Source organism: Onychostruthus taczanowskii, unplaced genomic scaffold (genome assembly GCF_017590055.1).
Source record: "Onychostruthus taczanowskii isolate IOZ18803 unplaced genomic scaffold, ASM1759005v1 scaffold39, whole genome shotgun sequence".
NCBI lineage: Eukaryota > Metazoa > Chordata > Aves > Passeriformes > Passeridae > Onychostruthus > Onychostruthus taczanowskii.
In genome coordinates, this window is record NW_024501348.1 from 5,400,873 (window position 1) to 5,513,444 (window position 112,572).

Here is a 112,572-nt window from a genome sequence, read left to right on the forward strand (position 1 = left end):
AGACATAGCCAAATTATTGTATCCTTTCTCTTTTGTGACTAAGACATTGGTGTTTTGCTGTATTTGTGAGCAAAAATAGTTGATTAAAAAAAAAATGAAAGAAAAAAAACAAAACCAAAACTACTTTTTCTTTAATACACGGAATCTGTCTCTGTCTGCCACTGAAGTGGGAAGAAGAAATAGAGAGTATTTCCCTGAGTGAAGGAAATACAGTAGTCTTCTCAGTATGTTGCCAGAGTAGAACCTACAGAAACTCTTACATTCAACAGCACATTCAAGAAACTATAGTTTTTTGCTTATCCATTTTTAGATATTTTTTTTTCTTTTATGGTCAGATTTGGCTTAAATCTGATACCATTGACTTCAAAAACAACGGAAACAATCCACTGGTGAGTTCTGCAAACCTTGCTCTTCATTGTCACCAAGAAGAGCAAATGCAGCCCTAGGAGAGCAGTGGGTCATGTACACATTACACAGAAGTTTTATGAAGGATATCTGGAGTCCTAGTTTTTTATTTAGAAAGCCCTTGGATGCAGTGGTGAGTCAGAGGCATTACAGCAGCAGGGCCTGGTATCATGCACACATTAGAGATGCCAACTAATTCTCTGGGTAAACTGGGAATAACTAAGAATTCTTAGTTGCAAAAGAGAGATGAACGACTCAGGAGCAGGTCATATTTCACAGAATGGAAATATGCACTTCTGGAAATAGGCTGCTGGTTTTTTATTGCAGGCAGCTAAACAAAACAGTGGAAAAAGAAATAGAAGCAGCCACTCTATGACTCCCGAATTTTTTCCTCAGCTGACTATGCCCTGCATGAATGGCACCAGCAGTGTTTTGGAGGGATGTCCAGGGACAAGAAGAAGGGGCCTATCAGAGGTTACAGCAGCTGGTGGTCACCAGGTCTCCTAGGATCCTGGTTGCTTCCTTCCCACTGGAACAGTGGACACCTGCAGACAATCAGCCCTCTTTCAGTGTTTTTTCTCCCCTTGACTTTTTAGTGGTACATACACTGGGCTTTTGAACTAGGTGAGGAGCTTTAGTGGGGCATCAGGGATGGTTGGAGACCTCTGTTTGTTGTAAGTCCACTCCCCCTGTGGGAGTAGCAGACACAGGAACACCCCGTTGGCCCCCCACTCACTGTATGAAAGACAATACCTCCTGCCCTACCCACTGTCCACTGATTCAGATGTCTGAAAACAGATATGGCAATGCAGGATTTCCACACAGGAAGGAAGGCTAGTGGACAGGCTGTCAGACTTAACCCCTTCAGATACATATTGTCCACTCTTTGGAGAGAGGTCTCCTACAGTAGGATACTTCAGCTTTCTCTTCAACCACAGGACAGATACAGAATCCTGAAAAAGTTCTTTGAAGAAGCCAAGTACAGATTTTTCCCGCTTCCATCACACATATTAGACCATTATATAGTGCCTCCCACCTTTGGTTTCTTTTTAAACAAGTATGATTCAGATTAATAAAGTTTGGAATAGGTGTTTGGAACAATATGGATTGCAGAGTCAACCCCATTGCCTCATTTCTTTGATACATTGTCATGTGTTTTACACCTATAATGATCCTCAGATGATTTACTGAACCATGCACTTGATGTCAGTAAAATTACCAAGTGAAAACCATGAGAATTTAGAAAGAAAATAATCAAAATCGTCTTCAGAAAAGTATTATTTTAGGGCTGTGTCAAGTTATGTTTGTGAATTGTCATTGATATCAATAGGGCTTTTGATGGGATCAGGAGACAACACTACAAATTGTGCAAGCTGATCCAATACATCAGAAAACCCAATACAATCTGGTCTTCAGTTGTACCAGCTATGACTGAGGACATTATGGGATGTCCCCTGTCTCAGCCACTTCTTAAGTGTCCCCTGCAGGTTCTGGGGACTCGTGCTGTTTATTACTGTCAGTGTTTCTACACAGGAGATGCATCAGAAACTGAGATTCCCTTACAAGCCATTGATCCATGTGTTCTTTTATATTGAATTGTTATTACTAAACCCTTCCTGCTTCACTTATGAAGCCTCTAAAAGAGAAATCAGAAGCACTTTGTCACCTCCCCCAGGAGGCATATTCCCATCCCATCCAGCAAGCTGGATCTGCCAATCTCGACTACAATGGGAGTTTTTTACAAATGTTGTCCAACTTATCTTTTGACAGCTACAGCCCTGCTTTGTGTACTGCAAATGTTTAAGTAAATACATTAACCCTAGATCTGTAACTTCACAAAGCCTCATCATAGTGTGTATGCTTCTGAAACTTTACCCTGTAGTACTTAACATCTGTGATTCAGGGTGTCAAAGTGTTAATCGGCTGGCATGATCAAGATTAAACAAGTAGATTATTTTGATATTCTCCAGTAATATATTAAAAGTGAAATCTGATCCGCTGGCCCTTGAGGTTCAAATCTCAGCACAAGCAATTATACAAGGAGTTCCCTGTAAAAGTGATCTGGAGAACTGAAAAAAGTGAGTCCTTCCCAGATGTGGTCTTAGCAGTGGACCATAATACATGAAATCAATGAGTTAAACTAAGGGAACTAGTGAAGGCAAACATGTTGGTTTTAAGTTTCAGATGAGGTTTTTGCTTATGCCCACCTCAGGAAATTAATATTGCATTCATAAATTGTTTTTCTTATCCAGGAGATGAACCTTAACATTTTCATTCAGCCTCAGAGTATTAGATTTCTTTAACACTTTACCACATTAAAAGATGTTTTCCATCTGAATCTGATGATGCAATATCTGAAGAAAAAGTTGGCTGAGTGGCATTCCATAACAAGCAATAAAAGTTTATGATGCACAGAGTACGATAATTGGCACAAAATGAATTGAATGCTTCCTCTTGGATAATATTTGATAAGATATAGTATGTAAGATATATAACATTTCAATCAACCCACGATTGCTACTTTAAACTGTATTTATTTTATTGTCTCCATAATGGGTTTTACAGTGCCAAAAATTGGTCTGACTTCACTGGAAAGATGAAAAATCAGTGTGTTGTTTTCCCTGGTGAATTTATTTCCCACTGAAATCTTTTTCTCTTATTTTCTTCTCATTTTTTCAACCCACCTTCTTGCCATAAGCTGTTGACATATGATTTGTTGAAAGTCGAAGCTAGTGGACACCAGTGTTTTATTTTTTCCCTCCATTCTGGCATTATATTTGCATAGGGGCTTTTACAAGGTTAATTAAACTATAATGGGGAAATCATTCATGGACAATGTGCTTTCCCAGTTTCCAGATTTTATAAACCTCACACCTGTTTTTCTTAGGTTTTTGTGCTACGTCAGCCTATAAATCCTCCTGTATTTCCCAGTGTAGTTTCTTATGAAATAAAACTTTTTTCCCTCCATTTGCTCAACTGTTTTCAATACTTGCAGTCAAGCCTGAAGTTGTCAATCAAGGAACAGCTTATCAGTCTGAGCTTTTCCTTTTCAAGCTTATACTCAGTGACTTTTGAGACCTGTCAACACCGAGTTGATTTTAGCCTTAACAATAAAGTCACACTCTATCTCCCACCTAGTAGCTTTAGATTAAATTCTGATGTCATATACGTCATATTTACATAGTTAAAACTCATAACAAAGCAACCCACAGGCAATAGGATGTAATAACCATGCAACAGAGCCATTTCCTGTCCCCTTTTTTCTCTCACACTATGTTTCGTGTAGTTTATTGGATGTGAATGTTTTGAAAATGAAAATCGTCTGGGAGAAAACTGCTAGCCAGGCGTGAGGTTTAGAAGAATTCAACTAAAAGAATATATAGAGTTGTAAATGCATGGCCACCTCTGCTATTGTAAAATAGAAACTCTTTCAATATTCCTTTCATTTCCACAAGAAGAATAGATGGGAGGCCACAATTATGTGCTCCAGCAGTCGATTTTTAATATCTTTAATTCTGCTCATATTAAAGGAAAACAATTAACTTGGAGTCAGAAAGCCTTAAACACCAAAAGTTTTACAGTTTTCATTTTAAAGCACAAAGGACCTACTTCAAATACAATGCAACAGGAACTTTAACCATGGGCTATGTTTAAAAGACAAATCCACCATGGTACTTTAAACAATCAATTAAGGCAAGTTTAACAATTTTTTTTTAGCCTTGCAAAATAGCCCTATTAAAAGTAAGAAAATAAAAGCCACTATGTTCTTCTCTCTCTCTCTCTCTCTCTCTGTCACACACACACACACACACACACACACAGTATTCTTTATCCATAGTATTCTTTAAGTCATACAGAGAGATTGTCTTATCTAAACTTAAAGAAAAGAGTAAGCCTTAAACTTATGTGAACTTTATGTAGAGCAATGCAGTACTTTCTGCAAACTGTTTTTCCAAACAGACCAATTAAATGCTGCCATTAATTTGATTATTGATAGCACTCTGTTTAAAAGCAAAATATCCCTTCACTAAACTATTTATTCAGAGAGATTTGTTCCTCACTATATGGATTTATTTTACAATTTATTTAGAATTTGAATCTAATGCCCAAATAGGAGACTACAAAGAGTGAAGGACAAGAGCATCAGTGTCTACCAGAAGGCCAAAGAGTCTTCCCTTCTGATGAGAAGACCCTGTGACTCTCCCCTTATACCCTTGTTGGGCCCTTCTCCATCATGTTCCAACATGGAAATGAATGGTCTCTTAATGCTGAAGAGGGCCAGTCCAGGGGATCCAATTGCTAAAAGCTTACATGTAGGCTGGACTTAAATGCACATGTCTGTTCGCATCGTGCAGGGCTTGCATCACAGGTTGTGTGCAGTGGGCTTGCCCAGATGTATGGCCAGCATCCAGATCCTACAAACCTTGCTGCTTCTGTTTTCCTTGCTGCTGCGACTGCTGCTATTGTTCCAGCAGCTTTCTTTGCTACAAGGGCCTGGCTAGCAGAGGTTAAATTAGACTGGTTTTGGGGCCAGGCAGCTCTCCATGGACTTGGGAGAACAGTTTTATTTGCGCTGAGTTCCCCAGTTCTTGCTCGGTAAATAATGGTCCGTTTCAAAATGAATCATGTGTCAAAGCCCTGGTTTTCTAGTTTGTTCTGTGTGCTTCATTCCTCAGCAACTGGCAGCCTGAATTCCTCAGGAGGCACAGCTTGTTACACAGCAGGCCCCACAGAAAGAGGTCTAAAGTATGTATCCCATATCTTAGACATCAAATGTGAGCTATTGGTGCTGGGAACTGCAGAAAATGGAAATGCTGGGGGTATAAATTTGTGAGACGGACTTTGGCATGATTGGAGGACTTCTGCTGAAGTATTGAGTCTGGTCTTGGATGCAGCCCTTCAAAATGATGTGAAGGGAGGGACTCAGAGAAAGACAATAAGAATAAGCTGAGATTTAAAACCAAGGGGAGAGAAGAAATTTCATAATGCTTAGCAAAAAAAAAAAAAAAAAAAAAGAAACACCAAAAAAAAAAAAAAAAAAAAAGAAACACCAAAAAAAAAAAAAAAAAAAAACCACACAAAAACAAACAAACAAACAAAAAAACCATACAAAACCCAAAAAAGAAAACTGAGATGAGAAATGGCAATAGGCTTTGAAGGATAGCTGCCAAAAGACAAAAATCTATTCTTGCTTTTTTCACCTCTGTTTAGATGTGACAAGCAGTAACAAGCAACATACTTAAATTGGAGCAGAGAAGAATGAGGTATTAGGAAAATCCATAAGGATCTTTAAACACTGGAAGGTGCTTCTGAAGGAGGTTGTGCAATTTCGAATACTGGCAGCATTTGTAAGAAGAAATGCATCTGTCAAACACAGTTTCAGTACAGAAGATCCTGCATTGACTCAAGAAGATAGATAATGTCCTCCCACAGCTTCTCACACCTTCACTATCTCTAAGTCTATGCTTGGTCTTTGTCTCTCTTCCTGACTAACTCCATATCAACACCTGATCCTCCTCCTAAGCCATCCTGCTCAACCCCGCCGACCCTCCTAAGGTGAAGTTAATTGTCAGCAGGCAGTAGCACTCATTGGAAAAGCTACCTCTTATTCCCCCAGCTCCTTCTGGTGTTTCCTGACAGGAGTTTACAACTGCAGGGAAGGGATTGACCAGCAGAGAAGAGAACAGACCAGCAGTAGCAGAGAAGGAAACTCACCCAAGGTCAATCTACTGGTCAGCAGCTCTGCAGTCATCTTGAGCCTCCTGTGTCCATAGACTTATGAATCCAGTGGATCATGCTGTCTGTCAGTCAACTGGCCTTCAGTACCAGGGCTTGGCTATCTCTACAGAAGGAAAAAATATATGGGTATAGTTAACATGTGTAACTCTAATGCATAGCATATGTAGCCATGTATGTAGCCAGAAGGTGTTCATTGTGCTTGCTGGAGTGATGATTGCCTCAGCTTGCACCACATTTTTTTGTGCCACTGCTGCATTTCCTCCATCAATTGCCTGTTTGGCCACAGAGCATGAGTGCTTCTTTCTTCTCACATATGAAACAACTGGTCTCATGCCAGCATCAAACCCACTGTGGACCTCCTTGTACCACAGGAGACTTCAGGATGTCACGCAGCCAGTCTGACATTCAGACTTGCTAAGCTCTTGCTGAGCTTTTGCACAGCGCGCTGAAATCAGCAAGAACAACAGATGTTCAGCAACTTTGGAAATCAAGCCAAGAGCATTTTCTGGGGTTGGTCTGATGGCAGAAGGATCCTGTTCTGTGTATGTGATTTAAAGCCTAAGCTGAAGACTCCTTGATTCTCAAATGGACATGCACTGTATATTGAAATCGCAATCCAAGTTTCCTGACTGCTTTATTTCATACACAAGGTGGTTGATATGAAGACTTCAGAGAAAATGTTAAGCCTACATAATGAAAGACTTGACTGAGTTGACATAGACTGCTTAGGCCTGCAGCAGGCAAATTTTTATGGGACATGAGGTTTTTCTTTCATGGAAATTATGTGTTCCCACAGAAATACATGATCTGCTGCTCATGAGAGAGGCATGAGGCCACTGAGCAGCCTCTGTCTCCAGACTTGTCATGGGCTGACGTTAATGAAGGCAGGGTGCAGGACCTGGTGCCTCTCACAGACACTCCCTCCACAATACTGTAGTTCCCATCTTCAGACTCTGCAGCAATCCTGCTGTATGACCGCCACAGCATGCTGGGTGGCAACCTTGGCTCTGGGATGGGTGTTGTTGACTACCTGGTGTAAGCTACCCACAGGATCCCAAATCCTTAAGGACTCAGTGGGAGAGCTTTTCAGCTGACCTGAAGTAGCACATGCATATATGTGAGAAACAGCTACTTGCCTTCTTGTTTTTTGAGCTTTTGAGGTGACAAAATAGCTGAGCAAGAGCTCATGTTAATACCCTGAGTATTTCAGTGTGTAACAGCAATCAGCCCTCTCAGCTCTGCACAAAGAGTGATGCTGAGGAATGAAGTCCCTGCTACCCTCTCAGCTAACAGTGACCTGGGTGTGCAAGGGCTTGTCTGCAGCAGGGGTGGGACACTGGCCATATCTCTGCAGCCCTGACACCCAGCTCTCAAAAGCCTTCCATACTGCCTTCTCTTCTTACTAACAAAGCTTTGTTGCAAAATTTCAGAGAAAGTATATGTTTATTCTCCACTTTCCTTGCCTTCTTGTTTATTTAATCAGAGCATTTCCCATCTACCAAGATTTTCATTTGTCTATGACAGAGGTACTTTCTTTCAACATATCAATCATTTGTACTGTTGCTGAGAAAACAGTGGTCTGGACCACTACTGTTCTTTAAATATTAAAAGTAGGGGTTGATTATAAGAATAATAGCACTTAATGCTTTATATCTCAGGGAGTCATGAATTGGGAGCTCCATGCTGGCAATAAATATTGGGAAAAGGAAGCAATAGGTGACTTGCTTAAGAAAGATCTCTACATTTTCTTCCATGAGTGTTGCATCATGCATTAGACTTTCTGATTCCTTGGAGAATGAGGTATAGTTTGCACAGCAGGCAAAGGAGACATTGCACATGAGAAGTTTATGATGATTACAAGGGCAGAAGCCAGAGTGCAGTGTGAGTTTCCTTCAGATGATCTTCTGCCAGGCAGTCTAGTAAGGAAGAAATACAGGGTTAATGAATGCAGTTAAGAGAGAGGAGTAACTGAAACAGTTGGAGGAACAAAGCAGATTCGCATTCAGCATGCCCAGTTTGTCTCTATCAGATGTGCAAGTGATAAAATGATCAGGATAACAGAATAGCCTCAGATATGGCAAACTGTTACACAAGTCAACTCTGTGTGTCACATTACTGAGTGTTTATGAAAATTAATGTGAAACAATGGTAAAATTCTGTGGTTAAAAAATGACCTGTCAATTGCTCCTACCATTGTTTTCACTTCATCCCATGAAACAAAGAACATTTGGAATCCAGGCCTCTGCTTCATTTTTATTTTGTCCCAAGCTTGTAATATGTTTTTGCAAATTTGTCAAGATGAAAGAAGATGGTAGTTGGTTCCACAACCAACATCTTCCAGCACACTCTACAAGAACACTGGAATGAACTGTCACTTCTCAGAAAGTTGTGGCCTAAGGACATTATGTTATGGGCCTAAGGACCTTCTCCTGTCCTCAGTTATGTAAGACAAGTCCTGAGTTGTTTTTGACTAGGAACTAGGCCCACAGCCATGCTATAAAACAGCAGAGTAAATAGTTGCAAGCCAGAATTGAGACTAAAGTTCCATTTCTCTCCTGAAGCCAGTCAGACCTAAAGACCTCACTTGGTATCATCAGCATTTATCACAGATCTAGAATTCACACACAAGGATATCTGAGATTAGGATGTTTTTTCTCTACACTTTGGGTAGAAGATATCAGTGGTTGCAATGAGGTAATGACTGGCCAATGCTGTGACCTGTAAGGACGCTTGCTCTTGATCTCAATTCAGCACTCCTGCAGCTATGTTTTCTTACCCTTTTCTAACTTACAGTCTTGGACTGGCTCCCACACATCCACACTTAATTCTCTTAGGCTACATGTAGAAAATGCTGTACCCTTTCTGCAAGAGCTCTTTTTTCTAAATTACATTCTAGTCTTCAACATGTTTTACTCCCTTTTTTGTTCACTTTCTTTCTCCCCTCCATAATTTACCTTTCCCTACAGAATACACACGTCTCAACAGACATATTCAGGCTTCACTTCCACCTTGGGCTTTCTGCACTTGTTATGCTCTGCCACCCCTTGTCTTTGTCTGGGGGGCTCCTCTCTCCTTCACCATGCCTGTTCAGGGCCACGAAAGGTAACCTCTGACTCGTGTCAGTTCCTCCATACCAGGTTTTTCACTGTCTCACATCTCTCCTACTTTCCAGAGCAAAGGATAAAAAATAAAGTTACAAATCATATTCTTGACTTGGGGTTTTTTTCCCCTCTTTGGTCGTGGCATATTCCAATCTCTTTTAATCTTATCCATACCTCCTCCATATGCCATTTCAGAACTCAAACAAAATAGACAGTGTATAATCACAGAATAGTTGGTTAGAAGGAACCTTAAAATCATCTTGTCCCAACCACAACATAATTGGCAGGGACACCTTCCACTAGACCATGTTGCTCAAACGCACCTTTTCCTTGCTTCCTGCTTTTGACAGCTTCCTTGCTCTCAGAATTTAAATTGCCAGGACTCCCACTTAATGTCTGAATATGATTTTTCTTGGTTCCCCTCTTGGCTTCAGAAGTTTTCTTCTGCCTTGGCCTATGCAATTTATCTTACAACTTAAGATACAACTGAGATTAATGAAGATCTGGGCAACTGTCATCAAGTGAGAAAACTGATAATTTGAGGAAAATAATGCCACAGACTTTTAGGAGCATTTTAGGAAAAAAGAAATTTATTTCCTTTGTACATAGCTATTCCTTCCAAAGACAGCTGCAAAAGACAGCTGCAGAGACAGTGGGGTTTTTTGTTTGTTTCCCTGGCTCAAATGGTAGATTTACACAGCAACCTGAAAAAAGTTCATCTTGGCTCTACATACATTCTGTTGTCACCTGCTGTTATCTCCAGAGATAAACCAGTAACACAAGCACAGCTCTGAACACAGGTGGAGTCTGAACATAAATCAGACTATGCCCAACAGTCCCAAAATCAGTTCTCCCCCATCTTGGGGTCCCACTGGCATACCCAGGACAGGCAATGCATGGGTTTAAACAAAACCAGGAGGGTTGGAGCCAGCCTGGATATTTCAAGTACCTGTTCATATTGCCTTGTCCAAGCTCATTGTCCTTCATAATTGCCATCATATGTTTCCATGTGCAATGTGACTGAAAGATAGCTTTATATCCGTTCTGCTATTTGCTTATGCTGCATCAGTGTATACAGCAGGAGTCCCTCACAGCTGCACAAAAGTGGGAACCAAAGTGTTCAAAAACAAGCACAATCAGTAGCTTGGACTAATTTTCATGAGTAATTTTATTTCAGTTGTGTGTTTTGTGAGGGAAAGTAGTTTAAATCAGCTCTCTACTTCTACTTATATTAACTGCAGTATTTTCTCTGCTGCAATTGTGTCTCTTTGTTTAACTGTTGTTTAGTTAAAGCAAAAGTGTATCATAACACATTTTAAAGTAATATTTCTTTATTTTTTCCCCTCAAATTTAGCAATAATACTACCTTAACAAATGCATTATTTAATTCTTTAAAAGCTAACAATACAATTCAAGCTATGGACATAATTTTTCTCAGATTGTTTCTCACTTTAATGATAACACTACTTTTTTTCCTCAAGCTGTTGTTAATTTTAATACTCTCTAATTTCAAAATTGCCATGAGGAGACTTTCACATTTCTTACACTGAAGAGAAGTTGATTTTACTTTACCAGAGACTTCTCTATTTGGAAGTTAAAATGAAGCATTTCTGAATGGATAGCAGGACGAAGTTATAAAATGAAAGACACTGTTGCAAACTTCACAGCCCTGCTATAAATCAGGATTTTTCAATCTCTAAGTCACATGATCACCATGGTTCCCTACTTCCTCAACAAATTAAGAATATCCATCAAACAACAAACCTTTCCACTGATAGAGAATATTGTATCCAGGCTCAGTAAATATATATCCAGATACAGAAATGCAGTCATATCAAGAAGATCCTGAACATAAATAGAAATTAAAAGTATCCTACATTTTTTTCATCATCTTACCCAACACCACCCAGACAAAAAAAAAAAAAAAAAACAACAAAAAAAACCAAAAAACAAAAAACCAAAAAAACTTCCTGAAATCTTCACAGGTAAACTTTACATGACTTGGAAAAGAGTAATTCATTCAGCAGGCAGACAGGGGACTTTGGTAGCCACTGAAATATCTACAATGCCTACTACCTTGAGCATGGCCAATTATTGCTACAGTGCTCCATTAGACAGAGATTTTAATGATTAAACAATTCTGGAGGACTAGACAAACATGTCTGTGAAGATGTCCATCTGCCTCCCTTGGTCAGCTCCTAGATTTTGGTAGAACTGGATTTTCTTTCTGCATCAAACCATCGAAGGAGGCTAAACACAGTCAGGGAATCCATTAGAAACCTCAAACCATGGTCCAACCTGCTAAACATTTATTGAATTTGGAAAAATGTGAGACAAATTTAGACTGAACTTGGGCTGATTTATTGTGTTTGGCAAAACATTGTTGTTTTGTATGATTATGACTCTCAAACCAGACAAAGTTAAGTGGTTTAATTTGAATGAAACTACAGCTTAAATCAAAGCTGGAGAGACATTACTGGAACAAAAGATTTTGGATTTTTCTTTTTTTGTTGTTCCTTCTTTTTTTTTTTTTTTTCTTCACAGGAACAAAAGTTGTTTTGGTTTGGTTCTTTTTTCATCTTGAGCCAAACTCTATAAAATATTTTATCTGTGCCTTTCGTCTGCCTGCACATATGAAAATGGAAAATCATGATGATTTTTAATACAAGGTTTTCCCTGATCATTATTTACCTATTTTCATCAGAATGTAAGAAGTCTTACAATTTTGTCAAGGTTGATTTCTTCACAGCAAACAGATTCTTCCAGAATGGAGAAGTGTTTTTGCCTAAAATAAGCAGTCTTTCAACCAAAAAGACAGAGGGAAACTCTTAGGCTTTTATCGAAGAGGTTAAACCAAATTACCATTCCAAACGTTCAATTCCAGGGAATAGGCACGTGAAAGCAACAATAAAATAGCAAAGTAAGATTTTAAAAAGAGTTTAATTCTGCTATTCTGGAATTCACATGCATTGCAAAATTTATAGCACTTCCTTTTTTCATCATCATCATTGTTATTATTTGCAATCATCAAGTGGAATGTTGTTTTCCAGACAGATGTTTAGTAGAATGCAAACTGCAAGCAGTTTTATTTTCATTTCCTTAATATTTTTGCATAGATTTAATTTTCTCCTAGCAATATAATTAATTTGAAATTTAAATATATTCACATCTTGAAGCTAATGCAGATACATAGCCAACTACTCAAAAAACCAGACATGAAACAGCAAAATATTTAGAACTTGGGCAGGTAGCACTACATTTTTTCCTCATATGTTTGCACAAATAATTTCCTTTTAGGTTTGAATCATAAAATTCACCAAAACAAATATAATTTTGCTTTGAATTGCAGATGTTTTCCTTGACAGAAGACTCCATTTAATTTAATTTAATTTAATTTATAATGCAGTTGATGGTGGAGTAAATATAGTTGTACTTCAATTTGTCTTAAGAGAAAACTAAAATATATTTAATATTTGCATCACTGGAAGCTAAAGAAGAATATTTTGGTATCACCATGGCCAAGTAAAGCAGAATATGATGTAGTTATGAGTTCATTTTCATGACTGGATGTAGAATCAGGGCCTTTTGGGTGTCATTCAAAAAATCCAGTGATTATGTTTGGGTTTAAAATCAATAGGGTTTTTATATAGCTAATAACACTATGTAGAAATGCAATGCATTATGCTTAGGAAAGAGATGGTGAGAAAAATGTACCTCAGAGCTTCATCCTGGCCTTGTTTCTCCCTCTAATCCCATTACCAGAGCATGGCCCTGGTGGAGTTGGATGCTTGTGTACAAGCTGGCTGTGCTGCCCAAACCTTCCTGCCTTCCTGCAAGGCTGATGAGGATGCTGGCAAGGCACGGGACGCTGGCAGGGGACCCCAAAGCTGCTCAGCGCCAACACACCCATGGCACGGCCTGGCAGCGCGGCTGCATGAAGGCCAGTGTGAAGAGAAACCCTGCAAGGTTCCAGTGCAAAAGATGCAACAACTGCACGTGCTCTGCAGGCAGCTGCAGCCAGCACCAGCCCCGGCAGGCTCTGCCTCTCGCCTCCTCGGTGCCCTGAGCCACGTCCTGCTGCTCAGGGGAGCGATGCTCCACAGGCTCGCCCTTCCCAAGGTCCCTGCAAATTAAATGTTTGCAGAACAACAGCAGAAAGGTGAAGCAAGGCGATTTTATACTCCACCATGAGTATATCTAAAATAATACCCACTCCCACTGTGGCAGGAGAGGAAGGCGAGCTGTAATTAAGTTGCTGAAGTATAGCACTTTCATTCATTAAAAACAATTCTTTGATTTAGCGCTTAACACAAAACACCCACAGACCACAGGAAATCTCTGGGCTAATTCTCCTGCCCTTTCACCTCTCACACATTCGAGCTTTCTGCTTTCTTCCTCCTGTCCATCTGCTTTAATCATTAGCAACAGCCTTGTGCAACACCTCTAACAAGTAAAGTCAGCTGTCATCAGAGCATATTTAAACTCTGACGGTTAGTTTCCACTAAATCAGCTCTATGCCCACAGGTCTTATTAAGCACACAGAAGGGCAGTAGTTGCAGGTCCCAAAAAGCTCCAGGGCCAACCAGCCTTTCCCAGGCAAAATTGTGGTCCGTGCATTCCGCAGACCAGGTTTATCCTTTCCTGAGTTTTCCAAAAGCTTTGAAGTGGAAACACGATGGCTGCAGAAAACAGTGGCTGCATGACTGTGTTCAGTCAAAATCTGCTGCCTGTGGATGGTGAATTTGCACTGCAGGCATTTGACTGCCAAAATATACAATTGTTGGGAAGGAAAAACAAGAGCAGCCCCTGACAGTGGTCTAACAGGGTAAGTACAGAGAGGACTACAGCACGAGACCTGGAGAGGGTTTGATTTTGCTTGGGAAATGAGCACCCCTTTCATAACATGCTTGTTCTTCACAGCATGATGACTGTAGGAATAGAAGGAAGGCAATGACAGGGGAAGCTCTTGGTGTTCAATAAGAAGAGACTCATGGGCAAAGGGGTTTGGAAAATAGCACATAATGTGAAGGTGCAGTCCTACATTGTGGGAACACTTACACACTTGGATTAGCTCTGCTGGAGAAAAACAGATGAAATTCAGAGATATCACGGAAACTACTGGGATAACCCCCCAAAAAATCAGGCAATCAGGCAAAGCATCAGGTAATCAGGCAAGCTGAAGGGATACTGGGCACTTTAGCTTCCATTGTCTTAAAATAACCGCTGGGGTTTTTTGCCTGTAGTCCTAATTATACACATATTATCTGCTTTGCACATATCCTAGAGGGTTAAATCAACATTGGGTAGGCCTAGAGAAAATATGTCAATGGAAAAAAGTCAAGCAAAAATCTAAGGCATTGGTCCTGGATATTAATTTTAAGTGCATATGTAAGTACACATCTTTGGACCAGGTCCTCAAATGTTGAGAATGTATGTACTAAAATTAGAGAAATTGCAAAGACAGACAACCCAGACAACCACACAGAATCCTCAGAATAGTTTGGATTGTAAGAGACCTTTAAACGTGACCTCCCAAAATGCCCCTGCAGTAGTAGGGACATCTTCAACTAGACCATGTTGATCCAAGCCCTGTCCAATCTGATCTTGAATGTTTCTAGGGACAGGGCATTCAGTGTTTTACCATCTTCATGGTAAAAATTTCTTCCTTATATATAGTCTAAATCTATCCCCTTTTGTTTGAATCCTTACTTCTTGTCCTGTCATTAAAGACACTACCAAAATTTTCACAGCTCTTTTATAAGCACTCTTTAAGTATTGGAATGCCACAACAATGTCTCCCCAGAACCTTCTCTTCTCCAGGTCAAACAACCCCAGCTCTCCCAGCCTTCCCTCATTTGAAGGGTGCTCTGGCCCTCTGTTCATCGTCCTGGCCCTCCTCTGGACCTACCCCCACAGATCTATGACTTTACTGGGTTAAGGAGCCCAGAGCTAGATGCAGCACTCCACAATCTCTTCCCCTGGCCTGCTGACCTCCATCCTTGTCATGCAGCCCAGCATACAGTTGGCTTTCTGGGCTGCAAGCACCAGTTTATGTCCTTTTTTTTCCATCCACCAGCACCCCCAAGTACTTCTTGGCAGGGCTGGTCTCAATCCCTTCATCCTCCAGCCAATGTTGATACCAGAAGTGGCTCTGACACAGATGCATCACCTTAAGTTTGGCCTTGTGAGCTTCAAGAGGTTCACATGAGCCCACTTCTCAAACTTGTGCAGGTCCCTCTGAATGGCATCCCATGCCTCAGGCATGTTAGCTGCATCACTGACACAACACCTGCCATTCAAGAGAATGCATAGGTTGTGTGTCTTCAGTTTAGAAAAAACAACAGCAGAAAAGGGGTATTACAGAGCAACAGACAGCATTGTAACTGGCATGGTAAAGAGAAATAAATTATTATTTACTTCTTGGATGTAGCCACACTGTCTTTGAACCTACTCTTTGCCCTGTGCCATCTGTGAAATTTTCACATAGTTAAAATGTCTGTAGAGAGGTAATTTTTAACACTGCATGTGGTTAAGCTATAGAGCCCAAAAAGAAACAAAGAGAATCATGGGAAGTAGGTCTATCTCAAGGTATTTATCACAGTGGATGACAGTGTAGGGTATCACTAAGGCACTGATAACTAAAGGCTGGAAAGATGGGTGAAGCTCTACATGCCTTGAGTTAGTACTCCGTCTCTTCATGCCTGCTGCCAACCACTGTTAGAAACAAGATACTGTGTCTGAGTGGTCTTCAGCTTTTTGCAGTGCCAAGACCATGTTCATGTTCTCCTGAGAATTTAACAACTCATAGGACGTCTTGCCAGGTATTGAATTCAAACATTAAAGTTATAGGCTGAAACAGTACAAAGCAAACAAATTAATAAGCAGTGAAAACTTATGTTCCCATCACAGGATTGCCAAATTATCACCTGATATCTTGAATAGTGCTTTTAATCTCCAGCATACTTTACTTATTAGCTGGTGAAAGGATGGCAAGTCTACGGAGGAAATTACCCTGAGCTTCAGAAAATAAGGTATGCTTCCCTTAGGGCAGCAACAGATTCAGGTTACCCTGACCATGCACTCTATAAATGGGTATATTGAATGAAATAAATTTGAATGTTTCAATAAAGTTGAATCACTAGCATTAATATAAGCATAACTAAAGTTGTATCAGCACCTCTGTTCGGAAATTGCATCTTAGTCAGTTTCAAAGGTGTATTTTGGACAGAAGTTTTATTAAGAAAAAAAAAAATATCTGTGCTGAGGATGGTCCTAGAGGTGCTCCAGAGGGTGTAGCTACATTCAGAGCTCCTGACTTCAGGCACCAGGCTCCTTCCCTCCACCTCCCTCTGGAAAAGCGTGGAGCTCTCAGTGGATAGAGAGTGAGGGAATGCCTTGGACCAGCCTCCCAATGAAGGCATTGTTCCATAGATCTGCTGAAATTAATCCAACTGGTTTCTGCCTTCTTACACCTCTCTAAATGGCCACATTTTAAAATACACACATACACAGTGCACGTGAGAACGTTTCACATTTGGTTTTTGCAATGTAATTGTTTTCCTTGCTCTGTTATGGTTTCTTGCACCAGATGTAGGAATGTTGAGACATATGGAAAACAAAATCAGCTACAGTAAGAATGAGCCATAATTGTAGGTTCCTCAGAGATAGGTGAGCAAGATTAAAGACAACATCAACGAATGGGCAGAAGGATTCTGTGGAGCACTAGTGTTTCTTCTTTCATTATTAGCTCCCACAGCCCATAACACTGTAATGCTGTGCCATGCTTGCTCAGTTCTTCAAAATAAGCAATTCCAGAAGAAATCCTATGATGACAGTCTGTAACTATATAATCTGTTGTGAAAGTTGCAAGACGATAGCAATTAAAAGAAATTTAAGGCTCTTCACAGCCCACTTTGGGTCTCTTCACCAAATGCTTAGGGAGGTTAAACTGACCTCTTAACAGCAGTCCAGCCTTAGAGATGGTACACAGAACAAACACCAGCAGAGTTTTAAACTCTTTACTAAGGGGAAAATTTGACATAGGGTGGAAAAACTAGTGATGATCTGCTTAGTCCTGGTTTACACCTAAGCACAATGCCCTACACTGCACCCCCCCGCCACGCTTACTGAGTATCAGCTCCTCACTTCTGTCTGCCTGGGAGCCTCAGTGGAAACATGGACACCGTGAACTGCCTTTAATCCCAGCCTGCCAGCCTGTGGCTGTGGACCAGCACAGGCACAGAAAGGGCTGCAGGGAGCCTCTTGAGGGGCAGAAAACACCCACTGCTCTGCCATCTGCCCTGCGCGGCTGCTGCCGCCCCTGAGGTGGTCACACGTGGGGCAATGCCTCTTGCTGAGACAGCTGGCCAGAGCTGAGCTTTTCTGCAGCATGCCCCTGCTCCTCCTCCCCATGCTCTGTGCGGCAGCCAAACCAAGCAGTGCTGCTTAGAAGCTTGGAGGTGACAGGATGTGTACAAGTGGCTGTGGCGGTGCTGAGAGCAAGGTGGGTCCCTGCCCGTGGGCTTAGCCAGCCTCTCAGCTGGGTTTTGCAGCCCCAGCCTCTGGCCTCCTCTCAATACCTCAGCCACCTTGCTCAAAACTGGCTTAAGTATGTCTGCACTGCCTCATGCTGCCAGCTGCACTCACCATCCCAAACACCGCAGGCACTCTTGGCTCCAGAGATAACCCATTGCCTGCGGCCATGCACAGAAAACTTTGGTTTTCCAAAGCGTTGCCTCAACCCTTCAGGCAGGCATTAGGATCACTTACAGAAGCATACAGAATACTTTGTTTCAGCGCTCAATGGTCTGTTTGTGTGTTTACCAACTGGAGGGGGTTGCAGCACGCAATTTTGCCGAAGCAAAAAGGTGTTCCAAGAAGAGCAGCAGCAGCTGTAAGCATGCTCTGGGAATTAAATAATGGCATCTTATAAAACTTCACAAATTGAGCCAATAAGTGTGCAATAAGTCAGTTTTGAAATTACAGTCTTATATCAAGTTTCTCTAATAAAAGTCAAATTTGTGCTTAGAAAAGCTTAAAGCCCATATGTAGGAAAACTTTACAACACTAATGGGAACCATGATAGAGCAGCATGTTAGTAAATACATGTGTAAGCAGCACAGTACAAAGAGAAAAGTAGCAATATGTTAATTATCTCCCTCCTGTATTATTTTTAGTTGTCACTGTGGATGCAACTGCAGTGAAACACATGCACATTCTGACAGCTGCTCTGTTCCACAAGGATTAAAACAGCAGGAAGACTGGCAATGTGAAAGAGAGAAAACAGAGACTTTTCTTCTATAATAATTTGTTACATGTCCATTTAGACATAGAAATAACCTTTTTGTGTTCTCAGTGATTGATCCAGAGGCAACTTTTTTAAAGGAGATATATGGGTTGGAAAAGAAAGCTGTCTCATGCTGGAGAACTAATCCACAGGGATAGGTTCCTTACTAACAACCATGGGTTCTCACTCAGCTTGGATGTGTTGCAAACAGTCATGCTAGCATTGACAGAGGGGTAGTCTTTCACATCCCAGAGGCCTCTGGCAGGCTCACCCAGCAAGCTTGGAGCCAGCCTGGAACCGAGGTCTCCACCAGACGAAAGGTGAGCAAAGCTGCTGTTGCTTTGCAGGTGTGAGACTTGGACACTGTGCAGAAGACCCGTCCTGCTGCTGGAGAGGTTCCAGCCTTTCCATATGGAGCACCACTGAGTAATGACAGCTCATCCACTGGCTAACTGCATTTCCCAAATGGGCAAACTTTCCATGGACTGAAATAAAAGTGAGCAAACTAGTTTTGGTTGCATTTTTCCTTAGCCAACAGTGTGATTCCAACAGTACAAGGCAGAACCACTCTGTGCTGTCTGAATTAGGTAACCACAACTCTATTGGTTGAGGTATAATAATAAAAGTTCATCTGAAAGGATCCTGGCAAGTCCTTTGAATGCTTCTCATCTGAGCTTTTAGAGAAAAAAAAAATCTAACAGAGCACCGAGATAAAGAACACTGTAGGCCTTTTTCCACTGATAGACCATACCCTTAAATAGGGAAGGTAAAAAAGAAAAAGAACTGAGCAGTTAACAAGGTGGCTTCAGATGCTGAGTTAATCCAGCAAATTATGGGATAAATAGAGCCCATTACCCATGCAGTCACCCCTACATCCACCAAACCTCATCAATTTATCACAGGATAGAATCACTTCTCACCTAGAAAACATTAAACAAAATGAGGCAAATAAACAGAAATGCTTCCCCAAAGCTCTGCTCTCTAAATTGGAGATGCTGCATAAAAAGGGTTACAGAGTTCCTAACTCCAAAAGGACATTCAAGTCTTAATGAGTCCAGAGTTAATAACTGAGGTTCCACACTAGGATGAGTCTTTAAGATATAGCTTCATAATTTCTTAGTTTATATAACTCCAACTCAGCCTATTGGATTTTGTGATTTTGGTTCATAGGCCTTTGACCCATGCATCACACTGCATAAGTACCAATGCTAATATTTTTATATAGATAACGTCTAGAATCTGGGCATTAAAATGCCAAATTCTTTTGAGGAACTACACTTGGACTTAATGTAGGGGACCTGGTCAAGAGTTTAGATATACATTTTTGTTTCATCATTTTGAGTTAACAGACAAGACGATTTCAAAGATTTCTTTTGCCTTTGAGGTAAAAAAACAAACAAAAAAAAAAGTCGATTTTGTGACTTTTTCTTATCACCAGATCTTCTTAGGACCTACTGTTCTGCTTTTAGAAACTGACAAATTATATCCTCTTCCTGTGATATGGTGACTAAAACTGTATAAACTAATGTTTCCAACAGTAACACGTAAACAACAGATCAGGTCCTTCCACTCTGCAAATATAACAGAACTCAAACATTTCCCGGGCCACAGTGAGGATGTAAGTAAAGTAACTGCTCAAATATGCCAAAGGTCTGGACTTGGAGGCCAGAAAAAATCACTTCACCTGCTACATTCTACATAAGTTTGGTCATCACAAGAGCATGCAAGTATGGAAGTCTCTTAGTGCAGTGTCTGTCATATATGGCCCATTGTCTGGACAAGAGTTGTGGATGTGACAGTGCTTTATTTGGTTGTGGGGCTCTTCCATTGCTTTGCTTTTGGGTCCAACAGAGAGCTTGGATGTGCTGGAAAGACACATACCCTCATCTTCAGTCAGGTGCAGATGATCCTCTGTTCTTGCAGTGGGTTATTCCATGGGCAGGGAAGGTCCCTGCCTCAGCAAGTCTCCAAGGTGAAGACCAACAGCTACCCATGATCTTTCCTCCCAAACCTTTTGTCAAGTCCTCTGGAAAACCTGAGCTCAGGTCCTGAATGTTTTTTGAAGGCAATAATCAGGACATTGAACCTGATTCATAATTCAGGGGAAAAAACTGTTTTCCTGCACATCCTTAAGATGGAAGAGCTCCCTACAGCTCCTTGGACCAGGTTTTGGGCAGCCTAATTTCACATAAATCCCTGTGCTTAGGGTTTCCTGTGGTGGGCTGTAGGCCTTTGGGCATCCAAGGCAATACAAAAACACTTAAAACTTGGTTTTGGAGGCAAATGGGGCTTACTGACCCTAGGCCTGTAGGTTTCCACTCCTTAAGGTGTGGGGTTTTTTCCCGATGCTTTATTCTACAGCATGACCAAGTGTGGCAGGAAGTGTCCTGGGTAACAGCAAATTACAGAACAACTTGCTGCAACTAACTTGAGCTAAAAGCACTTGACTTTCAGTGGGACTTTTCAGCTCTAGCACTCTGCGTCCAACTGTTGCTCTTTCATTTTGGCTGCAATACAATGGCAGAAAGCTGCAGCCTCCGCTGGGTGCAACAAGAGGAGCATCTGGGGATAGTTTTGTCAGATGTAGTGAGAAGGGCTAAGATAAATAAGAAACACAAAACTCAGTACCTGAAATAACAACTCTTGACTAGAACATTGCAGATTTTTATCTATGACATTGAAGATTTTTCACTCATTCTCTTGATTTTTTGTGTGTGCATATACAATATGAAATGGAAGAAGGTTCTGGAGCAAATAGTACAGTTTGGTTTCGTACAATTCACACAGATCTGTGAAGCTGTAGTAGAATTTGATTTGCATTCTGTTTGTAAAATAAATACACAGTGTTTTCAAAAACATTTTTTATTTTCCATAAAAATATTACACTGTCTATTCCTACCTTTAGAAGCTGTTTTGCCTTTGAGATGCTGAGGCTCCACAAATACGTAACAAAGAGGTTTTTTTCCTAGAATGTCACAACATGCCCTGCTCCTAAAATGGAAAATATCACTATCTCCATATTTCATTATATTCTGGGGAATATGAAGCGAGCTCTTTTATGGACTAGGACAGAGGGGCATTGGAACAGCATGTGCAGGAAGTCACAGTGCAACCACTGGGGATATGGCAAAAAACCTCACATTTCTACTTACAGTGCTATCTGGGAAGGAATTTCCCAATAATATAAGAAGATATATGGATAGTCTGACCTATTTTTTTGTAGAGACTCACTGCAGCTGAGTATTTCCTGTACTGACCTGGATCCAATATCATAGAACCTAATAAATCAGTTAATATTTCAGGTAACTAAAATATTAAAAGATGCCTTAAAGATTTAAAATTTTTCCACACATCATACTCCAGCTTAACAAACAAAGGTAATGTGAAACATGTAAAAAGTCCCCTCCTTTATTAATTTTTCATTCTTTTTTTTCTTTTTCCTTGAAAGCTATCCAACTAAGCAAGGAAGCCATGGCCTTAGAAAGCACTTTTCTCTTTACCAGAGTGTTCAGAGACAATGTGTGTGGCACATTTAAGTGATACATAATCCCCAGTTCTTTCTCTAAGTCTCTAAGGAATAAAGACATAATCTCTTGTTGTGGTAAGAACTATTCCCCAGAATACAGATTTCATCTATACAATGTATCTAATGTTGCTCCAGTTATTAAACTTCCTGCTAAGTTTCTTATCTGTTCCCAAATACAGGATTTTTTTCTATGATTTGACTCAAGAACTCAAATTTTCATTTGTGTCACACAGGATCCATGCTGACCCCTCAGATTTCCTATGTATGGCAACTCTGTGAAAGCACCCAGGAATAAATGCACTTGGAATAGAACCAATTAGTTTCCCTTAGCCTTTGCTGACCATGATGCAACTGCGCAGGCATCACACAGATTAGCCCAGAGAATCTATCTATATTAAAAAAAAAAAAAAAAAAAAAAAGCCTTCCTATTGTTTTTCTAAAACAAAAGGATCTCAGTTTCATAGAGCCAAGACTTTTGTAATAATCCAGTCACTACATTTCTTGGAAGTTCAAGAAACAGTTAATTCAACATGATCTCTTAGAAAAAGCCTAGTAGCAGAAAAAGAAAAGTGCTTGCTGAAGGCCTTTTGCTTTACTCTGGGTTTTAGTTAATTTTATACACGACAACTAGGTCATAATTCATTCCAGCCCATTTGCAAGCCAAGGATTCTAGGATTTGTATAATTCTTTTGTAAAATAGCCAATTTCATGCAGAGCATGCAAACATTCAGAATTGCAACTGTCAGGAGACAAAATTTGCCAACAGCTGAATGGAATTAAATTCAAAAACATTTCAGTCACTCTCTTTTATATATTAAGGCAGCACAAAGCAAAATTTTACAGAAAAACACAATGGTTGTGACACCAAAATAATATTTTGTCATTGATCCACAGATACTAATTCAACCCCAAATCCTTAAAACTCAAGGGATTTTTCTTGAAACTCTGACGGAAGCTTCTATCAGATTTTCAAGGCTCTCCTGACCCTCCCAGCAGAGAAACAGGCAAATCAAAAGTCCTTGATATAGCCATAGCTAACAGCATAGTTACACATTTTAGCTTTTTGGTTTTTTGTTTTTTTCTCTTTATAAATATCCTATGAACAAGCTGTCATTTGACTGCTTATTTCTTTAATGTAAAGTAATATAATTTTCAGGTTGCAGACTAGACTAGACAGGGAATATTCACTGCAAGTATCAAGCAAAATCCATCCAAGATCTGAGCTAAGATTTCAGATCATCACTGACAAAGCAGTAGACAAAGACCTAACTGTGTTTACATGAAATTTTACTACATAACATCATTATATTTTTGAACATACTCAATGATGGAAGTAGTTAACCTTTCAGTTGGATCAAGGAACTTGTCACATGAGGAACATCAAAATGTTCTTTGGCATTGTTTTTACTTTAGAACAACAAATAAAAGGAGTTTTTATCACATTCATTTGTGCTGTTGCATTTTTTAATAAATTCAGACTTGACAGCATAAGGTTTATAAATACATGAGGTTTATGAACATACAGTTTATGAACACATTTTGCTTTAAACAAATCACTTATGTATTAGGAAATCTTAAAAAATGCCAATCGTTCACAGTGATATTGTATAAAAATATTTTTATGTTTCCTAATTAAAATAGGATGTTTCATTTCAAAATATCCTTCTATTTGTTTTTTTATAAAAAAAGGTTAAGAATTACCACAGATCAATAGTCATTTCTGATGTTTTAGGATTTTAACTGTGCCATCCACCAAAACTATCTGAATGGTTTAGGTTTGAGGTAACTTCATCCCCACCCTGTCACTCCATCCCTGCCACTGAAGTCCAAACAAATCATCTGTTCTGGAAGAGCTTGACTGAAAGACAAGACAGTGACAATATTCAGTCTGAAATTAGATGGATTTCAGCCCACCTCAATGCCACAGGGTAGGTGATGCCCATGGCATCACCTTCCCATTAGAATGCAGCCCCCTCTGCACATGGCCTGGGCCAGGACCCCCTTCAGCCACTCAGTATTACAGAGTTGTCACAGGTGAGTCACAGCCTGAAGATTCCCTGGGGCAGAATTGTCACTTCAGACCAACCTTGCTCTGAATCTGGCCAAGTCAAGCAGCTGCAACCCTACATTCCTCATCTGGCAGGCAGGTCGATCCTACAATTTGTTGAGCACATATAGCAGTCCATTAAATAAACCTTGAAATCCTCAAGTTCAATGGGAATACTGCAATGATTGAGAGATTTTGGTTTCAAGGATCCCATCCTTCCCAGTACTGGTCCATTCCCAGCACATGGGAATTTTGCCATTGAATTCCACTGGTGTTGGGGGGTACTCCAGGATCAGGTCAATTCTGTAACATGGAGGAAAACATGCTTTTAACCACATAATCTGTGGTTTAACCCAGCACTGATATTCTGCTGCAGAAAACCATTCTGCATGCAAAATCTGCATTTTCACTTAGTAATGTTGCAGTTACAGTCCTTGCAAGTGTCTGCTTGGATCCACAATGAAAGTGAGGTGAAACTGAAACAAGTTGAATTAAAGGTGTTTCATGTCTGCATTGGTTTAAATGCCTTTTTCTCCTAACTCCTCACAAGATACATCCTCCTGGCTAATCCTGTGAATCCAGGGAACAAAAAGCCACTTCACACAGTCTGTTTCAACTGTACAATGAAATATCCAGAGGAATTAGTTTGGACAAATGCTTTGATTTGGAGTAGTTTGAAGGCACGGTAAGTTAATAGTGTCACTGATGAAGATAATCCAAGGAATTTCAGATGAACAGGAGATTAAATGTCTCTGGTTTAATGGATAGCTGATATTCTGATATTACACCTTGGTTTTCTTTCTAAAAGTCTGCACTTACTGTCAACAACAATGGATACAGTAGACTTGAGCTTCCTCATATCCACCAGACAATCCTGCTCATTCCCAACTGTCACATATTCCTTGACTTGCAGCTACTTTTCAATGTCTGCTGCTGCACACGAGTGCTGATTTACCTCAATTTCAGTGCATGTGGAGGCTGCTGTTCTGTGAGCACTGAGAGCTGGCCAGTGGCTTTACTGTAGAGCAAAAGAAAAGGTCACTACTGAAATAGCTTTCCAACTACAGGCCCTGTCTGCAGGGGCAGATGCATCTCCTCACACACACTCGGCATCCCTCTGTGATCAGGGGGCTCCAGGAAGAGCAGCTGGGTCTACCCATATGTAGAAACAGAAAAAAAGTACGGATACACCCCTATAGATAGAAGAGATGGGTCAAGAGAAGGCGAAATAAAAATGGATTGGGAGAAGCCATGCTCATTACAAGGGTTGGAAGCCAGTTTGGGTGATTTTTTTGTTCTGGTTTAAAAATGCCTATTCGAAAAGAACACATATAAGCCATTTAGGAAAAGTCCATTTTAAGGAAGTGATCAAAATAAAAGAATATAAAGGCAAAGTCAGTGGCTCCGGGCAAAAGAGCACATATTTATCAATGTTGCTTTATTTGCAGAAAAAAAAAAACAATGCAATATTGGTCAAGTAATTTCTCCCCACTGAAGACCACAATAATGTTAACTGAACAACTTACTTGACAAAAAACTCTGGCTATTATTTAGTCAGCTGTAGTTACAGCCTAATTTATGTCCGTTTCCATTCTCATTGTTATGAGAGTTTCCCTCAGGAGCTAACAGTGTGAGATAGTACAAAAATGCTTTTATTTATTTTGTATTATTGCCTACACCCAAATGCTTGCTAATTGTACTAGTTTTTTTTCAACATGACAAGAGGAACATGCTGAGTGAGAATTTTAACAGCAAAAATTATTTAAGAAACAAAAAATCTTGTTTTCCCCAACTCCCTACTTCTTGGACACCAGCAAATAACTGAGTAGAAAAACATCAGCCAGAAAGAAGCATTTGTGACCTCAACAGTGCACTAACTGGCTTTAATGAGATGACAAAGTACCCAGAATCCAGCTGTCCACAGCAAATCTTCCAGATCATCACGCTGAGGGTACCTCCAAGTTATAAAACTGACTGAGTCTCCATACAGCAGGCCCTGAGAAACCCATTTCAAAGCATCCCTGCAACCTCCTCTTTTCACATACACACAAGGAGCACACGTCATTTTTAAGAGGCCCAGAAAAGCAACCACAGTGTGAAACAAAAAATACAACAAAGTCAAGAGGTATTTGGCGCCACTGGAGCATTTCCTCCCTTTATTTTTTTGCTTTTTCCCTCTACTTTTATCCTCCTCCTGGCAGCAGCCCTTCCTTGTTCTCGACCCTTAGCTATGCTACCTCTCCTCCGTACATCCCTGTACGTTCCCACACATCCTGTGGCAGCCAGCAAATAGTCAGCAGCTGGCCATGGCCTGCCTACCCAAAAGGGAGCAGCCAAAATATTCCCTCCAGGGCTTCCCTTCAGCATCACCATCAGGAAACTTGCTGCTGACAAAGGCTCCGTGCTGGCCCCAGGAATCAAACAGTGGCCAAAGAGCAGGGGCTCTCCCTGCAGACCAAACAAACACAACTTATTGTAATCGCTTGCTGCCTCCTGTGCTTATACAGTACAGACCTTCTTGGGTTACAAGACACTTTGAAGATCTCACCTTCTCCCATTACTTGTCTTTTATATAAAATGTCCACAGATGTGAGTCTGCTAGTGTGTCAGAGGGCTGTGGTTAATAACTTATAAAGAAATACTTCCTATCGGGCAGCAGCTCCGCGCAGGGCCGCACGGCAGCACTGCCTCGCTGCAGGAGCACCCTCTGCTGACTCCCAGGAGGGCCGCAGCCCTGAGGCCAGGGGCGGCCACCTTGGGCACCTGCTGGGGACAGTCCCCGGCTGCAGGGACACCGCCTCTCAGCTTCTCCAGGCTCACGGGGACTGTTAAAACCCGTGCAGCAAACAGCAAAGCTTAACGTCCCGGCAAAGATCAAATGAAAAGGACTCAAGTGGGAATGCACTGAGGTGTTACCCAAGGAAACGCCATGCAATGCAACTCCAACTGGTGAGCGTCACCTGCAGACAGCCCGGCACGTTTTCTGTGTGCACGCTCCAGCAATCACACTGGAAAGGCTCCCCTTGAGCCAAAGGCACAGGGAAACGGTCTAGACAGACACAACCTAAAACAGGGCATTGTGTGTGATACTGTGCTCCCAGTTCAGCCCAGGTGTGAGGGAGCACAGGAGAGGATGTGGGCCATGTCAGATAACTCTCTGTAGGTCAGACTGATGCTCTGGGCCAGCAGTCACAGACTGAGAAGAGTCTCCCTAGGAGCGTGCACTGGGTGCGTCTGCAACACCCTTTGGGACTGTGACGGCTCTGGAGCTGCACATGGCAGCAATGATGGTGAGAACGGTCAAACAGCATCTTCCTGCAGGGAGGAGTGGGCTAGGGCCTCATAAATAAACAACGTGGTGCAGCAATGGCTGCTCAATAAAGAACCATTGTGTAGCTCAAGAGAGCTGGTGGCAAGTGCTTGTCATTCCTGCTCTGCCTCATCTATCTCTACGAACAGTAAGTCTATTTACTATTTCACTTAAAAAAAATTTAAATATTCTAAATGCTTGCTAATTGGTGAGCTAATGGCAATATACCTCACCAGGAATCCTTACAAGGTTTTAAACTGATCATTAATTTCAGATTCCCAAAATGCATTTAAGTGGTATAAATATTACAGAAAAGATTTCTGGGGTGCTGTGCAATTTCAGTTTTCTTTCAATTTTGTTTACATCCTGGGACATTTTTTTATCACAGAAGTGATTACAAACACAAAACATTAATGGCTCTCTAGGCATTTTCTTACTGATTTGAGGAAGAGTTTGTCTGTTGAAATCTTTCCTGCTTTTTCAGACTAGTGTAATAAAAGATATTTCACTGCCTTACAAACCTTGATCAAAATGTTGAAAATATTATTACCAGCAGTCCTTTAGTATTCAGATTGGAAGGGCAGAGGCAAGTTCTTATTTAGTTAGAAACAAAACTGACCTCCTCCTGCCTGAAACCTTTGGCTACTTATCTCCAGTCTGTGGTACAGGAGCCCCTTTTTGCACAGCAAAAAAAACATGAACAGTCACTGGACACCCTTCATGGCAGGATGGAGGCCAAGGCTTCAGGATGGAGGTACTGTCCAGCTTCAGGACCCTGGCTAGGCTGTCCCTCCCTCCACACTGCTGCTTGTGAGCCCCAGATTGCCCTTTCCTGCTGTCCTTAGGCTGGGGAGGCAGCTGGTTGATGCACAGTGGGAGGTGTCGCTGGGCAGCCTGGGCAAGTGATGTGACACGTGAAAGCTGCTGTGCTGATGCTCCCACACTGTCACAGAGTCCTTCCCATGCACAGCACCTGAGCTAAGGGCTGCTGCACAACCAGAATACCTGCAGGGACTGCTGTTACCAAATTTCATTACACTTGGGTTTCTCAGATTATCATATGATGGGGGAATGGCTTCAAAGTGAAAGGGAGTAGGTTAAGATTAGGTATAAGGAGGAAATTCTTCACAGTGAGGATGGTGAGGCACTGGGACAGGTTGCCTGGAGAAGCTGTGGATGCCCCAGCCCTGGAAGGCCACACTCAGAGGAGCTTTGAGTAACCTGGTCTAGTGGAAGGTATCCCTGCCCATGGTAGGTGGGGTGGAACTAGATAAACCTTAAGGTCTCTTCCAACCCCAAACATTCTATGATTGTATGGTAGAATTTGTGTAGGCGTTCTGTTATTAATAGGGCAAGGATACAGGAAGATTTGTTGCAAATGCTGAATTCTTTCCCACTCACTCATCCAGGGAGAGCCAATACCTTCACAGAGGAGAGACTTGAACCTCTGCAAGGACAGCCAGTAAGCCAAGACCAACCACTATAAGAAATACTGTGCTTGTTGCACTGCATGGAGAGGCAATTTATCGATCCTTGCTTCAGTGTATCAAGATATTTTATATTTTTAAAGGAGGTGAAAAGCATACAGACAACTTATTTCTGCCAAAAAGTACCTGTTAAGAGACCTTGAGGTATACTTAATTGGAAAAATATTCTGGTTGGTCCGGCTTTCAGCTTTTAATTACAATTCTGTTAGTGCATCAGAACCACACATAACATCTCTCATCCACATCTATTGTGCACAGCCAATCATCAGGTAGGGAAAAAGGGCAGTTTTAAATTGCCTCACATTGTTTCACTAGAGCTTGTTACAAAGCAGCATCTAGCAAAGTCCCTGACTCACTCAGGGAGCATCTACAGAAAATGAAGCTCTCTGACAGAACAATCCCCTTGCAACAGCAGTAAGAGGATTTGTTCTGAAGGTCTTTTATTTAGGAAGAGCAGCAAAATGTTAAGAAGTGCCAAGATTTTTCTTTTGCATATAAATCCCCTCACTTTTTCTGTTTCAGGGGTCATGCACCATTGAGGTATGTGGTAAGGAAATAGCATCTTGAACTTGCCTTATACTGAAAAATGAAACAGATCTTCAATATTCCATGGAGAAGAGGGTGTGCATCGTTTCTTGAGAATAAGCCCTTTGTGTCTCTATTATTTTTACAATGCACTTTAATGACCTGAAAGCATGTGTGTGCCTTCTTAAATCATCACATACAAAACTACATTTTGACTGTAAAATGTATTAAGACTCTTATAGAGGAAGTTATGCCATGTGGAGGGATTTTTTTTTCCCCTTTTCAAAGATAGCATGAGTTTTGTCCATATTATGAGGACAAGCTCCAAAAATAAAAAAAAAAAAAACTAAAGTGGGAAGGGGAAGATGGTTGGTTTGGTTTCTTTTTTTTTTTTAAAGAATGAGTCCTAGCTCTAGACAACAGTGTTAGAAAAGTCACCCTTACCAGATGGCTAATACAGATAAGGGAAAACAGCCAACTTGATTTCAAATGTGAGAGTGATTTTTAAAATGAATGATAGAAACTACTTCAGATTCATTATTTTAAGCAGGGAAACTCATGTGTTTAGCTTATGGGTCTGGTTTGAATAAAAGTTTGTCTTTCTTGAATAGAAATCATATGTGATTCAGGCAGTGGCCTGGACCATTTGCTAATACTAATTGTTGAGGGTTGAAAGTAGGGTAGAAGATTGTTAAAGTCTTCCCTGGCAGTAACTTGATCTGTGGAAATGTACTTTACAGGATCTGTGATGAGGTTTACAGCTGGCAAAAGCTTGTGATAGGATGGCCACATGACTTCACATCTCCCTTTTAATAATGGAATATAAGCTCACATGACACAAGTTTGGTAGGTAAAGGATGGCAGGGATTGTATAAACTGAATCAGGAATATATATTTTTATAAATATTTCACATCTTGAAAGATACTTGATGATGTGGCTATTTAGAAATAATATTATCACAATATGTTGAAGTAAAGCTGGCAACTTAGAAAACCACCAACTGAGGCCAGATGGGCCGCTGAAGTTTTCACATGAAACACTGCGGAGAAAAAAAATAGTGTGAGATTTTAATCACATCAGTTTGCCCTTGCTCAGTCTCAACAGAAACTGGTCAGTTGGTAAACACTTCACTTGCTGATAAGGAAGAGCTCTAACCTTAGTTAAAAAGACAAAATGTGATTATTCCACCTCATTTACATGTTAGCACCGGTACCCTGGTAGATTCCAGAGTGAAACCTTATCTTCTGTTTCTGAAATGCCAGTGTAGCTGTATATTCAACCTTCAGCCATAGCCCTTAGTGCAGCGCTGCTATTCATATCCACATCCAAGCTTGCTGGAGCTTACTGCTGTGTGAAACACCTAGGGCATGATTCAGCTGCCCAAAAATAGGTTTCCTTGCCCTTCAAATGCCCTTCTGTGTCTGAGACATCCCCAGTGGGCTGGCAGACAGGGTGCACAACCCCCTGCTCTTCATGTCCCTGCCTCCCCTTCCAGAGCAGCACCCAGCTGCCTTGGGGAAGTACACACAAACAGAGGAGCACCACCCGACAGACACCAAAGGCTGAAGCACTGAATCAAATCCTCTACATCTGTGGTGTATACCTGTGAAATCCCTTCAGAATCAGGCATTACAGGGACCCATAACAGAATTGTGGCTACAGGCCAAAAAGGAATTGTGGGTTTGATGCCCAGGTGGAATGCCATGGCTCCTCACCCATGGGGAGCAAGAAAAGTTTGGCCCTAGTCAAAGGGATGAGTGGCTTTTGGTTAGTGTTCATAGCAACAACACATCATTCATGAGCTTGTCCAGAAGAATTTCAGCCTGCAGTTCCAGTCAGAGAATCACACACTTATTTTCATTGCACATTCAATCCGTATCCCTGTGTTTCCTGAAGCTTTGTCATGCTCGGGTAGACAGAAACTATTCTTTTCACTAATATTTGTATTGTTTCACATCTGGTTCATAATAATTCTCATGCTATTGTCAGTGGAATTGCTCTGCCATTTCCTTTCATGATGTGCTTGATGGCTGCTCTGGAAAACAGTTTATTTACAGGTTCAAGAGGATGCCGTTGGGTGCATTTTCCATTTGGCAAACTACAAAAGTAACATTTACAGTTATAAACACCTGCATAGACTAACACATATGTTGTATAACTTTCTTCACAGAGAGGTATAGAGCATAAATGTCATGTAAACAGCTTTCCACAAATCAAAATGAACACAGAAAAAACTCAAGACTCTTAGGGAAATAAAAAACACAGAACTGAAAGTTTTTCAAAATTTTCACTTCTATTTCTTCCCAATCCTAGTCATGGTTACTTCAGATTTTCTCCACTGTCTCTTTTGAAAGTAGTGCGTATTGTGTACTCATTTTGTATTCTACTGAAAAATCACAAACTTTCAAAAACACTGATTTTTTTTTTTTTTTAATTAGTGATTTTACTTCTTTATCCATTTGCAGAACAGCAGCTGGCTGTGAAAATAATCTGTGTTGTGTCCTGTTCTGTGTGGTCCTACAAGAAGTTACAGTGTGCTCTTCTTTGGAGGAAGCTGAGCTCCTTGATTGAGCCATGTCTAAGTTCTTACACATTTTGCTAGTTCTGACCTGAACATCCCCTTGCATTTTTAGGCAGAACAGTGCCCTTTCCCTAAACAGAACTAATCAGTTTTCAGACCTATTGTTCAGCTGGAGATCAGATATTAATGGAGTTGATTACATAATGGTCACTTGTGAATAAAGACTGCAACACCCCTGACTCTGGGGTTTCCAGAAGATGGTAACAAACTCACAGTTGCCCACAGCAAAAATGCTTGTGAAAAAATTCAGCCCTTACACTTGTAAACTTGACATTAGTGACTGAAATCAATCACTTGTCTGCATATCTCTCAAAAGGGATGGAGATGGCTGTGGGATAGACCTTTCCTGCTCTGATTCAAAGACCAACATCTCAATTATTTTCCTGGCCCTCACATTCCCAAAGGAACAGAACTTTTTGTTCCTGCTTGTTGTATGGCCTTCAGTCCTCTTCCATTGACATCCCCAAGGGAAGCTGAGACAAAAGGTCCAAAAAAGCTCATGTCTGCCTGTGGAGGGTGGGGTTCGACTCTGCAGAAATCTCCTGCCTTTGCTCCTGAACACTTCTAGGAGGTGCAAAGCTACTCCAGTGGTGTGGAGAAACAGATCAAAGGACTAGCAATTTATAGCTCTTCATTATGGACAAGGCTGCAGCATCGACCTCTGGGCAGGGTCTTGGAAAGAACTGATTTAACTTAACTGGTCTCCAGAACTGCCAAGATTATAGAAAAGACCATTGAGACCACTGAAAAAGAACAAGATAGAACAAGCCACCTGAGGCCCACACTTCCTAAGCCAGACCTCTGAGAGTTTCTGCATGTGTCAACCTTTCACAGGCAGTTGGGTACAAATGCTGAGCAAGGAATGTAGGCCTTTGCCAGGAATATGCTTTAGAGAACAGCATGGACAAAAGCTAAGAAAAGCTTTCACAAACAGCACAGAAAACAGGAATTAGTGAAATTCCTTTCCCAGCTGTAATTCGCATGTGTTTTAAGCACTATTAACACAGACAAAAACAAATTTTCAGATAGTTTTTGTAATAGCAAAAGAGGTTGCTCTTGTAACAGGTTATGACTCAATGTTTCATTTTGTTTTATGCACTATAACTTACATCCAGCCATCTTTTAGCTGGCTCTGTCAGCAAGTCTTGACTCCCTTTTAAGCCTCAACCCCCTGGCACTCAGAACTAAAGCAGTGACCAAGTCCTTAAACTTATCCACTAAATGTGTTGGCTTTGAGAGCTTTCTCCAGAATTATGTCAACCCTCCACTTATCACCTATCTTCCTACCTCCTGCAAGTTCAGCACACTTTGTATACAGCCTGGGATCTTTCAGAGATCATCATGTAACATGTTAAAGCCATTCTAATCTGCTGCTTCACACATAACCCCTCAATCACAGCTCGTGATTCCAACCATCAGGCTTCATAACCTTTGTAGCACATTAGCCAAAAAAAAAAAAAACAAAAAAGAGAGAAAATCCATTTTCATTCTATCTTATCCACAACATGTGCAAATATTACCTCATCCATTCTTGAGCTGGCTCCAGAGATTAACTCAAAGTTGACATGATAGATGTCTAATTTAAAAAATAGTCTGTTTCCTGGCAGTTGATTTTGTTGTCAGTTTTGTTTTAAACTTCAACTTTGGGTCTGACATTGCTACCAGAATTTCATATTTTTAAATACCATTTCACTTGCAAAGGCTGAAGCCAAGGATGATGTCATGTGTGCTAGTAGCTTAACACATATCTGCAGTGGGAGCTTAAAGATTAAAAAGGAAATTTTCCTTCCAAAAACAAGAGCAGGAAAAATATTTTTGTAGGAAAGCAACGTGACACTATTTAACCTTCTGATTATGCAAAGCATTACATGAGTGTTTTAATTGTGGGAACATCAATTAAGGAGTTTACTAGGCAGGAAGTGGCTGCTGATGCCTGTGGAAAGCAGTCTGCATGAGGTTTGACGCAGCATCTCTTGAAGTGAATGGAAAGAGTTTTACTGAGCTCAGTGGAGGTACTCTGCATTTGTACTAATGCAATTCCAAGCACAATTTGACCCATGGGGATGAAGGGCACTGGCTAAATGAAAAAATAGCATGAATCCTTTGTTTATGTTACAGAAAAGCTCTTATTGTATGCAATATTACTAAGAAATAAAATATCCTTTGCAGAAACAGTTTGTTCTTCCTAATCCAGTATTATTGTTATGCATGTGTTAAATCATAGGATACACATGGTTGTAAAAGCTGATTTATTAACTAACTAAAAATCAGAGGCATCCACCCAAGTGCCACCCAGCATCTGCTGGGACTAATGTCCCTCAAAAACGTCCCATATGTCAAGAAGGGTATAGGTTCAGAAAAACACTAATCCCAGCTTGTCAAAAGGAGCCAAAGAAAAACAGGTTTAGCTTTATAGACTACAGTATTTTGTTTGTTTTCATTAAACACTCTTACTGATTTTAAACATCTGTATTTGTTAACTCGTCTAGTTCTTTCAAACTTAAGAGTACAAACATTGCCATATGTGCTCACTGCTGGCATCTCTGTTCCCAGTCCTAACGCTTGTCTCTAGAGACAGGCTTATCTCTGACAACTCAGTAAACATGGCTCATGATGAAATCTGAACTGTGCAAGGTGGTTTGCTGACTACAGAAGGCAGGAGGGACACGTGGAAATCTCTCTCTTGAAAGCTACGACATCCCCTGCGGCAACAAGGGCTCAGCTGAGGCAGAGCTGACAGACGGGGACTGCGGGTGGCCGGCTCTGCTGTCGCTGGTCGTTAACTTTCTCATCGCTTGCATTGCTGCTCGGAGCCCGCACAAGCAGGTGGAAAGGTAAACTCCAGTGACTCGCACATCCTGATGCTCTATGATCATATAAGCTGGTTTAAAATGAAAGCAGAAGCTCCCCACAGCAAGTCTGCTGACTTTTAACTCGCAGCCGGTCAAGCAGAAGTGGTTTGGCTTCAATATATTAGTACTGCCACAGAAAAGAAATAGACTGCACTTCTGAGCTCTTTAATCTAACAGAGGGGGTCTCACAAGTTGGAAGGCTCAAGTCAAACACACTTCAGTGCTGAATTAGATGAGTTTTTATCAAAAGAAGCAATCATTATAACTGACCAGAACCAGTTACTAGGGAAAGCAACGTCTTCATGGCTGCCTTCCTAGCAGGCAAGTCATGGTCACACAGGTTACCTGTCCCAGTACCACAGTACTTCCAATGGACATAAGATCAGACCTATCTATTCTGGGAACCTACCAAGCTGTAGATGCACAACTCACACTGCCCAGAAGGGTATGGAAATGACAGTCATGATTCTTTTTTCACTATGGGATCAACAGAGAAAGCAAATCCCTTAAATTCTGCTCATTTTTGAGCAATTTGAACAGCCTGCTCAGAAAAAAAAAATACTTATTTAAGGCATTTCCCATAGACTGCCCTCATTTTGAATATTCAGGCCACTTTTTGCAACCATTAATCTAATTTCAAGCTGATCTCTTACCAAATATTTTGACTTCAGCATTTTTTTCTCCTGTGATCAGCTTGTCATATCTAATTTCAATTTCTAATGTATGCTCCCCTGGTATGCATGTAATCTTGAAACCTGGCCTGGAATTATCCAACCTAATTCTTGGTGGAAAATTTCCAGCAGCATGGAAATGGGAACCACTTTAGAAATGATTCTTAGCTTTGTTTCTTAGGTAGTTTGCACCTTCACACAGAGTCCATAGATACTGACATTAAACATTTGTCTATATATAGAATCAGGGGAACGTGTGTGCCTTTTGTCCTCAACGCCTGTCCCCTTTGCATTCCAGATTTATGTTTTATACTATGCCTTTGCTAAACTGTGTCCACGTTGTAGAGACACAAGCCCATGTTCACCTCTTCTGCTTCATTCTCTGTGATCCAGGGAACCCCTCACTCCCTGAGGCACGGGATGAAATGCCCTATACATGAGAGCATGTGTGTGCACATGTGTATGTTCATGGACACACATTTGAAGACATGCAGCATCTCTGCCTGCCTCTCTCTAGCAGATGACACTGGAAATACTGATCCTATATAAATGCTGGGGAAGCAGCAGCAGAGAAAAGGGGTGGTAGGCATGTGTATACATACATTTCTTCACAGGAAAAGAGGAATGGTTAGTGGAATGTATATAAGGTTTTTAAATGGAAAACCAGAGAGGAAAAAAAAAAAAAAGCAATGGGAAAGTTTAATTGTCAAAGGCAGAGGACACAGACAAAGTAGGTTTGTGAATATGGAACTGGGGACTGCTTCTGCTGTTCATGTGCAGGTGTTTATATATGTTGGAGTAAGGGAGAAGCATGCTGCAAATACAGAAAAACTTCTCCTGATCAGCTCTGGACACATCCCATGTGAACCTAACAGCAGCTGGATGAGGCAACTAACAGAAGATGAGGTCAGGCAAGAGATATGATACAGTCTTGGTTAGGTGAACACTTCCCAGAGACAGGAATCCAGTGTTAGGTGAGGTGCTTTACAGTCCTTCAGAAGTCAAGTAAACAATCCATCAGAGACACTGAACATCGCTGCTCCTAGAGACTTTCTGAAGCCTCGTTCAACATTTCACTAATAAAAGTGTATGAAATTTGTCTCTTCTACCCTTGTACTTCACTACAGGAGGCAACAGCAACATGAGCTGATCAGAGAATGAATAGTTTCATGTATGTGGAGTCAGTATCCTTTTCTTGTTCCTCTTTTTCCTGCAGCATCCTTTTCACTCCATTCTTCATTAGCCCCCATGACAATTAACTTTTGGCACATCAGTAAGAATGTGTATGTTAATCTGATTAGACTCAAAGTTCCCTAAAGAGGAAAAACAGCACCTGATGAGATTATTGAAAGTTTCTAGGCAATGAAATATACCAAGAAATCTTTCTTTACTCTCTGGGTGTGGACTGTGGCTTGTATAACTTTCTGAAATGAAGGACAGGTGTCTGGGAATGCTACTGCAAAGAACATATGCAGGAGATTCTAATTCATATCACTTTTCTGAATTTGCACCTCTTTCCAAGCCCAGCTATTGGGTGGGTTTTATCGTTCATTACATTTTGAACTCGACACTGTGAAGATCAAATAAGCAGCCAGTCATCAATTAACTTCCCAGAGCATATACTTCAATATTCACAAAACATATGCATTGCAGGCATAAAGGGGGGTGGTGAGGGCTGGTGGTGTGGGGGCTGTTGGGGGGCGTGCGCACATGTAGAAGGGAATGGGCTGCTCCGTTAACACACAAGTTTCCAAATGTGGATTATACACACTTCTACTTCTTTTCCCCACATCTTTCACTCCAAATGCAGGCAGACACACATACACACACATGCTCACCTTTGATATAAAATTGGGCCTGGCCCTTGCTGTGAATGTAATTTTCTTCTGCTCAGTGGCTCTCTTAAATGCTCTTCTGTAAATGGTCTGAGGGGGCCACCAGGTAAGGGAATTTTGGCCCACCATGTTTTAAACTTCATTGCACATTAGAGCCAGAAGCAGCAATAGCTTCTCATTGTAAATTGTGCCTGTTATTGTAATTTATCAGGATCAAACAGTTGCTGGCAGCCCTTTCCATAATATCCAGTTTCAGTGTCTATATCAGCATCGAGCAAAATCAAACATGGCTTGCGAACAGAGGTTTAGTGATAAATAAATCACTCAGGGAGCTTTAAAGAAACAACTCTTCAGACACACCAATGTTATGGTACTTGTCTTTATTTCTCTTCCAGCTTTCCTTTCTTTTCTTTTCTTTTCTTTTTTTTTTTTTTTAATTTGATTCACAGTGTTCAGATGACATGTGTTTTGCCTTATTCAGCCATTTGGAGTACAGGTGCATGACTGTGTTTTTGATGGAGTGTTGCTATTCTGGAGTGCTCCATCCAAAACACAATCCCACACATGTAATCCAAACTGCAGAAGATGAGTCAACCATCTTCTCTTTTCCATGATAATTAGACTTTTTTTTTTCATTCAGAGTTACATAGTTATTAGTTGCAGATGCTATGCTTGAACAATATTGTTGAATCTTAAAAGGCTTTCACACCATGCTATTTTATCCCTCAGAGTAGAGGAAATGAACAGAAAGTCCAAGCTTATCCAACTTTAAATTAAATCACTTCAAATATTATTACACTGTGAGACAATTGTGACACCTAAATACCTTTAGTACACAGGTAAAAATCACAGCCTAATATTCAATTAAATATATATATAGCAGCTTGCCAGGGAACGTTGGTAGTAATTAAGGGATTCGTGGAACAGCAGCTTCCAGCCTCTCTAATCCAGGCAGGCCACACATCTAAGTGTCTTTTCTTTGAAAACATTTCCCAGTTTCTTATCACATTAAGAAAATGACCATTCCCAGAAGCCTGAAATAACAAAGAAACCTCAGTAGGTTTTAAATCCTTAAGCTAGATATTATTTTCCAGACAAATAATTGCAAAAGGCTGTTTTCACAGCTCTTAATATACACTGTCTGAACCTGGGGATTGCTGGTGTTTATTTCTGATACCTTAGGAGCTAATAGGTGATTAGTGGGGTAGATATGGAGAGAAAGAGAAGACACAGGAGAACAGGTGTCATGGTCCTTTGAGGCTAAGCATTAAGGACTATTTTAGTCCCATGACAAGCTGATCTCTTAGCATTTTTGGTACTAGGTGGGTGGTAGACAGACACCAAAGGTTCCACTGCTGGAAATCTCTAAGTAATGACAGGTCATATCCCTAAAGCACTGTTTATAGAGGAAAAAAAATAAATAAATCCGTCTGTCCAGATTTGAATTCCAGAGCAGTGAGGTTTTCTATCCCATAGTCCCTATCTGGCTGGCTCTTGTTTCACGTACACAGAACATCAGTTTAGATTATCTTCTTTCCAGGTAAGGACAAATTAAACCAAAAAGCAGGAGATACATGCTGACTCCAGAAAGTTTGCTTCACCTGGTGCAGAATGAAACCTCCTTATACCAGCACAAGGCAACAAAGGCACTGTGCTAGAAATGTGCTCAAGGTGAGGGACCTGCACCTACCTGAAATGTCCCCGAGCAGAGCTGGGGATGTAGCTGCAGATAAGGAGACCTCAGATTTCCCTTGCTTTCTCCTCCCCCATCTCTGTACCAACAGCATCTGTACAAACAGCAGGGACTGGGCCCTCTGTCTCCACGAGTGAGAAGATGACAAGAGAGACAGCTACACTAAGTTGACAAAACATGTAAACTGCTTCTCACAGATAACAGACTTGTAATAGTCACCCTGTCCTCACCATCAATACTGGTTTACACATCCCAGGGTTTTTGTTATTACATGTGAACCCAGTTTTGAGGAGGTTATTCCTTCACTGGCCAAACACAAAAAGGGGTATCTTTGTCCACTTACCTATCTTTTTTTCCATTCATCATGGGAAAAAGTCTTCCTATACATTCACCTGGACAGTCTACAGATCAGCTGGTGGAGCTTAACTTGTATAGGCACAATTCCTGGCAATAATCTGATTTTTCCCCCTCAAATTTTAAGATCTGCTGCTCAATTCCCTGTGCAGGAATATAAGACTGAACCTCACAGAGAAATGTCAAAGAAAATTAAAAACTGTGGAGCAGATAATTTTCTGATGAAATTACAATGAGAAAAAACTTGAGGAGAAAGGTAATAGGGATAAATTTCACACTCCAGCTCTCCTGCCCAAATGTACATTGTAACTACCTTTAGCCTGATGAAAAATACCACTTACAAGCCCCTTAGTTCACACATGAACACCCTCAGTCTGGCACGAGGGCCTGAGCCCCTGGAACAGTGCAAACTGGTGTGGATTAGCATTGGTTATCACACCTGTATGCATCTCCTGTTCCACACCACGTCTGTGCCATGCGAGACAAGAGTTTCCACAGGAATGCCACAGTTACATGCAGGGAAAGAGCAGTTTGGAGGGACTTTTCTTATATGTCTCTAATATGAGGAAAAAGCACATTCCTCAGCTGCAGGACTAGTTTGGGACACACTTAGCAGTGGGCTTCAAACAGGTAACACTTCCAGTCTTTGACACAGACAAATCTCAACATTGTGGATGCACAGCAACTTTGAAAACATTTTGACTGATTTTCCTGAGGAAGTGCACAAATCTCTCTTTTGATCTCTTCCAACTCAAAATAAGCATCCTACACCGAATGAAGGGAAGCACAATCCTTGGCTGAGTGGGTGTTTCAGGTTTCCACCCCTCTAATAACAGATCATTTTTAAATGAGCCTCCCAAAAATCTGAACACCTCCCATTTGCACTAATCACAACAATTTGATTCTTTTTCTGCACAATACGATAAAATGTGGTGTTATGACTAGCTGTATTTTAGTGGAAAAATCCCCTGTGTCTATCCCTAAGCTACCTAACTTTCTGAGGGAAACACTGAAAATTGCAAATCTGTCCCTTAAGATCTCACACAGTTTCTGTACCAACAAATCTAATTGCACTTGCCACACTTACTTCTTCTGATACTTATCTGAAGAGAAATGATGTTCCCCTAAATTAGTTTTTTAATATAAACACACATGCATGTGCTGTTTATTGTACTTTAAAAATAAAATTAAAAAAAGAAAAAAAAAGTGGAGCCTAGAGAAAGTTTTTCAAACTGCATTTGGAGAGTGACCTAAGATGTGGGAAAGTTGTCTATTGCTTATGTTATTTTTTTCACCCACTTTTGAGTGCTTTGAGGCTACATTTCCCCTGAGTTATGACAGATATTGCCACCCACCTTAGTTCTTCCTGCCTCTGCCCTAACAGAACCTCTTTGTTGTTTTATCTAATCAGATTCAGAGGCCCTGCTAGAGTTGGCTCTTTCAGACTGTTCAAAGCGGTTATATTTCTTATTTCCCAGGCTTCAGAAGAACTAAAAATAACCAAGTGAAAATCTGAAATGCAAAGCTAACATTCCCGCCAGTGCTAAGCAGATATGTTGTCAGGATCAACGAAAGATGTTACAGATCTGAAAAATTTTAATAAATCAGAATATTTAATTTTTCTCTTCAGAATTTTCTGAGTTTGATCTTTCCTAAGCCACCAAGAAATTTTTATAAAAATATTTACATTAACTTTATCTGAACAGAACATATGCAGTGTGTTTTCACACAAAGAGAAAAACTTACTACAAAATTTTCTAGATGCAAAGGAGAATATTTAAGGCAGATGAGGGTTTGCAGTTTAAATGACCTTAGGTGGAAGTGACCCAAATTGTTTCTCCAGTCCCACAGAGTAGGAATTGTAAGCATGTTGCCTGATGCCAGGAGCTGAGAATTTTCACTGGCAAAGAAGGACCTACAGTGGGCACAGGGCAGCATCGTTAGAGTAAATCAAAAGTGCTACAGTTAGTCAAACCAGCCATGTTTGTATCTACCTTTGCATAATAATTTTCCCAGGATTTCTCAAAAGCAACAGAAGGGATCTTGCTCCACTAGCTGGATTACACAGTGGAGCAAGGTTTTCCAGTAAGTTTATAGAGAATCAGGAAAAGAAATAAAAAGCAGTGTTAAATGTTGGAAAATACATTTTAATCTGAGACAGTGATAAGCACCTTTAATTACTGACTGCAAACAATTACCCTCTTGAAAGAATTTTTAATTGCTTACAGTTGCTGGCGATAGGAGAGTTTCCTCTATGATGGTGAAGGATTTATTCCTGCAGCCAGTAATTACAGCAACTTTGCACTCTTCCACAGAAATTGAAAACTTGGCAGTACAGGGCACAACATTAAGGCAATTAAACATTTACACAAATAAGCCAGAGGGAGGATCCATTTTCAAAAAGCATGAGAAACAGTGCGTGTCTGCTAACTTCCAGAAAACGGGAAATGGTCAGCAACAGTTCAGCTTCCAAACTCCAAACTTTGCGGCTCCCTTCAAAGGGTGCAAGAAGAAATAAGATTTGTGACCAGTCTGAGTGTCTGGAATAATCTGAAACATGACACAGAATTTAGTTCTCAGCCCGTGGAGAAAAGTCATGATGGAAAAAACCATACAGTGAGACGCTGAGTTCAGGCTACTGTAACTGAATCAACGAAAATTCCAGCCCTTGGGATCTGAGGACTTGTTATCGGTGACAGAACAAAATGAGACCTGCAGTGAACCAAAAGTGAAAGCATTGAAAGTGCTCTTTTAAACTACAGTTCTAGTTATGTGAACTATTTTGTAATTAATCCTAATTTGACTACCATTTTCTCTCACATGGAATACAGTTCCACACGATTCTTTATGTTTTCTGTGCCATTTCTAGTTATGGAAGGCTTTTCTTTTTTTGGATGTGCATGCGGGAAAGGGCTTTTATTGCATCGTCACTTAAGAAAGTCTCATCACGGTGAGCATACACGGAGAGTGCAATTTTAACTTCTTAGTCCATCACTGTTTGTTTCCTTTTGATTCAGTTGGAAACTGTTAACCCTTAAAAAAACACAACCAAGAATATGGTGAAATATTTATTATCATAATCTCGTATTTCACATATTTGCAGGCTCAGAACTGAAATACTATCTGATGCAATGCTTCAGCCAAAGTGAATATGGCAGAGGTTTTTGGTTTTTATTTGGTATCTTTTTCCCCACTGATTTTATGGACGATGCAAAACTGAAATTAGACAACAGAATAGAAGTATGCATATTTTATTCAATTTTGCCATTAATCTTTGGAAATTACTACAATAATCCATGGAGCCTCATATTTTTGCTGTTTAGCAAGAAAAACATATGTACTATGTGTGCACATGCAACATACTTAAACGAGAAGCCAATGACTACAGCAGGAAAATCTGGTTTCATAGAAGCCAAAAAAGGCTTCCCACCCATCTCAGCAGAGCCTGAAATTTACCTTATAATTTGGGGCTCTGGCCACCAGGATCTATTTTAGCATTTGCATCCATCCTTCTACTTTATTAGCACTGCTGCCCAAATTGCCATGTTTCTGGCTGAAATTAATGGCTAGCCCCGCTCTCCCATTTCTTAAGTTCTGCTGTTAAGAGCTCTTGAGAAAATTGCTCCAACTGGTTGGCATTAGAAGGAAATGAAAATCTTTTAAGTGGCTATTGTGCATGTTATTTGAATGCACTGGATGACATTTCAACACCAGGCAATGCCTCCTCTCCACCACAGTCGTCAAGAGTGGTTTAGGTTTTTTCTTTCCCATATGGGCACTGAGGTTTCCAAGAGCATTGATCCCTCTGCACATTTTTCTATACTTTGTACAAGGCTCTTTGAACATATTTCGGCAAACAGAAAAGCTTCAATGTGCAACAGTTTTTAGCAGCTTGAAGGACTGAGCCCTTGATGTGATTATTTGATCATATATGAAGTAACTCTCATGATCAATGAATGATGTCACAGCTATCACTTTGAAGTTAATAGTAAAATTTGCATTGGCTTAAATCTAAGCAGCATCAAGGCATGAAGCATGACTGACATTCTTTTAATTAATTTCCATATTTCTTTTAAAATTCTCATGCCTCACTCCATGCTTTTTCACGCAACAAGAGAAAAGAGTAAATGTTGGAAATTGATGTTTTCACCATCAGTGGGCTGTCGTGTGTAACAAATTGTTCTAGTATATTAGTTTATGTGGGCATTCTGTCCTTGATCAGCTCCCACATTTCCTACAGACAGCAGCAGAAGTTGCACAGAAAGATGAAAAAAATACTTTGCAAATGGAAACATAATACCCCATCTGCACACAATAGGCCTGATTGAAAGAAGTGCTGCAGCACCTTTAGCAAAGTAATTCCTATAGACTTATGTGGAAAACACAGACCCCCATATTTCTTTGCTTCTTTGAATTTACACTGTAATTTATACTAGCATTAAAAAATCTGGGATACATAAAGGCCATATTGGAAGCACTGTCTTTATCTCTCAAGCTAACAGGAAATGAGAGGCAGTAATAGGACTTTAACTGGTTTCTCACTTGCAATGAGTATCCAAACACTCGTTGAAGAAAACTTCCTTTCAAAATCTTTTCGTTCCAAGTCTGCTGAACAGAGAATCAAAACGTGTGCGTGTGTGAACAATGTCCATTTGTATTCTTAAGTGAACTTGTTTTATTTTGCCATTTACTAAATGCTGGCATAAAAATTCCTAAAGCAACGTGACTCTCACAACAAACACAACTGACAGACCCTCGCTGGAGAGCACATGCAAGCACAGACTGCAATTGTTCTGTGGTTATTTGAGAGGCAGTGGTCAGGGAAACAGGGGTCATTAATTTCCCTGCGTGTTTTAAACATTTCCAGAGATGTGCTAAAACGCATTAAAAGCACAACGGCCAACATCTAAGGCTGAAACATTAGGAAAACTTTAGAAAGGGATTTCTGTGAAAAAGCAAGAAGGGATGCTTTGAGTTTGACCCTTGCATTAGGGAATTAAACACACTTTTAACCCTTTCCTCATTGCTTTTCCGGAAGATCATTTGCACGACTTCTGGAGAAGCGCTTGGGGTGGGAAGGAAACCTGCTCCGACCGTGCGGCTGCGGGCTGTTCTAGCCGCTAAGGGCCTTCGGTGCGCGCTCAGGTGGTGCCAATGTGAGACCAGGCTGGTCCCTGAACGCTCGGACATGAAATCTCCCCAACTTCAGACTGGCCCGGACATGGAAATGCCCTCAACCCCAGGCTGCCCCCTGAACGGCCGGACATGGAAACGCCCCCAGCCCCGTCCGCCATGACCGCTCAGGGACCACCCCCACCCGCCAGGGGGCGCCGCTCTGCCGGCCCCTTCCATCAATGCCGCCCGTCAATGGCGTCCGGGCTCGTCCGCATCTGCGTCCGCGTCCCCGTCCCCTCGCGTGTCCCGCGGCGGACATGGCACCCCGGCCCGTCCCCTCCCGTCCCGCGGGTCGCCCCCGCGCCGTGTGTCCCGCGGCGGGGCGGGAGGAGCGGAGGGAAGCTGGTGGATTTGGCGGAATCACGTGGCGCGGTCCCTGCTGGCGGGCGGGACGGTGGCCGGGAGGGTTTCCCGGGCAACCGCGCCGCCGGCGAGCGGGGCGGCGGTGGCGGAGCGGGCCCGGCGCCCGCAGCAGCGCTCGGCTCCGAGCCGCGGCCAGTTCCCTCTCCCCTGCTCCCCGGGGCGCCCGTCGGGCCTTGGAGCCGAGCCCTGCCCGCCCGTCCCCGAGCTCCCGCGCTGCCGTGCGCCAGCCGCGCGTGTGCTCCAGGGACAGCCGGAGGAGGAGGAAGAGGATCGGGATGATGAAAAGGTTACGTGAAATGTGTTAGGCTGCTTAAGCTTTCCTCCATCCCCGTGGTTTAGCCATACCTCCTCAAAACTTCCGCTTTTTGAGCTGTGCTGTAGCGTATATCCCAGCAAGTGCCGCCTTTGTTTTGTGCACAATGTCATTTATGAGCCGCCAGGTTCACAAAGAAAATATGAAGATATGGCTGAAAAGTATATTTGCTGAGGTTAATGTTTGCCTATGGTCTTCTGTTACCGAAATTGTAAACATGTTTGTTGTCCTTTAAGTTTACATATTGTTAGTTTTTATAAAAAATGTAATTATAGGGTAGGCAGAAGAAAGCCATCATTCTAATGTAGGAAGAAGTAAAGATAATGTCAGGAGAATCACTTAGTTTTTCTGGCAAGGCTAGAATTAAATATTCCCCACTTGCTAAAGTAGCTGGCACAGTTAGTCAATTGCTAAAGCATCCTGTGTTTAACATCGAGTGTTCTTTGATGTGAAAGTATAAAAGGATACTGGATTATGTGTGCCCTGAGAGGTAACGTTCTTAATCTCCTTACCATGTTTCCAGAGATACTGTCCAAATGCTTACATAAGGATATCGTGCTGAACTCAACGCCTGGGCAGTCTGCTGTATAACTTCTTTTTTTTAACTGCCAAAGCCAAAGTGTCGGGTGGTCTGTGAATGGATAAGGAGTGAAAGCAGGAAACAGTTGTCACAACTCGCCTGTCAAAATCAATTTACTAGGTAGGTAACAGTCCTGTGTACTGAGTGGGCTCCATACTGGGAGAAGTTTTATTTAATGGTAAAAGCACTTTTGCAAATGTTTAGCCCTTTTATGTTTACATCACACTTCTCGGGCTGGAAGATGCTAGTGCAGTTTAATGCTGCCGTACATATGCAGTTTTGAAGGCAGCCATATGTGTTGAGCAGTGTGATGCACAAAAGCTTTGCAGCCTTTTGGTTGTTGGGCATATTTCATACCTGAGGAGTTGATGCAGACTTAGGGCAAGGAGAGGGGGGCAAGTGTCACTGGCTTTCTGTGTCAGGGCAGATCAAACCAAATGCCATTCCCTAACCTTAAAAAGATTTACATGTATTTATTGTTTACTAAATCCAAAGCACAGCAGAAATGATGAAACAAAACTAACAGTGCCAGATGTCCCCAGTGTTGGAGTAGAAACATAGAAAAGAATTAAAAGCCCTTAAAATGGAAATATTACTGCAGTAGATTCTCATTTGATTATTAACAAAAGGCTTGGGTTGCTGAGAGCTGCTTTTTGAAGAAAAATGAAAAGATGCTGGAGTGAGTCATATTTTATTTTTCCCTCAAAGTTTAAATGCTGAAACTGGTGTTTTGTAAGGGTGATCTAGGTACATTTGCACTGAGTGTCTCATTCAGTAAATAGTTTCATAAGGCACGGGAGGATAGTGTTTGTCATCTCTCAAGTTTTGGATTGGGGTTTTTCTTGCTTATAGCTCCATTCAAGCAAATCATTAGGTTACATCAATGTCAGAATGCATTAATTAACTTCAGTTTAAATTTTTGTTTTTAGACTCAGTTGTTTGGAAGGTAAAATCCAGCTGCAAATTATGGCTCATCGATTTTCAAAGGAAGAATTAGATGAGCAGTTTGAAGAGTTTCTGAAAGAGGTATGTTTGAGAGCAAGGTCACATCCCTATTCTCTATTGAAAACAGGGAAAATTGAGTATGGAAGAATATTAAATGTAAGATTCAGCTCTCCTTTTGTCACATAATTAACATAACTGTCTTACCTATGGGTCTTGATTGCTAAGCTAAATTCATACTATTTTGCTGTATTGAAATCAAGAGAACAGTTTTGTAATTAAATAAATATTTTGTCATTGCCTGGTTGTATCTTCAGAAAGAGCCCTTGGTTCTTGATTTTTGTTTAAGTTTTATTATTGGTGCTACTTTGTACCAGAAGCTTCAAATTTATGTATAATTGAAAATGAGGTAAAAAAATCTAATTTTTTACCCTGTATATAAACACAAGCTTATATGCCTGTATATAAACACAAGCCTGTATATAAACACAAGCTACGTTTGTAAAATTTCTGTATTTTTCTGTGCAGTGCTTACTCTCACTGAATTATATTTAAAAATTCTTGTATAAAATGAAGCATGTTGTAATGATTAAAAAATTTGAATTATATTCCTTTAATTCCTCATGGTGCTTCATGGTTTTGAGTACTGGCAAAATCATGCAAGTCTGTGGGTTGTGACTTAAGCTAAGAATAATCAGACATGATGTAAATTCCCTGACTAGGTATGATTTTTCCAATGGAAATAGATCTGTAATTTCAGAACTTGCCCTCTGGTCTGTAAGAACACAGTGTGGTAACCCTAAAACATAAACCCTGCTACATAAGGCCTTTACTAGATTTTAATTCTGTATATAAGCATAACTAATGATGGCAGAAAATATTTCTGGAGTCTCTGTTATATGTAATGTGGGCTTGAAAATTTTTTTTAAGTAGAGGCTGTGTTACAATTTAATGACTTGTGAAAAGTAATTTAATTTAATGATGTAACTAAGTTAGCACTCTTGAACTCACTGAAATTTGTAATGTTAGTAAAATTAGAAAACTAATCTTTGCATTTCCTTCAAAATTCTTTACTTACTGTTATGACAAAGGGAAGTTGCTTTGGGGAAGAGAAAGGACTTTTAATCTTCTATTTGTTATGCACGTCTGTCAAAACTCTTCTTGTGATTGCTTCTGGTATTTTATTCCTCATTTGACATGCTCTTCTTCCTCCTCAGCTATTACCCACATTGAGAATGCTCGTTTAAAAAGAAAAACAAAAAAAACCCAAACTATTGAATTATTCTAAGTGGCATTTGGAATGTCCCAAAGAATGTAACTTTAACAATTCGTGTCTTAATTTTTTTAATAATTTCAATCCAAAACTGTTTCCAAACTGCTAATCCAGTTATTAAAAGTATGCATTGTGTTTTTTGCCAGCTAGATACAGACCCAAATGACAATGATGTTATCTACTCTGTTAGTTTTACACATGCATGTCCTTCTCCTTGCTTGGGTTTTTTATAAAAAGAGTTCGGCCTTTTAATATTAGAAAGATGAGAAGCTGATGTGCTCCATTTCTTGAAATCTCTCTGTAGGTGATATTTGTGTTGAGAGCGTCACAGCGGGTGGGGAATAGTAAAATCTGTTTCTCAGTAGTTTGGGGAAGACTTCATATTGTTTAAGCAAATCTTTCAAAGAGGAAATGGAGCAGGATTTTTCCCTTTTAAATAACTCTTAATAAATCTGTGTTTGAGGTGAGGCTGTGTATGTATGTTTGTGATTAAAACATGAAGTTAAAAGGAAGACTGTATATACAGCTGGATGATGCAGGTCTAATATAAGGATTAATCTAAGTCTTTTGGTATATACACTGAATTTTAAAAGCAGTGGATTTTCTAGACTATTATCATTATACAGAAGGAAGCACAAATGTGTAATAACAATGACTGCATGTAGGATAAATCCTTTAATTATTCTCTCTGCCTGGTCATGCTTATTCCCAGCCCCTTGCCAAGACACCCTGTTGTCATCCATAATTCCTCCCATAATCCTTCCTCCTCCACTGTCTGTGTTCCTGTGGTCCATCCACTCCAGTATCTTGTTTTGGTGTGCTTCCTCCTGTTGTCAATTGGCTTTCCCTTAAGCATCATCTGTCATACTGGTTTAGCTCCAGGTTTTCAGTGTTTGCTGTGCTGGCTGTGCGGTTCTCTTGGGATGTGCAATGTGAGGAAGTCTTTCTAATGCACAGTGCTTCAATTAATTGAATTAATTGCTCTTTTTTTGATGACTTAAAGTAATGTTGTGAAAAAGCTGTTGTGTGCTTCCAGTATTTTCAGATGACCTTTGTTCTATTTGATATTCATGGATACTTGAGAAGGAAAACTTTTAAAAGGAAAGGCTATACCGTCCTTGTTAGAATGTCTGTAGAATGGCATCTGGAAGATAAACACCACACATTAAGCCATGTTAGAGAAGCATTTAAAGTTTTTATTAAAATATCAAATAGATTAACATATTATTTTTTATTATTGTGTAATAAAAGCATATTTTGAAGTAGGCTTATTTAATTGAAAAATACTGGTTTCATTAATTAATCAGGACAGTTGGTCATGAAAGTCTGAGTAGTTTAGATCAAATTCTGTATTACCTATTGTCATGGGTTGAAGGAACTTTTTTGAGTTCCTTCACATGCAAAGGAGGTGGTATGTGCCATGTAGTTGTTCTAGGTCTTAAAACTGCCTCTTTACACTTTTATTAATGTTGAGATTAAACAACTGACACTTCTGGTGTGTCTGTGTTCCTGAAAGGCTGAGGCTGTCTTCTGGAGGAGGGGAAGGAAGAAATTGGTGCCACTTACTGGTGCTGAGAAGTCATTGCAAGTCCAAAAAGTTGATTGATGGTTGATTGACTGATTGATTTACCTTTTTTTCAAAGGAATGGAAAAAAAATCTGGAAGTTTTGCTGTTGAGACAACTGACGTGTTGGGAAAAACGCACCAGTGTTTTTGTGTCAGCATTACTCTCCCAGCTGCTGCAGCTTTACTGGCTGTAGTTGACAAGATGGCTGGATGTGGAAAATTTCCAGAATTTGAGCACAGCCTGTGGGAGTTGCAGATTCTTTAGTTACAATCCACTAAGGAGCATGAACATTCACTGAAGTTCTGCTTGCAGAGCAGAGGATACTGTTAGCTGTAAAAGAAACAGCAAGGAATAACAGAGCTTGCATCAAGCACCTGTCAGTGCTTCCAGCTAGCAGGAGGCAGTCTGACCTTTGGGGACAATGGTACTAGTACTTGTGTTGTGACTAGTATCAGGAAATTGTTATTAATGGGATATTTATTAGAAATCTAAAGCTGATTTGTTCCATGTCACAGAGCCAACTTAGAGAAATTGCAATACATCCTGTTGTCTAGCAGTTTCTTAATTTATTAAAATTGTGGTTTTTTTAAAGTGCAAGGCTCAGAGCACTTCTTTCTTTCTGAGATGTATGACAGACATTTAGTTTTCTCTAGTGAAACTGAAAGCTCTAAAGATGTTCTTGATCAGAGATACTAATAAGAATATTTTATTACAATCATTTTTTCTTAAATTATAATTTTATATAATTGGTATTTGATTTTTGAATGAAGAAGAAGTTGAAGTTTTAGTCATATAGTAAAAGTAGGCTTTTATGGCAGTGTTTTTAATGTAATAGGAGGCAGTGGATTGCAGAGACTTGTTTTACTAAAACATTCCCTTGTGTTTTACATGGTAAGTATCTACAATCCTGTTGCCTCGGATATTGGGTTTATACTATCAGATTTTCTTATTTGTGACTATTACAAAAGTGAAGCATTTGAAATTTTCCCGTGTGATGCCTTTCATATGTGAATCCTTTGTTTCTTATGGCTTTTATTAATTCTGTGCACCGTGTTCTCTAAGACACTTTAGGACAATTGGTTTTAACAGTTGTAGCTAAAAATTTAGATAAAAAGGATTCAATTCCCCTTAACCCCAGTTTGCTCCACAAAGAATGTGTAGAACATAACATTGCAGTGCAGTAGTTTAATGAATATTTCTTTGTTCAATATGTGGGTAGCTAATTGTGACTCTGAGCCTGCTGTAGGCCACAAAGAGCTTTATTAAAGGAAAGGAGCAGAGGTTAGTTGTCTTTTCCTTCCTGTTACTTATCAGTAATTTAAATTCATATGGTGTCCATACTCAGATTTTTTTCCATTGATTTAAGCCATCAGTCAAAATCAGCATGGATGACTAACACATATGGAAGTTTGATACACAGTTGGGTAGGAAAGGCTCTGGCATTTCTATTATATTCCATGAATACAAAGTATAAAATTAATTTCTGAAATCTGATTTCCTGGCAGCTAGAATGTTGCTAGTGCACATTTATTTTTAGCATATTAATAATAATGTTCACGTACAAAGCAAGGACAAGGTAAAATTGTTTCTGCTCTACTTCATTATCTTCAGGGATGTAGTCAGAGTTTTGGTTCTTATATGTCTTAACTAATTGAGAAAGAGCTGATTATGCTGTTCATTTGAACATACATTCTCTGAAGCAGTCAACTTTTAATATATCCAAATTCTGGCAGTGGGATTATTAAAATATACAGTATTATACCATAGGAATATAGTTATTTTTTCTTAATCAGTTTTGTCATGCATATACAAAAAAGGCAAACGGTGGAGAGTAATGAGAGGCATCTTGACTCAGAAGTCCAGAATTGAGTGGCTGAAACAATGTATAAATGTAAAAGCTCTCTTTAATCTTGTATGCAATTGATTCAGTCTCTTTCAGATGATTCACTTGAAAGTTCAAAGAAAAAGTCCAGCATTCTTGAGAAACTGGGACAGCCCAGGAAAAGAGACAAGAAGAAAAAGGATTCAGTGCCCTGGTGGTTATCTGAGGAAGACTCGGATGATGGTGGTAAATTTAAACTTTTGCAATGTTTTGGCCACAGGGGGTCAGGCTAGTTCTTTATCATACAGCACGTTAGGCCTGGTTTGGGATTAAGCTGATGCCACTCAAGTGTTTTAGAGTTTGTAAAGCATAAAAGTCAAGTAGAATTGTATTTTTAATGGTTCATATTCAAGCTGTATGCAAGCTGTCTGATGGGTTTTTTGTAGCTTTTGAATTAATAAAACTTGTAAAAAATAAGCACATTATAAATAGTAAAATAGAAAATATAAGTTAAGAACTAGCAGAAATATTGGTATATGTGTTTTGTAGCCAACCTGTTCTTTATACTGACTTTTTATAGCTTTCTGTTTTCAAAACTGTACTGGAAAAAGACCTGTTCGTATAAATGTATGCTGACTGCAACATTTGTAGTAGGTTGGAAAAGCACAAAGAAAGAAAAACTTTTCAACACCAGCTGAATCCAAGATGTATGTCTTCAGTATTCTCAACATTTCCCTTGCCAAGAGCTGTGGCTCAAGGCAAAATGGGCTGTGATGACATGATTGCTGGTTCAGTATTGACACAGTCACATAGTTCTGGAAGAAAATATATAATTGTTTGCATGCTTTCCACCTCTATTTTTTTTAATTTCTACATTGTCTTCTTGTTGGGCAGTAAAACCTATAGTAGTGAATTTCCACAGCATGTTTACCTCTTCTTCTTGTAGTAATCGGTGGTTTCTTAATTTTCAATATTCCTATTAATTGTAAGTGAACCTTAACAGAAAGTTACAAAAATCTTTTTTTTTCATCTGACAGAGTTAAAATGCTGCCGGTAGTCTCAGGTTTTCAGACTAGCTGTCAGTGTTATCTTAGTGAGGAGTCAAATCCTAGTCAGCAGTTGTGCCATTTAGGCTTAATCCTAATAGCTGGTACCTGGACTTCTTATGTGTCTTGGCCTTTTAAGATGTTGATGTAAAACTCAGATGGATATGAGAAAGTTCTTATCAGGTGGTTATGAGATATGATGATTTCCTTACAGCTTTTCAAATAATGTAAGGATGGAGTGTTCTTGCTGGGAAATGTGAGAATTAAGAGGTTACCATAACCTCATTTTTCTACATACTATCAAAGAAAATTCTGATGACTTCAGAAGCTCAGCATTTTTCCATGGTTTTTCCAAGATGCTTGAGGCAACCCAGTTTTGATACTTCTTTTGGTAGAAAACACACTGAAATAGGTTCATAAAGGGCAGGGTGATTACAATTTTTAGAGAACAGTGCTTGTGTGGATTAAGTAAAATTCAAAACAGAATCACAAGAAACAATGTGATTATATTGAGATGTTCTATCCAAACATTTTCCACCACTGTCTTTTTTATAATGAAGAATATCTTATCAGTTGTGCAGGCTAACTAGAGGTAAGGCTATTAGAACTGGAACAAACTTTATCTACAATTTACTGATGTGTGAAATATCTGGTAAACTTTTCAAGGTCTCTCTTAAGAAAAGCTTCTCATTTCACAGAAAAACATTCAGAAGGTGAGCCTACCCAGTTTTGCCAGTATGGAATCAATTTACATGCAAAAGAAGCTAGCCTGTTCATATTCATACTGTTGATGACGGGCTGGTTTTTGGGGGTTTTTTTGGGGGGGAGTTGAAAGTAATCTGTGTAATGCATTTTGACTCCAAGATCCAGCATCTTGGCAGTTGGACACAGCAAAGCTGAAAATATAGGCGTGAATGCCAAATGTGCTAGATCCATGCACAGAATTCTTCCCCAAGGACTGTTTTTGCCTGGCAGATTATTAGTTTTATTTCATTTACTGCTGTCACCACTCTGCATAGAATAGCACACTCATGGAGCATATGCAATAAACCATACCCCACCTACTCCTTTAGTATTGCCAAGCACAGGGGCCCTTTATTCCTACTAGAGGGCCTTCTTCTTTCTGTCCTGGCAAGACAACTCCAAGGCATAAAGTGGATCTCCTAGTTGTGGCATCCCATAAGGAAAGGGATATATTTGTCACACTGGACACTTGCAAATGGTAGCGGTTGCAAAATGTGTGCTATGATGAATGCCTTTCTGCAGGGTAGGGTCTAGTTGTAGGGCAGTTAACTTAGAGTCAAAAGAGAGCCATTTGCAGAGATCACCTTGGCCACCTTTGGGATAAATTGAGTTTTCCTCTGCAGTTTTATGTGGCTATGATTTTACTTCATGTATTTATGGTGTTTTAAAATGACAGGTCAGGTGACTGTAAGGAATTCAGTGTGGACAGGCTTCCAGAACTGCTCATGTTTTCCTCTGTTTGCCTTGTGTGCTTCCAAATACTTTGTCAAATACCATTTTGCCATGTCTAATATTCTCAGCGTGTGTTGTGTAGTGTGCTGCTCAGACCTATTAAAAGTGGATGATGGCACAGCAACATTGCATTGTAAGTTACTGCTCTGGATGACTGAGATGATGCTTTAGACTTGTCGTTCTTTGTGAGGTTATACGTAAACATCTCCTAAATAGCAAAATAATTCCTTATGGGAGAAAACAATAACACTGCTGTAATGCTAACAAACATGAAAATAAGCTGAATTTAATTTCAGGAAAATGTAATGTCAGCCTGCTTCAAAATTTTTTGGAGGCCCTTGTGTGTCCTTCTAGGCTTGAATCTTCATGTTGGTTGCAGATAGGACATAGTCAATAGACTATCAGCTAATAGAATTAGTGTTTTTTAAGTTGTTTTATCATGAATCAAACATATAAATGTTTCAATCTTACCTTGCCCCACAGTGTGGCACTGCATTCATTACAAATGTGTGCCCCATATGTATAAGTTGATGTCTTTGGGTGTGACTGTTTAGAGATAATATTATCTGAAGAAAGCCTGGATAATTAGCTTGTGTAATACACCAAGCTGATATGTTGCTTGCAGTTTGAGGTTTTGAGTTACTTCATTATCTATATCACACTTTCTTGAAAGACAAAGAGAAGAAGATTAAATATGTGCTCTACACTTACTTGTTATCTGTCCTTTTTTTTTTCCCAAGGCATCTTGTTACAGAAGTGCCAGGAAATAGGTAGAGAGTTAAACTAGAAGTATAAACTACATTTTAAAATAACTCCATGAGTTTTTCTAGGCATGTTTAAACTGTTTGTTCTTCAGCTTTAAACTGAAATGTGCAAATTATGATTCAAGACACTGTCTTCCATATTGAACAAGTTGGAGACCTAGGTGGTGCCCTTTCTACTTGCTTTTGTCATTTAAATGATAAAAGAAATTGGATACTAAGAATTCCTGTCATGTCTTGTTTGCATGTCTGTTCCTGCTGTTTGTCTTTTCAAGATTTTCAAATAAAATTTGTTAAAGTGAGAAAAGAGAAGAAACTGACAGAAAGCCATGCCGAAGTAGTGGAAAATACTGAACAAAAGAGTCCCCTTTCAGATGCCCAGTCTGGTATTTGATTAAATATGTTTTGATATATTTATTCAGTATCAGCCTTGTATTACTAGTGTGTTTCCTGTAGAAAATGCTTAGCAAACTGTCCTTTTGACCAAGCTGCCACATACTTCTTTTATCATTTTCAGAAGAAACTAATAATTGTGTGAATTTTTGCTCAGTTGTTGTAGCATCATATATCACTACATATAGTGATGTAGTAGGACAGACAGTATTTAATGTCAGCCTGGGGAAAGGAGGAATGACTTCAAAAATCTGAACAAAAAGCTCTCAAAAAAACAACAAAAAGACCTGTACTAAGCACATCTTTAGTAAATAGAAAGTCTCTTACACTTCCTGCATTTCATACTTGACAAATATTAATATTCATTGTTCTACTTGTTTCATTTCAAAGACAGCAATCAGATAAGCATTTTACTTATTTTCTATTTATGTGGTTATTTTTCCTTTGCTGACATCTGTGCTGCTTTGTGCATGCTACCCCTGGAATGGAAACAGCAGTTGGTATAAATTAGAAACTTAACTTGTTTAATCTGCAGGATTATTTTAGTCAGTGCAATTTTAGATTCAGCATTCTATGTGAGTCATTCTGTTAACTGAAAAGAAACTCCAGCAAATAAGTAGGAATTATAAGCATTGATCCATTAAATACTCCTGTATAAAATACAATAGCAATTAACTTGTCCTGATTTAAGCATGGCATTGGTGTTAAATTCAAGCAGATCTGTAATGTTTTGGAGAGGCATGACAGTGAAATATTTGGCACTTGGTCTTTGTATCGTGTTGGTGATGTAGTTTGTAGATTACAGAACATCTCCTGTGTTAGTTTTCTAGAGTGTATGTGCAGTCTAGAAAATGTATGTATATGTTTTTGTAAGCCTCGTTTGCATAGAATAGCTGTAGAGCATCTCGATCTGGGAGATAAATACTAAAAAATAATTTCTTTCTCCAAATAGAGTTAATGTTTGAAATATGAGCAATAGGAGGAACTCTGTAGTTATTTCAAATTACTGTTTTAAAAGGTATCAGGTGTTTGCATTATTTACAACAGATGGTAAATAGATGGCTGAAAACACTTCTAGTTTCCCAGTGAATGTGGGAGAATACAGATCTAGAGAAGTAGTGCCTTGGTAGGGAATTTACACATCATTTGAGGGAATAAAGGACCTATGCATTATATCAGAATTTATTTAATACCATTTCTCTCCTTGACTGCACCAGCTTCCTTTAGCTATCTTGGATGTTTGAGCTGTGTTAAGTTCTGGTCACATATCCCTATACTCCTGCTCTAAATAGCAGAAGTATTTGGCTTGATGTCCTAGACTACTCTCTCTTGTGTCAAGGTGAACTCAGAAGACCCACAACTAAGAGTTTTATCAGAATTATTCAATTTTGAAGCCTCTTCCACTGTGACAATTTCAACATCGTGAAATCTAACAGACCATCTGGCTAGCCTAAGGTACATGATGGCTGTCGTGTAGCTGTAGTGTAAGAGTCCAGAGAAGGCCACTAAGATGGTTAGAGGGGTGGAGGACCTCTTGTATGAGGAAAGGTTGAGAGAATTGGCTTTGTTAAGCCCAGGAAAGAGAAGACTTCAGGGTGACCTAAGTGTGCCCTTGCAGTATGTGAAGGGAGCCTGTAAGAAAGATGGGGAGAGGCTTTTGACAAGAGCATGTAGTGACAGGACAAGGGGGAATGGTATCACACAAAAAGAGAGTAGCTTTAGATTAGGTGTTAGGAGGAAGTTCTTCACTGTGAGGGTGATGAGGCACTGAATGGGTTGCCTAGAGAAGCTGTGGATGTCCTATCCCTGGAAGTGTTCAAGGCCAGATTGAATGGGTCTCTGAGCAATCTGGTCTACTGAAAGGTATCCCTACCCATGGCAGGGGCATTGGAACTGGGTGATCTTTAAGGTCCCTTCCAACCCAAACTATTCTGTGATTCTTTGATCATGAGAGTAGTTTTCAGCATAGATGCTGTTATCTAAAACTTGATTCTGCTAACGTGACTGGAAGACATTAGCTGTATTTGCAGCTGAGCAAGTCCCCACAAGGGTTTGAGCAAACAAATGAATTATATCTTACATCTGACAGTGATAAAGACAGTAGTTATTTACACTTATGTACCTATGTTTTCCCACTTTTCTTTGTACCAGTCTACATGCTTCCTTTCAAACCTCAAGTAGTTTTCATAATTTTCTTTGTTTTCAGGTCATTTATTGAGCTCCTAGACCAGTGTTTCTTTGTACCAGTCTACGTGCTTCCTTTCAAACCTCATAGTAAAAACCTTTTACTGTTGAAGTAGTTTTACTAGTTTTCTTTGTTTTCAGGTCATTTATTGAGCTCCTAGACCAGTGTAATTGAATACAAAGTATACCTGGATCCAGAATCTTTTTAAAAATAAGAAAAAAGGATGGAGAAGAGTAGTTCTATTTCCAGAAGTTATAAGTATTAACTTTAGTTTTTACTTACAGGTAGAAAATTAGAGGTAATTCCATTTACAAGAAACTGAACTGTATTACTTTTTCAGAAGTGTTACTTTGAAGTCTCACATCTCGTTCTTTTCTTTATTCCCTGTCCACTATGCATTAAAATTTATAATGTTTATGTACACTTAGAAGTAGTTACCTCTAAATCTTCCAGTGCATCTCGCAGCAAGGCTTTGTCTAAATCCAAAATGTTGGAAAAATTTCATAAGGACAAGAAATATTCGTACTTAAACAAAGAAGAAGGAGCCCTCGCTTCTGACAGCCCAGACAATTCTGAGGGTAACAAATTTACTGTATTTTGTATGGTATTAAAAAGGTAGAATGACTCAATTTTGACAGTCTTGGTCAGATTAGGAAAAAAATAAGTTACTTTTTGAAGTAGATATTTGTCATTATCACTTTGAGTCCTTTGTATTTATGTTTTTCAATGTTTCTCTGCAAGTGTCGTAGTAAGAAATATTCTTCAAAGTGAAGCTTAGGTTCTTTTTTTAATTAATTTCAAATGGCTGTACTTTAAAAAAGAATACCATATATCATTAGCTTTACAAAATGTTGCTTAGAAACATACAGGTAGTGAAATCTTTGGCATTCAAGATAACTATTTAAGAAGCTTTTAAGAGAAGTAAAAAATACCCACTCCACAAAAACAAATGGCTCTTGGTAGCCTCACTGAAATCCATGGGATTGTTCAAACAGCCAAAAATACAATGAAGAGAATGTTAAATCCATGTGAGTTGATATTTCCTCCAAGTTTCCTAGGTTTCTCAGATTGTTTATGGTGAGAGAAAACAAATATTGTTGCCTTCACTAGCAGTGAGGGGTGTGTGTGAGTGTTGAGAGTGGCTAAGTTGCAAAGTTTAATGGTTGCAGAAACAGTATTTGATTTTCAGATTATTAAGGAAGGTGCTTTTTAAAAAAACCTCTGATTTGACTCAAACCCTGACTAGCAAAATATTTTAAAATTATTAGACAGCTTACATAAACCCTGTGAAGCCTTCAAGATCAATGTACATCTGCTGAGAAATTTCACTGGATATGAGATGATTTAAATTTAAAAACCACAGAAAAATGTTTTCTTTAAACTTTTGTTCTATTAAACATTCTAATTGGTTTTTTGCTGTTGTATAATCCCTTCTCCTTTCTTGCCAATCTCTACACAGGAGGTCAGTTGCAGTTAGCATTTGATTCTGCTAATATATTCTCATTCAAAAATAGTGTTGGAGGTCTGGTGAGGGTATGGCTAATCTAAAGCTCTGCAAAAAACTTGTGACCCAGCTGCAAACAGACTCCTATTTGCTGTATTGATAACTAGAATAGAGTGCCATCTGAGTAATTTACTTTAAATTACTGCATTTGGCTACCTGAGAAATAGGCTATTTGTAGTTTTTTATTTCTGTTCAGCACTTTGAGCTTTCAATTTTCTGCTTTTCAATGTAGCAATATGTATTTATTTAGGCATTAACTTTCTATACATGTGGAGCTTGACTTTTTAGACAATGTCTCTGACATTTATTTGTTGCATGCAGGGCAAGTCAGAGCTCTATTTTGAGAACAGAGCTAAGGTTAGATACAGGAATGTGGATTTCCAAGATGTGGAATCTTCTGCACTTAGCCTCCCAGTAAGACATGCAAGGGGACTTTAACATCAAAATCAAGAAAATAAACCTATTATTTTTAAAAAGGAGGCTCTTACAATCAGAATGGAAAAGGGAAAAGGTCTTGAGGCTCCTACTTTCCCACCTTCCCTCACCCTAAGTACATTTTCAGTACCAAAGGGAAAGGATTTTCCATTGTCATGATATAGGCAAATATGGCATTTTTAAATGGGACTTGTATGGGCTTGTGTAGAGAACAGAGGAAGATCCCAGAGCTGAAGCACTTGGCCAGCACATGGGAAATTGATTTAGTGTTATTGATGTATGGATCTCCTCCAGTCTCCTGCAGCAGGAAATGAGCTGTTGTCAGTGTCTTCACCCCTTCTGGTGTGCTCAGTACAAGGACACAGCTACATCTCAACATCATGTGGCCAGGCAGGACCAAAAATTCTGTTACCAACTGACTATTCATGTTCGGAAAAACAGACTTAAGTTTCTGTTCCCTTCTGCGAGAACAGTTAAATAATTTCATGTGTCATTTGAGAAAATGCATAAGCAGTTTTTCTCCTATCCCTTCTCCAATGAGAACTTATTCAGAATCTAAGTACAAACGTGTGTGTTTTGCAGGCAGGCAGAAGGGAGTTTTTGAACTAGGAGTGTCCTGTAATATCTGGCTTTTAGTGTTCCATAAGAAAGTAGATACGGCAGTGTTCTGCCTGAGAGCCAGCAAAAAGTTGTTAAGGTGATGTTGAACCCTCACAACAGTGAAATTGCAATTAGGAGAGAGCAGCTGACAAGTCATAGTTGCATAAATGTGTAGAATGGCATGACTGGGTGTTCATCAGTGACTTCTAAGAGACTTTGATTACTATTTTTTTCCTTATAGCCTTTAAGCAACAAATGAAATGTAGCTGCTAGGCCAATGGCTTAGCAAGTTTAAAAAATCTGTGGTGATCTGAGGTAGTAAATCAAATAAAATGAACTGGGTTTTAAGAAAAAAATGTCAATTTTTATGAAGGGTCTGTGTGTGCGATTGTCTTTAATGAGTAATGTCACAGTAGCTCATTTTTTGCATTTGACGCATGCTGAACTTTCGGTTATGTGTGCAAATACAAAGTACAGGAAGATAATGTTTATAGTAGCTTAATTAATTAAACAAAATTTACATATAGAATCAGTGGAAATTAGGTGAATGCCACTCATGAGACTGCATACTTTTGTAGTTGCAGTGCGAGATTAAAACTGGTGGTTCTGGAAGGAGACTAGAAGATTGATGTGTCATACGAGTAGCTTTTAGATGGTAGTCAAGAATATTGCAACTTTTTTCCTAGGAATGCTTGAAGCCAGTGGAAACTTTGTCAAGATGCAGAGCACTTCACAGCCTGTGGGAGAAAGTCATGAAAATATAGATGTGGAAAAGATGAAGCTTGAGAAAAGCAATGGAGATGCTGTCTCTCTGAGTAGAGACAGCCTGGAAACAAATGGTGAGAGCTGAGAGCCCAACCATTTCATAAAGTTAGCTAGATCCAAATAAGTTACTACTAAAAGCAGTTTACCTTAATTAATTTCAAGATGGGATTCTTCACTTCTGTCAGCTGTGTCATGAACTGAAGTCTCATAGTACTAGTCTGTAATGATTTAATACCATTAATAGTTTATGAGTCTGTCTGTAGTTGTTGTTAACTATTATGGCTGTTCTGTGTGGACATACAGCACAGACACAGTTTATTTTCTTTTTTGAAATTTAGATTCAGTTTTAGCTTGTGGGCCTAATCAAAGTATCGTAGGAGTTGGATTGGATACCTTGGAAGAACAAGAAGAAAAAGAGATCTTCTTTGCCAAGCTTGAACGAGAAGCTTCCTCTACTCTTGATTATTCAAGATTAAATAAAGAGCTGGATTCCAATGATTCTGTCATACTAGCACCATTTGTACGGTAATTCAGAGGGAAGAAGAGTTGTGGACTGTATTAGTGGGCACATGTGGATTGGGTATGGCCGCTGAGATTTTGTTGAATGATATCCTGTATATAATTTCAGTCAGTTTTTTGTTTGTTTATTGTGGTTTGGCTTTTTTCCTTCAAGACAAGGGAAGAAATGAGCTTAATAAATAAAAGTGAGAGCATGAGTTAGTGATGAGTGGACATAGCTCCACAGTTTTGTGCATAACTCAGTAGTAACAGCTCAACATTCATAATTGTAAGAAGTAACTAAACTAAGAGGTAACAACTGATAATAACAAGGAAATAGATCAGGAAAGATTCTGTGTCACTTTAGACATGATATTACAAATGAATCTGGAGGAAAGATATTTAATCTTCATAGACTAGGGCAATCCATTTATAATCAGTTACATGAAAATAAGTTCCAACATCTGAGAGAAATGGATGAAGGGGAAGTTCAGGCTGCTGTTGCTGAAAGTGCTGAGTTGAGAGGCAGCTTCTGATATGAAAACAGTTGGAGAGGCAGAATTCTGGAGAGCTTTAGATAAGAACAAAACTTCTGTTTTATGGGAAAAGGGGAAAGAAAGGAGAGGTGGGTGGTTTTTAAAATTATTTTGTTAATCCTGAATGACAGGGTCAGAACAGGAGGCAAACCTTGATGATAAAAATATTTCTAAGAAGCTAATGTAGATGTTGAAGAGAATGCAGAAAAGGAGTGGTTTTAAGAGTTAGATTGAGAATTTTAGGTGGGAAGTACTTTATTTTAACAATTGCTGACACTTTTACAACTTTTCTTACTTTTGATTTGATTTGTTGGACAAATTACAATTTTTTCTTTTATTACTAATTACTAAGAAGTATCAGAGTGTAGAGTTCCAAGAAAAAAAGTATATTTATTTGCTGTCCAAAAAGAGAGTAGAATTTTCATTTTATTTCTCAGAAATGAAAATGCTGAAAAAGAAGAAGAAGAACCTGCACATGAAGAGAAATCTGGTAATGCAATCTTTTATTTTACCTGTAATTCTTACATCAGCCTTTTAGGCTGTTGTTGCATTATGACTGTACAGCTGTTATTCATACAGAGGGTTTAAGGGGTTTGCTTTTGCTTCTGTTCTTTCTTTTCTTAAATGGATCTTTAATCTATTGTAAACCAAAAGGCAAAAAAGGGGAAAAAAAGTAGTAAAAATCCTGCATCATTCATAAATGAAAAAAAAAAAACCCACTGATCTTGAAATTTTATTTACTCCAGTGTCTTAACTGTCATCTGTATTTTTGTGCCATCTTCTTATACCTGAGTTTAATCTCTGTAATCTGCAGTATTGCTCTTATCTGATATCCCCACAAAATTTTCATGCTACATTTCTTGCTTATTTGTTTGTCACTTGTCATATCTCTTTTATTTTATGGTTCATTGCTGTCCTATGATAGTGTGTATTCATGTAATTTAATGGATCGTATTTTCAAATTTATTTATTCAGCTGAACCTTTGAGAGGTCCTGTTGTCAGGATTGAATTTCCCAAGCATAATGAGGATGTGTTTGTAAACCACAAACACATAAAGAACACATTATGATCCAGTGTTTTGCAAGGGTTCTGAGTTCAAGTGTTACAGATAATGCAGACACTGGAGCCTGTTAACCACAGGAGCTGAGTGGGAGAGATACAGCAAAAGAGAACTGAAACTTGTGAAAGGATCTAGGTAACTGAAGGAAAAGCCTTTGGCTTGCTTGTGAAGTTCATTCTCTGACACACTTAAATAGTGCTTACTCTTGAGAGTGGCTTTTGGCCCACCAAAGCAGGTCATAAGAAGCCAAATTACACATTCTGAGCTTCACAACTGATGTAGTTGTCAAAGTAAATGTACAGAGTACTTTATCTGCAGGGTTGGAATTGCATCATTTCACCCCCAAGTGAGAGAGAGTAATTGAATAAAAGGGTCAGTTCAAGTACACTTTGAGGAGACAAAGCATATATGATCACAAGGCAAGCTTCCTTTGAATTTAGAGATATTATGTGTGACTTTCACTGTAGTTTTAGTACCATACTCAGTTTTGGGAACTTTCTGTTGCCTTTCTAAAAGGAGTAACATTAGCAGTAGCTGTTCTTAGACGAGGCATTGGGGAAAAGGAAATACCTGTCTCTTACTGCTTTATCTTCCTTGAGTATTCATTCTGTTTGATATTTATTTTTACTCTTTTAGGTAGCTACAGTGAAGATTTTGAAGAAGAAACAGATACTAATCCTGCCCTTAAAACAGAGGGAGATCAGGTGAACCAAAACGTTGTGTCAGAAGTTGATTTAAGTCCTCAAGAACAGGTATAGCTTGCTAAATGTTTCTATTGCTTGCAGGAATTTTAAAAGCTCTGCAATATGTAACTAAATATAGTAAACCTTTATATGATATATACAGTCTGAAAGACTATAGTGGCTCTCAGACTATATCTTTCTATTAAGGATATGCACTTCCCTGTGCTAGATCATAGAAGGGGTTAAGTTCTTCACAGGGTTTCCTGCTTACTCCTCCTTTGAGTTAAGAAATGAGGATGGAAGAGCACAAATGATGAGCTCAGGTTGGAAACTCAGCCTCAGGATGAGTAGTGATTAATCTTTCAGAGCTTTTGAAGTGCAAGTGACACAGACTACTGGAATTAATTCTGTACTGAGAAGCCCTTTGGACAGAGGACCCAAAAATCTTCACTGTAAGAGCTGTGAGGACACTGCTGTCCGCTGGCTTGGTCAGGTCTTCTGATGTGTGGCACATGTGGTTGGAGCACATGGCTGCATCCCTGGAGCACACATTCAGATTTGGGGTTTTTTTTCAAAAGAAGTCTATAGAGCATTCATTTTCACTAGGTAAACTTACTTGGTTTTTTTGTTCTTTTTAAATAAATTTATTAGAGTGGTATTTCTAATAAATGTTTGAAAAGTTAGAATGGAGCTGTAAATAATGTGCTTACTGCTACTTAACTTTTGTTTCTCAAGTTACAATAAAAGAAAACCAGGAAGGTGCAAAAAATTAAATGCTCCTCTATGCAGAGGAGCATTTAATTTCTAGTCACTTGTGAAAAGGTTTATAGAGTACAGGATGTTGAGAACTTTATGGCATCCTAAGGAGGATTTTAGAGAGGTGCATATTGTTGAAAAATTAATAACTGGTAAGTTCTAAGTTCTAAAAACTGTTTTTAGGTATTGGACCAACTTCTAAAGTTTGTCCAGTTTTTTTTCCCGTGATATTCAAAAAGTAATTGTTTGGTTTTTTTTTGTTTTTTTTTTTTTTTGTTAGGAAGAAGCAAACACTGGCATGCTGGCTAAAGGTAAAATATAAACTTTGTTCAGTGGAAGAAGATTAAATGGAACTTTTTGAAACTTACTTGATTTTTACTATTTTGATATTTTTCACCTTATTTTATTGTGTTCTACTGAAAATATGTCGAATTCAAATAGTTAAAAATAATCTACATATTAACACTTCAAGGCGATCATCAATATATTTTTAGATTTATTACACCCACTCAGAACTCAGATGTGTCATCAGAGTTCATTGGTTTTCCACTATGGCAATAAAATAATCTACATAGTATTTTTTGTATACTTAAGACATCGAGCTCTGGTATACTTCTGATTCCAGTGTGATGAAGTATAAATAAGAGAATTTTCTTCAACATTTGTCTTCTTAGTTGTATTGCTTGATTCACAAGATTCTGCTGTAGAGCTTCAGAAGGCCATTGAAGCATCAGATGTAGCTCCAGGTGAACATGATCAGCCTGAAGAAGTCAGTGCAGTTGAAATGAATGAAGCAGGTAAGGGGTGCTTAAGGAAAAAAAAAAACAAAAACAAGACAAAACAAAAAAACAAAAACAACAACAAAAAAAAAAAAAAAAAATAAAAAAAATAAAAAAAAAAGCCACCCCACAAAAAACCTCAAAACCTAAAATCGTTCTTTGTTAAAGAAGGTGACTCCAATGTCTTCACTTGTTTTTAGATTACTGGGGAACAGGAAGCTCTTGGCTTTTGCCAACAAATCTTAAAAGCAGGAGGAAACGCTTCAGGAAATAGTGATGTTTGTGCTAAACACTTGGTTATTGCAAAGTCGTTTTTGATGCTGCAATTTTATGCTTAAATACCATCTCCTGTGGTTATGTCTCATACCTAAAATTCTTCTTTGACAGCAGTGAACTGAATTATTAAATACATTCTCTTATCAAACTTCACACAACAGTACAGGCCACTAGTATCCAGATTATGGCTGTGATGGCACCTGTTCAAATAGTCATTTAACATAAGCTGTTAATTTTGGTACTGTTAAAATACTGAGATGGGGAGAATAGGGGAGAGGAACACAAACTGGAGATGAGATAATTTAGTAGGCACTAATTAACTTGGCAACTGTTTCTTTTTACAGGAAAAATGAGATTTTAATTTTTTTTTTAATGTACATGACATCCCCACATAATAGACCAAGCTAGTAACTGAAACACAGGCTCCATGGGATGTTTCCCAAAACAGAAAATCCAGTAGTGTCTCTTACAAGCCTGCTTTTTCTCAGGTACTTCCTATGGACAAGCCACCAATGACATGGAAGCGCTGTACCAGGCATATCATCGCATCGATCAGTCTCTGGGGGACACTGATGAGCAGAAATTGCACAATTCTGCACTGGCAGTCTCAGAAAGCTTAGGGCAAAGCATTTCACAAAATAATGACATCTTTGCAAAAAACATGTCAACTGTTGATTCAGGTAAATAGCTCAAAGGAAGGCATGTATTTTACAAGCTTGTAAAACAAGTGAACTAGTAATATCTACAATACTCCATTTATGAAACATTTTTAAATGTTGTCCTTGTAACAAATTTTTTTTCTAGGTTGTTTGTTAATTTATTTTATATTTATTTCTCATTATTTAGATTTACCTACTGTGGAAGAATTGATGAAAACAATTACAGGACATATGTGTAATACCAGAAATTTTGAAGTGGACCCTGAACGGTACTTATTTCAAGATGCATTTCAGGAAGTGTAGTAATCTAAAGCTGCTAATGATTTGTGACAAATAGCTTACTAAATAACTTATCTGTATCTTTTTCTAATTAAATACTGAAATTTTGTTACATCCTGCACTGGCATTTTGGCATTTGCAGTAAACTGTTAAATGAATTGTACAGTACTAATAGGTTTAGACAAGGGATTCCCATATTTACTTCAGGTAATAAGCAGCAATGTTTGTCAAATCATTTGGAGGAGTGTTCATCACCCTCACAGCTAGGATCTCTGCCTTCCCAGTCTTCTGCTCTTTCCCCTTCCCCATACAAGGATTTCAGCCCACATCCTACCCTAGCTCTCCAAACTCCATAATCTTAAATTCAAATTCTCTTAAGATCAAGCCCCACTGTTGTGATTCTTACTAACCTGTGCTCCATACCTCCCCCTTATTTGCTGCAACTGCTCTGTCTAGAGCAGACAGCACAGGCCTTGCAACTGTCAGAAATACAGCTTATGCTTAGCAGATGAGTTCAGGGAGCTCATCATATAGCTGCACTCAGGAGAAATACTGCTCATTCTTTAATTAGTGTTAATTGCAGGCTTACAGGTGTTTATCTTGTAGCCAAATTTGCTACCTCCACAAAAACGGTTGCTGCTGGGAAGGGGCTCTTTTTACACAGTGTGGGAGTGAATCTGTATGACTAAATCTGCAAGATGGGTCTTAAAAGAGGCTTAGTAGCTCTTTGAAATTCAGGCAGTTTTTACAGCTGATATGTAAGGAAAAAATGCCCCGCTTTTTCCAGAGTAATAGAAAAGTAAAGGGCAAAAGTCTTATTATATATGACTTCTTTTTTCTTGTAGTCCTGTGAAACTGGTAGGCAGCACAGACAATGACTTCATTAGCCACTCACCCTTTGAAGACCCCCAGAGTAATACATCCTGGGAGAAAAACTTAGTTCGAAAGTTTAACAGAGAAGAAAGCATCTTTCTACAGACAAATGTGAATGACGATAACTTTCAGAGGATGACTGAGAAAGAAATTCAGACCAGTGAAGTACAGCCTGATATACTAAGAGAAAAAATAGGACAAGACTCTCTGCTTTCACAAGGAAGCAAAACTAAAAAAGTAAGTATTACCAACCAGATTTTTTGTTATATGGAAGTAATTTTTAAAGGTATGTATTTTTAGACTGCCTGTCACTTGATTATGCTCTGATGTTAAGAAATTGAGAGACTGTTGTTCTTTTTCTTGAAATTCTCATGTTGCCATTGCTGCTGTTAGAGGTCACCAAATCCAGTGTACCTTGGGACCAGTAGGATTCTTCTTGTCCCAGCCCAACATGTGGAAGGCTGCTGCAATGCCATGTCTCCAGCTCAAGACAGTGATGTCTCTGAGCATGTGAGCGTTGGAGTGACATGTGTAAATGCACAGCAGGCTCAGAACAGGGAACATTTTACAGAGAGAACAGTTAGAAATGCAGTTCAGTAAGAATATGGGAGGACCTGCAATGGTCAGTGTCCAGCTGAGTCAGACAAATGTGCTGACCAGCAGCCTGATCGTGTCATCAGCTTTTTTAATCTGTTTTTTTCCCTCTATTTCCCAGACTTGTTTCTTTACCTATATTTTGTTCTTTCTCTAGAGATCCTGTAAATTTTGCACATTCTTACAATCATCTCAGGCATCCCGGAACAAGAGTTATGTAATCCCAAATCTTCTCCCTGCATCCCCAAATTATTTTCTCCTTGCATCCTCTAAATTGGATTCACATTCCTTTAGGCAATCATTTTTTGTGTGTGCAAGGCATTGTAAGGACAGAGGTTTGGCTGATTTATCCTGGTGGATTGCCCATCAGGGAAAACAGGCAAAACTTTTACAACTTTTTCTTTTATTGGTCTTGGGAGTTGTGTGCTTTGTTTTTGACAATTAGGTTTAGCAGAGTTCCTCTGCCTGCCACTTTCTTTTATTCATGGCTGAGTTTCTGTATTCACTGTGTTTATTAGCCTTTAGTCATGACCTACCTTATTTGGTAAGCAAAAGACCCTGTAATGTACAGTACAATTAAAATAAATATACAATTTCCCAGATCAATTAAATAGAGCCAGTACAAAGTACTTGCCCTGTGTAGTTCTGAAGTAATACAATTCTGCAAAATTACTTACTACTAATTTGTTTAAAACAATGCTTGCCATCACCCTGAGACTTACAGTTGTGTAATTTTGGTAACTGGTTCTATGTTTTTCACTGGTGAATGCTACCCTCAGTTTACAGCAGAGCCTAAAGCTTGTTTTAAACCAATGTGTTCTGCCACAGGCTCTTCAGTCTTGTTCCTTGAAGAAAGAAAGATCAGAATCAATGTCAACCAAAGCCATGTTATATAAGAATATTAGAAGTCCAGCACCTGTACATAAAAAGAAACCTTCACACGGTCCTCATGGACTGGTTAGAAGTTCTGGCTATGGGAAGCCCAGTTTACTTTCAAAGCAGTCTTGTCCAGGCAGTGAAAAGAAAACACCAAAAGAAACTTTCAAAAAGACCTTTATGAAAGCCAAAAGTCCTGCAGATAAAGCAAAATCTAAAGGTAATTCTAAGTTTTGAGAGTTTTAATTCTGAGCTTAAAAGCCGGAGAGGTTTGCTTTTTGTGCTTCACATTAAAAAAAACCCAAATGTCGTAGAGAAATCTAAACTCAAATGCAGTTAAGTACTGATTTTTTTCTGTATTAGCTGTGAGAGAGACTTTTATATGAATCTTTTTAATCTTGTTTCATTTCCACTCACATTTATCACCACTATGTTTGAGATTTATCTGTTGTTCACCAGCAGGACCGAAAGAATAAAAAAAGCTGGTGTTCAAAAATTAATATCTGCAAGTTGACATTTTTCGTTACAATAAATGCAAAGATTTGCTGACTCACTAACTTGTATGTTCAAGGCTGAATTCCTGTTCTCAGCTTCTTCATTTGATCTTTGCTTTCCTAGAGTACAAAACAAGTATTAAAAAGGAAGTCCTATTTTCTGTTCATGTCTCTTGGAAAAACTCTGGAAAGGAGAATACCAATGTAATCCTGTGAAAGCTGGGTTGCAAGTAAAGGACTGACACTTTTTATTTTGGGGTGAAGCCTGAAGAGTTTCATGAGATAATTAATCTTAAGCTTATTCAGCTTAATTCAGACATTGTTTGCTATCCCTGAGGCATGAGCACGTAACTCTACAGGTACCCGGGCTTAATGCACTTGAGGCATGCAGTGCTTTTGAAAGCCCTGCAGGTAGTGTCAGGAAAAGTAGTTTAGGATTATGTTACCTGTCTTAGGGAGGTGCTTCAGGGAGGTGCTTCAGTGGCTGCTGTTGAACTGAAGGACCTCAGTTCCCCAGTGCATTGATGTGTCTCTCCCTGAGGAAGAGAAGGTTTTACAGCCTGGTGAAGGTGGTAAAGTGAATGTCAAATACTGAGAAAATAAGACTACAGGCTTCATTCAAACTTGCTCTTCCCTCTCTAGCTATAACCCTTCATGATAGCAATTTTATGTGCTGTTAGAAATTAATCTCACCTGGCTGCATTCTGCAGGGGCCTCTTCTATAGCTAGGAGGAGAATAGCATTGAATCAAGCAATTGCCAAGTCATCAGTGCTAAGGGAGCACCTTTCTGAGGGGTGTGTGTGACACTAAAAAGACATGAAATTTAGAAAAGAATCATTGTCTGGTGGGGTTTTTTCGGGTGTAACATTCCTAAGCAGGAGCAGTTGAAATGGGAGTTGTAGTCACTATCAGAAGACTGAGATATGAACAGTTATATGTATGTTAGTGACTCTAGAGGGATCTTTCCTGATGTCTTACTCCAGTCAAGTTATTTGATGCAACAAATAAATATTGCATTTCTTTCTATGCTGTCTGCACTCCAAAGTCTATTTTGAAAATTGCTGTGTTTTATCTTCCCCAAAGCTTGAAATATTTCATGTTTATATATACTTAGATAACTGGCCACTTATAAAGTGGAGGAGTGAAGTTAACCTTGTTTCGTGAAGGATTTATTATCCAGGTGCTTGTTTCACTTGTTCTCTTGGTTTTATCTTGTCATCGGTTCCTTACTGAAAAAAAAAATCAAAACCCTCCAGTTTTTCAGTGTTCTCAAGTTTCTATATTTCATTCAAAATTCAGGTTGTAGAATACTTTATATACTTACAAGTTGGATCACCTGAATACATATTTTTCTTAAAGGACATAAAATTCTGAATTTAATTTGTTCTGTTTTACTTTCTGCCTAAATGAAGAAGCCTTATTTGCTACTAGGATAATAAGATCTGCAGCAAATGAACCAACTTTGGAGGGAAGTATTAACAGAGTTTTGTCTGGCCAATCAGTTGTTAGTAATCTTGGACACCAGGCTGTGGATTATAACAGACAATATCATCATGTGAGTAATAACCAGTGATGCTCCTAATTATAGCATGTACAACTTGGTTTGCAAGCCTATTTTTTCAAGGCTTTTAACAATTATGACAAGGTTGGCAAATACTGAAATAGTGAATGAAGACTTCCCTTTGGTCAAATACTACTTTTTGCTTTTAAAATATGCAAATATAACTCTACTGCTTTTGAGTTGCTTGGATATTGCTGTTGCTTTGGTGGTTCTGTATAATTAAAGTTGCTTATTAAATTCTAAAAATTACTATTTCATTGTAAAAGAAGGTTAAGTATAACTTCTACTTACAATGTTCTGCTGTGAATGTTTAAACAGCACTACTGTTTGGGGATTTTTCCTATTTGCATTGCATTAAATATTTAATAGTATCTTCTGACTTCTGCAAGATGGCTGAATTTACAGTACCATAATGGTTTTTCCTTCTCCCTTACCAACTGCATAAAAAATCTATTTATTGAATACCTAAAGCATTGCTGCTTTTCTAAAAGTAAGATGCATAATATAAGAATTCTGGTAGCAATATAGTGGCTGTCATATGAGATGTATTTGTTTCTTTTTGGATTTTTTGTCTTTTTTTCCTCATTTTGCAAATTAGAAGGTCGTTCATTAAAATGAATATCGGATGTTTTGCTGTTAAAGTGTTGGGGGTTTGTATTTTGGGTTGTTTTCTCGAGTGCCTTGTGTTGTTGTGAGAGCTAGACAAACCAGTTAAATAAAACTGATGAGCAGAGTTCTGGTAAACAATCAGCTCAATGTAATGTTTTCCTGAATTGTCTACCCTAGGACTTATCATTTTCCCCTTTCAAAAGCTGTGATAGAGAGCTGTATTTGTTAAAACGAGTACAAGCCTCAGAGGAGGACCTGAACAGAGCTCGAGATTTGATTCAGCAGCTGGCCAGCAAGCTTTCACAAAAAGAGAAGGAGATGGAGGCCAAGGTCGTGGAACTGAAAACACAGCATGAAAAGGAGCTTTCCCGTCTGGGACAGGAAAACTATGTTCTTCAGAGTAAGGTACTTTATCATGTTGTATCCTGTGCCTGTAGAAAAGAAGAAACGTTGCTTCTGAAAATTGAATCAATGTTACTTTAGATGAGGTGTTGATGAGCAGAAAATCCAAATTTTCACAGACACTGCAATTTTATAAATATATAACTGCTGTTACATTTATTGCCTGTAAGACATGATCTTTTTTTCCTGGAGATAAACCATGTTATCCTGAGTTTCCTTACTGTGCTATTTTGAGAGTCTTGTAGCAAGATTTTGCAAAGATTGAATTCACTCCCACAGATACTGCTTCTTACAGATAAGTACTATATGCTGAGATATTGTTTATAGTTCTTGATGCATTTTTCAATGTTGTGTTTTGTCTGTATGAAATATTCGCAGAGTTATTCCACTATACCCTTGTTGTGGATAACTCCCTGCATCATAACATAGCCTTCTGTCTAGACACATGAGAACAGAAACCTAGCTTTTGCCAAACATTTTATACCTTTTCTCTGTTTCACAATGCTTCTGTAAAACTCCAGAAAGAGCCACTCATTGGTCTGCTCTCATACCATAATGAAGAGATTGGACTGTAGTCTTGTAGAAAATTCTAGACTGCTAACAAAACTTTCTTATTGTTTGTGTGTCTTTTTCTGAAAGGTAAGAAGTATGGAGGAGATTACCCAAGAAAAGAGGTGGACCCATGCAGCAACAATTCCTATAACTGAGGAAAAATTGGCCCAAATACAAAAAGAGATTGAAGATCAAGAGGTCATTATTCAAGGTTATCAACAGGTAACACCACACCTCATGTTGAACCGTGTTCTATCCAGTTTCAGAAACAAAATTGTTTAATGATTACAACTTTTCTGTTAAAAACAGGTGTCTTGTTGTCTAAAAAGTGGATGGAATTTGGATGTGAAGAGCAAACCTATTGCAGGTTTAAAAAGTCTTTCACACGTCTAGTTTGGACTAAGTTTTTCCACAGTTCCACCTAAATGTTCTAAATTGTAAAAATCAGTAACTTTTCAGTTGAGAACTAGGAAAATAGTTTATGGTCAGTGAAGAACCACAAACGTTTTCCCAGTGTAGATGAAAACTAGTACATTTAAGCAGCATTTCAAATCAAAATTTGAAAAATTTTGGATTTTAAAATGTTTTTCTCAAGATCTGAGCAGCAGATTTCAAGGTAACCTCATTAGTGCGCCTGATTTGTATTACTTAGTCAAGTGGAGAAATAGATAATTCAAGCTTAATAATCCTTTTGAATACTTGCAGCTGTAAAATCCAGTAGGCTTCCAGCTGATGCTCAGCATAATTCCTTTATATAAACACAATGTCTTTCCAATATGGCTGTGAGCATCCCAAACCATGATGGTTTGTGTCCCCAGGACTGGAGCGTGGGCAGGCTGAGCTCTGATCTATCAGCACTTACCCATGAACACATTTTTAGAATATAGTTGGGATAGTTTGTAGAGGTCTTAGCTCCTTCCTGCAGAGTAAGCAGACACTTGGATGAGACTGTAGATAATGAAAGTAGAGATCCATGTTAGAAGCTCAGTAATGAAATATTTTGTGTTTTCTTCCACTGTTTCAGCAGGTAAACCATGTGATTCATAGAAAATTGTTTTATAACTGAAGAAAACATTAATCTGTGAACATTCTTTAACTTTGTCTGTCTCAACTTAGGAAAATGAGAGGTTATACAAACAAATGAAAGAGCTACAAATCCAAAACAAAAAAAATGAGGAACGAATGTTTAAAGAGAATCAGTGCTTAAAGACTGAATTAATACAGTTAAGGTAGGTTCATTTGCATATCTGACCTAAAATCTCTAGAATTTTCTGCTGTTTATTTGGGTTTTTTTTTATGAAGAACCATTGCAGAGTCTACCAGGTGCATGTTTTCTAGTGTTTCTCAGGTTTGTGGTCTTGTTTCTTCTTTTGAGAATTAATTCTTTATTTTCTTGGTGGTGTTGCAAACCCGTGGGAAGACTAGAGGCTTCCACTTGGGAAATATTTCAATGTTCTTATTCATACCAGAATGCATAATACATTATGTTGCACTTTTTCTAATATTTTGGCTCTGCTGATGTTGTTAAGATGTTTTGAAGCTGTTGTAAGACACACAGTAGATCAGGGGGCACAAGAGGTTCTGCTAGTGGAGAAACTATTCTATTCACTGCATTGTAGTTCTGTGAGATTTGCATCCTGTGCTAGTAATGAGGAAAAACAACCTAGCAATTGTGTGTACTCCTAATCTACAGATCTCTGCTTTGGAGAGGCCTGTAAATGAGTTCCACTGATGCAGGGTAGATTTTTATTTCCCAAATAAACTAGTTCATGCAAGGTGAGAAGACTTTGCCTTACAGTGAATTTTGTTTGCGTATAAATGTTGTGAATATTTGCTTCTCTTTTTGTTTTGAACCTGCACGGATTGACTTTGTGGTACAGTTTGGGGGGCAGGGGATTGTGTTTTGATCAATAGCCACTGATAGTATGCTGAGTCACCACATTGCATAACTGCTTTTGCTGTTGCTCTTTAGAGAAAAGGTAGAGAAGATTAACAACCAGTCACGAGCCATGCAGGATTCTGAACCAGCCAGAAATCAGAGTTTCACAGAATTGATTTCAGAGCTTCGAGCAGCACAGGTAGGTTATATACCAAGCTTGTAAGATAATAGAGTAGTGCCTCTGAGTGTAGCACAGAAATACAAATAATACCACTGGAAACATGAGGAGCAGGTGTGGCCCGTTGCACACAGCCCTGATGTGTCCTGCTCAGCAGATCAGGATAGGAGCTCACTAGCAGTAACATACCTGCATGCACCATGCACTCGGTCTGTTTACTGGCTGCTGCCAAAATCTCAGCCCCCCCCCAGCTGATTTTTGCTGTACCTATGCATACCTAGGACCAAGGGGCTCCATCTCTAGAGGTGGCTCTGGCACCAAGACCTTTTGTCCTACTTGGTCTTGAAGTTTGCTAGTGTTCACGTGTAGCAGAAAGAGAGACTGCCTGCAGAGAATGGCAAGAAGTAGACTGTAGTAGGGTGAACTGTTGGACAGTGCATTTGTCCACTTATCCTACAGTCTTCAGTCTCAGAAGTAAGTAAAGCCATTTTCTTTACTGACCCTTTCAAAAAGCAGAGATTTTCTACTTCTCTGACAGTTAAGTAAGGCTTAACAAATCTGGAGTTTGGGTTTTGTTTAAATGTTTAGGTTATGTTTTCCCATGCTGTTCTATTGCAGGGCCTGACAATAATACCAAAATGAAATACCTTATTATTGCTGTGGTTGGATGTAACTGTTGTGATTTAATCTTTGTATGATGAAAAGGCATGCTCAGGGGTTTTGTGTGATACTCTGTGTTTAGTTTTTCATGTTTTACTGTTTTCTCTAACATCTAGAAAGAAGAAGCTAAATTACAAGAAGAGATAAGACGTCTAAAACAAGATAAGCAAGCTCTTGAGGTAGACTTGGTACAAGCTAAAAAAGAGAGAGATTTAGCCAAAGTCCAGATTGCATCTGCATCAAGTAAAGCACCTTCATTTTGTTGAATAATTTGCTTACTTTGCATTTCAGTAAATAAATATGTAACAAAAACTTGTTTCTTATTGAAGTATTACTTAGTGAAATGCATCTAGACCATTTACAAATATTGTCTAAACCTCTAACTAAAGCATACAGTGTAGGACATGCTGCAGTACTTTTGGTACTCTGTTAGAAAGTATCTTCCTGTATCCAACCAGACTCCTTGTTGTGACCTGTTAACTTTGATTTCTTGCCAGTCTTTCACTGGATGTGGAAAAAAGATTATTTCAATTATGTGACAGCTCTGTTCATAAGAAAATATTTACTATGTTACATCTTAGTCTCGTATTTAGTTCTTGCCCATTTTTTAGCTATAACTTACACCTTGGGACTTTTTTCAGCATTTTTATTAGAGCTTTTTCCAGTTTGAATTAATGAGAGAGGGCTCAGAATTGGACTCTCTCATTTCCAGTGTCAGGCATCACAAATGCTAAGTGCAGTAATATTTACCTCCATGTCTCTTCTGAAAGTGCTTGATCCCTAAATGGGAGGATTATGATCAATAAACATCAAAGCATATATTCTATGTTGTCATTCATCTTGATGCTGAAAGTCTGTTTATTAGAGCATGATCAAGAGCAAATCTCCCCGAGATTCTGTTTTAAATACTTTCTGTGGTGAACTGTAAGCCATTGAGTGTATGAGAGAAATAAAGGGGTTTTTACAAATAATGTTGCTTTTAAAATCCTAATTAGGATCTGGTTTTAAATCTACTGCAGAAACAGTGTTGTCAAAATGGTGAATGTATGAAATATGCTGAGGAAGAGAGTGTTGACTAATTACTTCAATACATGATTACTAATAAAACAATTCTAAGAATGTTTTATTCTTGTAGGTGAGATGTCTTATGAATTTAAAGTTATGGAAGAGTCGTACAAACAGGAAATTACTCATTTAAAAAAAAGACTTCAGTGGTATGCAGAAAATCAAGATCTTCTGGATAAAGATGCAGCCCGTCTTAAAGATGCAAGAGAAGAAATTGAGAAACTAAGACTAGAGGTGATAATATCTAGCTTTATCTAAGAAGTTGGAACTGAAAATTGTTCTTTTTCCAGTGATGAGTGTAATGTAATTATTTCCTTCATAATAATCCCCTTTTTTGGTACATTAAATTGGTTCTATTGGACGTCTTGCCTATGCTTCTGGGAACAAAAGTAACATACTTCCCTAAAACCTTCAAATTTCTTGACCTAAGGGAAAGAAGTATATTGTTATGTTAACAACCAGGAGCACCCTTCTTCTCATTCTCTTTTCCTCCTTTTTGCTCCATAGTAACTTAGGCAACACATTTTTTTCTCTTAAGTACCAGTTCTAAATTCTTTCTTAAGAAAAACTCCCTGGTTACTGTGGTAGGGAGGAAAGACCCAAAACACTTGAAATCTAAAACAAAACTCATACATGAATCTTAAGTAGTGGTGAGATTTGCATTGTCTACTTGTCAGTACATTAGACTTAGGATTCACAAAAAAAAAAAAAAAAAAACAAAAAAAAACCAAAACATTTTACCAGTGCTAAAATGTACCTGATCTTGGAATCTTTTATTGTCTTCTATTAGAGAGATCGCAGATGAAAGGAGATGCTTCTGAAGGAGCAGCCAGGGACAGACACCACCCTATCAAACTTTGATCAAGATATCCTTCCTGTGAAAGAAAATATTTTTATTGGCATTCTCTCTGGGCTGGACTGGTGTCTAAAAATTCCAGTGCCTAGAGCTATGACTTCATAGAAATAATCAAATCAGTCAAACTATAAAATGCTGGCATAAAAGCATGACTTAGCATGACTTGGTAATATTACCAAGCTGGGAGAGAATTCAAGATGGGAATATTTTTAAATATCCAGGATATAATATCCCTGTGCAGAGATGATAGTGGCTAATAAAGGTAGGAAATTCAATTTTAGATTATAGCTTTGAGTCCTGATGACCAGGCATCACAGGAATGCAGGAACATGAGTTATCCAGGTTCTTCCCCTGGTTCTCAGCTGGCACTCAGCTTTTATTTAGGCACAACATAACATTGCCTTTTGGCTGTTTCTATATCTCATCACATAGTGTAGCATTGCAGATCACAAACCATTTCCTAAACTCATCCTGAAATCATGGAATGCACTGTAGCAATTTATATGACAGCTTACTAATCAAGCCTGCATACTGGCAGTATGAAAGAAAGGAACAGTAATACTGGTATGAAAACAAGAGTGTCCCAGAGCTGAAATTCTCTTTTAGATTTCCAAATCTAGTTTCAGTTGCTTTGGAGAAGGAAACTGTCATGTGGGTTTACAGTCTGAAGAATCAGATAGTACAGAAATTACCATTATGAGTTTTTAAGTGGCAGAATACTTCCATTGTACTATGTGTGTTTGAAATGCTTTTGTACTACAAGACAATGTCTCTGAATCCATATTTCAATTTGTGTCCTCATAAACTGGACAGGTTGAGAAGCTCAGAGCTGAAGCAGGAGATCAGTGTGTGCAACAGAAGAAACGTCTACGAGACAGAGCAGCAGATGCTAGAAGAATTCAGGATCTTGAGCGACAAGTATGCAATAAAAGAAATCTCTTCCATTTAACCTTTGTTTCAGATAAGGTCTCTTAAAACCCCAGTGCTTTCATAAGGATAAAGCATAGCATGAAGGTCTGTGATGAAGAAACTTGTGTTATTGGACACTCATGAGCACAAAAAGCTGCAATTATTTAGTTAGAAGCTCTCTTCTTGCTACTATATTCTAACAAGCTGATATCCCTTTCAAAATCTTTTAATATAACTGTTTAGAGTTTCTTCAAAAGGGGTAAGAGGGTAAAAGCCAAAGCTTGCTGTTTATCTTCTGAGACTCCTGTCCACGTTCAGTAATTCCTTAACAGTATGACAAATTTCAACCAAGCTGATTCAAGAGCAGGGCTTTAAATTCTATTGGATTCATACAAGATTCATGAAAACTGGGGGAGTGGAGACCTTAAAATACGTGTTTCTTCTAAAGAAACATAACGTGGAAGTGGGCCTTCCTGAATTTTAGGAGGTAGCAGTTGCATTAGTTAGGGATGTGGGACTCATGGGCAAGAGCATTTGCAGAATTCTGATACTAATACCTTATCCATAGATAAGAGAGGGACTTATTTTTATGTTGGGTGCAAAGTGTTAGTTTTACATCATTGCATACTACAAAATAAAAGGTATATAATCTGTTATATGAAATGAAATATCCATGAAATGTCTTTAACAGTTGGAAAAGTAGAATGTGAATGCAAATCCAGAAAAAAACATATTCACCACATTAAGACCCATTCTCAAATCCCTTTTTTTTACTTTCTTTAAACTGTTGACAAAAGGTGATCTGAAGACCAGAGCAATATTTTGTTTAAGATCATGTGTAAGTTAGTCAGTAAGAGACAATGAGTCTTGCTTTTCTGTAAAGAAAAACATAAATGGGAAGAATATAAAATAATTCTCAATAGATGTGTCTATAGTTTTTATTCTTCCACCTTAAGGGAATGAAATTTGTTAAAATTCTGTTAACATTTCTGTTCCCTTTTCATTAGAACTTTATTATTTTTAACCTTTGACTTAATTTTCTTATGAATAGATCAGAGAAATGGAAGGAATTCTAAAAAGAAGGTATCCAAATTCTTTGCCTGCTTTGATTTTTGCTGCTGCTGCTGCTGAGAAAACAAATGATATTTCAGCTAAAACAAACACAGTTGAATTTTTGGAGAGAAGAATAAAAAAATTAGAAACAGAACTTGAAGGTAAAGATGATGAAGCTAAGAAAAGCCTTCGTGCCATGGAACAACAGTTTCAAAAAATAAAGGTAAAAGTTGAGTAGTCCACTTTGCAAGTAACAGTCACAAGGCAACTAAGTGTAACACAGGATAGTGGTTAAAACTGAAGGCAAAGACCACATTCAGGTCTCATTCTTTATTTTTTCACTCAAAGAATTTAGAACCAGAATTTCAGTACCTTCGGCACCTAAGATAAAAATAGCATTGAAATTGCTAGGGTAGTATGGAAATGAAGACGACACATTCTCAAGGGATAATAATTTAATTCTTACAATTAAGGTGCTTTTCACCCTGTGGGTCAGAGTAGCTGCTTCTCTAATTCCTTATTGTACCAAAGGCTGTGATTTCAAAGGTCTGCTGACTGAGCATTTCTGCAGGGAACGTTGGGAACCACTAAAAATACTGTCTAAAAATTACATGATAGTGAGCTAAAGACTTGGGTTAGGAAAAAGGTGAACTTCACAGGTGCTTAATGGGCTAGAAAGGAAACATTGGCCAGTTGTTCCACCTTTTCTCCACGAGTCGCTCATCCTATTTTCCTCAAAGTCCATCCAAGCTATTAAGAAGGTTAGGTTTTCCTCAGCTCATTAGGAGGAAAGATTCTATGTCTTTCTGAATTCATACTTCTATCTTCATACTTATAAATATGTAAAAAGAAAGAATTTGTTCTGTTAAAAATTAGGATGTTTTGAAAAATGTAAAGTACAACTTTGAACATGTGACATGAATGTTTGCCAGCTGACATATAACAAGTACATAATGACATCATTAACATTGGTAGCATCTGAAGAGAACTTAATTACATAAAAATGAAATATTTTCTTGTCATTATAATTGTCTATCCCATAGTTACTGCATCCATTGTGATTAGATTGTTTTGTAGTAAATTTTTTGAGTAATTCTGTTTTACAGCAGACTTAATTATTTCACTCACTAATTTCTGGACTGATTGAGTAGTTTGTTAGTAATCCTGATTTGTATTCTGTCTTCTGAAATCTTTCTTCAGAAGGGCAATAACTTTAAAGAATAATAGGAAGAGCTAAAATAACAGTACACTTGTGAAACTGCTTTTTTTCAATACTTTCTACTCCTCTCCTAGATACAGTATGAACAAAGACTTGCAGAGCTTGAGCAACTACTTGCCTATGAATTTATGAATGAAACACCAAAACTGAATGGTGATAAAGCCACTTCTGCAGAGCTTGAACAGGAGATTCAGAATCTAAAGAAGACCCATCAGATCACTGTTGGAAACCTCCAAACAGAAATAGAAAATCTTAAAAGTCAAAATTCCCAATTAAAACTCAGAAGTAAAAATGATAATAAAGACTTAGAGTGCATGGACTCTAAGATGAAACAAGGTAGCACAAAAGACAGGTTGTTAAAACTAAATGAAGAATTGGTCACCAAAAATAAAGAAATACAAGACCTCACAAAAACTGTAGAGAAACTTCAGAAAGAAAGGATGGTGATGTTGTCTGATAATAATTTGAGAAATAAAACAAACAGTAATGGGAGCTCTACAGAGGTCATGAAAAAGAATACCTCAGCAGCAGATGGAAGGAATTCCAACAACACTGAACCGTGTCTAAGCATTTTCAGTGATGACAAAACACACCAACCACATACCTTTTCTGATTCTCATCTCTCGGAAGTTCTGCAAGAAAATGCACATCTGAAAGTGGAGCTGGAGAAACTGTCCCTGGAAATGAGCCAGCAGCGGGTGAAGTCCCAAGCAGCTCTGGCTTATTCTGAAAGCAGCATGCGAAGGTGAATGCTCAACAGATTCCTTTAAAAACCTTCTTAAAGTTTTGGCAAGCATAGGATTGAAGTAGCACTTTAACATGCCAGCCATGTGTGAAGGTTGCTTATACCTTCATTTGTACTGTTTCTGGCTTTGGGAGGGGTTTGGAGGCCTTTTTTGTTACTTTGGGGTTTTTTTAGCAGGCCACTATCACAGTTCTTTCTACAGGCAAACCTGTGTTAATGCTTTTATTAATACTATAATTTCTTATGCTTTTAAGTAAAATATCTCAGTGTAAATCATCATATCTTAGATGTTTTGTGTTGTATAGCACTAATACCTGGTCCATGTTCTTTCCTTCAAACCTGGAGTGTGCTTTCAGTGGAATTTACCTGGCCAACTGCAGAAACCTTACACTTCACTTAATCTCCCTTACATCCCTTCAAAATCAAAGTAGAAGAAATTGACATGCAATTTAGATTGCAACACATTCTTTTCTAAAACAGATATCTAAAAGAAGATAGCTGCATTATGATTAAAAAGCATGTGTTCTCTTGCCACTGTTTTAATAAGAGGAACCAGCAAAGATGATTGACTGAATTTTTTGTATCCTAACTGCCTCTAGTTAGATGATACACGTATCCACCATTTTCCCACCCTTTTCTCCCTTCAGAGCAATAGAAGTAATGGTGATCCTGTCTTGCAAGGTTTTGTTGTGAAATATACAAGATATGCTGCCTTTAACATTTTCGTTATTTCGTGTGTTCAAGTGAGAAGCTGCTGCATTTTTTAAGAACTGTCTGTAGCTGCTTTACTGCATCTCACTTTTCTCTTGCTCTGTTCAGGATGCAGGAAGACACAGCAGAATACATTGCATCTCTGAAAGCTTCCCACCAGAGGGAAGTTGAGAAGATTGTTTGCCAGCATGCAAAGGAACATTCTACTTCTAAAGTAGCTGAACTAAAGAACAGAGTTTCAGCACAGGAGGTAAGATACAGCGGATACATTGCTTACATATAGATATACCTTAAAGTTATTTCTTTCTGTATTACTCTAAATTTACTTTCTTTGAAGTAGGACCTATTGTTTTAAAAATCATCCTGTGCCACAGTACTCACAGAATTCCAGAATGGCTGAGGTTGGAAGGGACCTCTGAAGGTCATCTTGTCCAGCTGCTCTGCTGAGGAAGGTCATCCAGAACCATGTCCAGGTGGCTTTTGAGTATCTCTAAGGAGGGCGATTCCACCACTTCTCTGGGCTGTTTTACACATGGTATAAAGGGTAGAAAGAGCTGTTTCATTCAGATTATTTAAGAACATTTTAAAATGAGGAACTTGAAGATTGAGGCTTGTTTTCAGGTATTACATATGTACTTGTGTGCTATTTAACAGCCCATGCACACACACATGTTGGAGGCAGTGTTGTTAATGCACACAGCACTCACACCTGCACTTACATTAGAATCACGCAATCACAGAATGTTAAGGGGCTGGAATGGACCTCAAAGATCATCTACTCACAAGCCCCCTTGCCATGGACAGGGACACCTCCTCCTAGACCAGGTTGCTCGAGGCCTTATTCAGCCTGGCTTTGAACAGTGCCAGGTTTGTGGCATTCACAGCCTTCCTGGGCAGCCTGTTCCAATGCCTTTCCATCCTCACAGTAAAGAATTTCTTCCTAATATTTATCCTTAACTTCCTCCATTTCAATGTGTACCCATTACTCCTTGTGCTATCACTACAGTTCCTGATGATGAGTCTCTCTGGATTCCTTGTAGGCCCCTTCAGATACTGGAAGGTTGCTATGAGGTTTCCATGCAACCTCTTCTCTTCTCCAGGCTGAACTGCCCCAACTTTCTCCGTGCTACTTGTTTCTTTCTGTACTTCTCCTGCATTGGTTTTCACATGTTGTCATGGGTGTCTATACTAACAATAAAATATTTTTAAACCTTTTTTAGATATTAATAAAACATCTTCAAGAACAACTTGGTGAACAAGAGAGACGTCAAGAAGCTCTTTTAGTTTCACAGATAAGAGAGCAACTCCTACAAAAAGAGGTATATTTAAATTTCAGTGGGGGTACCTTAGTCTGGTAAGAGTTTTCATCCTAATTCATGTCAAGCCTGAAATAATATATAGTAAAATAAGTCTTACAGACAAAATCTTTGTCAGTTGCTTCTACACCAGTTATCCCTGAGAATGCAAGGTTTTTCTAGTGTGACCAGGTGAACAACACAGAACAGAATGCAGAATTTTGATCTTTTTTGATGTTAATATTTTTATTATTATTTTGTTTGAAATGTCTGACATCTGTATGAAGTTTGATCAGTTGGTTAATCCAGGTTTTCATATCCTCTGAGAGTTATGGTGGGTAGTGGTAAATAGACCACAGGACTTTTTCTTTATTCCTCTTAATTAAGAGCATTTTTTATAACTGTTTTCAAAAGCTTTTCTTTTTTCATCCTCCATTGCCATAAAACTGACTTAGGCAGTTATATTCTTGGCTTTCTCCACTGCCATCTCTGAAACTTAATGTATCTTAAGAAGGGTGAGTTAGCTGTAAAAGTTATGAAATTCACTGGGTTTTGAGAGAAGTATTTAGGGTTTTTTTCCCTAATCTTCTATCAATAGCAAATAATCTAAAAAATACACTTTTTCTTATCTTTGCATTTAAGTTTTGTATCAAATTGCTGTCCACCTTTTATCTCAAGCTTTTAGAATCATTTGCCATGCATTTGTTGTTCTTGAAGTAGTGCCAGTCTTTGTTGCCATTTCCTGTTCAGGAGGAGGATGTAGCCTGTCTCAGCATTGTGCCTGTGCTTTATTCACCATCTCCTTGATGTATGAACAGCACTAATTTTAACATAATTTTGATAATACTCTAACTTGCAAGGATTATTAAAAGCAATTAATCTTAAACTCACTAAACTCAGATTTATTTGGGTATTTATCTTACACATGCAAAATTCCACCTCTGTTGTGATGTATTTGTATAAAACTGTGGGTTTGTAGGGGGAGAAAAAAGATGTTTAATAGGACACTATTAAACAAGTTCTGTTTTTGCAGAATAGAGGCTGAGACTTTGGCTTCATATAGATGCTGGCTTTCCTTACAAAACTTGTTTCATTTCAGTGTAATACTTCTTCCTGGAAAAACAGGGCAAGAGTACTATGAGACAAATGTTATTGTTTCCTCTATGACTGCTTTACAGATTATTGACAGTGATTGTTTAAGAAATCATCCCATCTGACCCACATGGTAGAAGCCAACTTCAAGGTGCTGGTATTTAAGAAAATGTGAAGGAGTGTCTTTGTTACAGAAATCATTGCAAGACTGTGCAGAGACAAATATCTATGCTTTGCTTTTGCCCTCTAGCACTACTTCTGTGCTGCTTTTAAAATACATCTTAAGCATTAAATGGTTCAATAATTTTGCTGAGAAAAGAAGACAAGCAGACCTGGAAATGGAAATAGTAGTGGTAGGGGAAAGCACCTCACTGGTAGTAGGATTGAGTCCTGTGTCTAAAATGGTGATACATCCAAAAAGGCAAAGTTTTTCCTGGGGCTTCTTGGAAGATTGTTATTTGAGTACTAATGTCAGAAGTGCTGTTCATGGATGTTTTTCATTAACTGAGAGCTTCCTTTCCTTAACAGCTTGCACGTAGCACTGCATTGTATTTGACGTGGATCTGTCGCTGGCAAAATACACAGAGCCTGTTTTCTCCTAGGGCTTTTTTCCCCTCATGAGATCTTTCTACTATGATTTTTTAATAGTATTTAATTATATACTTAAGACCTCACGTCAGCCCTTCCCTTCAGTAGGGCAGCTTAGCAGCCAAGCAGCAGACACTCATTTGTACAGACCTTTTGAAACTAAGACTTCTGCTCTTCTGAAAAACATGGCTGAACAGATTCAAAACTGCAGGAGTAATGGACAGACAAAAACATAATGACATAGGCCTTGTAATTTTAGAAAACCACCTTGAAATGTGGAAATAGCAGTAAGTTGCCTCAGAGTCACTTGTCAGTAAGAGTGATAACCTCTTACGAAGACACAAAGGTTCCAGCTGCCTGAATTCACAGCAGAGGCAGGGATGACTGAGTGCTTGGTAGCAGCTCTCAAATATATTGGCTAAGGGAAGCTAAGGGCTAACATAAAGGATAAAGATGTCTAAGTTTTCACTTTAGTTTACTTATACACATTAAGAGTGACCAAAAAATACTTTGGATGAAGGAATATCAAGTTGCTTAAAACAGGCAAAGAATGAGAATAAACCAGTAGGGCTTTATAAGGAAACTTCCCTGAATTTCTGGAGGATTAGGAAATCAGTTTTAAGTCATTGTCAAGCTATTTTGCCTGGTAATTATTAAACTTACACGCAGGCTTATAATCGTCTCTCTTAGCAGCTTGTCTTTAATTAATTTAGTCTTTAGAAACACACTGGTATCTTTTATATTTGGTCTTTGTCTTGGGTGTGAGAAGGAAAAGTATAAGAACATCTAATCATAATATTCTCTGTTAACTTTTGTTGTATGAAGTATAAAATGTGACAGAACACAATCCCTTCATAACATTATTAAAAGGACTGGATTTATCAAAGAGGACTAGACTTTCATGTCCTCAAGCTTCTTAGAAATGAAAAATTCTAATGTAAGTCCCTGAGCCCTGTTAAAGCCTTTGAACAAAGAAGATTTCTCTTTTATGTCTTCCTTTCTACAGCTTTTGAATGTAATGATTAAACAGTGCAAATACATTTTTAAAGGAATCTGGTTTAATACATTGCCTAACACAATTATAACAATTTTCATCATGTCTCTTTCACTGTAGGTGACAAAATTGTTGGAAGAACTGAGAGAGGCTAGGGAGAGCCAGAGTCCTGAAATGAAACATTTCTTGTGCCTGGAAAAGAAAATCAAGCATATAGAGAGCAGACATGCAGAAAGAGAGCATGAAATTCAAAAGGTACACCAGTGCATAGCTGCATTTACTTCTCAAGAGCAATTTATTGGTTTAACTGTAATTTTATGGTATTTATTCAGGCTCATTTAGCTCACACTGCAGGAGGAAATTCTTTTTTTTTGCAGCCATGGTTTCGTCTTTGCCTGCTAATGCAAGTGAGCCTAGGTGTCTGCCTGGTCAGCTCGACCCTGCTGCAGTAATTAAGATTACTTGTGTAACTTCCTTGCAGCCTGGTCTAAGAAGGTCTTGGTGTTCCAGAGGGTTGGACTCCAGACAAACCTCTGGAGTCATTATCATTATTTCATTCTTCAGTTTCACAATGAAAGCGAGCTACTGAAAACTGACAAGAGTTTGGAGTGCAGAGTCTAACCTATGATATATTCTTCAATGGAACTGTAATGAACTTATCTAGTCCTTGCAGCCCTATTCAGAAAAGCTACATTAAAAGTATAGTAATATCTTATTTTATTTTAAATTTTAAAACTAGATCTCAAGGAATATGCTTTTAATGTACAGTTTTTTATTGTTGTGGAAGTATTTCTTCTTGTACATTTCTGTATCAGATACTTGTTCTCTTTGAAAAAAGAACGTATGCCCACACATAAAACAAGTCATTTAATTAAAAATAAATCCTGTTGCCACTGTTGTTTTTGTTATTTTTGTTCACATTCTGTCCTGCTAAAGGTGACTATAATGCAATTCATTTTTTGCTATTAATTTGCTTTTATATAACGTGAGGATGTCTTTACCATTTCTGTGAAGTGTTTGCTGCTGCCTACTCTGTGATCTAGCTCCACTGAATACCAATAGTATTTACTAAGATGTTTTTTTAATTTTTTGGGCTTTTTAAAAGAAATAGTAGTATACATAATTAGTACTAAATAATTTCATCTTTTTGTGGTGCTCCTGCCCTTGTTATGTGTTAAGCTTTGGGTTTTGTTTTGTCCTAGTTTTCTCCTTTAACCATCAGCACTGGAGCATTGAACAGTTGCCCAAATTAATTATATCAAAATGAATGGTGTCGAAAAGGAAATTGCTGAGCATGAAGTTAACAGGTTATCCTTAGTATCAAACTGCAAATATGATAATTATGGCATTTAAGTGATGATAGGCTCTCTTTAAAAGATCTGTTACAATTAATTGTGGTATGGAACTTTTGATATCATATGACACTTCTTATGCTGTGTAACTTAATAGGATTATGTCAGGGATTTGTGTTAAAATTATTGACTCCTTTATCTGCAGCAGCATCAGATCTTTGTGACTACAGGACAATTTTTGATAATTCATAGAACTTGTGGTTTTTAAAAGTTTTACATGTCATTCAGATTTAGTTTGTTTTGCAGAGCATTATTTTAATTACTACATTTAAGTGGAAATTCAAAAAGTTAAATTTTGATTTATAGAGGGTTTTATATTATATGCTTAGCTTTGCCTTAAATATTCAAATTTAATTGCTGCTTTGGAGAGGATAAGTTAAATTCTTCTGGGGCTCATTAGTCAATAATCAATTCTACCCTTCTGTCATTAATGCAAATATTTAAAGGAAGTCCTTGCTATCAGAATGATTTTTGTAATATTCAGAACAAATTGCTCCCACGTAATGTGAGCATTCAGCTTTGAGACTGAGCATCAGATAAAATGATGTGGCAGATTTTTGCAAAGTGGCAGCGCTGGCTGAGTATTGGCACAGGAAATCACAGTGCTGTCTTCTAATTTGCAGGCAACCCAACTGAGACAGCACATTTATGAAGTAAGGCAAAGCCAGGAGGTTGAGAAGTGGCGAAGGCTGGCACAGCAGAAGAATCAGGAACTGGAGAAATTTCGAATGGAGTTGGATTCAATACTGGATGTTCTACGAGAACTGCAGAAACAAGGGGTTGTTATTCCTGCACCTGATTCCAGTGGATTCAGAGTGACAGACGGCTGTTAGAAGACATGATTAGGGAGTAGTTAAATAGAGCAGCAGAATTTTAATATTCAAAGTTATCTATAGAAATGTTATTGAAAGTCATTATTGCAACATGTATAAATTGTATTGCATTTTGATCTTCTTTGAAATCTCTCATGTCCAGAGGCAGATTTGCATTGAGCAATACTCTAGTCATACTGTATGTCTTCTATTTTATTTGTAATAAATTTACATATTTTTTAATAATAGGAATATTGAGGTTATTCTGTAAGTTCCACTACCGTTTAAAAATTTCCTTTTTCAGTCTCTAGAACATGCCTGAATATTTTTAAATTTGATTTCTAACTTGTCTTGTAGTGATTCCTTTGTGAAAAATTTGAGTAGTAAGCTGTTCAGTTTGTATGTTTAGTGTATAGCATTGATGTATTTCATTCCATAGGGCAGGAAAAGCGTATTTTTCCAACATTTGCTTCACTCCCTCCAATTCATATAATATTCCTTCCCTTAAGACCTCTTTCCACTTTAGGGAATGATTGGAGGGCTGGAACAGAGCAGGCATTCCTGGTGGTGCTCAAATTCAAGCTGTTCTTTGTTTCCTTTTCAGAGTATTCCAACTGTGCTGGTAGGACTGATGGCAGAATGGGTCTGGCTGAATTCTTACAGTGCAGATACAGAAAAAAACTATAAAATACAGTGTGAGTGTAGTTATTGATGTCCCTTTTAAAAGGGAAGGCTGTATTGATAAGGTTTTACAATGGGCTGTTCAGAATCTGACATGGTAAGTACCTCTAGAGGTGATCTTGACAGGCTAAGAGACCAGTCAGATGTGAAGACAGTGGGCTAAAGCTCAGACTTCAGGGATGTGTAGGTGGGGAAATTTAGAGTTAAAATATTGAGCAAGCTAGGAAAGAGGCCAGGGGGAAGAAGAAAAAAGAAAAAAAAAGAAAACCAGACCAAAATACCAAACATGGAGGTAACTTTCTGCTGAACTGACAGTCATGATGGCAGGTAACACACTGAGTGTTGGAGGCTGTTGCTTTCTCCCTCTCCTCAGGTCCTGCCAGTTACACACCTGTGCTGTAGAGCTGGTACATAGGAGCAATTCCTGCTGCAGCACAAATGTGTACCTTAGGGTGCTACACTTTTGGTCTCTTCTTTCAAGAAAGAGATGGACCCAGTGGAGGGAAAGAAGAATCATCACTCAAGGAAACGAAGGATGAATCATCACTCTGGGAAATGTAGCCCTAGAAACCTCTGAAGCCATAGGAACTGCACTGCTCCAGAGAGGAGCCTGGGGGGATGATGAGCATGGCTATTATACTTAACATATATGAAAAATCAACTGCTTAAAGCAAGAAGCAGCAGTTAAAAATAAAGGAAATTTGAAATAGGTGATGATGACTGTATGGTGGTTGGAAGGCATGCTTTCCCAATAAATCAGTACATTATTAGTCTGAAGTTTCAGTGGGTGCAAGTCCTTAAGAATTCCCAAGCACATATGTTGAGGTTTTATCTCAATCAACTCTACTTACTTGGGCAACTGCTACAGGGCAAAGAGAAGATGAAAGCTAGACTGTACTCTTTAGGTCCCTGAGGACCTGCAGTATTGGTTGAACCTAGCATTTAAGTCAGATGTGAAATAGTTCAGGTCTGTGCTTGCCTGTTTATGTATCAAGTTCCTCAGGGGCCAGCAATAGATGTGCATTTTCTGTCATACAAGCATGTGGTATAGCATGCATAAAAACAAAAGAGTATAGCAAATTGTACCATACAGACATAGTGCTTAAGTGCAAGGTTTTTTCTTTTTGGCACATGCACAGACATAAAATGAGCCTGTATACATATATATAAATATTTTTAAATGATGGTCAGTTGCCAATTAGTATGGTAATCTTGATTGTTTCATGTTCAGATATTTTCAGTATTTTTGTCCCCATCTAATAAAGTATCAGTCTATATTCATAAAATGTGTAAATATAAAAAAGCTTTGTATATAAAATATCAGCTGTGTGTAAATATAATGCATTTTCTTGATTTGGGTCTGTTTTGCTAATGAAAAGGATAAAAATTGAATCATTTCAACTGATTTATTTCCTGTATAATTTGCTACATGTGTAACACTATTAAAGTGTGTGACCTGAAGTGAGAGCTGTTTTTTCAACTACTGCAAGCCTTGTGTTCCCAGAGAGGTCAAGTCCTGGATGGAGGTTCCTAGGACAGGAGTCCTAGAGGAAGCATTTCTAATTACTGGAGACTCATGTGTATGGTGGGTTGCCCTAATGTTCATTCAGTTCATTCAAACACTTTTTACAGTTCTTACAGTCAGTTCTCAGCAATTGCTGGTATCTTACATAGCTGGAATGAAATTCTCTCTCTCTCAGTCTGTTTTACTGAGCAGGGACAATGTTATTTACCATTACTGTAAGCTATCAGATGGTTTATTCCATTTTCTTACACGTATTTTTGCAGTTGTACACTCACTGAAGCATGGTCTTCAGTTTTTAGGCATTTACCATGAAGTGGTCCCTCTGCACAGTGACACTCTCTGGGCTTCAGTGGCTGCAGTCCTTTTAGAGATCTAAGGTGCAAGTTTTACGTTCTCTTCTAAAGTTCTTATTGACTCTCTGAGGATTTCAGTGTGATTTTTCAAGGAGTTATATAATTATCTACTTCTCATGTATATTTTTCTTCTTGTGCCGTCCTGTTTCATCATGCATTTCCAGGAGTCATTGTGGATGGATTAAAAGAATTAAATGTAGTATCTTTAAATCATTGCCTAATGCTTAGCTGGACTTCATCTGTTTACAGCAAAGCAGCTAGAGTATAATAATTTGAAATGTTGTGTTTGAAGCTTTTAAGAAATCATGTGAACAGCTGGCTAGGTGACTCAGTGACCTAGATTGCTTCAAGAGAGGAAAACATGATGTGCAGAAAAGGATCAGATTTCATCACGGCACTTGGGGCAGAGACAGCAGCAGTGTGTTCCATTTCAAGTTCTATGAAATACATGTCAAACTTGTTCATGTAACAATTTAAATAGGTTATTGTGAATGAAGTCTTTATTTGATAACACATAATACATATTGAAGTCTACCCCTCTATCCCATATTTAACCTGTTCTGGAAAGTACAAGGAAACAGGACAAATATACCAGCACTAGCTGTGCAAATAGACTTCTGCAGGGAATGAGGGGGTCCTGTATCAAGTGCTGCCCTGACTCTTGAACAGAAATCCAGTGATATCTCTGAATTGAAAGTAGCCTTTCATATAGCTAACTGCATATCTCTCATCCAAAAATAAGAGAGCACAGGCCTCTCTTGCTCTCATTGGAGAACGTTCTCTGCTGTCCTTGCTACCTGTCAATATCCAAAGCTAAAAAGTGGCAAAAAATGTGTTACAGTATTCAGGGTCGAGGGCTCAGGTGCATAAATACTATTTTCATTACAAATATATCCTGTTGACTTCACCTTGCAGTCTCAGAGACTGTATGGCTCTGGATTGCACTGGAGATAATCACAGTGTTACCATTCTCTTTCTCTTCTCTATGAGCAGGCATTTACTGATTTTACATATAGGTTTTGCCTTTTTTTTTTTCTTTTTAAGATACAGAACTAAAACTTGTTAATATAGAAGAGCATTTTTCAAGTATTTAGCTTTGAAAACTGGGATAAATAACTTGACCTAGTAAGTTCTTCCAGAATACAAGTCATGTTTAGGCAAACAAACATATATAGCTGGCTTGGAGGAGCTATGTCTCTCTGCAGTTAATTCTGTGGCAGGTGATGCATTTATACTGAGTTTTGAGAAGAGGCTTGAGGCCAAGCACTAAGAAAATTCACAAAAATTCAATTTTCAAACACCACTCAATTCCAAGTACTCCTTTTGAAGATAACTCTGATTAGAACACTTTCTATTCTGTTTCTAGTGCATCAATGAGTTGATTTTCTGAGAAAAGATTATTTTTAACAGGTTATATATTGCCCTTTCCCCTGAGGCAAAATATGTCTATTATTATTTAAAAGGGAAGAAATGGAAGGACAGCCTTAAAATAGCTGCTTTTGAAAACTGCAGAACACTTTTGTGTTTGCCTTTGGCTCTGCTTTGAGGCAGAGCAAAAATCTGATTCAGACCATTGCTGCCACAGTGTCTCTGGAGTGGTGTGAGAGCTCTACAGTGGGGACTGACAGGTTAATTTTCTGAGAAAAGCAGCATGAAGACTTCAAGTATAGAAAGGAGATAAGATGAAAAAAGTAGATCTGTCATCAGGAAAGAACAGAAGCAGAACCCAAACACTTAAATAGCTTTACAGGATTAATACATGCTGCAGAAGGATATTAACTATGCAGTTCAAATGTGTTGCAAGTTAAGATGGAATAATGTCTGGGTCATTTTATTAAGTACCTTTCATCTAGGCATTATTCCCCATATCCATACACAAAATGCTTCTTTTTTCTCCCCCAAAGTAGTAGTTATGTACCCAAAGAAAAGCCACTGAGATTTAAGGTAGCAGAAGAAAAGCATAGGCTAGCCTACAGGGAATAGCAGTGTCTTCTTTTTCTAAAACCCCATCTGCATTATTTTGAAATTCCTGAGAATTTTTGGCCCCCAAGGGGTTGTGGAGCAGTGGAACAGAGGGCCCAGGGAAGCAGTGGAGTCACCATCCCTAGAGGATTGAAAAAGCCGTGTGGCACAGGGTGAGATGATTTAGCTGGGGAATTGGCAGTACTGAGTTAATGGTTGGACTTTATGATCTTAAAGGTCTTTTTCCAAGCGAAATTATCTATAAAATGTAGTTTTAAATGGCTTAAAAATACTCTTCACTTCTCAGTTGGAAAGGAGATGGATTCCACATAGATTTGCCCTTCCTTCAAGCAGCACTGCTGTTTTCAAGCACAAGAAGGGAAAAAGTAAAATAAAAGCTCAAACATTACTGAAGGCAGCTCACTCATCCAGAAATCAGATATAAAAGCCTCATTTAGTGCAAGTCCCACAATGTGTTAGCAAGAACGATATTGAGCTTCAAACTTTAACCATCAGATAACTAATAGTACTGAGGTGCCTCAGCAGGAAGTAGATGCCATATTCAGAGACAGATTTCCCAAATTTAGTAAAAGCAAAGTCCACACCTACAGCCTTCATAGTTGTAGTTATGTACTTTGTGTGAAAGAAGGCACCAGAAACATTTTACTGGAGCTGTGCACTGCAGGTCATGGAGCTGTGCTCATTCAGAACAGGGTTCATTTCAGTCTTTGGGAACTATTTCCAGCAATAACCTGCTAGTTTTAAAGAGTCTCTGCTTTAAGTGTAATCCTGTTGCTTTAAACGCTAGCAAGTCCTGCAAAAAACACCTTTGAAAACAGGAAATTGAGCTGTAAGTGGTGTGTAATAAGGGCACAGGACACAAAAACAAAAGATGTTTCCTTGCACTCTTCCTACACAATTTGTATTCTTTAAATGCTCAACCCATTCATTCTTTTTCCTATTTGTAAGGTGAAGAAGGGGTTAATTAATCAGCATTTTAGTGGCTGAAGAATGTATCAGCAGCTCTCTAACCTGGAACACAGATATGTTGGATACAAAGCATGTTACTTTCAAGAAAATCCAGTTAGGCATGTCTGGAATCCACTCTTTTCATCTCAATTAAGAACTTCGTGTAGAGCATACTTGAAATCCAGCAAAGGGTTTGAACCTGATACCTCTGCATCTTACATGCTTGCTCTAAAACCATTCAGTCATTAGTTTTGAAGAAAGCTGAAATACAATTTTAAGTATTCTCAAAGGTTCAGAACTTAATTCCATCCCTAAAAAATAAAGATTGAAACTGTACCTACTCAAATCCTTACCAAATCTTTCACTGGAGAACAGCTGGGGTTGCAACACTCTTGCACTTGAGGACAAAAGAAGATGAAGCAAGGACAGCTTAGCTATACTTTTGGAGTTGGTCCTCTCAGCTCAAAGCCTGCAAGCACTTCACTTGCCAATGAGTAAAGAAATGACCTTTTGTAAAGGCAAAAGCACAGGAAGGCTCAGCCTATTAGCAACATATGACACCAGCTTAATATACCACCACTATTTTCATGTAGTAACTTTATTGGCAGAAGAAAAATAGGGGTTTTATTATTTCCTGTGATTTAGCTACTGAATCCTGTAATTACCAAACTGGAAGTTCACATCAGCAATTAGCAGGGAAAAAAAAAAAGAAAGAGTCAAATCACTGTGTGTGTGTGTAGAATACTAATTCCACGTCATCGTGGGCAGCTGCTGAGGTGTCATTCTGAAGTATAATTACAGGCACCAATTTGTTTTTGCTCAGCAGCAGGTGGTGATAGCATTTTGTAAACACTGTAACTGAACAATTTAATTTGCAAGGTATTTCCTCTGGAAGCTTTGTAAATTGGGTTTAACCTGCACCAAAAAGCAGTTAGGGATCAGAAATTGAAGTTAGTCCCAAGCAGGTATTTATTGTGGTGCTCAGCTCCAGGCATCCTTATTGGGAGCAGCAGAAACTACAGAACATCCCCAGGGGCTGTTTATTCCTTTTTTCAGTCTTCTTTGAGATTTACACTTTTCTTGGCCAATGAATTTTCACAGACTTCCCACTGCCAGGCTCCAGCCTTCACTATTCTTGTAAATTGTTATCCTTCAGAAGCTGGTCGTAAGTAGTCATTTAAAAATGAAGAACAGTACAAGAAACAAACAAAAAAAAAAAAGCAAAAAGCAAAAATAATACTGGGCAGAAGTTTTAGACCACAGAAGGCATCAGAATAAAGCATTCAGCGTCTTACTTCTTGTCTAAACAGAGTTCTATCAGTACTTACATACAATAAAAAGCACAGGTCTGAAATACCTTCTGTCAAAAGAGCAGGAGGCCAAGAAAGGCTTCAAACTGGACATCAATGGGGATGTTTACCTTAAAGTAAAGGATTTTTCAATCAAGGATCCAATGTTAAGATTGCGTAACCAGCTTGCTTTATAAAAGGATTGGTGGCTCTGAGATGAGGAGATCATCCTCACCTAATGAAGAGTTCTGCTCAGTGTTCACAAAGTTAGGGATGTTAAATTTTGTAAGACAATGTAGGTCTTCCTCAAACATTCCACTGCTCTTGGGAACCTCCTGGAAGTGGGCATTACTCTCCAGACTTGGACATTTCTGACTCGCTTTTTCTTTGTTCATATGGTCCACTTCATTAATGCAGAAATGGAAAAGTGACTGGGATTCTTCAGCCATTTGGTGAGAAAAGACCCTCTCAGACTCCAAAGGTCTTCCAAAATCTGCCACAAAGCTGTTCATGTGAAATCTTTTTTCAGGAAGCTCTGCATTGCTATGGAGGAACAAGAAAAATACATTAAACACAAAAGTATAACTATTTGAGTTCTTATCAACAAGTTTGATTTCAGCAACCATTATGGTCAGGAGAAAAGGAAACCCTGCAGTTTATCTACCACAGACTTTTAAAGCCAGCACTATTTATTCTTTTCTGCTGAAGCAATTTTAAGTCTTCATTTGTCATGACAATTTTCCGTGGGAATAAATTAATGCCAGCACTCTTAAATGGCACTTCTAGTAATTAATATACTGTAACAATCACCTCACTGAATGAGTTTATAAACACTCTTGATTTCAAGTAGTAACAATTGTTTTAAATGGCTCATAAGAGCAGTTTGTGAAAAGTCCTTGCTAGACAAAATGTTTCTGAGGCACAGGCAGCACTGCTCTTACTGAGGGCATTGAGTGTTTGCTTGTCCAGACATCAAACCATCTTTTCCACTGACTTCAATGACATCCAGATTTCCAAATTAGAGGAGTTGGAACCAAAGACTGCTTTAAACACTGGCAGTCTTAGCAATCCAGGCAGCCCAGAAAGGATAGTTTAACATGTTTTTTGGCAGTTTTCTTTATAAATCGTATCTCAAACCAGCATCAATCTGCATGGACTCGTGCGAGAGCCATTTGCAGCTGGGGGTGAGAAGAGCTCAAGCTAGACAGCAGTTCTACAGATTCATTCTTTGTCAGGCTGAATTTACATGCTATCATCACAAAATGCAAGTTATTTGCATTTGGAAGGCAGTAGAGGTATTCAGAGAATGAGCAATGAAACATGTTCTGAGAATATGAATTTTGTTAAGAACTAATAATTCAAACTGTTTACATCTGGAGATGTAGCAAATGACTACTCTGTAGCTGGAGTCAGATAATTGGACACCTAAAGGTCCACCCACCGCTGAAGAGTTTTCAGTGTAATTTCATTTCCTCAAGCCTGCAGTAGGAGATAAGTGCCTCAGATGGCATCTTCAGAAATCCATCCACTAAAATTTTCACAGAATACCTATCATTAGTCTTTCAGGCACAGTTAAAGATCCCTGCTTCTCAAAAGCTAATTTACTTCCATTACATGATGGGGGAATTCTGTCCTCACAAAATCACTTCCACTAGCCTAGGAATCAAAGCAGTTCTCTAGTTTGTCAAAACTGTATTGGCTCACTCTGCATTTCAAAGTGAACCAGGTAGAAGAAGAACATTAAATTGATGTAAGACTGATCAGTAACCAAGTAATAATCTACTGTATACACAGCAGGGGGCAACAGACTGGAATAATTCTGAACTGACAACTGACATTTATGTATTTATAAAGCAGTAAAAATCACCACTCTGAGTTTAAGTTTCCTATATAATTTGGCAAATCTGTCCCAAGAGTTTCTAGGTAGTGTTGTGGCACAGGCAGTAGAAGTGGCAAATAAGCACAGAAAGAAGGACAAGCACTGTAAGCCCAGGAAGAAGTGACTGCAGAAGAAAGTTTAAAATGCATCCACTACAAGAGCAGAATTGCTTCACAGGTGTGGAAAGTGCTTCGTAATCCAGTGAAGTATGAAGGAGCAAAGGCTGACCATGCAGAGGGGCACACAAGACTCACAACAGCAACCTAATCTTAATGGAACATGCAAATAAATTTTACAATGACCCAGAATATTGAGGACATATGATGAAGCATAAAACTGTGTTCATGAGCAGGGAACACATGATCTAATATACAGTGAAATTTTTGGATTTTGAAATTCACGAACCCCATCTTTGAATTTCAGAGCAAAATTTTATTACATTTTTTTAAAACTAGACTAGAAGCTTGCATAGTCTTGCTTGTTACAATCTGCAAGATTTCCTCAGCAGGTATCTTTTCAGAACACTCAAGAAAAGCAGCCCCAAAAATCCAAGGTCAACTGGGATCAAATGATTTCTTAAAAAAAAAAAATCGGTTGTCTAACATTTACTGCTTTAAGATTACACCAGCCAATATTTTCTACAAATAGGTTGCATGATCTCTTGCATTTGTTGCACAAATATGCTCTTAAGGACATGTTCAAATGCAGAAACAAACATGGCATGCTTTACCTCTCCTAGTGATGAACGTGAGCATTTTTTGGAAATTCAGATATTGCCAAATTTTTTTTTTTTTCATTTGCACAAGCTAATGTTCCACACATACTTATATATGCAAATGAACAAAAGAGAAATGCAACAGATATAATTTCCATACCTCATTATATTTCTGCCAGTCCCCATCTATATCCTGTCCATTCTGGTCAGAGAATGTACCTAATTCTGAACATCTTGTGTAATTTTGTAAAGTACATCCTATCACAGCCTTTTATGTTGAGCCAAGAAAAATATACTAATAGGAAAAAAAATCAGAGTATTCTACTTTGGATCCATCCATCTGAGCCCAGACACACTTAATCTCTCACATTAATGGTACTTTAAAGCACAGCCAAATAGCCTTCCTGAAGGCAGAGACTTCATCCATCAATCAAGCTGGCTTTCTCCCAGCACCTGGGAATCCTGGTAACATCTATTTCTAAAGGAGGGCTCAAGGCAGCCCACTAATGAAACACCAAGCCATGAAGAATCCAGTCAGGCATGGAAATAGAAGATGCAGGCAAACTAAAACAAGTGGTTTTACAGGTAGCTGTTCTCCAGTTTTTATACACATATATCAAAAATAAGAGAACCCAACTGTATTCACTGCCCTTAGCGTATTCCCAGAGGATCCATGTTCAGTACCATGAGCATTTCATTAGCAAATGTCAAAAAAGCTCAAATTTGTTAAAGGTGCCAACTCAGCATGCATGGCAAGCACTCAGGCACACAGCTCCCAAAGCTGCAAAGAGATTTATAACAAATACAGAAAGGAATAACTGGCCTCGCTCCAGCAACTGAAGAAAAATTATAATAAGGTGTAGAACAGAAGGGACTTCTGGAAGTCTCAAGAAAGGCAAGACTGAATTCTGGTTACATTATCTGGATGTAGAAGATGACCAAAGGTGGACATTTCACCAACTCTTTAGGACACTGCTCTGAGAAAATTGATGAAAAAGCAGAAAAAGGTGGGAGATGTCAAGCAGGCCTCTGCTACCTGAAAGTAGATTTTCACAAGTGTAAAAATTTTTGGCAAATATCCGTTTTAAATTCTCTCTATATACGTATTTTGGACTTCATCAGTTTTTCCCCTCTCAAATCATCCACATGGGATCCAGACTCATGCTCAGCTAATAAATAAGATCTTTGTGAAAAGGAGGCAGCACACCAACAATTACAGGGATTTTAAATCTGTTTGGGAGCAATGTCTGGCTACTTCATAACAGTCTGTAGGGGAAGCAAAAATACCAGCACAACAGTTCTGGTAAGCTGGATTCTTCTGACTCTATTTTCTTCTCACAGGAGCAAACTTAAGGAGCACAGAAGAGGCTCAGGATGTACATCAGCCATCTCTAACGTGGCCTGTCTCTGAGATGTGCTATTACACAGTTCCATGGAGAGCCAGTTTACATGTGATTAAATAGCAAAGGGGCTGCAGGAGGCAGGGACAGGCTGCTTTAGGAAGTGATAAGCAGCAGCAATTGCCTTTTACAATCAGCTTCTCATCATTGCTACCTGCCTGCAAGCAATCTCACACTCCAGAGAGGCTTTTTATTTCCACTTTATGGCACATGAGCCTGAGAGCAGATGTGGGTTCAAACTTTCTCAGGGGAAGGGACACTGGCAGCCTGCATCCTGTGCAAATGCACATAAACCACTGAGGCAAGGCATGGTGTGCACATACTTATCAGCCAGAAAGAATAAAAAACAGGACTTTCAAGGGACCCTGGCTTTAAAGAAATGTTAAGTTGGTCTCTACTTCAGCATTCATTGCAATTTCTCAGCAGAAACAAAGACACTCAGGTCTCAGGGGTTAAGGGAAGATTTTGCAAACACTACCCAAATCTGTCTTTGGACTTGAACACACAAACATTTAGAAACCAGCCAGATTAAGATGTTCCTTAATTCAACATCTGCACTGCATTTCATTTGTATCTACTCTGTTGATATTCACAGTATCACTCCATGAAAACTTGAGCCTACTTAGAACCATCCCACCTGTTTACAAAACAGTAATCTAAAGGCACCTGTTTGGCAGCCTACCCAAAACATCCTTTTAGAATGAAAATGCTAAGATTTCTTGAAATGAGGACAGGCTGCACTGTTTCATAAGAACAGACTATATATAACAAGATGGTACAATGTCAGCACTGTCACTGCTTGTTTGGGGGCTGCAAGAGCCGTGGTGTGCCACAAATCCAGCAGGCTGGATTTGTTATTCCCATCTTCAGACTCACTCTTGATGTGGTGCTCCTGTCTTCGTCAGCAGGGTCAGGACAAAAAACATGAAGATGACAAAAACTGCAAGACCAACCCAAAATCCAATCACAATGGAATCTGGTGAAAGAAAAAAAGGAAACAAGATGATCAATATTTTACTTGCACTTGGAAAAAGTTGCCTTCTACAGGCAGCACAAGTGCAAACCCAAAACAATTTGCAGCTTATTTCTGGGTGACAAAGAGAAGGGATAAACAAATTTATCTTTATCTATTTTTAATGACAGAAAACTGTCATTGAAAATCTCATTTTGAGACCAAATTTTACTGATATCTAGACAAACCAGAGAGTAGATAACAGAGGGAAGATAATTCTCTTGGTAAGTAAAATAAGAGGAGCTCCTTGTGTGATGCCAGGCCCATTTCCAAGCACTGCTTTGGAACTTCAGTGCTAGAACTAGGAAAGAAGGATTATTTGATTTTCCCCATATCCTCTGTCTCTGTAGAACTGAACTCCTGCTCTTTTAAGTTATTTCTGCCCCAGACCATTAAGTTTCTGGATTTAAATGGATTTCTTTGACAAAATATCTTTAGGAAGACCTTTTAGTGGCAAGACAGAGGGTTCTGCAAGAAACAGAACCACAGATAAAACAATTTGCTACTTCAATAAATATCAATAGCCAACAAATACCAGATATTTTTGAATAATTTTCAATTTGGGTTTCCAACTTAAGTGCAGAAAACTGCAACACAGTGTCAGAGGAGCACAACAGATTTAGACAAAAAAGTCAAATCAGCAGTTAATCAATAGAAAAGCAACACTGCAATAGCCAAATATAGCAGCCATTGGGAAGAGCATGGCTTTTTGCTTGTGTGCTTAAACTCTATCTACTCTTCTCATTTATAGCAAATGGACTGCAGGCAATTTGCCAGCACTACTAAAAACAAATCTATGTCCACTTACAATTTCAGGGTGGATCCACAGCTGCTCAAAGCTGTTCAGAGTTTCCAGGAACTTGATTTAGAGAGGTTCAAGTGGAACAAAGATATTTCCAGACACAATCAACTGATTAGCATGGACCAAAGTCACAAAGCACTAACACTTGGTATTACCTGGCCCAGGACCCATCAGCACTCTGGGGTTTTTTTCACCTGTCATTTCAGTCAGTTATTCTTCACTTATACAAGTATTCAAAACTTCCACTGTAGAAGTTCAAAACCATTGACATACAAACATTCAGGCAGGAAGGCTTGGCCAGGACAGGAATCCTTTCTACCCTTACTTCTCATTACACAGCCACTACCAAGCCTCAGAGATCCTCACTGCCTGTAATGTCTGACCCAGTGCAGCAGGCACAGCACAGAACTGTTGCATTTCCTACAGGACTAACTAAAGACACTCTAAAAAACAGGAATCAGCTATCCTACCTGGTGCTTGACCCCAGCTGTTAATCACACTCTCACTGTGAAATATCTGCCACGCTAAAAGGCAAATGTGGAAACTGGAAATCAACTCAAACCATTCTCTCTTTCCCTGCAAAGTCAAAATGCCTGCTGCAACTTGAGATTTTCTCCCTGAGAAAATACTTTATCACAATGAAGTCTCTCCTTAACCCCGTTCTTAGGTAAGCTAAGGAGGTTAAGTTTCAAGTCTCCCACTGCAATATTTATTGCATCTCTCCTATGCCTTATCTTCCCCTCTCAATACCTTGTGTAAAGTAATTGGTTTGAATATAGGTCTCTGTGATGGAGGGGAAGGAGATTTTAATACCCTTTTCTGTTTAAAGCATTCTGCCAGGAGCATTTTTCTGTAATTCCACATATTATGTGCACTAAATTACTTTCAGAATCATTCTGTAAGCACAATCTGTATTCATTGGTTAAATATATACCTTACCTTCCTAATACAAAATGGCTCATCCTGCTGGACGTGGTAGTACCTGAAGATTTAATCTAAAAATCAATACTCCCTTTAAAAAAATTTACCACTTAAACATTTATAGCTACTAGTACCTTCCAGTTAGTCACACATGCTCGGATGGTATGCAGCTGCATTAATTCCCAGAATGTAAAATGCAATCAAGATGACCAAAAAATATGCACATAGATTATAGCAATCAAGCTGAAAAACTTAACTAAAAGGAAAAAATAAAAAAAAAAGAAAATCAAGGCTCCAATAAAGTACTGTTCCCCACAAAAATCACACCTGCTATGTGTGCTGAATAACAAGCCTGTTTTGTGGTTGGTTTGGCATCCCTGCTCCCAACAGAATTCTTAAGTTTACTGAGCCTAATGCTACATCTTCCTTGCTTTATTGTGCCTCCTGAAACACTTCCAACCCTCTGATGTATAAATTGCATTGTTTGAATTTGTTTAAAATTCAAGCAGGTATCCTGAGCTCTCTTCAATGGTTGATTTAGGTCTCACTCACTTCAGTGGAAATTATTCAAACCTACTAAATTCTAAACACTTATTCAAAATTCACCATACATAATCCAACTTTTGTTCAACAAATATGGTATGAAGGACTTTTATACTGCCCAAAGTTACAAATACATATTCATAGGATACTTGTACATTTTCAAGTTGCAGTTTTGGTCTTCCTTTTCTTCATAATACAGACTCATTACATCCTGGAAGCAGTTCCAAGTCCTCAGATCATTGCTACCTAAATTGCCTCTCACTAACATTACTGAGGCTTCCTCATTTTCAAAAGCACAAAAAGTGATTTTGTTCTTATCTCTGCCAGTCACAAGTATCTCCTGGCTATCTTAGGAATTAGGGGAGAAATGTTTTTGTACAACACTGAGTCACAAGTGAAGAATAGGAACACGAAGGCAGGAAGCTGAGCTGCACGAAGCGTGTCTCTGCTGAACTTACACTTATGAGCCTTCAGACCTTCGAACGACACTGGTCCATACTCATAGTACTCGTAGTCCCAGGTGTAATCAGAGTTAGACAAGGCCTGCTGGGAGGTTCTGTTAGAGATCAGCCTCAGGGCAGACATTGTGCACCTCAGCAAATACCGACCTGTGGATATGAAATGCGTTAATGGAGACCACACCTAGCACAGCTTTTGGTTTTTGTTCTTTCTCATCTATTGGATCACTGCCTCATCAGACAAGGCTATCCCATCCCCTCCCACTCCTTCCCCTAATTACAGACAGACTCAGGGGCTCAGTGAAAGGCAACCAAGATGTTTGGGGAGCTGAAGCACAGGAGGCAGGAGAGCCTAAGGGTTTGTTCAGCCTGGAGAAGGGACAGCTGCAGGGAGACCTCAGCGCTGGCTTCACTCAGAGGATTCAGAGATGCTGCCAGGCTCTTCTCAGAAGTGCACAGTAAGAGGACAAGAAGGAATGGACAAAAATTGGGCAACGGGAAATTCATATTAGATAAAAGGAAAAATTTACCTGATCTAGTCTAACATGGTTTGAGCAGGAGGTTGGACCAGATGACCACCAGGGGTCCCTTCCAACCTAAATTTCTCTATGCTGACAAATGGGCTCAATATGCCACTACAGAAGGAAAATAAAAGAGGAGTGATTTCCCTCACAGATTAACAAAAACTGCAAAGCAACACTGAGCATCATGAAATTATCCTGATAGATATCTCTGTCATTACCACCATTCTGTACTAGAGACTTGCATTTTGCAGAGTAATTCTTTTCAGAATATGAGACAGTTTTATGCACACCAAAAGAAAGCACATCTCTGCACAAAACATGTGCTGCAGTAGCTGGAGTCAGGAAATCCAGACTGAAACATATTTCAAAATACTTTTTGTGAAAGCAAGCTGAGCTTTGGGTAATTCTGGATTCAATTAAAACCCAGCAGGACTGACTAACGCTTCAAGTGCCAGGAGAGCCATCATAAAGAATGAAAAATCAGGCACAAAATAAGAAACACTTTCACTCAGGTAATATGAACAGCACTTCAAATTTGTAAAATAATTCCTTCTGCAGCTATTTTATCATGACCAAATGCTGGCAGTAATGCCTCAAAGCAATTTTAAATAAGTAGTACACCTGAAAAAGTAAACTTCACACTTAAATACAATGTTCAGAAATTTAAACACATAACAAAAAACTTGACTGGAAAGTTATAACTCTTTTAAAACAATAAATGGACCTATTTTTCAACCCAAACCAATTTAGTTTTCAGAATGAGCAATCTGACAGCAGGAAAGGTAAAGGGGTGGGCTGGGGACAGAAGTGACCAACCCCATTCTTGGATCAGGATAAGAAGCTTCACCACATTATCCTCACCCTCCCCTGAGCCATTTAGAAAGCCTCCAGCATTAATAAACAGCCTGAAGCGCAGAGGAGAAGGAAAAAAACATGGATATTGTGGACAATGCAGTTCAAGGCTGAGGATGTTTCTCATCTTGTACTTCCAACACTTTCAGAATGGACAGAGAGAAGCAGGTAAGTCTAACTAAAGTGCCTGCGTTGGCAGTAAAGTTGCTCCTTGGCTTTTCCATTTTTTCAAATTAAAGAGAGAATGTCTGATTAAGCTTTAGGTATAAGTTTTCTTATTTTAATCAACTAAAGCAACTGCTGCCTCTGGGAGAAGGAAGTGGCACAGAGAAGACCCCAGGATCCCTGTCCTAGTTTGCTCCCATCTCAGCTCTGTCAGTTGTTTATTACAAGGCTCTGTGTTTGTTTTGTGATGTAACATGGAGCCACACAGGGCTCCCCCATTCTCCTCAACGTTTTGTTGATAACATGTCTCTTGACAACATTGACTAGTCCTGTTTAAAGGTTGTTTTTCTTTTTTATAACTTTCCAGAGAAGCCTTTCCTTTAAATATTCCTCACATGGCATCACTTATGGCCACTGTCACCTCCCTCCTTTTAGTATTGCAAAAGGAGAGGAAATCCACTTGTCGAAAACTTCAGAATATAGGAACAATCTGAAAAATGTTGTTTCTTCCCACCTCAATGAATCCCTGTGCAGATGGGATTCATTGGGTCACATGCAGAGCTCTCTCCCACTCTAGTCACTAGTGTCCATTTATGATTTATGGGGAGGATAGCCGCTTCCAGGACACAAAGAATCTGTCCCAGTACAGCATTAGGTTAGGTTTAGAAGCTCCAGCTTTTCACCACTGACTTCATGCATGTGGAGACTTGCTTTCACTGTAGACAAGCCACTATCAGAGGGAGAGATGCTAATGAAAAGTTGCCAGCACTCTGGCTAATCTGCACTTTGAAGGACATATAAATATGCTTCTAAATCAACCAGCAGGGCTAAGCATAAGCACTGTTCCAAACCAACTTTCACCTTACTTGTAAGCTTTGTCTGTCTGAATACCTCCAAAAACTCAGCCTCAAACATGTGAAAACCTTTTATTCTACTTTAAAAGCCAGTCTCACACGGTGGTACAAGGACAAGCACAGTGAAAGAAGTGGCTATTTAGACCTTGCATCTCCTGGGAAGAGCAAGGCAGGCTGAGCTGGCACAGTAGCAGCCTGTCAGGTGCATCTGCCGGCTGCAGCAGGTCATGCAGGGATTCAGGTACGAGGTAAGCACTTCTAAGAAGGAATTCCTCCAGGAGATGCTCTCAAACACTCTTTCTGTCAGACACAGAGAGCCATGATTCAGCCCATAGCTCTGGAGCTTCACAGGGACCTCCTCTAATTGACCTGGCTGAGGGTTTTTCTCGAAGGTACAGGAGCCTTTTGAGGCAAACATGAAAGCCTCTCTATTGATTTTGATGTGTATGGATGTAGACAGGCTTTCCTCACTCCAGCTCTCTTCTTTCAGAAGGAAGTCAGGAACAAAAAGCTTCACTTTGATTATTCGAGAAACCCCAAAGCAGGACTGTGTTCAGTGCTGCCAACCAGAAATTTAGGCAGGTCTGCATCCTGGAAACTAAAAAGGGCAAGTGCTCAGGGCTTTCTTCTGGAGCACTGGGTTGCTCTCTGCAGAAAAATGTAACCAGATGTTCCCCATGGAGACCCAAGTGCAACTCTTGGAGTTGAATTATGCCTTCATGAGAACTTGTTTGTAATCTGTGTGAAAGTTTGTAAGGTCTCAGCTGGCCTGACAGCTGCCAGTGGCACCTGGGCAAGCTAGCTGGGCTGTCTGTGTTGGCATAAAACCCACGCCCTGGAACAGCAGCTGCAGGATATCAAACTCTGTGCAGCTGGACTATTTTCTCCAATCTGGACATCACTGATACATTGCATGAGGTTCTCAGCCACTTACCCTTCAAAATGAAAGTGGAACTGAACACACACCACATCTGCAACACAACTTCATGGCTTACACCACCGAGACCACAAAGGCATATCTGGTTTTGTGTGTGCCTGAAACTGTCCTTGTAACCAGCAGCAACTCCCTCCAAGCTGACCTACCTGCACAAAAAGAAAACCATGTGGATTGTTTATGAACTGTTTGCTTCTGGAGCAAGAGAAACCACCAATATGGTAGACACACAGAGCTTGGTGAATTTTCAGTCACAAACTACATGTATTTTCCACATACTTCTAGTCTGCTTAGTGCCACAGAATCTAAGCACTCAATGGTTTTCAAAAGAACAAACGAACAAACCATTGTCCGCCTGCAAACTCTGACGATCCCAAGACCCAGACAGGGGAAAAAAAGAAGGAACATTTCAAACTGTGGGAAGTCCCAGGCTAAGAAAGCTTGTCACTATGCCCTGGTGCATCAGCTCCATCAGCTAGGCAGCACAGTTAACCCAGAAGCTGTAGGCTAAGAGAAGTTAACAGCTCAGGCTGTTCCCTTATCTTCTGTGTTTCCATATCAGCACCAATACTGTGCATGAGGAAAAAGGGAGTCAGCCACCCCCACATTCCTTTTTACTCCATCCCAAAGACTAGGAGGTGAAGTCAGAGAAAAAGACAAAGGAAAAAACCAACCACAAACGTACTTATTTACACTTCTGCACTGCATCAGCTGAAAAGCAATACAGACCCCATCTTTCTACAGCCCTACCATATGGCTTTGAACAAGCTGTGCTGCTCCCAAGCACAGACAGGAAAGTCTGCAGGAAATACTCACCTAAGAGTCCTTGTTTCTTGCTAATTCTCAGTACCCTAGGTGGGCAGGTTTTGTGTTCAAATTTGTGATCTTTTCAGGGAATACCCAATTCCACCTGCAATAAAAGAGAAGAAAGCAAGCAATAAAATTGAGTTAAATTTAGGGGAAAAAAAAAAAAAGATATATGAAAACTGACTTTACAATTAAAAATCAATCGTGAATGCCAACTCTGATACCTAGGTCTTTTCTTGGAGAAAAAAGAAAGTACAATGTTAACTGTGGTTATGTTTGTTACTGATGCTCACAAACAGCACTTTCTGAGCTGTTGCACTAAAGTAACAAGAATGGATCCTTCACAAAAGGAATTTATAACAACAGAAGGGAAAAAAGCTGGTTTAGTCACTGCTTAAACTGTGAACTAAGGATGAGGGGTTACAGTTACAGACATCTTTGCCTCATACCACCATATTACACACCATATAACATGCATTTTATTATCCTATAACAGTGCAATGTAAACTCCAACAACAAACCTCTTATGCACCCCACACAAACTCCACACCATCATATACAATTTGCATGGTAACTGTATAGCTGCTGTTTGTACCTAGTTAAAAAGTGATGACATTATGGCTTTAAAGTGAAATTTAATAAAGGCTAAAAAGATTTGCCAACTATTTTCCTATAGACAATAACAATCTAAGCAAATAATAATGCCCACTTAGCAGTCCAGCTCAGTAGGTGCCACCTGGAAGTTAAGGGAGAAACTGATATGAAATCATGCCATACTATGAGTTCACTGACTGTATGGTTCTAAAACGAATAAAGCAAATACTACATAAGCCCACTCATCAGCCTTGTCTGAGAAGGCAGCTGAATATACCTAACATGGTATCACAGAACATCTGCATTCCTCTTTCTCCAAAGAAGTCTCAGGCCTGCACTGAACTGTTAGAAGGGAGCTGCTGGCAACTTGCTCCCAAAACACACCGAGGCTTAGCTTAACTCCAGTACCAAAAGCTTTAGATATTGCAGCCAGTCTTAAGAGACAGCATTTTCTAAAAGTAATAAAGATTAGCCATAATTCCATTTATTTCCTGCATCTAGGGCAAGACTACACCAACAGTATTGAGCTTATTTTCCTCTCCCCACTAAAAGCCACCCTCCTCTTAGATGTGCAGGTATGGCAGCTGCAAACCCTAGTTCCTTCAAGCCCAACCAGACTAGAAGAAGCACTATCAGTAAGCATTAAAGTACAGACACTTTTTCAGTCATATAATGTTATAAATGCTGACATCAATAGTATATATGCACATATTCAATATTTCCCAAGAAAAAGGCTGCCTTTTCCTTAGCAATTTATAATATTGCCTATTTTAACCTTTTTCACTACAATTTTTAAACCTCTCAGGCTGATTTGTTGTAGACAACCCGAAGTGAAAGAGCCCTGGCATATCTACTAATGAGGTAAGATTAAACTGTAAAGCAAGTTTTGTTAAATGTTTATTTTTATTAGCTTTATTCTCACAGAAATCTCTGTGCTGAGATGGGGACATTCTGAATTCCTTTCTAGCCCTGAAGTCTGTCAATCTGATGCCTTATTCTGAGCAGAGAGAAAGGAAAGCTCCCTCCATCTGCTCTCACTGATCAGCACACTGCAGGTCAGTTGGAATGGCTCCATCAGAATATGACCTACCTGTAAGTGTTGCTTTCAAAATACCTCCTATTTGTGCTACTATGTAAGAACCCATTAAAAACAAACAAACAAAAAAAAACCCCAAAAAAAACCAAAAAAAACCCCAGAACAGTCTCCACAGAAGGGACAGAAAAAACACTGCCATTTTTTTGTATCTAAAAGATGGTATTCAGTTTGAAAGCAAAAACAACTCACTGAGAAATTATTTCAATGCAGAGGGGTACGAGACTAGATTGACTCAAATTTCCTAGTCTGCAAGTCATGAAGAAGCACTGGAAGCACAGTGTTCTGTGTAGTCAGAAAACCCAACTGAGCCCAAGAACAGAGGCACCCAGGTGTGCTTCAAATAACCTCACTTACACCAACCATTTGTAACAGGAGCAGGGCTGAAGGAAGGAACAGCCCTCATGTGATCATTCCTGAGAAACTCAGCACTGACTAACAGCTAAAATCACCTGGGCTCCCTTTGTGTCAAGCCCCAGAGATGCCTGGGGATGCCCTGTGCCCCCCAGAGCCGCTGCTGCAGCACAGGCAGCCCTGCCAACCTGCAGCGTGCCAGGCTCCGGGCTCAATGCAGCTGCTCGTAGGGTTGCACATCCCAGACAATGGATGAGTGTGATCAGACCTCATTTCTCCTCTGTTTTAGCTTTGCATCAGTGAAAACGTCACCACAGAGGCTGACAAGCACAGTGGAAGCCAATGACAATTTCCTCTCTCCCATTACAAAATAATTCTCTAATCTTCACACAGCGTTCATCTGGTCTGAAGCACAGGCCACAACACGCTTGTCATAGCACCTCTTCACTTCTCAATGTTCTCCCTGCAGAAATAGCTCTGTTCCCAGCCTCTGCTGAAGCCAGAGCAAGATAAACCAGCTGGTAGGGAAGAAAAAAGCCCAAACAATACAGGTATGACAGACCACTTATCAGAGCTACTCCCACACTTGGGTATATCACAGCTGGGGTTTGACACTGCTGTGGTGGAAAAATCTTCAGCTTGTTCTTTCATCCACACAGGGTCTGGAAGCTGTAATCTCTCAGATGCAAAATAACGCACGAGCTTTTTAATTTGAATCACATATTACATTTCCTCGAGAAGTAATAAAACAAAATTATAGAGATTTTCTTTAAAATTTCCACACTTACACGACAAATATTTTCTTAACTTTTGTGGTTATCCTACAACATAATGCAGAAATATTGCTTTAATTGGTACAGTGACAATTTTAAGCACTCACTGAAATGGAGCTGTTCATCCAAAGTCAAACTGGTCTGGGACTGTTTCAAGCAAGAACTGGGAGATTTTTTTCCCTTGTTTTCAAACCTAAGTCTTCCCTCCAGCACTGCTGAAGAAGCAAACCATTGTGCCTCAAACACAAACTTCTCCTCAGGTAAATCAGACAGCAGTACACAACTCACAGGCACACGTCTGAATTTTCCCATTCTCATCCCTGCCATATCTCTGTGTTATAAATAAGTAACTAGATGCCAAGACAGCATCACCGAACCACCACAACCCACTGCAGTGAGTACACAGAATAAAGCCTTCGTTTTTATGTAGTAAGATTTATTGTATAATTTTGCCAGTAAGAGCTGCTATTATAGGTACAAAGATTTTAAATTTGATTTAAACTCTTGAACAAGCTGCAAGCATATCATCTGGGCTTCACTCAAAACCTTTTCCATGACAAAGTGTACATGGGAGACCAGGGAAAGAGTAGGCAGTAAATTACTTTGTCCAGCTATTAATAGTCTGGATTTTTTTTTCCTTAAAAATTCTTGCAATAGCTTGATTTATTTTATATATATATTTGGTTGTGATTGAGATACCCAGAATGTCTCATTATTTTTGACAAGAATGAAGCCAGGCTGTCGTCAGTCAATGGAGACCTGTCATTCCCCTGGCATTTTTCCAGGCATTTACTCCTATGGTCAAAATTATCTTGACTCTCTGATTAAGAACCTGAACAGAAAGCCACAAATGGACAAGAAAAACAACCAGAAGTGAGGACTATTACCTGATTATCTCTAAGTAGAAACAAAAACATCTGTTTGTTTCCACAGTGGTTAGGTAAACCTGCGACCCTGCGTGCACAGCCTCTGGGAAGTTCAAATGAGAGGAACAGACCAAAACAGGGAGACACGCCAAGACAGAGCAGTGGGCTGGGAAACACACCTGGAAACAGAAGTGCCTCAGTGCTCCCTCCAAAAGAGTCCAACCAGCCCTGCTGGGGCACTTTGAGGCAGCATTGCCACCGCTGTCCCATCTCTCTGCGAGCTACGCCTGTCACAGAAGTGCCAAACTTGTGGTGTGTCTATGCTTCCAGTCATGTCCAGCTTTATGTGCCAAACAAGGTTGTATGACAGCATGAAAAGGCAAATGTCAGGGAACGGGGACTGCTCAGAGAGAAGTTTTGCGAGCTTGTCACCGAGGTGATTGTTTCCAGTAAAAAAAGAATGGCAGACAGGAGAGAGACCTGAACTTACACACCAGTCACTGTCAACAGAGGCTGAGACCGAGGAAGAAGCCACTGAGATGGCAACTGTTAAAAACAGAGACTGTTAAAGGAAGAGGAAGGAAGGGAGAGGGCGGAGGAAAGTATGAGAATCAACAGATTAGGGAAGAACACGCAGAGAAAGGGACGAAGGCAAGACAGATCAAGAGAAGTAATCTAAGGCTGTATGGAGGAGAAGTGTTCATCGCTTCAGTCTGAAAGCACAAAGGAAGAGAGATGTTACCTGGAGGGGGAGAAAAAGGCAAAAAAACCCACAACAAACACAATAAACTCATCTTGGAGGTTTTTTTTTCCCTCAAACATTTTTTTTCAAACGTTTTCGGTTCATTTGTTAAATTCATTCAAATGCTCAGCAGTCAGTGTGCTTTTCATTTCAGCTGCTCTGCTTCTGAATACAGAAGGAATTACTCCGTTAGAAATTCAGAAAAGAGACACAAGCTTCCCTACAGCTGACGCTCTCCACATCACCCAAATGAACAATGCTACCTCCTGCGTTTTCTTATTATTATTTAAAATGAAAGAAAATTTGGCAGAGCGCTTCAGACCTTAGGGCTTGCGGGAGCCGCCTCGGCCACCTGTTAACCGCGGGCTGAACTCCAGGGGCTCGGGGCTCCCGGGCCGCCCAGCCGGGAGCACCCACCGCGGGGAGGGACCGGCGGGGACACGGCGGGGCAGGGCCGTCCCTTTCCCGGGTCCGCCGGCTCCCCCCGCCCCGCAGCGCCGGCCCCTCACCGCGCTTACCGCGCCGGGCACGTCCGCCCGGCCAGATCCCGCAGCGCCGCTTCGTCCCGGCCGAAAGGCGCAGCCCTCCCGGAGCGCCCTGGCCCCGCCGAGCCGAGCCGAGCCAGCTCTGCGGGCGGGATGGAGCGGGCAGGACGGAGCGGGCTGGCTGCCGGCAGAGCCGGTGAATCAGCAGCGGGCGCTGCCCGGCCCGCGCGGGCGGCATGGATGGGCCGCGTGACGCTCCCGCTCCAATGGGCGGCAGGCAGGGAGGGATGGAGGGAGCGGCCCCGGGCGGCCGCAGGTGCGGCCAGGGAGCGGGGCCGGCGGCAGAGCCGGTGCGGGGCGGCCAGCTCCAGGCGGAACATCAGCTGGAGCAACACCTGCGTGCGGCTGGCCGGGCCGGAGCTCGCACATCCCAAGGGGAAACATCGCTTTTGGAGGGAGAGGGGATGGCCCGTCCCCACCTGGGGCTGAGGGGCCAGCGCGCTTGCACATGGGGAGTCTTTGTGAGCGGGAGCTGATGGGGAGCAGTGGAGATTGTCAGAGGCGCTGTCTCAGCCGCCAGGAGGTGGAGGGCAGTGCCCTAAATCTTCAGGGATTTGGTTCAGGTCTCTCGAACCATACCACAGATGGACAAGTTCGGAAGGGATCACAGTGAATCAGGTGGTCCAGTCTCTCTGTTAAAGCCGGGTCATCCCAGTGCATGTTGCACAGGATTGCATCCAGATGGTTCTTGAATATCTCCAGTGAGGGAGACTCCACCACTTATCTGGGCATTCTGTTCCACTGTGTGGTCACCTGCACTGTAAAGTTCTTCCTCATGGTCAAGAGGAACTTCCTGTGCATCAGTTTCTGCCTGCTGAAGAGCCTGGCTCCATCCTCTTGACATCCCCCTTTAGATGCTTATATACACTGATGAGGTAAACCAACCATCTGAATTTCCAAACCTATGAATTGTTGCTTCTTCAAACAAAGAGATATATGGAATGTCATATCTGTAGCTTGCTCTGACAGGCTTGCAGGGGGCTGGTAGGACATCTGGAGATCATCTAGGCCTGTGAGTCATCTAGGGTGTTTTGCTCAGGACATGAGTTGGGTCTTCAGGAGCTCCAGTGATGGAGACTCCACAATGTGTCTGAGAAACCCTGATCACCCTCAGTGGTAAAAAAAATCTCATGTTTAATGGAAGTGTCTGTTATTGCAATTCATGCCCATTTTTTCTTGTCCTGTCACTGGACACCACTGAGAAGAATCCCACTCCATCTGTTTTGGATGCAGTGGGACTTTCCCCACCATCAGTCTTCATCCACATCCGTAAGAGTGCCCTGAGCCTTCTCTAAGCTAAGGGATCACAGATCCCCTAGTCAATGCGCACACACCCAGGCTCCTCATCATCTTCATGGCTTTTAATCCTCTTCATGGCAACCAGGTGTTGTAAGGAATCACATGGCTTCATTTTTCAATCCAGTGCTAGGAAACAAGTCTGAAACATCAC

General features: G+C 39.4%; 2 protein-coding genes across 2 annotated transcripts; one reads left to right on the forward strand and one right to left on the reverse strand.

The window, feature by feature from the left end:
* Window positions 1-45,085: 45,085 nt before the first annotated feature.
* On the forward strand, window positions 45,086-89,367 carry CEP162 (centrosomal protein 162). Its single transcript, XM_041412424.1, has 28 exons — window positions 45,086-45,237; window positions 45,788-45,964; window positions 46,774-46,870; window positions 51,556-51,694; window positions 60,535-60,687; window positions 60,952-61,138; window positions 62,085-62,137; window positions 63,345-63,460; window positions 64,428-64,458; window positions 64,822-64,944; window positions 65,691-65,882; window positions 66,049-66,130; window positions 66,986-67,250; window positions 68,436-68,703; window positions 70,391-70,533; window positions 71,326-71,553; window positions 72,190-72,324; window positions 73,219-73,331; window positions 74,075-74,180; window positions 74,936-75,062; window positions 75,955-76,118; window positions 77,554-77,658; window positions 78,701-78,925; window positions 79,996-80,666; window positions 81,486-81,627; window positions 82,598-82,696; window positions 85,467-85,601; window positions 87,322-89,367. The coding sequence occupies exons 3-28, from the start codon at window positions 46,811-46,813 to the stop codon at window positions 87,529-87,531; spliced, it is 4,272 nt and encodes a 1,423-aa protein (XP_041268358.1). The 5' UTR covers window positions 45,086-45,237; window positions 45,788-45,964; window positions 46,774-46,810; the 3' UTR covers window positions 87,532-89,367.
* A 5,113-nt stretch (window positions 89,368-94,480) lies between these two features.
* MRAP2 (melanocortin 2 receptor accessory protein 2) lies at window positions 94,481-102,630 on the reverse strand. The gene is made up of 4 exons (XM_041412391.1): window positions 102,550-102,630; window positions 102,020-102,153; window positions 99,160-99,259; window positions 94,481-94,832 (listed from the first exon to the last, which is right to left on the reverse strand). Exons 2-4 carry the CDS (start codon window positions 102,144-102,146, stop codon window positions 94,481-94,483), a joined length of 579 nt encoding a protein of 192 aa, XP_041268325.1. The 5' UTR covers window positions 102,147-102,153; window positions 102,550-102,630.
* Between the last annotated feature and the right edge of the window lie 9,942 nt (window positions 102,631-112,572).

Excerpts from the sequence above, each read along its gene's own strand:
- MRAP2 (XM_041412391.1), bottom strand. The coding sequence starts at position 102,146 with ATGTCTGCCCTGAGGCTGATCTCTAACAGAACCTCCCAGCAGGCCTTG. Across the intron at positions 99,260-102,019 it reads AGGTCTGAAGGCTCATAAGT|ATTCCATTGTGATTGGATTT; the intron begins GTAAGTTCAGCA and ends TTCTTTCACCAG. Across the intron at positions 94,833-99,159 it reads ACAGGAGCACCACATCAAGA|CAATGCAGAGCTTCCTGAAA; the intron begins GTGAGTCTGAAG and ends GTTCCTCCATAG.
- CEP162 (XM_041412424.1), top strand. The coding sequence starts at position 46,811 with ATGGCTCATCGATTTTCAAAGGAAGAATTAGATGAGCAGTTTGAAGAG. Across the intron at positions 68,704-70,390 it reads AGATAAAGCAAAATCTAAAG|AAGCCTTATTTGCTACTAGG; the intron begins GTAATTCTAAGT and ends GCCTAAATGAAG. Across the intron at positions 80,667-81,485 it reads TCTGAAAGCAGCATGCGAAG|GATGCAGGAAGACACAGCAG; the intron begins GTGAATGCTCAA and ends TGCTCTGTTCAG.